Source organism: Coturnix japonica, chromosome 1, assembly GCF_054131305.1.
Source record: "Coturnix japonica strain WE chromosome 1, WE-NBRP24, whole genome shotgun sequence".
In the NCBI taxonomy this organism is placed as follows: Eukaryota; Metazoa; Chordata; class Aves; order Galliformes; family Phasianidae; genus Coturnix; species Coturnix japonica.
The window spans coordinates 159,277,907-159,419,434 of NC_140663.1; the positions used below are offsets into that span (position 1 = coordinate 159,277,907).

A 141,528-nucleotide genomic window follows, 5' to 3' on the forward strand; every position below is an offset into this window, starting at 1 on the left:
TCTCATTAGCACTGAGTCATACAAAGGATACATTATGATTTGGCAGCATATTGCCAGATGGTTTGCTATCAGATCAAGTAGTAATAACTTGGCTTCTTTTTCTTCATTAACATCCCTCCCAAATGGTCATTATAACCACTTTTACTTCTCTATTTTTAAAATAACATTCAGTCCCTGACTGGCTGACAAAAACTTCTGTTCTTTCAATGCATACTGACTCTTTGCTTTGCAATCTTTTCACATTTCCCCAGCATTTATTAATTGCACTTAGACACTGGAGAGCTTATGCAATCAAATTCTGTATTTACATAAAAACTGATCAACTCTTCACTCATTCCCATTAGTGATGTGCAGCTGGTCACTATGTGAAATTTGTTTTGCACCATAATCTGATCATCTTCTCTCATGCTCAAAACACTTCTTGTGTCCAAGCAACGGGAAAATAAAAGGTTATGAGGGAAATGCAAACAGGCAATCACTCAAGTTAAAGTATTTGGGATTCATGAATACTTAAGGCTTATTATTATTTGAATGCTTTTGAACCCAGTTTTACAGCTTACCACACTGTAGTAAGTTTGAAGTACAAAGCAAATAGTTTTATTGTTCTTTTTCCTAAAGTCTCCATATTTTCCAGTAGGACAATCCAGCTGAGTAACTGAAAATATTAAAACATCTATATATTTAAGTGAATAAAACTGAAAAGTTTTCAATAGCCTTGGTACTATAACTTCTAATTTACCTTCTCCTTCATTGCATTCTTTAGGTTCACTGTTTTAAAACCCAAGGAGACATTAATGGTAGTTTCCCAGCAATCAGATGAAACATTTGCAATCACTTAAGTTTTAAAGAACTCACACTGATCTCGGAAGAAAGGCCTGCTCCATTTTAATACAAGTTTTACTGAGCACAAAAAGAAAAAAGATCACAGAAAGCCACGGATTCTGGCTATAAGGCTATTCTTGTGTTAAAACCTCATTCAGAACATCAGGAAAATAAAGCACCACTGCATTGGTTACACTGGGATTTGGATCCAAGCTATGCTATGTATTAAAATATGCTGAAACAGAGCCATGGAGCCATACGAGAGTTTTCAGTGGGGTTTATTTACCTTACCCCAGAAGCAGCACATTTTGTTTAAGTTGGATATTCCCCACACTAGGGATGCTCTGAAGAATGCAGCTCAGCTGTCAGCCTTGAGAAAGTAGTACCCATTGGTGGCTGTGCCTCAAGCTGATTACACTGTCACCTCAGTGACATATCCGCTTCATTCTTTCATTTTCCGGTGTAAGTATGTAGATCAAAGCATTAACAAAGATAATCCTACAGAACATTATCACTAATACTTCACATACAGAAGAGACAAAAGGCCAAATGAAAACACAAAGCTGTTTACAAGCATAATATGTTACTTATTGCTTCCTATAATTGAATAATGTTTGGCATTTCCTAATACAATGTATATGATGTAGTAATATATGCATATATTTCATGTTATAATGTAATATTGATGTGAAAATATATATGCCTGCAGATCCCCACAGCATTTTACATATTACTCTCATCTGCTCCACTCAAGTTGCAAAGTGTTCATGTACATGATAGTAAATATCAAACACTATTAACACAGTGATATGAAAATAAATGTTAAAACAAAAAGAAGAGCTGCAGCACAGTCCTGTACAGGAAGGGAAACTACTGGATCCATGTCATATTTCTGGAGAACCGTGACCTAATAGGAATATCAGTATGTTTTAGGGAGAAGTGAGTCAAACATGAAATCCCTACAGCAATGGTACAGATACCTGTCTACTTCTAGTGGAATTCACAGATGTTGCCTGCCTGCCTATTACAGTATGGGCTTTCCTGTTTTCTGCTTTATTTATAATATGAAGATTAAGCACAGGAGCAGTACTGGGACAGTAAAGGCAGCACTCTTTGTACATCTCAGTTTTCAGGGCCTTGGAAACACAGCAGAAATCCTAGGAACTCGATAGATTCCTGTGTTGTGTTCTGTGGTACTTTTGGCCGTCCAAAGGGCCATTAACTAGTCTTCTTTGAGTAATGCTTTATAATGGAAATATTCCTTACATATACAGTGACATCATTCTAACTACACCACAGGAAAGTTTACCAACATTAGGCCTTGCGTAACAGATGAAATCACCTCGTTCCCAAATCAGATTCTGTTCAGTAACACACATCAGTGCCTTTAGTTCTGGTAGATGCCACAATATAGAACAACCAGCACTGAATACGAAAAGAATTCTTTAAAGGCCTGATCAACTACTATTTTAAAACAGTGTCTGTGCTGATGAAGACCAGATTGCAAGTCAGAGTGTGGACGCGTTTAAAGAAACCCTTAACAGTCACAGCCATGAGAGCACCGACACAACTGAGGAACAAAGGAAAATCCAGACAACACGTACTATGGTCACCAAGTCACCTCCTCTCTTACCATAAGCCAAGCACCTCAGTAGATGAAACAAATGTTGATCAGTCTACCCACATATTCTGTCTGTGCAAGGCATCCTTAAAAAGCTGAAAACATCGGTCAGCTATTTGTACAGCTCTGTCAATACATGCTACTGCTCCAGGCCAAGAAAAACCTCATTCTTTTACTGGCATCCCAGTGCACTGAAGCCAAAGCTGACTTACCAAGCTGAGTGGTGCAGTCGATACGGTGGAAGGAGGGGATGCCATTCAGAGGGACCTCGACAGGCTGGAAAGCTGGGCTCAGGTGAACCTAATGAGGTTCAACACGGCAAAGTGCAAGGTTTTGCACTTGGGCCGGAAGAACCCCAGGCACCTGTACAGCCTGGGAGGAGTTGTCCTTGAGAGCAGCTCGGCTGAAAAAGACCTAGGGGTCCTGATGGATGAAAGACTCAACATGAGCCAGCAGTGCGCTCTGGCAGCTCGGAAAGCAAATGGGATCCTGAGCTCCATCAGGAGAGCGTTGGTCAGCAGGGATAGGGAGGTGATCGTCCCTCTCTACTCTGCTCTTGTGAGGCCCCATCTGGAGAACTGTGTCCAGGTGTGGAGCCCTCAGTACAAAAAAGACATGGAGATTTTGGAAAGGGTCCAGAGGAGGGCCACAAAGATGATCAGGGGGCTGGAGCACCTCCCCTATGAGGACAGGCTGAGGGAGTTGGGTTTGTTCAGCCTGGAGAAGAGAAGGTTGCGGGGTGACCTCATTGCAGCCTTTCAGTACCTGAAGGGAACTTACTCCCAGGAGGGGAGTAAACTCTTCGAAAGGGCTGATAATAGCAGGACTAGGGGAAATGGTTTTAAGTTGAAGGAGGGAAGATTTAGGTTGGATGTTAGGGGAAGTTCTTCACTAGGAGAGTGGTTAGGCCCTGGAACAGGCTTCCCAGGGAGGTTGTGGATGCCCCGTCCATGGAGGTGTTCAAGACCAGGTTGGACGGGGCCCTGGGCAACCTGATCTAGTAAAGGTGTATGTTTGGTGGTCCTGCCAGGCAGGGGGGTTGGAACTACATGATCCTTGAGGTCCCTTCCAACCCGGGTCATTGATTCTGTGATTGTTGCACCCCACAGCACTGCATTAAGCCATTGGACAGATGGAGCCAGCAGAACAACTTCCAAATCCACTACTGAGCTCAACATTTTTCTCCCTTTAGAGACCAGCTGCAGATCTGGGCAAACACTCAAGATTTTCATATTTCTATTCAAGGGCAAACAATTCGCAGCAAAGGATGAAGAAGAAAAAGGAATGTTTGGTATCTATTTCTTTCATCTACAGTGACTCTTAAACTAGTGGTTACACTGTATGTCAGGACCCAACAGTCTCCACAGCCCGCAGCCCGCGCTCCCCATCCCCGCCTCTCCCATCTGGCCACGCCTCTGAGTCGGCGGCGTCGGAAATCTCCATGACAACAAATGACGTCACGGTATTCCGGTGCCGCTGATTGGTCGGAATTGTTCGAGAACTCAGCCGAAAGCGGAAGCGGAAGCCGCACGTGGAGCCGGTGAGTGGTTGCCGCAGTTTCTGGAAACTTCGCCTCATTGTCATATTTAAAGCGGCGGCTCCGGCTGCCCGCCCCTGCGCGCCATCCGCCACTGCCTGCCGCCCCACAGCGCTGCGACCGGGCGGCCGTGGTTGTGGTGGTGGTAGTAGTGCCGGCAGCGGGTTGGGTGTGGGGGTCAATTGGCTGCGGTAGGGCCATGGCTGTGGTGGGATTCGATCTGGGTTTCCAGAGCTGCTACATCGCGGTGGCTCGGGCCGGCGGTATCGAGACGGTGGCCAACGAGTTCAGCGACCGCTGCACGCCGTGAGTGAGGGGATGGGGCTGGGGGCTGGGACAGCAGCGGTGTGTGGGGGGGAGCGGAGGGGCTTTGCTGCTGCTCGGAACGCGGTCTGTGTGCTGTTAGTGCCGAGCTGAGCCGCGTCCCTTGTGCCTTTCAGGTCGGTGGTTTCGTTCGGATCCAAAAACAGAGCTATCGGCGTGTCGGCCAAGAACCAGGTGGGTTCCATACAGGTGGTTGTGGTTGGGAAGCTGGTGGTCTGGCGGCTCAGGTACCGGGGTGCATGGAGAGCTGCTGGGCTGGAGCTAAAATCAAGTAATAAAGGAGTTGTATCTCGGTGCTCAGGGATATGATTTAGCAGAGGGCTTTTAGAGTTAGGGTACTGGTTAAGCCGCGGTTGGACTTGATGATCTTCAAGGTCTTTTCCAACCTGGGTAATTCTATGATCTTTATAGGTCCTTTTGGACTCAGGGTATTATATAGTAAATGATGTGCTGTAGTGCCTTGCTTTCAGAGGAACGCAGGTGGTTCTGCTGGAACTTCCCTGCTCGCTGTTTCTTTAATGGTGATATTTTCCAGTAGAACACACTCATTTCCTTCCAACCTGAGCATCGGGTTTGTGTTCTTGGTGCTTCTTTATGGCTTTCTCCTTTATCTGGAGGAAAATGTTTGACTGCTGTGTGAAGGTGTTTAAAATTAAGTGGGAAGTAGAAACGTTAGTTGGGGTTTCCTAAAGCAATGTAGCTACTTCACTACCTTTGCTGGTAGGTAAATGCCTGTGTGTTTTTCAAAAGTATAATGTTTAAAGTATCAATAACTTGGTTTTCTTGCTTGAGCAGTTCTGGTAGGTACAAAAAGAAACGCTGAGCGCTCTCTCCATTAGAGCAGTATTTTTGTGTGTTAGAATATAGCTTTCCTCTTAGTGTTTCCGAATGGCTAAATATAGCTGTTAAATAAATCCTCAGGTATTGTCAAGCCCTGTATCTGTTGTGTAACTGCAGCTGGTAAGGGACTGAGGAGCCTGCGGCTCTGCTGGTCTGTGTGGATTTCGGCGGTGAAAGGACTGCAGTGTGTTTCCATGGAGAGTGCATTGGAAGAGACTTTCTTGTCTGTAACAGCTCCCTTAGTTTTGAAAGCTGAGGAAATCTGAATAGGTTACACGTTCACAAACACGTGTGCTCCTTCAATTCAGGGTTAATGTTTGAAGTGGTGCGATCATTACGTACATTTATGTTCCTTTTTTAGTGAAACTTTATTGTAGCATCGCTTTTGTTTTCTTACTATGTGCTTTTACTTAGAAACTAATAAGATTCACTTGTGTGCAATAATGAGTCATTAATCAAAACAGAAGGGATCTAAATCTTATGTGGAAGCTCTTGAGAGTGTTTTGGTGCTGTTTTCTGATGAAATGCTACCAAAAACTTGAAGTACACTGAAACAGAACAAGATACTGACTTAGAGAATTGTATTTAAAGGAGTATATTTGAGATGAATGCCAGTGAGTGACTTGAGGCAACCCTTAGCTTATGTTAATATATTGCATCTTCTGTGCTGGGTTGTCTACCAGTTGAAACTAAAGATTTTGCCAGGAAAGAAAAGCATGTGGTACATTAAATGATAAAAGATGCAGAGCATTTGTTCCTCTTGCTGAGGCAGTTCATTTTGGCTGACTGCCTGTCAGGCGCATTGTTTCTTTCTTAGATGTGGAAGTTCCTTCATTTGAATGACTTGGGAGTTGTATTTTCTGCCCCTTAGCAGCTGCTACTTTCTCAAATCAAGAAATAGAACAATTCCTTTCATTTCAAGTTACTAATTAAGAATTTTTTTCTAAAGAAGCTCACCAGTCAGCAGTGGGACTGTATGCAGGAGCTTATGAGCATAGTCAGAGACAATCTCCTTTAAGAGCTGCTGTTGGAGTGTGTCTTCAGAGAGTTTGTTTCCTCTTAGGTAACCCTGGCAGCCTGGAGATGAGAGCAGTCTATTAGTTAACAGACCATAATTCTCTGCTTTCTTAATTGTGACTAAGCAGGAAGATATTGAAATGTGCTGCAGATCTAATGGCATACAATTACTCTAAAAATATCTGAAGATTGTTCCTTGGAAGAGGCTGTGAGTGTTATTCTAAATTAGGCCGTAAAAGCCACCGGAGTGTTTGTGCTTCTCTGCCTGCTACGTAGAAATTATTTTTGCTTCTATGTTGTTCCTCAGTATGTTTATTATTTGACTTACAATCGTTTAATCTGTTGGTGTCTGCCTAAAGTTACTTGAGCAATGTGCTTCCACAGCTTCTCTCCAATAGAGTAGGTTTCATTCTACTTTGAGGTACTTCTATCTCTTTTAGGGTAGCCTAGCTACCTGCTTTCTCTTCTGCATTGCAAACCTAATAAAGAATGTTTCTGTAGTTCAGTTGGTTCTGTGGGGTTCTTGAACTGCAGTTCAGTATGTACTTTAAGCTAACTTTGGTACCAGAGTAATGTCATGCTTCTCTCTGCTATTTGTGCCCTATGGTCTGGTGCAAGAATTGGAGTGACTGCTAGGTGAGCACAAGGAGGGAGCTCACCCTGTTTAAGAGTAGCTCAGGGGAAAAATAAGTATTGAAATGAATGGGGAGCCTGATGCTAATAACTGAAGATAACTGAAGTGTGTGCTCAATGTAGTGGCATCTCAAGTGAACCACTGGGGGTGAGGCTACTGGTGACTGAGTGCCAGTTACAGGCATTATCTTCTGTCATGTAGCTCTTTTACCCCTTTTTTTATGTAGTGATGAACTGTTACAAGTACCAGATATAATTCCTGTAATTACTAGAAACAGATAAGACAACTGTTCACTTGTCACAAAGTGTGACTGATGCTTGGGGCACACAGGGCAACACTGAGCACTGCAGGTTGATGAAGGATAGATGTGTAAATGTCTTGTGCTTCTTTACAGCAAATTACTCATGCCCACAACACAGTGTCTAACTTCAAGAGGTTCCATGGCCGTGCATTTAATGATCCGTTTGTTCAGAAGGAAAAGGAAAAGTTGAGTTATGATTTGGTTCCTATGAAGAATGGTGGAGTTGGAGTAAAGGTATGTTTGGAATATGACACTTTCATTTTTGTAGTTGCGTGAAGTTTGTTTCAGCACTTACTCAAGGAAATTCAGGCTTCATTTAAGTAGCCTGAAGGTTTTCTTCAACCATTCTTTTGAAGAGGAGCCCTTGTGTGAATAGCCAGCTTCCACATTTAAGTGGTGCGTGCTAAATATCAAAATAAGATTTGTTTGCAATAATTGCTGAAATCTGAGCTTCTCTGCTGGCAAATATTGCATCCAGCTCAAACATAACAGCTGAGGATGCTAAGGTGATTTGGAGATTGCGTGGCTTTGCTTTTAAGTATTGAGCTTTTCTCAGTCCAGTGTGGAATGCTCTGTAACAGTCTAGTCACTTGGTTACATACTCCCTGGTAAGTAGCATGGCCTCTAATTTAGAACCTTGGTTGTAAATGAGTGATATGTTTTTAGAGCACTGTCTGGTGTCCTCTAAGATGCTAGCAACAGTAACTGCCTGTCTTGTACAACTATTCCAGGTCCAGTCCTGCTTACACTACCAGTAGTTTGCTGATGTCAGCATTTCCTGCAATAGGTGTTATTAATGTTGATTCATTTATGGACTTATACCAAAAATACTACGTAATCTGTACTGTAGTTGTTTCAGCTCCTCCCTCTAGAGAGACTGCTAATGTTTGAGCAGGCTTATAAAAATGTCAGGGGAAAATTGCAGGTAGTTCTGGACTTTTCTGTAGTTGATAGCAATTATAAAGTTGGCTATTTCAACTGTTTTTGACATAATACTATGTGACTGTGCCTTATTTGTGTTTTAGACTCAGTCACTTTCAAAGTCACAAACTCTCAGCTGTTACTTTCATCCATAGTGTTCGTATGGTTCTCAGTGCTTTAATTTTGAACATGGAATTATTGCTTCTGTGGACACTGAACTGGCAAATTAAATTGTAAATTCTAGTTCATTATAGAACAAATTAAGCATGTCAGGGTTGAGAGTATTAGTTAACAGCATACCAAAACACCTATTAACTCTAAGTAATTCTTCTCATTGATATGGAATTACTTTTCCTGCTTTTTTTCTATCCAGGTCATGTACATGGATGAGGAGCACATCTTCAGTGTGGAACAGATTTCAGCGATGTTGTTGACGAAATTAAAGGAGACTGCAGAGAGTAACCTGAAAAAGCCAGTTACAGACTGTGTTATTTCTGTAAGTAATTGTAGTGCACAGGAACATTGTCCTTTAACTTTAGCTATTGAGGGCATTTTGTTCTTTTTCACTGTACGTGAATAGAAACATCAGATAAGCACTTAGAAAGGGGTTAATCCTAACTAACTTTAAAGCTCTTGACTTAAAGAAATCCCAGGGCTGCTACCATATTTCATTTCCTGAGCCCCTTCATGAACTCATTTTCTTGGGAAATATCTGAACACAAAGAACACGTTTGGAATCCAGATGTGTACTATTCTATAATTTTATCCCATGGCTACACACTCAAATTACTTGCTAAAGATGCCTTTATTTATCAGAGTTTGCCATCTGGCAGCTGAAATTAATAACTTCAGTTCATTTGTCAATTTATGACTGCACAAGAAAATGACCTCAGAACAAGAAAAGTCATTCCACTGCAAAGTCTGAATACAAAATGGTATCTGCCTCTCCGCATTCACTTCCTCTTTGAACAAGTCTACCTGGAGTTGTATCTGGAGGTATTGTATTTTGTTATTCTTAGAGGAGTTTATCCATTCGGTAATCTGAAAAGTTAATGTCCTCTAATGATGTAGTTTCAGTCTCCAGGGATATCACAGGTCTCTGTCCAAAAAGCTGGTGGCAGAGATCTGAAGGAGGTTTTCAACAGCATAATCATGGAATCACAAGATTGAAAAGGACCTGCAGGATCATCTAGTCCAGCTGTCCTTCCATTAGTGTTGCTACCACAAAGGACAAGAGGTTCCTTCAGAACCTCGTGCTAATTATTCTCCAAAATAATTTTGGCCAAAGCAGATTCTTTATTAATTATAACTTTTTGTTGTTGCTTTTGCATCTCTTCCATCTGCATTACAGTACTGTATTTTTATTTTGCTTTCTTGGATAGTAAATATCTACCAGTTATGCCTGAGGTTATTCCATATCTCTTTCTCCATGAAAACCAGTCTCATATTTTGCAGCAGTCATTAATGTTCCTGACACTTGTATACAAATAATATTTGCTTCTTGCTAGTGTATGATTGTATAAAATAACTGATGCTTGTTTAATTCAATGTCAGTCTGATCAAGTAGAATATTAAGTCCTGGTTCAGCAGAGTACTTCCTTGAACATGAGGAATAGATACCACCTATTTGGAAATGCTCACACAAATTGTGTTGTCTCACGTTCTGAGGCTAACTTCCTATTTTCACCTGCTTTCTTCAGGTTCCATCATTTTTCACTGATGCTGAAAGGAGGTCTGTTCTGGATGCAGCTCAGATTGTTGGATTAAACTGCCTTAGATTAATGAATGACATGACAGCTGGTATGTACAGTAAAACAACAGTTTCTTCAAGTTTCATGTATTGGTAGCAGATGCATCTAGTTACTCTGGGAAACTGGGCTGGCTTTAAAAATAGGACTTTTTTCAAGTGTTCTAAGCACTTCTTTATTTTAGTCTTTTATCTTCATGTCCTCTATGTGAAAGCATACAAGAGATGAAGCCTTAGTGGTAGTTCTCCCGCTGAGTACTTAGTCCAGGCACACACAGCAATGCCTACTTGTCCATGTAGTATCCAGGTGTCCTGGAAGAAAACACAGTTCTTGGCACTCTTAAAGGAAATTGCGGATTAATTGTTAACACTTAATTTCAGAGTTCTTGTCAGTGAAACTGTGGTTTTAAAATGAAAAATTGAACACTTGAACTCCTTTGCTAATGTTTTCAAGGCTAAAAATGTGTTAGTACAACCAAGAACTTTTAGTCTTTTCTTGAAGCAAGTGTTCATGACCCAAGTCTTCATGCATATCTTGCTGGCATCTGGGGAGAGAGCATTGTTCCATGCTTTTAAATGAGTTAATGATTAGCATTTGTTTCCTGGGAGAAAAGCTGGGAAGAATTTTACCAGGGAACAATTAATTTTCTTCTCCCCACATTAGTCAGATAAAGTGAGAAGAGTTTGCTTGATGGGTGGACATTCCATGCAGGTATTTTCTGTGAACTCCACCTGGATTCATGTCTTTAAATGAAGTGCTTTTTAAGGATTTAATAAACTTTAACATATATTGGTAGAGTAGTATCTTAAAGAATTTTCCAGAATAATTTTCAGATGAATATTCTGTATGGTAAAGTAGAGATCTTCAGATCTTTGCCAATGGAATGAACTGTTAGCAGAATTTTTTTCTAATGAAGGATAAAGTTTGCTGTCATTTATTAAGTCCTACTCATTAAATGTGGCTTGGCAATGAAGGTAACTTGTTCAACATGCTCAAAAATACATTGTGTTAGCTTGTTTAGTCATATTGTAATTGAATTTAGGTCTTAAGGTTATAGCACTTCAATATATTCAATGAAATAAGAGTTTCTTTTGAATTAAGCATCTCTTAATAACTGAGCTATGGGAGTGATTAATGAGTGCTGGTACCAGTGTTTTGTTGTTTTTTTTATTAAGACCCCTCACAAATCTACAGTGATAACAATGAGTGTAGCAGCTGTAGGGGAACTTCACTAGATACTGGAATCCATAAATCCCAAGTGTCTGCTCAGTGGGAATCCTGGCTGTCCTTGATCTAGATAGTTTTGTTGTGACCAGGCAAGCCAGTCCCTCCTTCCTAATACAAGGCTGTCAGTGTGACTGTGACACATTGCTCTTGAGAACATGTTTTCCTGCCTTCTTTAGCACCTTTGCTAATGCTTTAATTCCCTTGCCTGATAATCTGGCTGGTAGCCTGACCTCCAGCTCAGAATTTCTTCATGTGCAAATGCATGTTCTTATGTATTCCATCTCGTGTCAAAATTGGAGCCTTTCCTACATGACTGTGTAGATGAAACTCTATTCAGTTTTTCTTAGTAAGTGCATCAACCTTCTGCCTAGCTGCAACACTGCTATAGATCCAGAACTCTTCAGCAAAACCCTTAATGTTCTGTCCTCTGACATGATCACCATACGCTTGCATGCCACATTAGCTTCTGTTCTACTCTTTGCAATCTGTCCCTGCCTGGTACTATGCATAGACCAAAATTCTTCTATTTTAAAGCCTCTTTTGGCTATTCATAGCATTTTTGGACATAATCTTCATGCCTGGGAGGTATTCCTTTGTAAATCAAATGCTGTATTCTTGATTACTATGAGAAGCTAAAAGGTGAACTGTTAGGAAGCAGATGGATTGAAATCAGTACTTAAGAGGGTCATCGATTCTTGGTTTTTTGTGCTTCGATGTTTAGGGGTAGAGCATATACATGACTGAGGAAGGTTTTTTCTTCTTAGATCCTACAATGTATAATGGAATAAACCTTCCACATGGATAAAACCTTGTATAGGTGGTTTTGTCTGGTTTCTCTTGATCCTATAGCTTAATGGTTACAGGATATGACGGCATACAGCTGGAGACTCAATAGTGATTATACTGATATCTGATATTTGCTTATGCAGTGGCTCTGAATTATGGAATTTATAAACAAGACCTTCCAGCTCCTGAAGAGAAGCCACGAATAGTCGTATTTGTTGATATGGGACATTCTGCATTTCAAGTATCTGCCTGCGCATTCAACAAGAGTAAACTGAAGGTAGTAAGATTGATTGAAATTAAAAGGCTTTGAGACACTAAACTACTGTAGAAACCTGTCTTATTTTTAAAATTCTGAAATAATCTAATACATAGAAAGTGGCAAAGAGATATAGAAGGTACAGATGTCTCAGTATCTATCATTAGTATGTTTTTTGATAAAGGCTGGAGGTTGCTTTGCAATACACCCATACAAGGTATACAGTACAACTACCATCATCCAAGCTAAGTGGATGGATTAAAACTGCGAATACTTACGATTGTCACCTACTTACTTCAAATTGCTTTCTACTTTTACAGTGGAAGTAATCCTTACAGATGTGGCTGATTTGAATACTTAAGCCTGTGCATAGAAATGTAGGCTGGCTTGTCCCTCACCTTTTTTTGAAACAAAGCCTTGCCAGTATTGGATGACTTCTATTTTGTTTCTGTTTTGTGTTAGATTGAATAATTATGTTCTTTCAAACCAGGTACTGGGCACAGCATTTGACCCTTTCCTAGGTGGAAGGAACTTTGATGGAAAGCTAGTAGACTACTTTTGTGCAGAAATAAAAGCAAAGTACAAACTGGATCCAAAATCAAAGGTTCGAGCTCTTCTTCGTCTGTATCAGGAGTGTGAGAAGCTGAAGAAACTAATGAGTTCAAATAGCACAGACATTCCCCTAAACATTGAGTGTTTCATGAATGACACTGATGTATCTGGGAAAATGAACAGGTGAGCACTATGGGAGATATTGAAGATATATGGCCCCCAAGCAGCTGCATAACCAAGTGTTTATTTCCATTTCAATAGCAACTGTGCTAAAATTAAGTGCAAGTGCAAGTAGCTGTGGCTCTTTTAAGTTGAAATAATGAAGGCTGAGATATAATGTTCAGCTACCAGAGCAGTGTTTCAGTGTAAGAATGTGTGTATAGGAACCTTGGATTCTTTCTGTAGATGGCACAGTTTTAAAATCTGCAGTCTGCAAACCAGGGCAGGGAGGTTGGCTTGCATATATTTAGGTCCACAGCGTATTTTAAATAACCTAGATCTCCTGTTGTTCTTAAGATAGCGACAGTTCAAGTTTTCTTTTTCTTTTCCCCTCCTGTTCTTACTGAACTGTGGGTATTAGGAAAGAAATGAAGGACAGAAGTGGTACCATGGGGGTGTCTTGTTTATGCCTGGAATGTCAATGAAGTCTGTTACATGGGCTCATGGGAACAACTAATTCCTAGTCAGTCCTTTAACTACTGTCAAAGGAGAGGGTAGTGTGGTTGGTTGGGGTTTTTTTCCCCATTATTTAGAAAACAGGTAAAGTCCCTTTTTTTTTCTAAAGGGAATATGAGTGTTTTTTCTGCTCCAATCTGTAACCTGCGCTGAGAGTCATACACGCTACACCTGCCCAAACAGTAATTTTATCTTACTGTGCTACCTTGATAGCAGCATATGAAAATCTGTATGCAGCTGTTCATGTACTGCTTTGTCTCTGGCTGTCAATTTAATCTACTCACAGGGACTTGACTTTAAGGCTTTTTGCCTTAAAGTGTAGTTAAGAAACCTGATCAGAATTAGTTAAGAAAAAACGAGCCAGGAGATCTTAGTGGTGCAATGGGCGTGGTTTGGTTTAACACACTTCTTTTCTTAGGTCTCAGTTTGAAGAACTGTGTGCTGACCTCCTGCAAAGGATAGAGATGCCTTTGCTTTCGTTAATGGAACAAACACAATTGAAAGTGGAAGATGTGACTGCTGTAGAGATTGTTGGAGGAGCAACCCGCATTCCTGCTGTCAAAGAGAGGATTGCTAAATTCTTTGGCAAAGATGTCAGTACAACGCTGAATGCAGATGAAGCCATAGCTAGAGGCTGCGCTCTGCAGGTACAGTACTGGCAGCACTTAAAGTAAAAAATTACATTTCCTGAGAAATGGCTGAAGTGGTCCCTTAAAGGTGTTCGAAAGAACATGTGTTCTCAGAGTCTTCTAATAAGACTCTTCTGTGGTGCAGTTGTTGGGTGTGTTCTGTAAACAGCCAGCTCATCTCTTCAGAAGAACAAACTATTTAATGAGGGGAATGTAATAGTCACTGACAAGCTGAGGGTGTTTTTTATCAATGAGGTGTGCAAGAATATCTATGAAGAGCCAAAAACACTACAGATTTGCATTTTTTGGTATAAAGTATGCTTCTGATATCAGTATGAAACTGGTTTTATTCTATTACCCTCCCCCTTGCCGTCAGTAAGTTATTTTTACAGATTATAATGAGCTGTATCTTATAGGCAAACCATTCATTCTGTCATTTTTTTCCTGCTTTACGCATTCTTTTATTGCACTTTTCTTTATCCTATTTCACCAATTGCTTTCCATTACTGGCAGTCAGTTGTCTGCAGGGAAAGAAGCAGGATTTGTAAAGCAAAGGCTTCTTTCAGGGCTAACTAATGCAGAACTTCTGTTCTTTTACATTTCCACTGTTCCTTTAGTCAGCTGCCTTTTTCACAAGCTGCAGTAAGAGTAATGCTGAAAGTGGTGCTAACCCAAACAATATGAACATTTGTATAGTTTTCTTTTTCTTACTGCACTCCACTGAAATCAAGCAGTTCACCTAGTATAGTCACTGCAGTTCTCATTTTCTTGTTTACAGATGTTTAAATTTCCTGGAGGCAAGTACCAGAGTAGTTAGGCAACTGTAAAGTAAGTGTGTGTTTTTTCTTCTAGTGTGCAATTCTTTCTCCAGCTTTTAAAGTGAGAGAATTCTCTGTGACAGATGCTACACCATTCCCAATCTCTCTGTTGTGGAACACAGAAGCAGAGGACACTGAAGGGTAGGTGGCTCAAACTGCTGTTCTCTGAAGTTGTCAACCTTTCAGTTCAAGGGCAATATTCTGGGTTGCATGTAAAGCAGGATCTCTGCATTCTGATGCAGAACGTCTGTAGATCGTGTACCAGAGAGGTAGTGGGTGATTTGTTGTAAAGGCACAGGTTAAATTTTAGTGATGATTATATATTATATATTAAAAACATATTTTTTTTTTTTTTGAAAGGTAATTTTGAGCTGCTAACTAATATGTTGCCTCGCATTACTCTTATCTGTTAGGTTTTGAAATGTAAAGTGATCAAGAAAATCTTTTCTTTGGCTTTTCTATTGCATGTTTCTCTTAACACCTATCCAGATTCCTTGTTTCCATTGTACACTATGTAAACATTGTGAACTTGCATGGATACTGTTTATCTGGCTGAAAACCAGAAGCAAGGATTTAACTGCTATGGCCTCTTAAGAGCAATTCCTTGCATTTGCAGCATCTCAAGACTCTGACCGATGTTATTAATGGCAGTGTGCATGAAGGAAGTAGTTCTTCCTGTTCAGGGTGTTGAAAGATCTGAAATTAACTTCTGGGGAATCTGGAGTGCTAGAGGGACTTTTCATTTTAATTTTTTTTCCCCTACAAGCACTTTTCAGTTCAAGTTTTTCTTTTGTCTTTAATGTCATGGAAATCAGGACCTACTCTTTGTTCCCTCTCAGCCTTCCAGGAGCAATCTGGATTGATGTTCTAGATGAAATTCTTGTTTTCTCACACTGAATTTGTAGATGGGATCTTTCTATAGTTAGGAGTTGGGATTTAGAATCAATTAGAATCAGACAGGCATATGACAATAGACAGAACTTAGACAGAGAACATAATTAAAGCTGGCTGTCTTTGTCATATCAAGGAATGAATAATAATCAGGTGTCAGGGTTTTCAAATGAGCCACAGAAGTTAAATGAGTAAGGTAGTAATGGGGCTGTCATTTGCTTTTTGAGGCTAAGTAAGGAAGGCTGCAAATCATAACTTCAGTTATGCTATTCGAGGCTCAACAGTTACCCTAAAGTTTGGAAGAAAAACAAATGCTGGAAGTCTATTGATTGTCACCAAATTGCCACCTATACCTGAACTTTTTCTCTGAGACTCAGAATGGGCTGAATAGGTTTTTTTTTCTGGTTACAGTACACAACAGTAATTCTTTTCTTTGCAGTATGGCTGTGAAGCCTCTTTGAATTTTTCCAGAGGGCAAATATGCCAAAGCATAGTGATGTTTCTTTGAAGTTTTCTGATGCTAAATCAGTCTTTCACCTTAGTATTTGACTTGATGATCTTTAAGGTCTTTTCTGACCTGAGCAATTGTATGATTCTATATTCTGCTACATGATGTTTTCTTCTAATTGTAGGGTTCATGAGGTATTCAGCAGAAATCATGCAGCACCTTTCTCCAAAGTTCTTACCTTCTATAGGAAAGGTCCATTTGAGTTAGAAGCTTTTTATTCTGATCCTAATGGAGTCCCATATCCAGAGTCAAAAATTGGTAAGTATTTGTACTGGAAATGTTGCTGTCTAACATTGTTTAAAATCAGTGCTGGTCTGAAATGAACTGTGTAGCAATAGCATTTATACTGCTGCACTTTTCAGTCTCTGGAGGACTCAATTATTAACAAATACCTAATTCCATAGATGGACCAATTCCAAATTTGATTTGCTTCAGAAGTTGTTTTAGTCTGATGAAATGAACTGTAGCAATACACCCAGGACTAGAATGAGACTATTTTTGTGAGATAACTTCTTAACATGTTTTCTTTTCTACTAAAGCATCCTTATGAGTACTTGAAAAATATCTCCTATATGTAGAAAACTTAAATATGAATTAACACTGAAATCATAGTGAATCTTGAGTTACTGAGTGATGCATTTTCCTGTTCTTTTTGGATGTCATGTAAGGCTACCTTAATTAGACCTTCCTCAGCATTAAATAGTAGCAGCTTCAAGGCTAAAGTGTTGATTTTAATTGTGTTGGCAGCAAGGGCAAGTCTTTTTTTTGACAAATTAAAACATTGGCGGTCTTATGTTTATAATGCAGATAAAGGATGTTTGCATGATAAAATCAAGCTGGGAGTTCTTACAAAAGTCAAGTAACTGCTTGGTTTTGTTTAAAAGCTTAACATTTACTGCACTTGGATCTCAATATTTGTAGGGTGGTAGAAGCAATGACAAGATCTCTTACTAAAAATCTCTTACTAAAAGATGATTTGTTTTTGGTTTTTTGTCTTTGAGTTATAGACTGGTTAGGTATTTCATAGTACAGCTGTTCTGTTGGTTAACAGTATGTTTAGATGATAGCTACACTAGAATTACAGTGTTAAAAATGAACTTTATAAATGTTCTTGAAATGGCTGGGAGAATACATAGGTGTAAAACATTGCAATCTTACTTTCCGGTTCTTCAGCTACTATATCATATACTACGAAGTCACCTGTAAAAGTTATTTCAACAGGAAAAATCAGATAATTTTCCCTGTGTTGAAGTGAGTGCTGTGGTTGGTTCACAGCGAGTCACAAAGTTCAAATTCCATTTCTTAGAAACCAGCACAATATTTTGTAGTCAGAGAAACAGCGACTTCCTTTCATGTTAACTCTGCCTTTAAAGGCCAGTAATGCAGCTTGTGCCGGTGAAATTTCTATGGCTTTAACAAATGAGATGGCAACTTCTGCACAGCAAACTAAGCATGGATTTTCAAAAATCTGATTGGCTTCAGCTTACTCACCAGCCAAGTCTTTGCTCAGAACACAGTTGTTAGTAGCTTGTGTGAGTGAATCAGGAGCTCTGATGAGACTGCTAAAGGAGGACAGGTCACAACTTCAGTATTATTGGATTTACCCAGTAGGGGATTATATTCTTTGGCCTGCAAGTAAGCTTATAAAAGCTGATATACAGGAAGATCAGATCTACTGGTGAAGTGATGCATGTGAGCATGTGCATATCCAGCCTGTGAGAATGTCAGTGAAGCAGAGTAAGTTTCCAGGTCACTGTTTTGGTGATGTACATAGAACAGTGGGCAGAAAAACAAACATGCTCTTAAATGAGTATCAGAAGTCTCACTCTTCATAAGCTCTCCCTAGAGTAAAAGGTAATGGCTGCCTTTATATGGATGTTAGAAGCTGAAAGGGAAAAATGCATTATTATTTTATTATGCTTTTAGAAATCCTGTTCCTGTGTTGGAAAACTAAAAAGGCATCTACCACAGTATTTCTGTTAGGCAAAATCTTACTATCTAGTTTTTGTTCATTCCATCATAGTATCAAAGATACCACAAGCAAAGAGAGAGCGAGCTTTTACTTTTATATTGATTCTGTATTACTAATGACAGGAGAATCTGCCCACTGATGAAAAAATGTTTTCTATCTCTGTTTAGAAGGTGAGGTTGATAGAGAAATAATGTGTCTATTGCTTTTCACAGTATTTGTTTAATTTGGGAGCCATGCAGTTAGCATGGATACTATTGATGGGGTCAAGTACTTAAAAAGCATCTGGTATCAAAGAAGAAAGCATTGTGAAATGCTTTGTGAAAGCATTACTGTCCTGTAATGTTACTTAGTCTATTACACTTAGTGAGTACAGTTTCTTTTCACTTCAGGTAGGTATGTTATCCAGAATGTGGCAGCTCAGAAAGATGGAGAGAAGTCTAAAGTTAAAGTGAAAGTCCGTGTCAATACTCATGGCATTTTCAGCGTATCCACTGCATCCATGGTAGAACCAGTTAAAAGTGAAGATAACGAGGATGTCGGTGTTGAGACTGAATTGGAAACTCAGGACCAGATGCCCGCTGAAAATTCAAGCGATGTGAGTTGGCCTTTATTGTGTGTGGATATCCTTACTGATGAAACTGTTCTGCTGGTACATATTTGGGAAGAGAAGTACCTTCTAAGGAGGTAAAATGAGGTTAATTCTGAGATGTGCACAGTTATTAGTAAGATGTCTCCATAAGAAAAGGAGAAACTTAGTGCCATCCTGAAAAACTGTGGATTTCAAAGTCAGTTATCAGGCAACGTGCGACATGGGAGTAAGTGGGCTCCTGAGGGTGGGATTGCTTACGCTTGCCATAGTTATCAGTGTTCCAGGTAGGAGAACTTGGTTTATATTGATGTTCTTAGTCTCAATAAGAATTGTGACTAATGCTTTGTATTTGAGAAGTTTTGAAACCTTATGAAAGGGAAAACTGAATCCTTTTCTACAGCATGGAAGGGAAGGGGAGCAATGGGGAGTAATGCAACACTGTTACCATGGACTTTGTGTTAATTTTTTTTAAGGAAAAACCTTATAAAGCTATGACTCGATAAATTAAAAGCCACTTTTTGTAAAATAAGGTGGTAGAATGCACACACGCGACTATTGTGCTGCCAGCCTGGCACTGGTAGCGTTTTTACACCTGGTCCTGGTCTCTGTTAGTTAAAGCGTGTGTATGTGCGTGTGCACAGAATATTTGTAGGGCACTTGGTACAGTATGTATGTCAGAAGTGGTGCCCTATAACTTTGGATAAATTCCAGTGCACATGCCTTCTACATCCTTTGTGCCTGGGCTTTCATTTCAGAAAAATAACCAGCAAGAGAACAGTGAGGCTGGAACACAGTCCCAGGTACAAACTGATGGTCAGCAAACGTCACAGTCTCCCCCTTCATCAGAACCTCCCTCTGAAGAAAACAAAATCCCAGATGTCAAGAAAGTGAGTGACCCTTTAACTCTGTTGAAAATGTTATACTCTGGTGGTGGCATTTAAAATGATAACATTCCAGGAGAAAAGTGAAGAACTTGGTACTCAAAACCACTTTTTTTTTCCTACTTTCATACATTTTTATCTTTTAATTGTCAAAAATGATCTGTATATCTTGTGATTTTTCATGACAAAATTTTGCAGAGTTCCTGCTAGATGTGGGTCTCTCTACCTTTGCCTGTCTTTACATAGAGTTGTACAGCTAATTTGTTTGGAAAGCAGATATTTCCAACCTATTTAACAACTTTTAGAGGCCAAAGTTAAGTCTGCTGAGAGAACCTTGAGTTGGGAAGTTATAAACTTAAGGGGAGATAATCAATGTGTAGAATATGCACCTGTGTGGTGTTGCTAGTGGATTGCTCTTTGATCTGTGTAATATGAGAAATGTTTTAGATTAAAATCTTTTGCTGTCAGCCTCACCAATGAAGTGCTAAGCTATAGATGGGCACTTCTGGAAAACCTGCAAATAAATGATAAATCTGGTAAATGTCCTTCCTGTGTCGTTCAGTACTGTCTATGAAATATTATTCCTTGAAAGGACAAATGCCTTGCAATACACTTTGAAAATTCTCCAAGAACACAACCTCCATTCTTCCCTATGGATGTTTCTATCATGGTGTTAATTCATCAGTCAGGAATGTTATCTTATTTCTCTTCTCTCCAACTTAGACCAGTGAAAAGAAAGGCGATCAGCCTCCAGAAGCTAAAAAACCCAAGATAAAAGTGAAGAATGTGGAACTGCCTATTGAAGCTAACTTGGTTTGGCAGTTAGGAAAAGATCTCCTCAATATGTATATTGAAACAGAGGTGAGTTAATGTGGTTTGGACTGCTTTTTTTAATTGCAGTTATTAACAATTGCTCTGCTTTTCAGAGCAACCTCTGATCTTTTATATAGAGTGTAGACTCAAATAGTTGAGTGAGCTTATAGTACTCCAACTTTAACGCATAACTGACAAATGCTAGTAAGTGCTGTGCTGAAGTGCTGTTTATAACAATAGTACTAGAGCATTGGTCTGTAGAATAACGTCACAGGTCTGTTCAAGCCATTGCATCTAGAAAATGATGCGCTGTTTCCTCAGGTGAGTCCCCTGCAGCTTTAAGAATGCCAGAAGCTTTAGCTCATATTGCTTCTGTGTTTTATAGCAGCTGTGCTTTACAGAACACCGTTTGAACATAAGTATTTAATGAAAGTGTTTTACGTGATCTCACAGGGTAAGATGATTATGCAAGACAAACTGGAAAAAGAAAGAAATGATGCCAAGAATGCAGTGGAAGAATATGTGTATGAGTTCAGGGACAAACTGTCTGGACCATATGAGAAATTTGTTTGTGAGAAGGTACGTTATAGTTTGAGGAGCTTCCCTGAAAACATTGATAATAACAATTCTGTATTCCTTAGTCTAACTTTACTCGTCATACACTTGTCATGGAAAATGGGTATAGATCTAAATTCATTTGTATGATCATAAAAATCTTTGATTGACTTGGGTAGGAAGGGTCCTCAAGGATTATCAATAAGAAAGGTGCCCAGCCACAAAATCAGGTAATAGATGTTTTGGGCAACCTGAACTAACCTGGCCTTAAACACCTCCAGGGACTGAACCATCCACAATCTCTCTGGGCTTGTGGTTCCAGCACCTTCTTAGTTAGTTAAAAAACAAACCAGAAACTTCCTGATGCCTAATATAGATTTCCCTCTTCTTAATTTAAAACAGTTTCCCCTTGTTCTGTCATATCTACCTGTGCAAAAAGCTGATTTCCTTTGTGTTGAAAACTCCTTTTAATTTCTGGAAGGCTGCGATGAAGTCTCTCCCGCATCCTTCTCTTCTCCAGGCTGATCAAGCCCAGTTCCTTCAGCCTGTCTTTAGCTTATGACTGATAGTGATGCAGAACTGAAGTTCTCATGGTTAGCAAGTATTGCATGTCCCTGAGGACTTGACTCCATTGACTCCTTATGCAACAAAGTCTTGCTTTGCTTTAAAGAATGATGGTGACTAGAAAGGGAAGTTGTGAATGAGTTTAAACCATAGCCCAAGCATTGGTCTAGATCCAGGCAAGTAGCCATTGAAGCTGCCAGTGTTGTAGATGTATGTTTCCCAGTTAGACTCTGGGATTTAGTTGACTTAATTAGTTGAAGGCTACAACAGAAACTAACTTCTTGGCCTCTTGCGTAAACTCTTGTATTTACCTGTATTATTTATTTATCGTATTTATCTGTATTTACACTTCTACAAGAGAAGCATAATCAATTGTTGCATGTTTTGATGTTTGACATGTGAATATAATTCAACATGTAGGATCTGCAAGGCTTCTCTGCACTCCTAACAGAGACAGAAGGCTGGCTGTATGAAGAGGGCGAGGATGAAGCTAAGCAGGTGTATGTAGACAAACTAGAGGATTTAAAGGTAGGTCCATTAGGATGCAAAACAACCCAAAATGCAAACTTTCCAAAATACCACAAGAGACAATGTTGATGAATGTTAATGAAATGCATAACACACACAAATTGCTTTTTTCAGAAATTAGGTACTCCAATTGAAATGCGCTATCACGAAGCAGAGGAGCGACCAAAGCTATTAGAAGAACTGGGACACAGGCTGCAGTATTATGCTGCGATAGCTGGGGAATTCAGGAATAAAGTGAGTGGCCTGAAAGAACCTTTTTTGTTTAATACCACATACGGTTTCATTGAGTCCCACCAGCTGGCGGAGGTTCCGTATTTGAGCAACGCTCTACTGTTATATAGGTTTTATATATAACACCACAAGTGAGTCCCAGTACACAATAAAACCTCACACAGTGTGTTGTATCTTCAGTTGCTTGATGCTTCTAGATGTTTTCAAGCCAAAAAAAAAAAAAGTACTTTGACAAAGAGGGGAGAAGGTCAGGCTGTGGTCTGATTCTTGACCTTTGGAAAGGCGATCTAATCTCTTCAAAGGTGTGTTCTTCCATTCTTGTTCCCAGAAGAACTGGATATTGTGCAGTGATGTAAAAGTGACTCAGGATACACTAAAGCATCCAATGCTTTCATATACATGTTTCTTCTATGGCACCTTTGTTTAAAGATGACTTTCTAGATAAGCATGCCTGCCTTTGGTAGACTTAGTCCTTGAGTATCATCTTTAGAATTTTAATAGGGCAGCTCAAAACACTCAAAATTACTTAGATTGAGGCTCACAAGAGAAATTCTTATGTATTTGAAGCTATGCGTTATAAGACTATAATTATGACTTGAAATTATGCAGTACTATTACAGTCTTAAAAAGCATACTGCATTCAATGAAATTAGCTATTTCAAGTAAACTGAATCCATGTTTAAATTTTCAGCTTAAGTCACAGGTCATGTTGTAGTGCAGGTCCTTCTGTTAACAATTAATTGTGTAACTGCTTCTGTGGCATCAAAAGGAGCACTCCTGAAGTTGAGAGGTACTTCAAGCAGCCTTGTTAAGAACACTAATTTGCCTGGCCATGTATTTTGAAACTTGGTAAAGTTGATGATAAATTGTAAATAATTGGGAAATTCTTGTCAGTAACTTTATGCTGTCACTGACTTCATGACTTGACTTTATTAACTGATGTGAAACATTTATTTGTGCAGGATGAAAAATACATCCACATTGATGAAATGGAAATGATGAAAGTAGAGAAGTGTGTGAGTGAAGTGATAGAATGGATGAACAATGCCGTGAGTGCACAGGCTAAGAAGAGCTTAGATCAGGATCCAGCTGTGCGTTCCTTTGAAATTAAGGCAAAGCTTCAAGTAAGTACCAAAAGAAATTAATTTTGAAGGCTATTACTTTAAGCAAAAAGTGAAAATTGAGAGCCAGACTGACTCGTTTTGCTTCTCCTCTAAATTCCTTCTTTTCATATTTCATCTTACTTTACCAATGTTTGTGAAGGGTAAAATATAAACTAAATGTGGTTTGGCAGAAAGTAGTGGAGCTGCGCTACCCTGTTTGCAATTCTGTGGAGCTGTTGGTGTTCTACTGAAAGGCAGTTGGAGTTTTTATTGGAAAGTACAAGGTGGTCTTCAGGGAAATCCCTACAGACATGTATTAAACTAAAAAACAGAAAATCTTTGCTTGTAGAACTTCAAGATGTAGATCAGTTTATTTCAGAGTACAGTGTGTACTCATCACTTTGGGCTGGGGGAAATGAAGCAAGGTTGATACAACATTTTAGGCATGAGACTCTTCATGTGTCCTTAATACGTGCTCTGCCCACGTCTTTTTCTCCTCTCCCTTTCAGGAGTTGAACAATGTCTGTGAGCCCATTGTGACACAACCGAAACCAAAAGTTGATTCTCCTAAGGAAGAAAACCCATTAAGTGAACAGGGCGATTATAAAACTGAAGACATGGGAGAAGATGACAAAAGTGCAGACATGCCTCAACAAAATGGTGAATGTCATCCAGGTGATCAAAACACTGTTAACATGGATTTGGACTAAATCACTGCACTTGAAGCAAGTTATTTCATCCCATGACAGAAGATATTTTTGCTGTTGTACATGATCACGGGATTGGGAATGCATTGTTTGGGGAACTATTTATATTTTTTCTTAAAACTTGTCTGGAATATGTTGTGTTATGGGAGGAAAGAATAGTAATAGCGTTGGTCATGACTATCCTAAAAGGAAAATTGCCTTGGTAACTTTCAGATTCCTGTGGAATTGTGAGTTCATACTAAGCTTCTGTGCAGTATTTAACCATTTGCATCACTGAAGATGAAGAGAAGCACTTGCTCTGAAATATACTGTTCCTTCAAAAGGTTGTATTTGAAACCTTCGTAGATGCCAAGGTAGTTTTCTTTCATCTGGACATCTGATTGGGTATGTCAGTAAAAGCCAGTGTCTGTCCCGTTTGTAAGGACTTTGCAGAATAAGATTTTCTGTTCTGAGGTTTTTGATTATTGCAGTCCAAAGCATTTATCAGATAATAAGATGGAATGTGTTAGTAGCATGCAGAAACGCTTACGTTTCGTCTCTTGCTAAACAATACATTTTTCATGTGGGGTGCTTAAAATGAAGGAAATGCTATTTCTGTTAGTGTTATTGTGAAGCCTTTTAATGGGCTTTAAAATAAAGTTCATTTTACTGGTATTTTCTGACTTGTGGGATTTAGCTGTTTCTTGGTACTTGTGATGCGTTGTCCTTTCTACTATTGGTGACAGATAATGAAGGCTGTGCCTTTGTTCATGCACAAGTTATTAAAAAAAAAGGGTAACAGTGTAGAAATGACATGGCTTAGTGATGGCACTTGTGAGGTCATTTTGATGTCGGACTTGATGATCTTGAGGGTCTTTTCCAGCCTAAATGGCTTTGTGTCCTTGGGAACAGCTGTGCAGGGAGTTGAAAGCATTACCCTGTAAGCACAGAATCATAGAATTACCCAGGTTGGAAAAGACCTTGAAGGTCATCAAGTCCAACCGCAGCCTAACCAGTACCCTAACTCTAACAGCCCTCCACTAAATCATATCCCTGAGCACCACATCCAAACGGCTCTTAAACACGTCCAGGGATGGCAATTCAACCACCTCCCTGGGGAGCCTATTCCAGTGCTTAGCTACCCTTAGGTAGGTTAAAACTTGTAATGCAGAGAATCTCACTTTAGACTCAGGGAATCGGACAGCTGAAGTTGGGAGGTAAGAGGTTTTTTTATTTTTGGGATTATATTCCTAAAGGTGCAACCTGTATTGGTGTACTGTGGCATAGACTCCATGTCACTGGATGCTGAATGGTCAGTGTCACTAATCATGTAGCTTTTGGAAAGAGTTTGTGTAGCAGGAGCATTTTGTCTGCAGTAACAAAACTAAAGGAGGTCTGTTCTTCCAGTGGAGCTACTGGAGTGGGAATACAAGCACAGGACATGACTGGTACTTTCTAGAGCCAGCCAATCTTGCTTGTGTCTAGTGGTTTGTTATTTTTCTTGTAGTGAGTACTGTTAGCCAGACCCTAGGACTTGTCACAGCCAGGAACAGGAGCAATATTGCAGCTTCACCTGGAAGTGACCAACTTTCAGCACAGATAATAAGCAACTGCATTATCAAAATGGGGGTCCCTGTTACAGCCTTCTGTTAGCATGTCCTTTACCTATAAGGATCTGCTGGATGACTGTGTACAGTAGTACAAGATTTAGGTTCTTCCCCATCCTTTTGCTACAGCAAGAGAAAAATGTAGTCAGATTTCAAAATCCAGTTTTAAGTGTGGAAGATGAAGTGTATTGCTGGTGCCAGTGTAATGGTAGCATCAAGGGTTAACAGGCTCCTGCTTACTAGTTCATTACTTGCTGAAATGGAAAGTGTTGCTCTGGCAGCATTAAGATACCAGAACTTTCATTGCAAAACCAGTAGGATGCCACAGCAGGAAACAGCCTGATCAGAGAAATGCTTTGTGAAGACATTTTAAATAGAATTCTGACAGAACATCGAGTCCTGGATCTACAAAAAGCAGCTTTGCTGGCCCTGGAGTGAATTATCATGTGTTCTGATACCTCTTGAGAAGGTACTGCTCTATTTTTCTTCTAATGAACCTTCATAAAAGGAGTCTGTGCTGAGAACAGACAAACGGGTTTTTTCATGGATTGCTGGAACGTGTTTCATAGCAGCTGATAGTGGTTAATCCCTGATGATTAAATGGCTTATTTAAATACTTGCTGTTTCTGCTTTAGTCTGAGGTAGAAAAAGAAAATGAAGGCAGAAATCATTGATTCAAATATTGTGCTTCTCCCTTCCTCTAATTTAGTGTATATCTTGCTTTCTAATTTATCTTTCACCAGACACATGTGCAAGCTACTTGTTTCCTCTTTCATCTCAACATCAGCAACAGGGAGGTGAGTGTTTGGTTTCTTTCGTGCTGCAGGGCACTGAAACAACACTCAGCAGTGCAAGGAGTACATGGCTGATGGGGTTAATCTTAGTGACACGGTGATTTATTGACCTTTCCCTGTTAGTGATCACACAGACATCTGAATCTTTATATTTTTCCATCTGAAGGAAGAAAAGTTGATTGCTGTACAGAAAGGTTTTGAAAACCTTTTGATAGAACATTTTAGTGTATTCCTTCTCATTTTTACTTGTATTGCTATTCTCTAAGATTTCCTATTATATGAACTCATTAAAACTGTTTTTTTTTTTTCTTCTGGCATTACTAACAGTATTCACTGTATTCTGTCTGAGATAATGGTTTTATCAAGCCATCTTCTAGACTATTTTTTTAGGTATTTACTTCTTTTCAGGCTCCTAGAAATGTCTAAACAATACAGACTTGGATTTCTTACCTAGAAATCTGTGTGTTGATGTAAAGGAAGTCAAATCTGCTCTAAAAATGTTTTCTGTTTGCATTCCTAAACACTCCAAGCACTTACTCAGACTGCCTTATTGGATCGCTATTAACCTTAGTTAAGTGTATAAGCGTGTCTTTCTTGCTGATGTAAGAGGCATAAGATCTGTGAATTAACTCTATTGTTAAGATGAAGTTTATAAGCTCATGTGGCACAAATTGCCAATTCAGTCTCCCTGTAATCACCTCGTACAATTTCAAGTTCAAAATCGAGGGTCTTCCCCTCAATGGGATGTTTTATTATTTACTGCCTCTTCCATTTTTGCAATAGATCTTGATTTCTGTGTGGATGTACATGACAAAAAATGAAGTCAAACTGAAGTAATCTCTCTGGAATAGCAGATATATGTACTGCATAAATAATAGATAATGGTTTACCAGATGTAAACCCCCAAGCCCATCGTGGGGGGTGTTGGAGCTTGGTGATCCTTGAGGTCCCTTCCAACCCAAGTCATTCTGTGATGCATTCTATTATACTGTGTTAATCTGTTGAATATCATGTTTATTTTTGTTTATTCTGCACAAAGTAGAACTGCTTCCTTTACCTGAAACTGAAGCACTGGTTTCCTCTAAACACTGGGTCTCTGGTCTGAGTAGATGACTTGTAGCCCCAAGATCCTCCTTCTAGCACCAGGTAAATGGACTGTCTTTGGGGCTACATCAGCATTTCATAGGGGACACTGGGGTGCTCAGCCTGGCTGAAGCTTCGTGGAGGATTACATCTCATTTTCAGGTTTTGAGAAGCCTTAAAATCTGGTCTCTGGTCCTTCTGACTGAAGGAAGTTGATTTTTGATTAACCAGGAGTGTTGATTGTACCAGGAATGGTGTGGTGAGCAGGACTAGGGAAGTTATCCTGCCCCATACTCAGCATTGGTGAGGCCTCACCTCAAATACTGTGTTTGGTTTTGGGCATCTCAGTACAGAAAGGACATGGAGGTACTGGAGCAGGTCCAGAGAAGGGCAGTGAGGCTTGTGAAGTGCTTGGAAAGGAAAATCAGCCCTATGAGGAGAGGCTGAGGGGACTGGGGCTGTTTAGTCTGGGAAAAGGAGGCTGAGGGGAGACCTTATCTCTCTCTTCCAGTACCTGAAATGTGTTTACAGTGAGAGAGGGGCAGGTCTACTTTTCACTGGTGACAGGAGGAGGGGACACAGCTTCAAGTTACACCAGCACTTTATGTACTCAATCTGCCCTCTATTGCTGCAGATCTGTATTACTGAATTTGTTGCACAAAAGCACGCCACTAAGAATTATTTCCCTTAGTGCCATTGCAAAGAGGCAATGCTTTCTGTGGAGTCAGACACAAAACCCAGCGACTGAAACCCAAGTAACATCCCTGCATCAGGAACGCTGTAGTGCCACAAAGCATTAAAATAGGTTTCACACAGTTGGAGCTATTTACCATGTCAGTAAACAGCTTGCACTAAAACACAAGGGTCCCTGTGACATGAGATAATACTGAGATTTTGCTCGGTCCTTACCTCCTACTGCATCCCAGGTAGGTTTGTCAGCATTTAGCCAATGGGCCATTAAATTGTTTTACTTGAAATGCTACACAGGGACTAACTTGGCTGTACTGACAAGAAGCTGCTGCATAACCAAGGACGAATTGATGAGAATGTTCAAGAGAAGAAAAGAGATTAACATGGAGGAGAGGATTTTGATTTGATTGGTTTTCTTTATACACAGCCACAAATCAGGAGCAGAACTGTGCTTGTTTAAATCCTTATTTTCTCCTGAAATCCTTATTTTCTCTTATCATGTTTGCTCAGGCACGCATGAACAGAGTGCCTCAAACAGTTTGTGTGGGAAGCCACCCGTAGCATATCTACAGGCTGTTTAAATAGATGTAAATTACATCATACACATCATACAGATGTCTGAGAAACCTGAAAAGGGGATGCATGTCTGCAGCAGGGAAAATGCTTTTCTTCTCTCCTTGTGTATCACTGTGTGCCAGCACCAGCAGGCAAAGCTCACAGATCAGGCCCTGATGCAGAGACTGCAAGAACCTGCTGAAAACCAAATTGCAATGACAAAATATTCCTCGGTTTCCTTTCTGATGTTCCTTTCACAAAGACTTTGGAAATCTGTGGTATTTTCCCAACTAACACCCCAACACAAAACTCTCGTTTATCAAGTATTCATCTGTTGTGCTGTAACTTACTGCTCCTGTTAAATGATGTATCTGAAATGCAGTCTCAAGTGGATCGCTTTGCCAAGAGGGCTGTGCTTTATGGAATGTGATGGAGCTCATCTGCCTCTCCTGGACCAAAGGGGCAGACAAGGCTGGGCTGGTTTGGACATGGCTGCAAGTTTGTCCTCGCTGTCCTCATGCATGTGTTCTGTGCTCAGGGATATCACTTCACAAGCAGTAAATAGGCTTCTGATTTTTATGTCCACATTTAGATAAAATGATCTATATATTCATTTTCTTTTAGTAACAAAGCAGGCTGGGAGAAGCATCCCAGAATGGCCAGAAGCTCATTATAAGCTTTTTCTTTCAGATTCAGTCCCGTTCCCAATGTTTTCCAGTTTGTTGAAGCCAATATGTTTGTTTTCAGCAAATGAATGCTTTATGGTGACAACTCCTTTTGTGGGGAAGATGCCTCCTGGTGCCTCCTGGGGCTCAGAAGGGAAGCCTGGGAACCATTGTTGGTTTTGAGTCCAAACAGTGTGCTCCTGTGGTGGTAAAATAACATGTTTTATTCTTTATGAGTATCAAAACACCAAGTTTAGAGCTTCATTTAAAACAATATCATTTTGTGCAGATAAATCATCTCAATTATGTGCAGTCTTACTACTTACAATAATTCTTTTGTCCCCCTGAAGAGCCCCACTATGCCTAAAAGAACACTCAGGCCTGCTCAAGGATATATTTGCTTTATCAATGTGCTTCTCCAGCCATAGATGTAGTGTTCACATACAGTTAGTTCAAACATCCAGCTGTGGCTGGATAACTTGAATAATTTTCTGGAAGACAGCTGCTGGCATTTTCTCTTGTCCTTGTGAGAGGCAGGGCAGGTTGGCCCTGGTGTTACAGTGAGGGGAAGGGACCTTCCTACAGCCCCAGGCTCTGCAAGTGAGCAGGGGATGAACATGAGGAACTCAGTGGGCAGACCCTTCCCAGCTGCCCCCTGCCCACCAGGCAGGCCCAGTGCTTGTCATGGACAGCCTGGGCCCACTCAGCCATGCAGGCAGCTCCCTGCTCTGCTTTATTTTTGTTCTTCTTCCAGAATATGCAGTACCCATTTATTCCTGAGGCCTGCGAGTCTGACTAATCCTTTAGGGGTGTCTCAGGGGACAACCATCCCACAGGAAAGCATGGCTCCCTGCAGTGTGAACTCCCACCAGGTGCATCTGGCTCTGGGACAGGGCTCATACAGTGCTGGGGAAGACCTAATATTGTATAATTTAGATGCTTTCTTCCAGAGGTTAGCAAACTGTGTGCCTGTCTTTATAGCATACCTGCTGTTGTTACTCCATCTTCAGCATGACTTGTTCTTCTGAGCACATGAGAGTGGAACAACATGGGGGCTGGAACTGGAAGGGAAACACACCAGGTTTCAAGTTTTCACATTCCTTATGAAAACAGTGGTTTAAAAGACGTGGTATTCTTCTGCCTCGGCAGCAAACAGAATCCCTTACTAAGTAAAACAAAAGGACCATAGCCTCATTGTAAGTGCTGTTCTGGCTGGCGGTATAGGATAGCTTAAGGGAAAAGAATATAAGAAATATTGCACCAGTAGTTAATTCACTCTTTTTCCAACAATTCAGCTAAGACAAGAGAAAGCAAATATATGGGTTTAAAGATGGTTGCTATAGAAACTAGAAGAGATTTTATAGTTGCTTCTGAAAGTTACGGAGACTCTGATTGATAAGACAGTTGTGTTCAAAGAGTCACTATGGAAACCCAAGGTGACCTGGAGGAGATGTGACTCCTCGCTCTGCTCCTGGGGGCAGATGAAGGCAGGCAGGAGGAAGGTCTGAGTTGGTGATAAAGCACAGCACGGTGAAGTGCCACAGAACTCACTGCGATGCTAGAGACGCTCAGCATCTCATGTTTCAAACTTGTGACAGTGCTGATCTCTGTAGAGGTGGAACGTAGCCATTTACCTACCCTCTGAAGAGTTTTCTTCTCATTGAAATCAATAGGAGCCCTGCTATTGGCTTCCCGGGAGCAAAGGAGATTTTAGAAACCTTCCTGTGTCTTCAGTCCATCAAAGCAAGGGAGCACATTTGCATGTCTCCCACCAAGCTCAGTGTTCAGCAGCTGCTTGTGCTTTGCTGAAACGGGGCCATGGAGCTGCTGAGCACTTCAGGCTTTCACTAACAAGAGCTGTGCCTGCACCATGGCCCCAGATACAGGAAAGAAAGCAAACTGAATACACGAGTTATTTTCTTGGTTACAAGAGGAATTCTCAGCTCCAGCCTAGATGTACACATCTAAATCATTTAGAAAACTGTTTGATTCACACCGCCATCAACATCACCCACAAGCGAACAAATTATACAGCTATTAATCAGTCCGAGATTTTAGTCTTGTATGATTTCCAGTGAGATAAAAAGAACCAGTTGGCAGACTGAGGGAAAAAAAAACTCCTATATTTCTGTGATTTCTTCAAGTTTCCAGTGCCAGCGTGCAGTCAGGAAGGGATAAAGTGGCTGGAGAATGGCTGAGGATGCACAGGTTCCTCACGACCCTTTCAGCTGGGTTAGCTGCCAGCGTTGGCCAGAGCAGTCAGCATCCAGTCCAGTCCAACAGTACTAATGCCCTTTCAACCCAGCCTTGATGTGTTTCTAAACTCCCCCTGTCTCTTGTAGAGAACCTGGCTGTGCTTGTACTATATGGAATCCTTCAAACAGCAAGAAAAAAAAAGAACATGAAAAACTGAATACTGCTCCTGCTTCCACCATCAAAGGACACGTACAACCTTCAGGCTACTGCCACTACTGCTGGTGGAGCCTCAGCAACGTGGAATGGCTGCAGGCCTGGAAACAGGGAGGGTAGATTGGATGCATGTTATCTTGAACAAAGCTCCTGCTGGTTTTAAAGATCAGCAAAACTGTTACCTATTACTAAAGCTGTCGAGTCATGGCTGGAGGTAGAAATCACTGCTCTAATGGAGCCATAATAATTCCACTACAAAGAATGAGAGAAAGAGAAGGAAATTTAATAAAAGATGTGCTTGCAGGAAGGTGCAGTCTCCGGAGCTATTTTCTGTTCTGTTTTTGTGTCTGTAGAAAGGAAACACAGAGATGAATAAATAAGAACAAGTTAAGCTCTTTCAATGGACCCGTATGGTGTAAATGTGTGACAGAGCCTTCCATCCTCAGTGCTCCTGCCCACATTCCTGCTTCTCAAATGCTTCTCAGAAATACATCTCATTTTTTACCTGTATAACTCAATCTCTACTCACATCCCAGTAAGAAAAAGTCACAACAGAAGAGAGAACGGTGCCCTCAAGATGACCCATTGGCGGATTGTCAGCCTTAGGTAGTTGTTTCCATGTTCTGGGAAAACAGAGCAGCAATGAGGTTCTGCAACAAATTGGGACTCACTTTCCAGGCTGTCCCTCAAGAAGACCTGCACCCTTGGAGCTCCCTGAAGGAACAGGAGATGCCTGAGCACTGATCTCCCCAGTAGTGCGAGAAACTTTGGCTCTTTAAGTGAGACCTGAGGCCCTGGACAAACAGTGACCAACCTGAACAGGGCCCTAATATGCTTCTCCACAGGTTCTCCACCAACCTGACAAAAGAAGGGTTGGTTTCTGTTCTCTGGGTAGAAGTAGTAGGACTTGAAGAAATCGTCTCACATTGCTTTGTGTAAGGTTTAGACTGAGAAAATGAGAAGTATTTCTTCATGGAGATTGTGGTCAAGCATTGGAACAGGCTGTGCAGGGCAGTGGTGGAATTCCCATCCCTGGAGGTATATAAGAGTTGTGTGGATGTGGCACTAAGAGGCATGGCTTAGAGATGGGACTCAGTAAAGTCAGGTTGATGGTTGGACTTGGTCTTCAAGACTTTTTCCATAAGAAAATCATATTATATGATTCCCCAATTTTTAGATATGTTGGGTGTTTATTCAACTTTAGGTTTAGTGTAAGTGGTAATATTGGAATGCATCCCAGCCACTGATGGTGAGTGAGCATGAAACACAGCTAAAGCTTGTTGAGAAGCTGCCTCCAAACTATTTCTCACTGCTTGATAATACAGTGATACAGCTTATTGTCCAACCTAGATGATTCTGTGATGGGTAGCACTTCTTCACTGATGGTGGGAAAGGCTCAGCAAGGTACTTTTCCATTACACTTATCACCCTTTTCTTTCAGACTGAAGAGGTCTCAAGCATCCCTCCTATAAGCACACACTGCGAAACATCTCAGCTTGCACATTCTCCCCTGGGCCTCAGCAACCTCTTTCAAGAGGCATAAATTGTCTTGTACCGTCTACGCCTGCAAGTTACATTTTGAAACTTGTCCAAGGAGATGATAAAACTCCCCCTCCTCCTCCCACCTCCCGATTTTAAAGAAAATAACCCAAATGATTATGATGGCAGCAAAGCAGCATTTTGAGAAAACACTCCATGAAACCGTCAAAAGCAAAGGGATCTGAAATCCTAAAGCTCTCAACACCGTGGGACGTGTTTTGCTTCTGGGTCCAATCCTTCAGCTCTCAGAAATGTGACAAGTAACTGAGAGCTTTATAGCTCTCTGCTGGTGACTAGCATAAATTAGCCAGTGGGTAGTGGAGGAACAAGCTGAGCAGGCCAGTTGCTGCCATAGGGTTTCTCAAAGAAGCACAAATAAACCAGAGCAACAATAGCATGGGTGATCCTCACCAGAGCTGGTCTGTTCAATGAGTATCACTTACCTGCCAACGGAACAGGAAAAAAGAAAAGGGAAGAAAGCTAATTCATAAGAATTTTATTAGCATTCAATCAGAGCAACACGAAAGACCTTTTCACCTGTTTTTGCACTGTGTTTGAAACATAAATGCTTACCTTGGGAGACCTCAGATCATAAGTCAGTGTTCCAGTGTTCATGGCAGCATTCAGGTCATCAAGATCATCACTGAGTACAGGTAGACCCTAGTTTCTTCAAACCTTATCTGTCACCAAAACCCAGCTGCATTAAAGTGTGTGCTGAAACATCCCCTTCAGTGTAGCTACACAATGACATGTATTACAAGGCTGATTGATTTATCATCTCACTTAGCTAACCTTCTGTTTGGCAAAGGTCCCATCTTTACTCATGTTTACAAATGAATAATGTTAAGCTTCCCAATAGCTTAAGTGCTTTTGTTTGCAATACTACCACTTACAATGCACAGTCCTTTGTAGGTACTCAATATTTATCTTCCTAGTACCTGGCAATAAGGTGTGAAACATGCACAGTGACTTGCTAAATACAAAAGGTGCACGAAAGTGTATGTTTCGTTTAACAAAATGAATAGTTATAAATATTTTGCTGCAACAGCAAAGTGTTTCATAACATACTCGCTTGTTAACAGGGATATCTTATCACACTGGGTCCCACCCTGCTTTTTCACCTGACAAAGTGAAAAGGGGCAGGATTAAACCTATCCCTAGTTGACTTCCCTGAGACAGAGAAGCTGGCCCCAGGGACTGGGATCAAACCACATCACCAGGCTGTGTGGATGGTAATTAATCCCAAGAGTTTGACCTCCACACCACGTGTAATATATGCATATGTGTTATGCCTTAGTTGAAAGGTGCTTCTATAATATTCTGAAATCAAAACAATTTGTCTTTCTCTGGGAGATGTAACACATTTCCCCCCAGAATCACCCACAGGATAAATAAAGGAGTGGCCAGGCATGAGGAATTGTTGGGGTCACCTGGCTAAGATGTGTAGCCAGTCAGTTGCAATGAGCATTTGTGGGTACCAAATATTTTGGAGGCAGATGCTCAACAAGCATTAGCTACCTTCCATGTTCACTCACCATAACGCAACCCCATACTACTATTTATGTCCATCTTCAAACTAAATAAGCACCTAAGCATATCATAAAATGGAATCATAGAATCATTTACATTAGAAAAGAGCTGCAAGATCATCAAGGCCAACTGTCAGCCTGGCTTACTGACTTCCATCACTAAATCACGTCCCTTAGCGCCACATCTGCACATCTCTTAGATACCTCTGGGGACAGGGATTGTTCCAGTGCTTGACCACACTCTAAAGAAATTCTGCCTGATACTAAACCAAACCTCCCCTGAAGTGACTTGAAACTGTTTCTTTGGGCCCTGTCATTTATCACCTGAGAAAAGAGATGGACACCCTCTTCACTGCAACTTCTTGTCCAGGTAGTTGTAGAGAGCATAGATCTTCCCTCAGCCTCCTCTTCTACAGAGACATGGCTAATTAAAATCCAGATTATAACAAAAAGAGATAGAGTAATTTATTCAGTTATACAGTTTTCTAGTGGGTGATTGTGGAAGAAGTATGAGATAGTTCTACAATTGTTGTCAAGGCCAGAGAGGTGCAATGGTGTAAATGGTGACACAGAAAAGAGGGAGGGCGGTGTGCTGATGCATTAAAGGGACTGGTAACAAGAGCAGCCATGCTCACTAGTGCTTACCATTGCAGGCTCAAAGTAAGAGGTTGGACTTCTTGGTGGTCTTCTAGACAACAAGAGAGGTTGATGCCATCCCTATGCTCCATGGAATGACAAGGTGCTGCTGGCAAGCCTGGGCTCAATATGTGTTCACCCTCCGACACCTCTAAAGAAATCATACACTTAGCTGAGATTAGAGGCAAGCATTATGAGACCTCCATCAGGCTGAGCACAGTGTAGACTGCATTCTATTAAAGATACGGAGAAATAAGGGTCATTGTGCTTCACTCAGGATGAGCTCTTTGATTATCCCATGTAACTCTGACAAATCAATTATTCCACGATATCTTTTCTTGCCAGTGGGGCTGACCTTTGTCTCTGGCCTTCATAAAGTCTGATTGCTGGAGTCAAGTGTGGTAACATGGACCTATATGGTTTTCCCTTGGTTACTCATTTGAATCTCATTTAATACTGCCTTGGTATAATATAACATAAACTATAGAGCAGAGCCAGGCTTTAACAAACTGGGCTCTTATTTTTCAGGCATTTTAACATTCTTGTTCACTTATGTGTCATGTAGACTTGTGTACTTCTTCATTACCTGCTTAAGCTTCTCTACACCCATTGATCCTTTATTTTCCAGCTCCTGACAGTAGAAGAAACATAACAATACTGAAAAAGATTCCATATGATTTGCTTAAAGATCATTTATGAATGATATAACGGACTGGGTTGAAAAGGACCACAACGTTTCAACTCCCCTGAATAATAAATATTTTAATGTGAGCCTACAGTTCTGGACAATTTTATCTAGAAATACAATAATTTTCTCAAATCCACACTGAGTTCATTATTCCATCAGTCCAGAAATCCAGCTTTGCATTGGCACCTTGGGATGGATCCTGTCACCTGACTTGGAGTAACTGTGACAGCTGAGTTTAATCTCTTGTGCTGTTTGCAGCCTAAATGTACTATTTAATAAAATGCAGATTTGTTTGGCTACTGTTCAGTCAGCTGTATATAGAGTGGCATTTTTGCTGTTAAATAATGAAAGAAAACAAAAGTCAGGAAATAAACCCAGGGTTTTCTCCGTACTGGGAAACAAATTATGGTAAGTTCAGGCTCCTTAGAAATACAGCTGCTGTGGAGACAAACATAGTTTGCAGCTGGTGAGGTACAAGTAAGGCAAACTGCTTTAAAAATGTTATGGATCTGATTAAATGTCAGACCTGGTGTGTACAAAGTGTAGATGTGGATAATTATTTTGGCTACCAAAAAGTGACCCTCCTGTCACATCCGGGATGGAAACCTTCCTCACGCCTTTCTGATAAAGACAGTCTATCTGAAAGGCACTCGGAGCAGGGGAATCAAGATTTTGGCTGTCAGGTTGGATATAGATGTTCTTGTCATCCAGTTACTGGTCTAGACAGGAGGGGTGATGTGTTTGGGAGCATGTCTGAGCAGGGGAAGATGGCAAAGGGTGGAGGTGGCTGGTGCTGTTTGTTGTCTGCCTGGGCAATGGATTGTGTAGAAAGGAAGGCAGCAATTTCCTTTTTGATCTGATCTATCACAGTGGAGCCCAGGCAAACCCATCCAGAGAGCTCTGGGTTCTGTGAGGCCACAGGTCTTGGCCTCCTGTTACAGGCACCACATGCTGAGGGTGCACTTGGGGCTCATCCCAGCAGCACTGAAGTCTGACAAGAAGCGGGAGCACCCTGTGGGGTTGGGGTGGACCATCCCCAGCTAAGGAATAGAGGCAGATACATCACCCTTCCCCCTCATCCAGAGCCTCAGCAAGCACCTCCAGTCCCATGACTCCAGCCCCCAGTCCCATAGCAGCAAGAGAAGAACTTGTCACCTAACTACAAACACTTTGGGTGCCAAGGAAAGACATAGCACTGTTTGTTCTGCTGTGCCACATTCCCCTCTGCACAGGCTGCTCAGCCTACAGCCACCTCTCCTTCTCTGTGGGTGCCAGCTTTCCTCCTCCAGCAGAAAAGATCTTTCCATTTTGAGGGCTACTGCCTCCTTCACCATTAATGAAGAAGCTGGAATTCCAATCTCTGAGCATAGCTCCCATTTCCTTCCCTTGTCCTATGCTGTTCCTTCCTCCAGACAGCAGGAATCATACTGACAATGAGTCTCACTGCCACAGTGAGAAAACAAAACCAATTTCCCTGACAAAGTCATACCTGGAATGCAGGATTCAATCTCTGAAGATGTTCCAGAGTCTTTTGTTGCTCAGCTTTGCAAAGTAACAAAAGAAAGCAGGTGTTGGAAAAAAAAAGCATCACCCACAGCACTATTAGTCACGCAGGCAGTAATGCTGTGTAATGAATAATTTAGGCGCCTGGAGTGCGTGCTTCTAGAAGGGGCAGCTCTGCATCAATTAACAGACTTCTTTTGCCTTTTCCTATCAGATTGTTTTCTTAAACAAATGTACAGTTTATGTACAAAGGAGGCCCCGTCTATACCTGCTTCCTGAATGAAAATCTTTCCTGTGCCTATTGAAGATGTTGAGGTTTCAACGCTGGACTTGAAGGGAGCACCCTCTTTTTAACCCACCCTTCTTCACATTGCAAGCTAAGGATTCCAATACCTACTGGGAACTTTCTATATTCCTTAAATTGTATGTGGTCCCCAGTAAAATCTGATAGGATACTTCAGAAACAAAGGATTTCTGTGCCTCTGCAGTCATCCAGGGGAAGTGCATCAGACTATCCTTTCCCTCCCTTTGTTCGGATCACCTGACATGGTGTTTGCTGCGAGTGCTCCGAGTACCACTATTTATTCAGCAGAATGACAGGCAGTTTTGTATTTCCACAGAGCTGCGTTCATCAATAATTCACTGCATAGATAATGCTCCTTGAGCAGTAATAATCAAGAACAGACTGATGGTAAGCAAAGGAACAAGCAGCACTTCGTTATCAGTACTTATTCCGGATAGCATCGTCCAAGGATGAATTCAGATCAGTGCTGTCATACTGTTGGCACTGTACAACCAGCCTAGAGCCAGGGCTGACTGGGTAACCTGGACTCTTGGCAGGTCCTGCAAGAGGTGTGAGAGCAGCCAATGGACCTGCCACACACTGTGTTGAGAGAATGAAAGCTTTGGGAAGGCTGTCAGGGAGAGCAGAAGGAACAGATGCAAGTCTGTTTTGAACCTTTCCACCTGGAGGAGCGGCCCAAGTAGAGCTATACAGACATCTCCGGAGAGCCCATCTCCATCAGCTTCAACCATGGCTTCCTACCAACATGTAGGACCTTCAGCTGGCCTCCCCAGCCCTGCCCAGCCCTTTTTTGCCCCACCACCACTGGAGAAAGGAGAGGAAGCTCCAGGTTCTCATTTCCAAGTGCATGAGGAGGGAGAGGAATCTCCCCTGCACTGAGAGATCTCAGCCAGATGTTACTTCAGCTCTGTTGAAACGCTATATTGCAGCCAACCGAGCCTTGGCCGCTTCTCTTGCTGGGGGAGTCTCTGGCTGGCTCCTGACAGCTCTTTCTTGTACATCCAGACTGTGGCAAAGCACAAAGATGATCAGACAGACTCCGCACGCCAGCAGCCACAATGCATATTTATGCAATCATCATCTTAAGAGCGTGCAATGCTTAGCATTTATATCGAGTTTTGCCTCCTGACTTGCAGGCACACATTAAAATTCTCACTCTGCTCCTGAATACCAATATCTGCTATCTGTCTTCCCTTCTCTCTCACTCAGCTTTCCTGAAAGGGAATAAATAACACCTGTTTGATGAGAGAGGTGTTTCTTTATTCAAAGCAATCAAACATAGAAATCTGTTACTCGCACCGTGCATGCTCAGGTGCCGCACAGCCCTAAGTATTGTCATTCCCCCGTATTCTTCTTGTGTCCCCACAGAGACCCGGCTCTGCTCAGAAGATAAATCAGCCCACATGCATGGATAGAGATTTCCTCTGGTTAATTCAATCTAGTGTTTATCCTACACCTGTCTGTCTGTAGCTGCTGCCAGAGCTTGCTCATCCTATAAGCTTTTCTTTGCTTCAGGCAATCCTGCAGACTCCAGCATCCCAATTCTCCATCTAAAAGTGTTACCTGCCACCCACATACCCTTGTATTTTATCCTTCATCCCTTGGAAGCAAATCTCAGTCAGAAGAAAGAGTTTTCTCTCAGCTCCATGGGTTCACTGTTGGCTCGTGGCCTGGCTGGCACAGGCAGGTGTCTGGAAACAACTTGTCTGAGCAGCAGACTTTGGTTCATCACAGAATGAAGGTGGAAGGTTTGGGTGCTCTGCCAGGGCAGATCTGCCTTTTGCAGAGCCAGGAGCTAGGGCTGTTTTAAGTTTGAATATCACAGACACTCAGATATATTTTTGTCTGGTTCATACCCTATCCTTTGCTGTCCTTCCCATGCCTCCTCCAGCAGGTAATGGATAGTCATCTTGCCTCCTCTTGTGCCCTAAGAAGGTATCCTGCCAACCCGGATAGATGTCACTGATGGTGCCAGAGCCCTTCAGATGAGTATGGAAAGATACATAGGGCAGGTTTAAAATAGTAGGTCTTTCCAGAAGGGCAGAGGGAGCTCCAGCACAAAAGCTCTCTGATGACCACCTCTGTTCACCCACCAGCTCCCTCCTGGCTCTGTTCTGGATGGCTGCAATCAGCTCTTTCCCAGCTGGTGCCTGGGGATGGCTTAATGGATAGTCCAAAGGAAGACCATTTCCAAAAAGGACCAAGGACATGATTGCACTTTATTCATCTCCAACTTTCCTATACAGTCCTTCAACACCATTTTAGCAGGCTCTCTCATAGCCCCACACGCCCCTTCGCCACGCTACAGCACTATGTTCTCCAATACTACCTTCGTGTTACTGCATACACTTAGAACTGCAAAAAGTGTTGCACTACTTTCCTGGTGAAGTTTTTATGTTCCACCCAGAAGTCACAGGCTACAACTCCTGGCTGTTGTCCCTGCTTTTATTGCCTGGCATTACCAAGAAGAGACTGGCGCTAAGGTCTCTGCAGCAGCCCTTCAGGCAGTGGTAGGCTGCCTTAGGCACAGGTAGCTCAGCCCTTAGCCTCCTCTTCTCCAGTAACCCAACTCTCCTCCTAGGCTGTGTGCTATAGACTCTGACCACCTTGATAACCCTCCCTGGACCATCTGTGAATGCTCCACAGTTCTTTTGAACCTGGTGGCCCCAGATTGGATTTTATTAAATATGATCCTGCAGCTTTTACTCAGATAGATACCAGCTCTCTTCATCTGACAACCTTCTCTTTTAAGCCCCATTCTTCCCATAGGGCTTAAAACTCTCTGTACCACCTGCGGAGATTCCTTCTTGCTCTTCTTTCCACTGTTTAGCGCAGCACACAGCACAGGCACAAAAAAGGTCAATAAATCTAAAGGTGTCACGCTGCACACCTCTACAAAGCAATATTATATCTCCCCATATAACCCTGACCACTTGAAAAAGCTTGACCTAAAATGTCAGGCTGCTTACACATCAAGAGCACACTCTGCCACGTTCACTAGAATTGTCTTATTTCTGTTTCCTCCTTTACCATATTACATATAATCCTTATATTCATGTGTTTCCTATATACCTATTTCATACACTTCAGCTGTAAACTCCTACAGCGTAGCTTATCACTTTCTGGGTGTGTGGAGTCACAAGCTCAATGGGAACCTGGTCAGGAGTCAGTGCTCCCACATGTCACAGCAGTTGTTGCTAACAGGAGCACACTTAATCCTGAGAGCAACAGACTGATGCCCTGGTTGGGGTTTTCCAGCATCCACCCAGCTAAATCTCATGAAAAAGACAGATAAGAGCTGATGTGAGAGAGGAAGAAAACTGTAGTACAGAATGATAAGATGCAATCCTGGGAAAGTCATTTTCAGCTGCCAGCCATCCTCACGCTGGGAGATTATAGAAAAGAACTGGTTTTGCCAGAAGAGGAGTCTGTGATTTCCAGAATGTTAGTAATCAAACTCATTGTGTAACAGAGAATAATATGCATGTAGCTCAGATCCCTATAATCAGGAAACAGCTTGTTTTTTCCACAGCCCAGCATGCAGAAAAAAATGGAAACGTCACTCATACACGCTTGAGAATAGATGACAACAGGCAGAACACGAACAATTCCTGCCTCTTGTAAATCATGCCTGCAAGCATCCTTAGGAAATGGAGCAATGGGGCAGTGATCCATGTGGCAGCTGATGCTGCAGGTTACCTGCAGCACAATGTCGGTGTATGTGGGCTGGAGATGGTTGGGGCTGCCTGATTTGTGTGTTCCTGAGCTTTCTGTGTTATCTTTCACAGCCACAGAGTGAGAATTATTTCTCCTAACACCCCAGCAGTGGGGGAGGGAGTGGGGAGTGATGCACGTGACTGTTGAGCTGGTGGCATGAAATACATGCACAAAGCTGCAAGCCGGCCAAACATTCTTCAGTCCTAAGCACTTTTCAGGACTTGAATTTGTGTCACATCCACAGAAAGGCAGTTAGAAGTGACTGCTGTGACTGAGATGGAGTGGTGTCAGGCAGTCATTATTTTATCTGCAATGGAGTGTTTTACTGTGCTGTCTTAAGTGGCACAAAGAGCTCACGAGATAAAAAAAGGCAGGAGAGCAGGGATGCGTACCCTGCTCTGCTTCTATATTGCCATGGAGGGGGAAGTTACAGACAGCAAAGGGAAAAGGGGAAGTATCTGCTGTTGGCAGCTGAAAACATGTTGGCCATTGGGTCTGGCTGCTGCCACTTGCTGATGCAGTCAAACACAGCAAGGGCCAGAAAGAGCCAGACTGTGCTCCAGGTGTGGACACCTTGGGGTGTTGTGACCTAAAGGATTATCCAGCCTCTATGGAGATTACAGCAGGGAGTTTGTAAGCTGCTGTAATACACAAGGGTATGAAGGCTCTATTTCTCAGATTTCCCTGTCACAGGTTATTACAAATTCCAATTATCAAGTATACCTATGATTAATGAAGGAAGTAGGTATCAAGCTAACATGAATTATTACCTGGAATGCAAATCTCAATATAACAGGTTACTACAAACTTAGCAGTAGTAAAGTAACATATAAACTTACATCTGGTTGGTACATGTGACCAAGGTGTTGTTGCATGGGTATAAAAGGTTGCAAGCACCTACAATGAAGGTCTTCCTTCTGCACCAACAACACAGTCTGTGACTCTCCTGCTACAAGAGAGTATTGTAGTATGTGGGGAAAAAATTTATTGCCAGGTTGAAAAAATGACATCCTTCTGACTTTGGCACTGAATATCACCCCAGTCAGGAGATTTAAATATCTGTCTTTGCACCTTCGTGGAGCCACTTTAAGATCAAAATAAAAGAGCAGAAAGCTGCTCCAATATTAATCTTTTTAGTGACAGGAAGTGAACCAAACAGCATAAACCACGGGAGCACCCACCAGGAGCTGTGTTTGCCTGTTGCTACAATGCTTCAAAGGCATAGCAGGGCGAGGAGAATGGTCTGCTTCAAGCAAGGAACCCCAAAGCAATTTCTTTCTCTATAGACATCAGAAATCCTTACAGATTTGATGTTTTGAGAAAAATAAGACTGGTTACAAAGTCTCTTATGCATACTTTCCTTTCATCCCTATGCAGCAGTCTTCATTTTCCGGCTCTTCAGTGTGATCTTATGCAGCGTAATGCTTCCACCTGAATAATTTACAAGGCAAAAGCACTCAAAGTATGAAAACATCTGAAGGAAGACAGTCTTCCCTGGGCCGTTGCAAGGTACCTTTGTGCTGAAGCCTATTTCCCTAGGAAAGCACATCCTCCAACAAATAGCCACTTGGAATACACATCAGGTAAGTGAAGTACAAAGCGCATATGAAGTGAAAGGAAGAGTCTGAAAAGTGAGCAAAACCACCACTTACAATTTGCCCATAAGAGTGCTTAGATAATTCTTAATGCATTGAGGAATACAAATCAATCCCCCCCCCAAACAACTCTATCCATCCAACCAGGACCCCAATGCTGAATGCAAGTGCTGATGGGCATCTTCAGGGGCTTGATTATCCAAAGTGCTAAGAAACCACAAATTCCATTGTCACAGGTATGTAACAGCTTTGAAGACTGAGCTACTTTATTTAAATGCTTCAGATTTAGCCATTTAACTTAATGAAACCAACTCTGTGGGTTTCATTGGTGTTCCAAAGGCAAATGCTATCCCAGTTTTGGGAAGAGACAAGCAGGACAGCAAGATGCTGAAAGTGCCCTGAGCTGCAGTGGGTGATGAGGATGTGCTGGGAACTCAGATGCTTTGGTAGCTCTGTGGGAATGAAGGGGTCACACCGGGAGACCTCTGGGAAAAGGGGTGGGAGAAGGGAAACCCAATGTCATCATCAAAGAAAAGGGAAACAAGACATCAGCAACAGTCCCGCATCTCTGAGCAGGTCACAGCCAAGGTGCTCTGTTTCCCTCTGCTGGTAAAACCTCAAGATTTTTTTACTATTATTACCCTCTAGAATTCTGGGTGTTGTTTTTTTTTGCTGGGGGTTTTCTGCTGGAGGTGTCTGTGTGCCACAGTGTGCTGCGTGTGCCTGTGCACTGTGCTGAACAGTGCCTGTGGGAATTATCAGGTTTCTTGTTCCCTTCCAAACCTCCCTCAGTTCTATTGCAGAGCTCTGCCATGTAGCCAGCTCCGTTTAATGCTGTTGACTTCAGCAGAGTTGGGCATGAATCTAAATTATTAAGAAATATTTCGAGGTGATTTATGTATATTTGGGAAGGTGTCACTGATTTCTCAGCATGAAAGCAATGCCATAACACTAACACTATTCTTAGGCAGTCTAACACTTTTTATACAGAGCTGCTGCTATTTGGTTGCGTTCAGAAGACAGAACAGAGATTCTGTTGTAGGAAAGTCTCAAGATTACGAGCTGGTAGGAAGATGAGGTCATTGTACACATGGCACCGAATGCACTATCTAGATATTTTAATTGCTCAGTCAGACCACACGGCCCAGAGCCAGCTGCAGTAAGACCTCATGCATGATCCTCTGCTTCCCATTGCCAAAGAAAATATCAGTGTTCACAACCATTAGAGGTCTTTAGAAGTAAGCAAAATTAATTTGGGAAGGAGCTTTCTGAGCTTTCACAGGCACCGTCTTATACAGACATAGGTCTCCCGGCTTATCCACTATCTTGGGGTCTTCCAGGGTGTATCTTCCTTTCCACATGACATCCCCAACAGCAGAAGTTTCCCATGTCCCACTACCAGGGGCAGCATTTTACACTGGGAATGCATTTGAGTTTTTTCCACATGTGATAAAAACAAATGGAGAATTTTATCTCTAGGAGAAATAAGTGACTCTTACACTTACTTGCAAGTGCTTTTCTTGGAAAGTCCAATCGTTCATGCACATGTACTTCAGTTTAACAAGACTGTTAGATTAATTGAGCTGTTGAGCATGTCTGGTCACAAAGTATGTTGTAACTAGTTTCTGAGGGCCCTGGGCAGGCTGGCAGGGCCTAGGAGAACAACCAGAGGTATTGCCATACAGACTGATGGGCCTTACAGTGAGTACACATTGAAATTAATTTACCGTTAACGAAAGTGATGGGATGAGAGGAAACAGAATGCTTTTGGACAAATTGCTCTGCTTCTGTTGCTCTAACACTCCACTTCTTGAATTTACTCTGTAAAAGTAGTCAAGAAAACGCATGCTTCACTGAAACCCTGAAACCCTGAAACCTGTCTGTGTTGGAAAGTTGTTCATCCTGTGTATTAAGTCTGCGGGTTCAGTAAATGTTAGAGGAGGAGCTTGTTTCTATTCTATATCACTGGAGGAAAATAGCTGCTTAATTCAGCCTAATCTCTACTACTCAAGATAATAGGATTCCAGGGACATTACTCTCAGATTAGCTGGAAAACCGTGACTGCCTGCAATAACTGTGGGCAAAATTTAACTCCCTTCTGCACTGTTGTTAATGTGCAAGAAAGCGTGAGCTCACATAGATGAGCCAATCTCTGTTTGATTTGCAAGGCAAGCCATTAAAAAGAAAAAACAATCATTTCATAGTAAACTGAGCACAGTTAACTGGCTTCTGGGGAAGATCGACATTTTTCCATGGACAGTTCTGAAAGCAGAAAAGGACCACAGCAGCAAAACCGCATAAATTAGAAACTCTAGGGAACACAGTGCAAGGGAGAATGGATCTATTTGTTAACCCTCAGCAAATGATATGAAAGTGGGCAATTTTCAGATCTCTGCCATTTGGAAATGAGAGAATTGAGTGATGCTGGATCGTATATCCCATGACTTAACAATTTTTCAGCACTCTTACACGTTTTGCTTGGCTGGATGCCTCCCTTTTTTTTATTTTGGTCCATAATGAACATAAATGCCTTAAGCATGACAGTAAGGTTGGTCTCTTTCCTCACTCCCCCTCTTTTGGGAGTCAATCATTCACACAGTGCGATCAGATCTGTGTAACAAAGAGGGAAAGGAAGAACCAAGGCTTTTCCATTTCAGGTCATGTGAGTATAGTTTCTGGAGTCGGAATCCCTGAAAAGAAGCGCAGGACAGCAGTGATACTTTGAATACATATGCAGCAGGTTAAAACCTTTCTTCTCTCTGCATTTTTTTGTTTCATTATTGCATTTCAGAGCATGGAATTTTAATGTGGATTCCAATGTAGATCAGCAAAAAGTTGAGTTTGCAGTTAAAGACTCAATGGGTGGATGTACTGAGAATCTTATGATCTTGTTCTCAGTTTCTCACAGATATTCCGTGTATTTGGGTCTGAGTTCTGATGTCTGTGTTTCCGTGACAGAAGAAAGGCAGAACTACTTATCCCTGTCTGTGCTTAGAGATAATGGGGGAAAAGACTAAATAGAAGCTACTGTTTATATATGCAGGAAAGAGCCACTAACAGCAGAAGAGCTGAACTACCCTAGGGAAGGTCTGCAGAGGTGCCACGATCAGCACACATGGCAGGCATCTGCAATCCTTCATCTAAATCCTCAGCATGCAATGTGCCCAACGGGATATTTCTGGCCTCAGTTTTGTACCTTGTCACTGATATCCAGCAACTGTCACCAGTTCCTTTTAGACCATCACTCCACTCTCCAGAACTGGTTTAGGTTGCTCATCTGCCTCTGCCTGCCCACTCTTGCTCCTGGGCTTTTGCCCCAGGCAGGTTTGCCAGGTGGGTTCCTCATGCTGCTGCGGGGTGGCTGACGGCCCTGTGCAGGATGAGTGGCTGAAGTACTCCTGCCAGTATACACACTCATTGGATGAGTTAATCTTTGGCAATTACAGTCTGGTACACGGCCTAATTAGTTTTGCACCTTGTAGTTGTAAGTTCATTTACTGTGCGTTTCCTTACTCTGCCAATGAAAACATCGCACAAGTCAGCTGAAAGCTCACTAAATTCCAGACACATAACTTCTGTTTCCCTCCCCCTTCTCACAAGGCCTATCGCCCAGAAGAGATGTGGGTTAATTTGACAGAATGTCTTTGACAAATGGGTTTATCTGTTACTCATTTTCACACTTAGGAAGTTTTTATTCATTTCAGACTTTTATTTTTCAGAAGTTGAAGTTTAAAAAATGATCCTATTATTCATTGGTCCATCTTTGCTTTTTTCTTTCAGTAAAAATCCTCTATAAATCAGGAGCTACCTTGTTGAATAAATAGAAATATTCTGTTTTAAAACCCACGTAAGATTGGAGGTCATTTTCTTAAGGGAACATGTTGTACAACTTCATCTTAATTACAGAGACTGAAAGAAAAATAAGAAAAATGAGTTTTCTGAGAAAAGCATGATCTGGAACACTTACAAGAAGCAGTAATATAAGTGGGTTTGCTGTTGGTCTTTGTGGGAGCAATAAGAAATTATGAAGGTTTGGCTGACTCCTGTCCTGAGAGCTTGAGCAGGACTGGTGTGAGTAGAAGAGCAAAACCCAACTGGAGCCTGTCTACCAAATGTTTGCATCACATCATGCACCAAAAACCCCAATTGTTTTATGCACACAAAGTGCACGACAAACTGACAGCACGGTGGCTGCTGGAATTGCTTTGGGACAGCTAAGAATATACTCCCTTGTGGTTGTGGCTAATATAGCAGCAAGGTGAAGGGGTTTGGACAGGAAAATGGCAAATTGTTGCTGTGTTCAACAGCCTTCTGGGGCCTCTAGCAGACCAGAAGTGCATACTTTCATACTGGATCTTACCCAATGGCTTTACAATAAAAGTAATGCTATATAAACACACAGCATGCTGCAAACTCCAGCTTGGTAGCGTGGGTGAGAGAGATGTTTCTGAGTTAATTTTTCATAAGAGAAAACAGAGATTCGTGTTCTTCAGCTACGGTAAACCTTGTGTGGATGAGATGAGTCTACAGCAGAGTCTGCCAACAATCCCATCCCAGAAAGCATTCACTACAAGAGGTACACGATGGTAACCTTTTGCAGACACCGAGTATTAGAGAACATGCTTTTCATCATGGAATCCTTAGTTTGGAAACGACCTCTAAGATCATTTAGTCCAACCATCCAGCTACCACCAATACTACTCACTAACCATGTCCTTCAGTGCCACGTCTAAGCAGGGGCGTTGACTCCACCACCTCCCTGTGCCAGTGCCTGACCACTCTTGTGGAAAGGATTTCCTAATACCTAACGTGAATCTCTCCTGGTACAGCTTGAGGCCATTCCCTCTCATCCTATTGCTGTTACTTGTGGGAAGAGGTGTTCATCATTGTAAACCCAGATTTGGAAAAATAAGTCATCAAATAAAAACGTTAGGAGATAGAAGGAGAAAATGTCACATTTTTTTTCAGACCACAGGAATTTGTCACCATGGAGATCCTCTTGTTTTCTTTGAAAATATCTCAGATCTTATGGATGGAGCATATGTGATAGAAGTAAAACAATATCGTCAAAAATTCACATTAAACATTTTAGAAGGAAGTTTCTGAGCAGCAACCAACTTTGACAGACTGTTCATGCAGCAAAAATATGCTCACAATCTTTTCCTTAAGAGCTTTTTCTTTCTAATGTAAAGCAACTGAAGATTTTATTTTCTAAACTGGCTTATTTTTAAGGAACTTATGATACATACAGCTGAAAGACTTCACTATTTTGTTTTAGTTTTGTACAGTGAAATGCTCTTCATAATGAGAAGCATAGAGGTTGTAAGAGATGTAATCTGGTTTTAGGCCTAGCAATGAATTGAACTCCTGTAGCCATACAGCCCAAGTTATAGAAATGGTGCCCATCCATCCTTCCACGTTTCACACTGGGTGGGTTTTGCAGTCAGACATAATTGCAGAGCAGAAAAGACATCTCCTGTCCTTCCACAATGCATAAGAAGATAGGATGAAGCATAAAGTCAGAATAAATATCCCAATGTGCTTAGGCTAATCTAAGGGAAGGGAAACTGAGTATTTACCCTTAATCAGGATCAGATTTGTCCAGCTGGGCCATGTGGTAGTAATCTCTGTGGAGATGCATTTAGCAAGGATGGCAGTGAGAACTACGGTCCTGGGGCCAGGAGAAGGCAATTCCTGGCTCTGGTGCCCACATGGCCCAAGGAACTAGTCCATGGTTGAAGGAGCTGATCCATGCATGCTCCAGAGAGCTAGGCAGCCTCATTGAGAACAGGAAAATGCAAGGCACGCTTTGAGTGGGACAGGTTGTTCTGCAGTGCCTTTGCACTATGGATATCCAGGATGCAGCCTAGGTGCTGAGTCAAGTCTCTGCTTTCACTTTTCCTTTTTTTCCCCCCTCAGTTACATGGGTAATAAGTAATGCAAAGGAAACATATAAGTATTTCCTTTGTCAGTGAACAAAATAACTAATCGGAGCAACTAAAGGGCTTCAGCTTAACAGAACTGCAAATACTCTATTGAGGACAATTCAGAAAACTTGAGCTGAAAATGTAGAAAAATTGGTGCTTAGGGTACATGGATGTTGGGAAATCATGAACTCAGAAATTCCTGCAGCTAAAAGCTGCCCTATGAAATTCATCAGACGAAAGCAATGGTTTCTGCCATTTCAAGAGGCCGTCTTCATAATAGCTGGTAATCATGTGGTACTGGGAATAGTGAGTGATTCCATTTGCATTTCTTTAATGAGTTGATTTTTGTGTTCTACCCGCTGAGCTACGATACTAGAAACAGTAGTTCTATCTGACATGAGTTGAAAGTGTTTAAGGGGGAATATACTCTGTCTCTTTTATTGGTGCTGAATGGTAAGAAGGTTTTCTTACAGCGTGTTTGTATACATTTATTTGTGTTGATGATAACATTTGGGCTATTGCAACTTCTGGAAACCAAGACTCAAATCCTGCTGGCAAACACCCCTGCCTTCTCTCCTCCCAACTCGTACACAACTCTCTTCAGTGGCTGGTGGCCCTGGCTCCAAACTCATCCCGGTTATTTCCCAGTCAACCCAAGCGTTGGCCACCTTCTGGTGCCAGCTCCAGATGTAGCCCCATCTTGCCAGTCACTTAATTAACCTGGGAAACACTTGCTACATGAACGGTGTCATACAGTCTCTCTTCATGGCTTCAGAGTGAGTTGTTGCTCCCTTGTTCCCTCTTAGGACTGCTCCCGGGTTGCTCTTTGCACTGGCATTGTGCTTCCCACAATGCTAATTGTCCATCTTGTTTTGCATCTGCGGTTGTCTTCTGCAGCTTTCGGCATTTGGTGTTGAATTTAATCAAGGGTGACCTCCAGCCCCTGATGACGAAACTGAAGTTGCTCTTTGCATTTTTGGAGCACAGTCAGGTAATTATTTCATGTTCTAGTTATTTCACTGGACCAAAGTCCAAAAACCACAACAGCAACAAACCTTTAGATTCCAGATGTTATGAATCTTTCATATGTGAGGGTAAGTAAGAAGAATAGGACCATACACAAAGTAATTAGGAGTCCTTTCTCCACCAACCTGTAATTTAGCATGAGTGACTCCAGATGGGTCATATCTCAGTCCATTGGTGAAGGCACCCGTCTGTCCCCCAGAGACACCGTGTTGACTTTCCACTTGCTGCGAGCCCACTGACCCGAACCTCTCCATTTTCCAACACTTGACTGGCAGCTTTGCCTTGTTCCATTGTAGTACTACACCATCACAGATCCATTGCAGATCACTTTCTGGGGGTAACGTAGAGAACATCTTAGATTGCACATTTGGTCATAAAAGAGCCTGTTTTTTTCAAAGCGGGTTATGGTGTGTTTGATGTGCACTCACGTTCTTTCCTGTTGTCGTAGTTAATGGTTTCCCAGTAATTTCCTATAATCTTTCTAGTCATTTTTCTTTTGGGCCAGTCATTTCTCCAGCCTATGATGGATCGTTCACTTTATTAATTAGAAAACAACTGCCTAATGGCACTGATTACATTGCCCAGTAATGCGGTTTACCTGCTTGCAGAGATCAGAGGATGGGTGGAAGTTTAGTGGATTTTTTTACATTTCTTTTCTTAATAAATGGACTTGGTATCAAATTAAGGATCAAATTAAGTTCATGCTTTAATAATAAAAGTCTCATCAGGGCTGAACTTCATTCTTCCAATGCTGGTTTCCACAAACCAAACCAGTCTTCTCCTCTATGAAGTGAGAACAAGGATTCCAAGGCTTTTCCCTTAGCCGAAAACTCTCCCACGAGCTATTAGAGATCCAAGTCTAACAAATCCACCATGGAATCCACCAGGGCACGCTGGCAGTCCTATGGGCGGTGCGGGGGAAAGGCATTGTGACATCACAGAGCAGGGCGTGCCATCAGACTTAGTCAAGTCACGCTGGCAGCCTCCCCCAGCTCAGACTCGTGGAGCAGCCGCTCCGTCCTGGTGGTCACAGCTGGAGCTCTGCTCTGGGTGACAGCCATTTGTGCGTTGAGATTCTTCTTTGGGAGAGAACAGGATGAAGTTCAGCCTGGCTTTCCTGCTGGCCATGGCTCTGACCAGGTCTCCATTTGTGGGACATGGCTCTGGCTATGCCAGCTATCTCAGCTGGGTCTGGAATCGGGACCCAAAACTGAATGTTCCTGAGGAGCAGCATCCGGTGGAGACCAAGACCCTGACCTCCACTTGGCCCTGCTGGTTTGGCCTGACCTCCTGCCCTGTCAGGACGGAGGACAGGAAGAAAACCCAGGTACTTCCTCAGGAGCAGCATCCAGTGGAGAACAAGATCCTGACCTCCACTTGGTTGTGCTGGTTTGGCCTGACCTCCTGCCCTGTCAGGGTTGAGGACAGGAAGACAAACCAGGTACTTCCCCATGACCAGCATCCAGTGGAGAACAAGATCCTGACCTCCACTTGGCCATGTTGGTTTGGCCTGACCTCCTGCCCTGTCAGGGTTGAGGACAGGAAGAAAAATCAGGTCTTTCCTCAGAAGCACCATACGGAGGAGACCAAGAGCCAGACCTCCAGCTGGCCCTGTTGGTTTGGCCTGACTTGCACCAAGGGAAATGAGGGCAGGAAGACAAATCAGGTCATTGCTGAGAAGCAGCGTCTGGTGGACACCAAGAAAAGGCTCTCCACATGGTCCTGCTGGTTTGGCCTAACCTCCTGCCCCGTAGCAACTGAGAGCAGGAAGACAAACCAGGCCCGTCCTGAGGAGCAGCAGATGAAGACCAAGAGCCAGACCTCCACCCAGCCCTGCTGGTTTGGCCTGACTTCCTGCCCCATCAAGATCGAAGACCGGCAGAACAACCAGGTCCTTACCAAGGAACAGCATCCAGCGCAGGCCAAGATGCTGACCTCCTTCTGGCTCTGCTGGCTTGGCCTGGACGTCTGCCCCAAAATCACAAAGGGTGGCAATAAGAACCAGGTCCTTCCCAGCGAGCAGGATCCAGTGAAGACCAAGATCCTGACCTCGTACTGGCCCTACTGGCTTGGTCCTTCCCAGTGCCCTAAATGGGTCTGGTTCAGAGGCAGCAAGGCTGTCGTTCCACAGGGCCCAAAGCAGCAGTCCCTGGACACCAAGCAGAAGGCCTACAGCTTGCCTGGCATCCTGGGACACCTTTGGGACTATTTTGTGCTAGGAGGGAGAACCTGGCTCATTATAGATGCCTTGATAACTGTCTGCCTTGTCGAGCTCCTGATGAATGCCTTTTTCCTTTGGAGAAGATTAAGAACTGGGGAACAGGTAAGCAGCCGAGTTGCGTTGTGTAAGGAGAGTACAGTGGCTGTGAAGCAAGGAACCATAAAGACCATAAATATGAAGACAGCCAAGGAAAGCAGACCCCCAGATATCCGTTAGCTCTCCCCACAGGGCTGTCACACAGTAAGAGACCCCCACACAACACAGGGCCTGCCAGAGGTGGTGTGAGCCCCACGGGCTACCCCGAGCAGTCCTGAGAGGCTGGAAATGCTCCGTGCCAATCAAAACCCTGCAGGGTGATGCTCTGCCTAACAAGCCTGCATCCCTTTCACTGTGCCCATGTTCTCTCACTTCCAGGGACCGGGAGATACAGACTCAGCTTCCTCAGAAATTGAGTGGGATGAAGTGGACAACATGGATCTTAACGACTTGGTCCATAGGATTGAGGCGAACATACAATTCATGCAGCAATATTTAACGATCCTCAGGCAGCGCCACCAGAATCCATTCAGGTGCCAGCAGAGCATCAATATGATGGATGTCGACGGGGATTGTTAGAGACCCTCCGCAGACTGCTCTTGAAGCTCAACTCATGACCTGAAGATTGTTTAGAAAGATTCCAAGTGCTGCATAATTCAAACTGATCCAGTTTCCTCCTTCCACCCTGCTCTGCAGTCAGCAACGAGAGACATCATTTTATTTTCATTCTTTTATTTTCTTGTTGCTTTTTCCCTTCATATACAGTACTTAAAAAACGAGATCACCTTCACATCAGTCATGTACCATGTTTATTAACAGGGGAAAAAAAAATCCACAAGGAATTATCTAGGTTTCACTCAAGACTGATTTGCAGGATAAATAATTGTTTCCTATTACATTAAAAAAAAACAACCAACTAAATGACAACAAACTAAATAAATTAATTAACTTAAATTATTAGCTGTCCAGAGTGATTTGAAAACTTTACAACCATTCCAACAGCAACACCACAAGAAGACATGTACTGTACAGTTTGCCACAGATTACTCTTGCCCTTCCTTCCACAGACTGAAAAGTCCTTCGTTCTCAGAACACTCACAGGCTTTGAAACACACAACATAGCCCTGCTTCTAAGCCAGGGCTTTGACCTGCCTTTGCTGCAGGGTAAGATATAAATGGCAAAAAACTATCCTACTTTGGCTGGGTCCATTCCCACCCCGTGATGCTCAAAGTCAGTGGGGACTGCTGACTTCACTAAGAGCTGAGTGGGACATGGCTAACTCTAAAGGTTTGTCCTAGCTATTGCAAGGACTCTGTCCTTGTTTCCCACATTATTTTAAATGATAAATGGGCATCCAGTTGATCTTGAAAACCTTCCCCCTCAGCTTAGTGCACGAACTTAGCATAGTTAATGTATATGGTTTCTGTATCTTTATAGTATGTATACACTTAGCCCTTTTCACAGACAAACATTTTAATTCTGTAAATTGTTAAGTAACATTCTTTGCTTTGTCCAAACTTGTCCTTTTGGAATTAGTGTAACTATTACTCATAAAATGCCTCACGTTCATTAATCCCCCCCAGAATCAGATTAATCAGCTCAAAGCTATTTTCTGTTCCCATCTATCCTCCCTACTTTCAAAAAACACTGTCTGGTAAAAAAAGTCTGTTGGCTTGCAGATCTGGGAAAATATATTTCTAAGTATTTTTAGCATTTTTGCTCCAGACTATCACAAAGAACTCAGAGGTGTAGGAGATGAGGGTGATTTCAGCTGTTCTATTGTGGCTCAGAGCAGAATAACTGAGCTTCGTATCATCAAAAAATAATTAGCTATAATACACCATTACCTTCTAATATTGGTGTAATTGCCTGTGTGAACAGTCACATTCTTTCTCAGAAACTTGAAGCGGTTCATGCTCTATCACTTTGCTTGGCATTCTGCAGAAGGTGCTGGGATTTCAAAGAGATAAAACAGTTTTGACATCAATGTTACCAGGAACAGAATCATAAAATCACAGAATGGTTTGGGTTGGAAGGGACATTTAAGTTCATGTAGTTCCAACCCCCTTCTATAGGCAGGGGCACCTCCCTCTAGACCAGGTTGCTCAAAGCCCCACACACCTGGCCTTGAAATCTTACAGGGAATGGGCATCCACAACCTTTCCGAGCTACCTGCTCCAGTGTCCCATCAACCTGACAGTAAAGAAGTACATCCTGATATATAGCCTACCCTCTTCCAGTTTAAAGCCATTTTCCCTCATCCTATTGCTATGTGCCCTTATAAAAAGGCCCTCTCCAGCTTTCCTATAGGCTCCCTTCAGGTACCGAAAGGTTGCTATAAGGTCGCCCTGGAGCCTTCTCTTCTGCAGGCCGTAAAGGCAAGGTGTAGGACCCTAGGTTTCTGTCCTTCAGTTCATTGTGGAGATTCCCATCAGAGCAGCTGTAGAAAAGCACTGGCTTGGGGAATATTTGTGTGGTTTGCTATCCCCACGGATAGCATCCCACCTCAGCAATGAGCAGGCTGCCCCAAGGGGGTGTCACTTACAGCTGGGGCTCACGGATGAGCAGTTGGTCTCCTGAGGGTCCCGTGGAGGTGGCATGTCACAGGATGACTGCTCACTCCCTGTGGGTGATGATTCTAGGACAAGTTGCAAGATTCCCAACACCACAGCTCTCTGTTCCTGAGGTGGGTGGCAGTGACAGCTGTGTCTGTGTGAGTCATCCTCTGTGCACACTAACAGGGCTCTGCAGGCTTGATGGCACTTGCTTAGCTCACTGTAAGGGATGCTGGCATGCCTGGTGAAAAGGACTTCAAAACTGGGATGTCTAGATGATAAATCAGAGCCTGGTTCTACCCTGAGATGGTGGGACATCCTGCAGCTGATCTGCAGAGTGTCTGTGGCTGTGCACGGTGTGTGGTGAGCGTGGTTGCCCTCAGATAGTGAATGTGGTCACAAATGACATGGCTCAGCAGTCACCAGAATGTGGCGAGTCATGAAACACCAACAAACTTCACAACACAGACTGTTTGAAGTATCCGCTGATAACTAAGCCAAGTACATGGATGGATGTGGCTGTCAAAGGAAAAATACGAGGTGCTGTTAGGAGAAAACAGTAAACCAGTTCATCAGAGTAGGGAGAGTCTCTGGGTGACATTTTCATAACATTCACAGACTTTTAAAAATGCAGGAGAATTAAACCATCATTTGAAACTGCCCTCCTGAGATTTTCCTTGAATGTAATATATTTCAATTACAGTGTATTCTAAATTCCCGTGATGATATACAATCTGCAGAGACTTACAGTGTGTGCTGGTTGAAATCTGAGCTAAATTAATAAAATCTTTAAAAAAAAAGAGAGAGAGAGAGAAATAATCGACTTGGCTGCAAATGCCTCAAGGAATGATGAGCAGAAAAGACACAGAATAACTGGGGAATGATTTTGAAAGCAATACTTGCAGGCCAATTGCTCAGAGCCAGTGCCAGAAAATAAGGCAAGACTTCTTTTATTAAACATGATTGGTGTGACCTTCTCTGGTTAACCTACAGAAGGAAAAATGAGCTATGCACTGTGTATGATTTGTTGTTATTACAGCTGGGCTGTTTTTCAGTGAACTCGTAGAAGCTGGAATGTTTATTTTGATTTACTTTATTCCCTTCTTTTTTTATTTTTTATTTTTTTATTTTTTTCCAAAAGAAAAGAAGCAAATGAAACGTCTTCTATCATACGTGTAGCCTTCTCTGAGCACTGAGGCTGCAACCCCCTCCTCTCAGCTCCTTTCTATCTGTGAGCATCACGGCCATGCCTGTTCCTACCTCCCTCCTTCCAAGGGCACAGAGTGCTGTTACATTGAGAGCAGGGCTTGATGCTGCACTGACCCTTGGACAAGGGCTGGCAGGGTGAGCTTCCTCTTCTCTGTCCTCTCCTGGGGCGAGCACCAACAGTGTTTCCTGGAGATCACATAAATGAGATAGAGGACAGCAAGTTAATGTAACTATGCACAGCAGAGTCAAGAGGGCCCCACTGTGTTTGAGATGCATGCTAGCACAGTTCCCATTGTACCACAGGGACACAGATCTGCAATGAGACCAGAGGAACAAGGACAGTGCATCTGTGTGTGTGCTTCTGTATTCTTGTCAGCCTGAAGTGCAGTGCAGATGCACAGTAATGTATGCAGTGTAATCAAGAGTGTAAGAAAGCCCCCACAGACCAGTGAGCTAATTGTGGCTGAGGTCATTTTCTATATGCTTTCCAAGATGTCCGCCTATACTTAATTAAAATGCCTAATACGTCTCATTTAGCTCGGAAGGTAATGCAGGAGGGAGGTTATTTGTCTGGTGCTGGAGATATTGGCAGTGTTGATTTTTGCATGGATTGGAGTTGAGCAGGCTTTCATTTTCTGAAAAATAAAGTCATAAATAAGACCTAACCACATGATTATTTTAAGGAAGAATCAAATTACTAAAACAAAAGAAACTTCTAAAATCATAAGATCTCACTGATTCATCTTTCTGTGTCATTGCCTCAGCTCTCATTTTGGGAAAAATATGCTTTTGACTTGAATTGAACACAGTTATTTAAGGAGTATTGGTTGGAAGGAACTTCTGGAAGTTGTCTGGTTCAACCTACAACCTACTTCGTGTAATCAGTGATAGAACTAGAGGGAATGGTTTTAAGCTGCGCCAGGGGAGATTCAGGCTGGACATTAGGAAGTATTATTTCTCGGAAAGGGTAGTCAGGCATTGGAATGCACTGCCCAGGGAGGTGGTGGAGTCACCGACCATGGGGGTGTTCAAGAAACGTTTGGATGTTGTGTTGAGGAATATGATTTAGCTGGGAAGTATTAGTAATGGTTGGACTAGATGATCTTCTAGGTCTTTTCCAACTTTGATAATTCTGTGATTCTGTGATACTTGGTAAAGCAGGCTTAGCCAGTGCAGGACAATGTCCGTGTGCCCCTCTGAGCAACCTGTTCCAAATTCTATCATTCTGGAAGGAAGGAAGGAAGGAAGGAAGGAAGGAAGGAAGGAAGGAAGGAAGGAAGGAAGGAAGGAAGGAAGGAAGGAAGGAAGGAAGGAAGGAAGGAAGGAAGGAAGGAAGGAAGGAAGGAAGGAAGGAAGGAAGGAAGGAAGGAAGGGGGCTGTATGTTGCATGTGAAGCAGAATGAGTATGAGATGCGTAGAGTGTCTGTTGGGTGTCTGCAGGAAAAATGAATTTTACACCATCAATGCTCATGGCCAGCTTAAGCATCAAATGAGTGTAAAATGTAAGTGCTGGATGAGGAGGGAAGCTTTGCTTTGGGGAGACTGAGTTTCAAGTGGTTTCAAGTGGTCTTGGTCAGTGAATAGCCACGTGCCCCTGGAGGACAAGTGGAAAGAGCCAGGAGTGGTGAGCTGTGCTGGTGGTGTGTCACCACAAAGACCACATCCATGTGCTTGGTGCCAAGTGCTGTCTGGCAAACAGGATGGATGTCATGTGTAAATAAATGAGTTACATAAAACACGTAGAGTTCATGCACCAAAAATTGATGGTTAGAACCCTGGTGATGCTGAATGCCGGTTGCTTCACAGCCAGTGGGGCTGCAGTGTCTGTTGTCTCTGGTAGGGATCAGTCATGATTTGTGGAGCACCTGTAACCTCATTTAAACCACCCTGACTCCAGGAGCACAATGAAGAGCACAGCTAGACAAGTTCAGATGGAGACACTTTGTGTTTCATGGCCACTTGCTTTCTAACAGACTTTTCTGGTGCCCTTCTGACCATAGACCTATGGGTGAGCCTGTGCAACTGAGCATCTGGGCATCGATGCACCACAGTGATAACAAAAATCACAGCTGTTGCGCCATTAGCAATAGGGTTGCTGCCATCTGTTGGTCAAAATCACATGGGGAACAGGAAGAGTCCTTAAGGGATGATGCCATCTAAGGTGCAGATCTAACGAAAAGGGCTACTTTGCAATGCAGATCTGATGTGATCATGTTTTGCAAATGGAGAGGGGGCCGCAAAATGATACGCCTGCATTATGTCATTGCATTGCTGCTGTCCTGCACACCAGCTTAAGCTGTTTGCTGGAGTGCTAGCTAAAGTTCTGTGTTTTCAGAAAACGTGATGTGAATTTAAAGCTCTAGAATAATGTTTGTAAATCTTTGGATGTAACTGTTGGATAGTAAGTGCTAATATACTTCAGAGACTGCTTTACTGCACAGGAAACAAGGATGTGCTTACAGACAACATGAAAATGAGATGTGGCATAGTATCTAGACCTCAAAAAACCCTTTTGCAGACTATGTCTGTGGGTGTTCCCACCTACAGACTTCTTCTCTCTGCAGCCATTGCTTCTTTAAATGTGATGCTTTAACATCACACTTTTCAGCACACATCTCTGAATCCACATTTCCCTGTTTTGAAATATACATTTTCCCTCATAAGTGATGGTCCCACGTGGTGTGCCAAACTGACCTGGGTTCTGCAGAATGGTGCCCCTTACCAGCCATTCTGCTGGGCTCTTGACAGCCACCTTCTGGGTACCAAAACTTTGGCTGTAGGTCTACAAATATTTCCCTTTCTGCAGGCCAGCTCCAGCAGTTTGTGGTGCTAAATCCTCCTGCATGTGTCATCAGGACTGTCAGTGTTGCCACTACTCAAACTTGAACAAGTTTTGGAGCAGCCTATCAAATAGCTGTTCCACAGATCTCACTAAAGGCCGTAAGTAGCAGTGTTTCTTCCTCTCGGCCCTGTAAGCTTAGATGAGCTCAGAATTCCTGTTTACTACCTGAAGCTCTGCCCTATTCTCTGGCAGGGAGTCACAGCTACAAATTAAATCCTACAGACTGAGCAGTCCTGAGAGTAATGTCTTCCTTCAGATTTCTCCACAGGTTGTTTAAGCAAATCTATGTGCACCAAACATTTTGAGAGTGAAAGGCTTCCATGCTAAGTAAAACTGAATCCTCCATTACCTGTGTCCAAAATGATTTAGGTATTAATTGTTAAACATTAAACAACCCCAGCATTAAACATCCCAGATGTACAGCAATACATTCTTATCCCCTCCATGTTCATATTCCTTCACCCTGTGTTCTGCCAATTTCCATTTTTGGAGCAGGTTTACATGGAGCCTGCTTGGTTGCTTACCCCCATTAAAATGTCTTACAAGGTTCAGAAATAGTTGCTGAGCATACTGAAAAGGTGTGGGAAGCACCTTGGGATGTTTCTGGGCCCTCTCACTGGAAATGCTCTAAAATTTGCATTTAAAAACATGTCTTAGGTAGGGTTTCTGAAGTTTGGATTTGGTCAAGATTTGGGGCGTTGCAGTTTCCAGACTTCTTTCCATGTGGGTTGTATGGAAAATGATCCCCCCAAACTTCTCATGGCTCCCATTGACATAGGTTGAAGAATTCATACCCATATGTGACCTGACAGCCATTGCTCCTCACAGTACCACAATCCCACTGCAGCTTAGGGTCAAATTCCTTCTGCCTAGTTATTGCAGAAGTGCTTCCACTGTGGGATCTTTGCAGAATGGGTGGAAACCAGGTGGAGAACAGCCAGTTACCCCCAGCAGTTTATAACCCCAGATGAATTCTCATTCATTGGAAACACTGAAGAAAGACTCACGTGCTGGAAGCCTGCCTGCGGCTTTCACCAAAGATATAAAGGAAAATTAGTCGGCTAGATTAAACACTGGCTTACTCATTCTTCTAAATCACAGCTCGTCATACTTAATTCTTATTTCACTTTTTGTGCAATAATTATAGGTTGGTGATGTGTTCTTATAATAAGCTAAATAGATGAGCTCGTACAAGGCTTACTGCAAAATTGTTGATGAATATAGACTAGAGACATACACAACGGATATGATGGTAGCGATGTGGAAAAGAGGAGATATTGGACCCTGACCATTCTCAACAGTTTAATTTCTGGGCCATGCCTTCATTCAGTTTTGCACATGGTCCAGGGTGTATTGGAACTGGTAGGTTAAGCCTTTTCATCTACCATAGTAATCTATGATTACTTCCATCACTCTCCACCTAGATCTACTATGTGGGATATGATGCATAACAGCTCTGCACTCACCTCATCCACTGTCTTTATGATTTTGCACATTTGATCATAACCTCCTCTCTGTCTCTCCTCTCCAAAGCATTTTAGCTGTTCCTTAACTTAAAATGTTTTATCATCGTAGCTGTCCCTTTCTGCCCTTTCTCCAACTCAATCGCATCCTGAAGAGAGCATGGCTTAGCAATTAATTCCATGTGGATTATATAGTGGAATTCCCTAATTTCAGACCCAGTAGCCCTGTGTGAGGTGTGCTCCAGTGTCTCATTAGAGATTAGAGAAGAACTTGTCTGCTCTCACCATGCTGCTCCAATAACATCCGATGCATGAAAGTTCTAACTAACTATGTGAAAAATTATCATAGAATCATAGAATCACCAAGGTTGGAGAAGACCTAAAAGATCATCCAGTCCAACCGTTCACCTATTACTAATAGCTCCCTTATGATAAACATAGTTCAGTATTATCCCTATGATTCCCATTTACATACAGAGGGAAATCGACCCACAAGAACAACTGATGATGTAAAGAGTACTTTGGATTTTTTATTGGTGTAGCATGAACCTGCCCTTTCAAGAGGAAAAACAAGTGCGAGGGACATGACTGTGGTGTCTGGGTGCTCTCTGAGCAATGCTACGCCAGCATTGGGTTTAGGAATTGAAGGTTGGGACAGGTTCTCCTGCCAAAGGCAGCAATTTTCTGGGGCTTTTCACAAGGTAACAGCAAAAAATAGAAGACAACATGTCAAGGAAATAAGAACACCTCTTGAAGCTGCGAGAGCACTTGGTGGCTACTGAAGGTTTTTCTGAGAAGTGCAATGACTAAGATCTTTTCTGAAACAATCCTATCCCCTGTTTAGCAGCTGGCCACCTACTGCTACCCTGCTGTGGCTGTTGGGGAGCGGATGGACGGCTTACCACTGCTGTCTGGCAAAAGACAAAGGCAAAGAGACCTCCAGAGAAACACAGCATTGAATGGGAGTTTTGAAAGGTCCTCAGGGATCTCTTCAGCCCTCCCACTTTTGGTGGTGTTCATGCAGAAGTGCTGCTTGTGGGTTTGTCACATTCCCACGGCTCCTGTTGCAGGGCCTGGACCCAGTGGGGAAAAGTAGAATGTGGTTCTGAGAGAATAAGTTCCTATAGATTGCTGTTGTTTGCAGTTCATGTTAATATTGCAGCTCCCCTGAGCCTCCATACTGTCCCTCTAATAAATCTCCCTTCATTTGATGCAAGATGATGTGCTCATCTCTTCCCTGTGCTGAGAATCCCTGTTCTTTCATAAATCTAACCTGATATGTACTCACCCGTCCTTGACTTTAAGTGGTTGGGCAGCTGCTTTTGTGCATACAAAAGGGTGGATGCATTAAAGATGCTCAAGGCATATCTGATAGGAGTAGATCCCGTGAGAGCTCAGTGCTGCAATACCTTTCTCTGCCTTTTTTAATCTTCCTCTCCTTACAAGGACCTCCCGAGGGTATTTCAAGACATTATCCAACAGTTCCTCTGCAGAGTTCCAGGCTGTTGCCAGGAGCCACTGCTTATCCCTCACCGTGCTCCTTCAGTGGGACGATGTGGCTGCCACATCTCAGCTGCCTCTGCCACACCCCCACCAAAGCTCAGCCTTCACGTGGAGATCAGATTTAATGCAGGATGGCCCCACCATTTCATAGTGGGTTTCTGCCTTGTGCTCTCCCTCTGTAACAATGTGGGTGTGCTTCTGTATGTGAACCACCCTAAGTATATCACTACGGACACTGACGTACACCTGTACACATGAAGCAGATGTATTCCTGCTGGAAGACAGTCCTGATAATTGCATGAATAAAATATTACGGATAATGGAAATAAAATCAATGCACCCAGGCAGGAAGTAAGCAAATTACCAATATGAAATGCACGTTATGCTGCTGACAGGTGTTTTAATAGAGCTTGTGAATAAGGGATTTATTTATAAGAAAAAAAAACTCAGACAAAGCCTCAGAGTCTAATTATTTATCCAGCTTTGTAATTATTAGTTATAAATCTCTAAAATGGCTGAGAAAGTGGGGAGATGCCAAGTCTGGCTGTGTGAAATGCTATTGCTGGAAGCAGTGTTATTCCTGACAATATATTATGACCAAAGACACAAGAGAATTTCCATTTTCTGGGAGCTCTGCCTTTTTGCAGCAAGAAATGTGCTTTCAGTGACGGCTTTAATATCAAGTTACAGGCTCCGGCCACACAAGGGAGGAGGAATAGAGGTAGCTGAACTTTTCTGGATTAAATGTCTATTATATGGTTGCCAGGGACGACAGGGGACGAGGTTTAATGACCCAGGTGGTCCCTTCATATTCTGCACTCATATCCTCCACTATCAAAATGGTTCCTCGGGGATCTGCCTGATCAAATACCAACAGCACTAAATCCTGAGACCTGTTGGAAAAGCATTGGCCTAAGTGATATAAGATGTGCTGAGGCAGAAAAGGAGTGTGCGAGGCAGTCAGTCACAGCTTATCCTGCTTCAGCCCCAAGGCTGGTGTATTTGAGGCTGCTACTGTACCTGGTGAAGCAGTAATACCCATAGTGTAACCAGAAGGGTATCCTGGTTTGGTGATCAAACCCATTTCAGTTTTAAATGCACTGAAGGTGAATACCAAGAACAAGTGCCATACCCTTGCATGGTTTTTTACAGGGCTATTCCATTACTGGACACTTACAGTAGGAGTATATTAAGTGTACCTCCCACAGATGTCTACTGGTATTTATAATGACAGCCCAAGAACTGGAACACCAAAGAACTTTATAGCCCTTGTTAGTATTAAATAATAATAATAATAATAATAATAAAGATACAGTAATCAAGCATAGGAAAAAGCCAGTTAACAATTGCCATCTGGGTTAGAAAGTCCCAGATAAGAATGATAAAGAACACTGGTGTGATGGGAACAAAACTTAGGCAGAATCTTGAGCATTTGACACTTGCCAAAGGATGCTGAGCAGTGGAGATGGGACCTCTGGATGGGGATGTTCATGACCATCTGTGTGGGATCCACCTTCTGTGGTGTGGAGGATGCAGCAATGAGAGGACAATGATGGCAGCTGGTGACCTCTGTTTACAGCCCAAGTTTTGAGGTGTATGTGTGGTAGCTCATGGAGGGAGCAAGCATGCCCAGCCCGGGTACAGTCTAGACATTGAGCTACTGGAGAGTGCCCAGTGAAGGGCCAACAAGATGCTGAATGGCCAGGAGCATCTATTCTGTGAGGAGAGGTCGAGAAAGCTGTGACTGCTCGGCATGGAGAAGAGGAGGCTCAGGGGAATCTCAGAATCAATAAATGCCCTGTGGAAGGGGGCACAGAGGTCAGAATCACACTCTGCTCAGTGGTGTACAGTGCCAGGCCTCACAACCTCCTTTGGCACACTCCAGGGCCACTGACACGTCCTGTAGTGGCAGTGGGTCAAGACTGCCCACAGCTGCATGGGTGAGCATCTTTGTGTCCTGCCTTGTGCCCAGTGCCTGGTAAATGCCAGGAATTCAGCCTGGATGAGTTCATGCTGTTTCTAATTAGGACACCGGCTGGCTGGCAGGTTGCTTGCTAGACCACACATGTCTTAGGGAAATCAGGAACTGCTGTCTGGGGTTTGGGAGGCAGGAGGCAGTCTGACCTGCTGGAGGAGCTCACCACTGAGTGAGGCATAATGTGAGCCCCCAAAACCCCAAAGGATGGGGTGGTCTCTTGTAAAGATGTTTTACATGGAAATAATGGCATTGAGAACACTAAGTGCAATTGTGGTAAGGCCAGGAAAGGCCAGGTTCAGGAAAGTCCCACAGGGAATTGAGAGCTCCTGTGGGGACAAGCACTTTGGTGGCACCTTGTGAGAAGAAGAGGTGAAGAGAAAGGTTTTGTGGGCATGTGTGAAATACTGATCTTACCTGGGGTGTCTCCCCACCACTGGGAGCCCTTTCTGCTAACAAGGCATCACTGTTTATCTACCTTCCTGCTTTTCAGTTCTCCCTTTCAATGAAACACTGTTTTCGAGGCAGTGTGATGTGTGTGGGGACGGGAAAAGCTCAGCTATTTGCCAGGGATCTGATGTTTCATTAGCAACCTCTGCAAACTGGAACTCAGACTTTGCCATTGCCAGCTTAGCCCCATCAGAAGGGCTACATCCTGCTACGATGGAAAATAAATAAATAAATAAATCACGAAGTTGAGACCCTGTTTGGGAAATAAAAGTACTTTTCTGCAATACAGCAGTCCAGGAGCCATTAAACTGTCAGTGGGTGGGGTAAGCAATGATTCACGGGGTTCTGGTGCCTGTAGCATGCCCAGACAGTTTCCTGCTGCTATTTTCCACTTGTTAGCCTTGTCGCTTGTATGCCTTGTGTAGGCTCGGTGCTGTCAGAGGTCTCATACAGCAGCAGGAAAAGGTTGGCAGAAACCAGGCACAAACTTATTTTCTGTGATGGATGGGATGCTATGTGAATCCTACGGACTAGGTGAGGTGAGAGAAGTGGGATGTGGGCTTGGTGACTTCTCATGTGAGTTAGGGAAAGGAAACCTCACACATGCAGGAGTGTCTGAAGGCAAAAAACAAAATGTAGGATGGCATTTACAGTGTATGAGTATTCTGTGGGGTCCCTAGCTCCCCAGTCAGTGTGGCATCTTGGTTGTACCACTGTAGCTGTGAAAGACAGGAGAGCTGAGCTGGATTAAAAATAACCCAGTAAAGGGCATTCAGTAGTAGAAAGGCGTCTGTTGAGAGCTGTGAGTGCTTTTACATCACTGTCAGGCTCCAAGAAGTAGCTCATCTGGCACCAGAAGCGACCTGCATGTCGAGAGGACCAAGTTTCCACTAGAGGGTTGTAGTGCTGTATGGAAGATGTGCTGCTGTCTGTGGTAAGAATAGTGTGTGCGCTCTGGAGCTTTGTCAGCAGCTGAAATGCATCCTGCCACAGCCCAGCTTCCAGCAACCTCCATATCTCTGATGTACACAGCCTGTGAGATGGGAGAGGGCTGGTGCCCAAGTGACCCACATCCCTGCCTTCCTGAAAACTTAACATTCATATGAATCAGCAGCTAATATATATTTTTATATAGATACCGTAAGAAAACACATTGTGCTTGTATATATAGACACATACATAGTACATTCATGTGTTTATCTGGGATACAGATGGTCAGGCAGTGTGGTTGTGGCACTCCATCACAAGAAGCTGGGGATAGTTTATTAACTATTAACAGCACAGCAGGATAAGAAAGTGACAGATGTTTGCACAGAGCCCTGGCTTCTTCTCTGCTCCAGTACCAAGCACAGTGCTGGACCTGGCAGCTTGCAGGCTGGCCCTGAACAGGAGCCATCACAAGGCTCTGCCACCAAACTTGCTTCCACATTCAATGCAGCTCAGCAGGTCCTTTCAGGTTCACATGTATACGATCCTAGTATGTGTCTGCATGTCTTTTGCAGCAGCATATGTATTTGTGCACAAGGATCTATGTCTGGAGCTTTCTGATGTGCAAAGTGGTGGTGACTGCGCTGCCCAAATCAGGGTAGTTTTGCATGCAGAAAACAAAAACTGGCATTGTGTAACATGGTGAGGAGAGCCTAAATAACACCTATGTTGTCTTTTCTTTTTCATAGAAGGAGTAAAAAGGCAAATGTAACCACAAGCCATGCCTGCAGCCTGGAAAACAGAGTGTGACATTCATGGAAAATTTACATAGTGATCAGTTCATGCACCACCTGTTTGTCTGTGACTATCATCATTTCTACTTATAGGCAGATGGAAAATGAATTTTGCCTACATTTTCATTTCTTTTGTTATCAGAAAAGCTTTGAGGAAGTAAGTAGGTGTATTTCTTGCAAAATGCTCATAAATTAGTGCAGCAGAAGATGCGCTGGACTCAGTTCCTTCTGAAGGTGGCCAGGCCTAAGTGATCTCATCTACGTACAGGTGTATGTATAGACATATTGGACAGCACTCTCAGACACTGGGATTGGGCTTTAGGTGGTGCTGTGTGGAGCCAGGGGTTGGACTCGATGATCCTTGTGGGTCCCTTCCATCTTGGGTTGTTCTGTGATTCCATGACTCTGTGATTCTATGACCAAGCCTCAGAGCTCAAGGACACCAGACTGTGGTGCTGGTGGAGGCCCTGAGACTATCTCCTCCTCTGAAGCATGTAACAGCTGCGGCATGGGATCCTTTGCCACTCCCAGAGTGTGGATGGATTCTGTCACTCCAGGACATGAGAAGCTGCCCCTCTCCTCTTGAGGAGCTGCCATCACTTGGTGGCCCAATGGTGGCCATGACGGGTAGCGGGCCACCACCAAGGGCTGGTGGTTGTGAGAGAGAGAAGGCAGCAGAGAAACACATTGTGGAGGCACAGCGCTGAAGCAGGCTTTTCAATTTTGACTGCAATTCTGCAAACCCTCTGCTCATGTAGCTGTGACTCTGTCCCTCCAAAAGGAGTCATGGCATGCAGCTTTACCCATCCTGCATGTGGTAATCGGATAAGTTTAAGAGCTTAAGCACTCTTATGGCAGCAATGCTTACAAAGGTTGTGCTGGGCTGTCTGCCCATCACAGCTTTCTTCTCTCATCAGGCTGCTCCTTGGCATGGACGTGCTGGGGCGTGTTGTTAGTGATGAAGGCTGCTAATTGAGCTTGCTAACAGGAGAGAGCTGTTAGAAACATGTCCCTCAGAGCAGCTCCCACAGGTGGTGGGGCTGTGCCACTCACCTGCATCACACTGATGGTGCACGAAGAAGATGGGAGCAAATGGATTTCATCCTTTCAGGCTGTTTTATTAAGCAAAGCAAAACAAAACCAATCTTGCTGTCAATTTACCAGATCCTCATTGATGTAAGGCCCCGTTCTGGGAGGATAGCCAGGTCGAGGTATGGATGAGATCAGTGCATTACACACATGAATATTGATCAAGGAAAACCAGACAGGGGCCAGCCTGCTGTCCTGCCCTCAATCACCAACAATTGCAAGGGAAAGTGTGGGTGAAGAGGCTGCCCTGTGCATTTGCTTGGGCAGAGGGGTGCAGGGTGATGGTGAAAGCCTGCTTCAGGACATGGTCGTGGTTTCACATCCTTCAGGGATGAAGCTCAGAGGCTCCTGGCTTTCATCATGATCACTAAGGAAAATAGTTACAATGAAAGCATAAAATGTCCCTTAAAGTCATGCAACTGGCTTTCAAGATGCAGTTTAATGAAAAAACTCTGATGAATTAACTGGAAGTTGTTACCGTTCCTTGAGCACGCTGAGTGCTCACAATAAATCTTTTTCCTGAAGGAAAAAGCAAGGTTAAATCAAGCTACAAAGCCCACTGAGCATTAGATTTACAGCAATTTGAAAGGGTTATAGGTTTATTTCTTAAACAGCTGAATTATAGCTGCTTCTGGATATTGATATGTGAAGCAGGCTGACCCCTGGGCACTGTGAGGAGCTAGGGGATGAGGAGCAGCGGTGAGATGGCGCTGGTTATCGTCTTTATGTGAATTTCGAAGTCACTTCCAAAGAAGTAGATGAGATAGTAGTTGAGTATCCCGGCCACAGACATGAAGAACAGGAACAAAATGATACGCTTCCCAAACAAGTACCCAGGAGTGCTGGGGAGACAGGAAGAGAGGAAAGCAGTTTGTTATCAGGGCCGCCTTACCTAAGCAGCCCTCAGCCTCCAGGCTCTGGCCAAGATCAGCAGATGTATTCCAGGGGTTGTCACAGAGGAGGGAATTCCTGCTCTTGTATTTGGCCCACTGCAAGCTTTTAGATGTCATTGGAAATCTTCAGAACAGTTTGGGCCTGGATTCATCTCCTGATCTCAGTGCAGGACTTTTTTCACCAAAGTGAGACTACTCAGAGGAACATGTATGTCTTTACAGCCACCAGCAACTGTGGGATGGTTTTGCTCCTCACATGCATAATTAGCTTCATTAAGATGAGAGGAGGATGTTGTGCAAATATTAGCACAAACACTCACATGCACATATTGATGCAGGTTGTGAGGGATGAGAGTATTTCCTCTGAGGAGGGGCTGAGAGATCTGGGACTACTCAGCCTGGAAAAGAGGTGCCCAGTTTGAGGACCAGAGATTTGGGGCATAAAGTGGCATACAGGACGTTCCCTATGAACACTAGGAGCACTTCTGTGTGGTTTATGGACCACTGGCACAGGCTGAATCTGTGGAGTCTCCTCCTTGGAGATCCTCCAACACCAGCTGGATGTTGCTCTGGTCACCCTGCTGTGGGTGTCCCTGCTGGAGAAGGGGTCAGGACAGGAGTCCTCCAGAGGTTCCATCCCATCCCAGCTGTTCTGTGGTTCTGAAACACCCTGGTTTTAAGAAAAGGCTCTGCAAAGCCTTACCTCTGGGTCCTCTCCCCCAGGTAGCCCACAAAGTACTTCTGCCTCACAAACAAGTACATCAGGCCAGCAAAGGCGGCAGGTGCTGCACAGAGGGTAGAAGAACACATGACAAATGTCAGCTTGGATCCCTCACATGTATTATCCCCACTCTCCCTTTTCCAAGCACTTTTTGAGTGTAGTTCTTCCCCCAGTCACACGGAATACGCACCTGGTCCTACTGAAACTCAGAAAGGAGTGTACCAGATTTCCTCACACCCCTTCATCTGGTGATGAGACTCCCCCTTTTCACAAAGAACATCACACAAGCCCTAGGAAAGCAGCAGCTATGCTCCTGACCTATCTTTATCCAGTTGTATTGCAAGGATCCATTGAGAAGAACAGGTAAATGCTCAGTGTATGCCATCAGCTCCAGGTGGGTGGCAATACCACTTTCACATGCCTGCCTTCCCTGGCTCCAGAGAATCATAGAATCATTTGAGTTGGGAGGGACCTTTAAAGGCCCCTGCAATGAACAGGGACACCTACAGCTAGATCAGGCTGCTCAGAGCCTGGTCCAGCTTGACCTTGAATGTCTCCATTCAGAGGGATCTTGCCCATAACTCCTTTAAGGGAATCATCTGAAGTACTAAAGTGCTCTTCATTCCTCAGTTAAAGTCACAAAGGGGAGTGAAAACAAGTGTTACCTTGGCTGCAGAGAAGCCCAGCGCACCAAAGCACGGCAAGAAACGTAGGGTACGTGTGCCCACAGTTTTGGCTAGAAAGGAATTTATGAGAGAGAAATCAGAATACAGGGAACATTGAAAGAAAATTAGCTTCTTTCACCCATGAGCAACTGTGGGGTGGATCTGGCCTGTGCAGGCTCCACAGTGGCCACATGCAGGCACAGGGATGCTGCGTGGGCAGCAGCCAGAGAAGCGACTCCTCATGTGCCCCAACACGATCACTGCCTCACCCAGGATTTGCCTACCTGCCGCCTCATGCAGAGAATGGGCTCTTTGTTCTGCCCGCTCAGGAAAGAAACCGCAAGCAAGCCCAGCAGCTGGGAAGTGCATTTGCTTCCTCTAGCATGTATAACAGAGCTGCACGCTTTGTCAGCTTAGGAAATCCTTGTGCTTAAGTCATATTAATCAAGCGATGAGCGCTGAGAGCTGCGTGAAGCCAACAAAAGGAAAACTGCACAGCAAAAAGGAGTGTCTGGAAAGGTTAACCCGTCTCCTTGCACATGCACAGGAATCATTTCTGACTCCCTCCTTAAGCCTGGAATGCTCTTCCAGAGGGAGATGTGCTCTTGCTGAGGTCACACACCTGTGAAGGGCAGCATTTTGCTGTTCTCTGCTTTTTTGAGTGTATTGCCAGTACTTCACGGGTAATAAAAAATATTTTATGTTCTTTTCTCTTCTGGGTTGGAATTAATTTTCCCCTCTGCTCCCTCTGAAGGGATGCTGAAGACAAGATGCAGTGAATGAGGTGGGGAAGCAGAGAGACAGATTTGTTCAGAGCTCTGCCACCACCTCTCAAGTCAGCATTGCTTCCCCCTGGAGCTGCAGTGTGTGTGGGACACTGGCTGTGCCCATGTCACACTTCCAGTTTCAGGTGTGTTTGGGAGAGTTGGATCCCAAATACAGGACATAAAGAACATCAGGTTTGCAGGTCCTGTCCTCAGCAGCAAATGCACTGGAGAACTGCAGGTCTAACCTCTGCCACAGCACACACAGCAATGGGATTGCAGAGCTAAGCCTTGGAGCCCAATTTTGGAGCCCTTCAGGGTTTGGATTAAGCTGTAAGGAACAGGGAGGTGAGCCCAGGCTTGCCTCGCTGGCTCTTCCTACTCACTTGGCAGTGTAGACACGTTCAAAGGCAGAGGAGCCTGGCCGCTGGATTCCTTTGCCATTGCAGTGTTTACTCTCATGCTCCAGTTTGCTAGCAAAAAAAGCTGTAAGAAACAAACAAACAAAAAACAACACAAGCTGTTTGATCCGAAATGTAATCTGGAGATATTTCAGAAGTGCAAGCATCCTTGTGTATGCCTGGGCAGCAGCAGAGTGTGCAGATGTGTGATGTGTGGAGGTGCAGGGTGGCCAGCACGCTCGCTCTGTCAACATGGTATAACCAAACCCTCCATGCAAGGGCATGACGTGGTGTCACCCTGACATCCCCACATGTCTGCGTGTTGCTGTCAGCATCTCTCGCCTCTGAGCCTGGTTAAATCCCCCCCTGCTGCAGACTTACAACCCAGTGCTGTGTATTTGTGCTCCAAGGGGAAATACCTGCTGGTGAGATCTGCCAGAACTCATCCTCACTCTCTGACAGAGCAGGGAGTAAAGAGGCTTTCTGCTCTTTCAGTGATACCCTTTTGCCAAAACAAGGACATCCAACAGGTTGTACTCATTTCCCAGAAAGGCTCATTGCAAACCTAGTCCTGATGACTGATGCTGTCTATTATGGTTTGTTTCCTACTTTTAAGCAATGGTGTCATGTCAGGATGTTTGCTGCTGCAAAAACGCAGCGCTGCGAGATAATGTATTGTATGCTTGACAAACATGTTTTGTCTAATTACACTAAAACAGAGAGCATCAATCGTGTGTCTAAATGCACCTGGCAGAGCTCTGACAGCCTACAAGCTACAGGCATTGTATCATCGTGCACCCAATCTCAGTGCACCCAAATCACCCTATGGTTTGGAATATTAGTCAAAGATGTGTACCAAAGACAACACATCAGAAACAAACAAGCAAACAAAAAACCCAAAAAGAAAAAGAGAAACCAAGCACAAAACACCCATATGTTATTGTAGCAATATGATAACTTGATAAACTGCAGGGCTTCATCCCTGGAATCTGAAGGCCCAGAACTGCCACTATTCAGCAGCTCAGCCAAGAGCTCCCAGTGTCCTCACCCATGTGCCAACCCAACCTTAGAGTTGTTAACCTGCCTACGGAGGACCAGATTGGCCAGCACGATGTTTTTGTGCAGTGCAAAGCTTCTGTGATGGTAAACCACTTGCTGTAGGCCTTGGACTGGATGAGCTCAATGGGATACGTAGCACATCTTTTCCTTTTGGTATGCACATGAGATCCCTAAAAGATGGCACAGCCTTTGGAGAAAGACAAGGGTAAGATTCAAACATCTCCCTCTAGGGCAAAAATTTCTTCTCAATAAGAGTGTGAAGTCACTGTCCCTACCGGTGTTCAAGAACCGTGTGGACGTGGCACTGAGGGGCATGGTGGGGATGGGCTGAGAGCTGGACTAGATGATCTTAGGGGTCTTTTCCTAACGTGACCTGTTGGATCCTTGGTCAAAGGACTGGGCATTAGGGCAAAGACAACGATGGGTTTATCATGAACACCTGCATTATGGGTGAAAGCAGGCTTTGTTTCATCATGTTTTGGGGGCACTGAGAAGTGTTGGAGAGAGAGGTGTTTTACTTACCTTAGTGGGTTACAGAAAGAAAGAGAAGAAAAGCACCTGCTGACATCAAGCTACCAGCATGAGAAGAACCACCTCAAAGGGCAGCCCAGGAGGTTTGTCCCCTTGAGCTGAAGCTCTGCAAAAGAGCAGAGTGGGGCTGGCAGGTCCCATCCAGTGGTGACCCTTGCAGTGGGTTTGGGTGGGCAGCACAGCAGCACTGAGCTCCTGTTAGGCTGACACTGCGGACAGGAGATACTACTGTGTTAAGCAGCTTGCAACACTGTGGTTGTATTTCTCACTCTTTTCCTCCAAACTTTGAGGCAAGGATGTGGTTTCCCAGCCTGGTGCAGATCAGGCAGCAGAGCAGGGAGGTGCAAAGGAGGGGATGTGGCCAAGGGTTTAAGTGAGCTCAGCTGCACCTGGGAGCAATGCCCCATGGTTCCAGGCTTTCTTCAGCTGCTATGACCTTGATCCACTGTGGTCTGGCACTTGGGAGTATGCAGCGAGGGCCTTGGGGAGATGATTCAGATGGAGATAATGCATTTTTGGTTTCAGGTCTATTTTCAGTGGGCCATTCCTATGAACTGGCTCCACGTGTGGCCATGTGAGTTGAGGGAAGTCTCGTTGTTTCTCGAATCCACGCAAACTGAACAGTGTGCTGATGCTCCAGCTGAGCGTGTGCTGGCCCTTCCGTCCACTTCACGTCACTTCCTCTGTCCTGATCTGAAGGCTGGTTGCAACATTGCAGTGATGCAAGAACAACACCAGAACCCTGTGTGTGACTCAGCAGTGCCCGGCTGCTCAGTCACTCTGCAAGATGTGGAGATTCCCAATGCAAGTGAGGTGAAGTCAAATGGACAGGCAGCAACACGGCCTGCACCCAGCTTGGGAACAGCAGCATTCACCAGAACTGCTTTAATAATCCTGCTTCAGGTGCAGACAAACATACAAACCCAAATTGACATCGTACTTGTTCCAAGTACTTAAAGACAGTCAGCAGATGCCTCACTGAGCCATAGCAGGAGTTTAGCACAAGCGTTATGCTCTGACAAGCATTTCTACTGCCCTAATTACTGGATCCGTGACATACCATATGTATAACGTACAGTACGTGTATCATGGAGATCCTTCCAGATAGAAAGCTTGGGAGAAGGAAATCAAGTGATGCAAGCTTGGAAATCATAGCTCAGGGTTGTGTGCCACCCTTGCTCAGCTGGCCCACAGCAGTGGGGTCAGTGATTTTACAGACGGACTTCCATGAAACCGTGTCAGGCTGGAAGGCAAGTGCTTGAGCTTCAGGGTTTGTTGGGTTTCAACAAACTTCTTCAGCCTGGGCAACCGCAGTGCATCCGGGGCAAAACCCACTGCCTTGGCTGGATGCTAAGCAGCATTTTCTGCTAGAATGGTTAAGTACGATTGAAGGAGGTTGATCAAGTTTAAAACAGATTTGCACAAAAGAGAAGCTTGCACTTTTATTTTAAAAGCTCCAAGGAACAGTACTGAGGGCAGAGGTATGAATAATAAGCTAAAAAAATGAAACTTCCCCATTGCAGAAAATGCTCAGCTTTCTTGGGGCTGCAGATGATACAAACTAGTCATGCTACAGGACCTGCACAGGTAGGTGCCCCCATATCACCCAAACATGTGGTCAGTGCCATTTTGCTGCCTTCACCTGGGCAGAGCTCCAACCCCTTGTTGCTGTTGCTCTGCAGCCCACATGGATTTGGCCAAAGAGCAGCACTTCAGGCTTTAGCCATGGTCTCCATTATCAGATCTAAGTGCACATTGTCCACAGCAGCTCCAGCACATCACCCCTTTAGCTGACATACATATGACTGTCTCACAGCAGGGCTGACAAGCCGTAGAAACAACAGCATGCCAGGCAGTGAGCTGAGAGCATTCCTAAAGCCAAAGGGATGCCTGCTCACACAGCCAGAAGTTATCTGCCAAGCACTGTGTTGTTCTCCCCTCCCATGTACATGGATTTCTGCCTCACCGTTCTGAATGACGCTGATCAAGGTGACGATGGCGAGCAGGACAACACTCCCCAGGGTCTCCTGGTCCATCCTGTGAGCGGGCAGTGGGGCGGACAGTGCAGCTGTGGCAGCAGCTCAGCCCTGTGAGCGCAGAAGGAGGAAGTGAGGGTCTGAGTTATCTCAGATCATGAAACACTTCCTACAGCTCTGTGAGAGCACAGCAACACCCCATGCTTGGGTGCTTGCCAGCACAGCAAAGCCACAGCACACAGCGTCCCTCATTGCATGCTCTTAGTTACAGGTGAAGCCCAGAGAAAGGAGACAACACTTCCCTCTGGAAGATGGTGGCAGCTGCCAGCACTCAGCTTTACAAGCACAGCCTTTCAAATTGCATTTTCCCTATTCTGAGCCCAATACTGATGGAAAGAGTTATTGCGGTACCTCCTGCCCCAGCTTTGATCCCAGGGAAGAGGTGACAGGGGAGCAGGAGGCTCGTGGTGTTTTCTGTAAGACAGTGTGACTTGGGCTGCCCAGAGAAGCTGTGGGTGCCCCATCCCTGAATGTGCTCGAGGCCAGGCTGGATGGGGCCCTGGGCAGCCTGAGCTGGTGGGAGGTGCCCCTGCCCATAACACAAGGCTGAAATAGGGTGGGCTTTAAGGTCCCTTCCAACCATTCTATGATCTTTGAGACTATGATTCTATCAGACAGCTGGGAAGCACCCTCATCAAAGTGCATACATCCTTGCAGGCAAAACCCATCAGCTCCCTTTTGACAGTTGTCAGATGGTAAATTTACCTACAGCTGTGGCTTTACTCCACCGAGCATGCAAACTGTTCTCACCTGAAGTAATTGCTGAGGAGATCTATCAGGTAACTTGGGTACCAGCAAGCATGTCAGTGGTCGGGAGGTGATGAGTGTGGCCTGTGAGCAGGCAGAGGCTGGTTTCTAATGGCCAGCACAGCACAGACACTGCTGTGTCAGCAGCACAGTTTGGGGCTGTGATTTCTTCTGAGTTAACTCTTGGTAAGTTTGTGCTCAAGGATGGCTTTTAACACTAAGTTTGATGTTATCATAATGCAAAAATAAATAAATAAATAAATACAATAGCAGGAGCCAGTGGCTTTCCCACCTACGCCATCCAGGCCTATGTCAGTTGGCTGCTGATGCCTTCTCTTCCCTCCCATCCCTCCCCACAGCCCATTTCTCCCTCAATTTCACTGCTTTTCTTTGCTGCTCTGCTCTCCCCAGCCCTCATCCATCCCTGTCTGCACTGGCGCAGCTTAGCACTCGGGAGCTTCCTCCTGCAGCTCTGTGCTGACCATCACGCAGTCCTCATTTCCCCTTCTCGCTGTTCTTTGGTATTCCCTTCCTTTTCCTTCCCCCACCAAAAAGAACTTCAATTACATCAGCTCCGGGACTTGCTAAGCTGATTTCTTCATGCAAGAAGGAAAGAAAAGGCAGGGCCAATGCTGTTTTTCCCCCGCTGCTGCTGGATCCCTCTTGCTTGCTGCATCTCTGCTGGAAACCTTCATCTTGCTGTGTGAGGAACATCAATCTGAGCCACGGAGCCCATGGAAACGTGCAAAGCCAGCAAGTTTGTCCCGTTGTGCTGCGGGACCTCCAGAGCATTTATCTCTGAAAACCTGTTTTGTAGCGTTGCTCTCAGACGGAACAGGAAAGGACTGTAAGCACAGACCTATAAATATCGTGTGGGATACGTTTCTCCAACGGAGATAAAATAGGGGAAAAATGAGAGATTGAGAGGGAATGGATATTCCTAAATTCTTCCGATTGAAGAAGCAAATCGGTGTTTTTAGGTTAAAACACCCAACGAGGCGGGGAAGGTTCTGCAGCACAGTGAGCAGGAGCTCCTCGTGCTGCCCGTCACACAGCGGGTCTCTGTGGCGCAATCGGTTAGCGCGTTCGGCTGTTAACCGAAAGGTTGGTGGTTCGAGCCCACCCAGGGACGGGGCCGTTACTTTTAGCGTTGCTGCTTTTGTTTTCCTCCCCGTGGCCACCAGCTGCTGCCTGCTCCGAAGTTGCGGCGGTGGGAGCTGCCCTCTGGGTGCAGCCCTCCGTTTCTAGAGACGATCAGGCAGAAGGAGCGAACAAACAAATGCATCCGCTCGGCGGGGATACCCTGAAGGTGAGCTCCGGGAACGCTCTGTGCACGGCGAGTTTCCGTAGTGTAGTGGTTATCACGTTCGCCTAACACGCGAAAGGTCCCCGGTTCGAAACCGGGCGGAAACACCAGTTTTTTTTCACTTCCTCTTCCTTCCCTCCGGTGCAGGCGCCCATTTTCCCCCTTCATTCTGTAAGACCGCCGCTGTGAAAGCAGGTGGGAGTGGTTTGCTGCTAAGATTCGGTTCATTCGGCACTAAATACTTTTTCCCCTCTCAATGTGAAAGGACAGCCTACAGGAACCTCAACTGAAGCAGCTTCAGAGAAGGTACCTGTACAGGCTGGGAGGAGTGGTCCTTGAGAGCAGCTCGGCAGGGAAGGAGCTGGGGGTCCTGATGGACGAAAGACTCCACATGAGCCAGCAGTGCGCTCTGGCAGCCCGGAAAGCAAATGGGATCCTGGGCTCCATCAGGAGAGGGGTGGTCAGCAGGGATAGGGAGGTGATTGTCCCTCTCTACTCGGCTCTTGTGAGGCCCCATCTGTTGTACTGTGTCCAGGTGTGGAGCCCTCAGTACAAAAAAGATATGGAGATTTTGGAAAGGGTCCAGAGGAGGGACAGGAAGATGATCAGGGGGCTGGAGCACCTCCCCTATGAGGACAGGCTGAGGGAGTTGGGTTTGTTCAGCCTGGAGAAGAGAAGGTTGCGGGGTGACCTCACTGCAGCCTTTCAGTACCTGAAGGGAACTTACTCCCAGGAGGGGAGTAAACTCTTGGAAAGGGCTGACAATAGCAGGACACAGGGAAACGGTTTTAAGTTAAAGAGGGAAGATTTAGGTTGGATGTTAGGGGGAAGTTCTTTACTAGGAGAGTGGTTAGGCCCTGGAACAGGCTGCCCAGGGAGGTTGTGGATGCCCCGTCCTTGGAGGTGTTCAAGACCAGGTTGGACGGGGCCCTGGGCAACCTGATCTAGTAAATGTGTATGTTTGGTGGCCCTGCCAGGCAGGGGGGTTGGAACTACATGATCCTTGAGGTCCCTTCCAACCCGGGTCATTCTGTGATTCTGTGAAGGTGGGACAGCTTTATTAACAAAGGGTGCGAGATTCCACCTCGTTGTCACTGCTTGCACCCAGCACACCATAGTGGCAAAGGGTGTTTGCTGGTCTGAGCCTGAGGACAGGCCAAGGTTGAGCTGGAACTGAGCTATGGGCAGTCAGCAAGAGCACTCATGGCAGCATCAAGCATTTACAACTGTTCTACCCACAGAGGAGTGGGAACAGGGCGGATTCCCGCTAAAGCAGTTTCAAATGGTCCCTCTGAAAATCCAGCTTGTCCCAGCTTTCTGCATTGCCCGCAGATCCTGCTCTGCTCCAATAACAGCCAGCGCACATGTTGGTATGGCAGGGCCGCTCTGTCGCGTAATCGTGTTAACCTTTCCCGTGTCTTACACCTATACTTAGACTGTAAGCTCCTCTGCTCACAGCCGGGTGCTGGGGGATGTTACAGCAGAGCACACGCTCAGGAGCTGTGCACAGGAGGTAAGTGCTCCAACTTCAAGGGTGAATTCACTGATGTAAACCAGCTCTGCAAAAGAGACAAGGCACAACCACTCTCCATCAACATGCTGCTGGGGGTGTCTCAACTGAGAAGCAACCAAGTTCCAAAGTCTTTCTCTGGTCGAGATTTCATTTAAGCACAAATTCTTACTTGCACTGAATCAGCTGCAGTAAAATATTTATGGAAATAGGCCAACAAAGTGCACAGCAACATCTACTTTCAAGGGGGAGGGAAAAAGCAAAAACATGCCCCACTAACACGTAGTTCCATATTTCCATCTCCAGTGCTATTTGCTCCTGGAACTTCTACACGTGTGTGTACCCACACCGTTCCCCACACAGCTGCATACCAAGGACTCCAGATGTTGGCAGTGGTGATCATGTCTTCTGCACAGCAGATGTGCCCCATCCCCTCTTCCCCATATTGTTAACCTCATCTCACTCCTTACATCAGGGCTATCTCATCTTCTTTCACAGCCCAGTAGGAAGTGGACTTCCTACATCCCACCAAAGTGGGGTCTTTTCTTCCTGTAGGCCCATATGTTACATACCACACCAACCCCAGAACAGCTGCACCCATCCCTGAGGCTGCAGGGAGGGAGTTCCCATGTTGCAGCTGCAAGGAGCCGCAGCCCAGTGCACTGCGGATGGTCTCTATGCTAGAAGCAATTCCCCACTGCTTAGGGAAACCCTTGCAACAAGCAATTAGTGGTAATAAGACACTGCTCTCCGGTGGTTTGCACAACCACTGGCTGGAAAACTCCCCAGGAAAATCCTATTACTCCTTCAAGGCTTGTCCATTATTTACTGTTAAGTCAAGCTGTAATTTTGGTCAATGGTTTATTACTTTATTTCTTTTTACAAAGTGAGCAGACCAACAAACGTTTCAGCAGCAGAACAGCGGTACCTCATAGTCACAACCTGACATTCAGAACCCGCGGATTTTTATTCTAACGTACCAGTTACAGAATCTAAACCAAACAGGAGCCCCACTTCTTTACAAAGACTCCAAGAATGAAACCATTAACGGCCTGAAGTGCCAGTTCAATAAACACGTATGTAATTACAACAGAAACAACTTGTCAAGGTGCATTCAGTGCCACTGACAGATTCTCAGTCACTTACGGAACCTGGTTCAAGCTATCAAAGACCATTTACATCTGTAGCCATGCTTTGTAATGACAGTTATGTTCAAAACACACCTATTTGAAGAGAAGATTGGAGTCTTAAATTCAGGATCAAAAGGAGAAAATGCAGAGTACCTCTAGAAGTGACCGAAAGACTTGCTGATGAAAGTCCCATTATAATGACAGGTACTAGAAAAACATAGAGTTAATCCAGTCCAGCATATAGATTGGATCTATATGCTCTGCATCCATGGTTTTCAGACTCCCACCTAACGAAGCGACAGCCATACACAGACCCAGGAACACCACAATGTCCACATTCCTCTCTCTTCCCACTCAATGCTGTCTTGCCATGCTGTCCATTACGTTTCTCCTAGGGACCTCACCTCTTCTTGCCATTTGCCTGTATACACGTAGGGGTGTGCTGCCCTACAGACAACAGCAGTAAGTGCTAATTCACAGTTCCACTCTCAGAAACCTTTCTTTTCTTAGTGAACTCGCGGCAATGCATACATAAAAGCTACTTTTGGTATCCATTCTTGGCACTGCAAGCTCTGGCCCAGATTTTAGTTATTTTACTTGAAGGAAATGACCTGGCTCTGAATAATGCTCAACCAAATTATCTTTTCAGTTACCCAGGATGAGAACTTAGTTCAAAGGGAAGCACTATCACTGTGTACCAGTCCTTCTTTGGATCCAGGGAAGGGGGGGAGCTTACAGAGCAGTAATTCTCAAAGGTTCCAAACTGAGGATCATTGTGTGAGTTGAGCGCTGCATACAAGCTTGGTAGCAGGGGAGACAAGAATCCATAATGGAGGAATGGTGGATTCTTATCCCTAAATGTTGGACAAACAGACTTCAGGAGGTGGGTGATCCTCACAAACAGATCTGTGCTACCTAAAGTACTTCTCATGCCATTACAACGCCAAGGATACCGAGGCATGTTCTTGTTCAAACCCAATAAAATATGGGTACTTTTTCCATATTAAAAGCAGCAAGAATTAAGACTCACGGGAGCTATGTTTGAACTATATCCGCTAAAATAATGGTTTCTCAGAAAAAATACGCCTTAAAGCACTTTCGTGCCTTATTGTGTCTGCTACAATAAAAGGTTTTCTTAAAACTGCAGTGGAAACTGTTCAAGTACAGCCAGGGTGCAATTAAACTTGTTAGAAAATATAATTTAATAGTCTTTAGTTTCAAAATATACATCATGTGGAAATAAAGAACCCCAATAAATCAAATATTTACCAAGTTTCAAACAGCGTCTCATCAAAATGAGGAACATCTATGTCACCTGCTATTGTGGATGGTGCTGAAATGGAGAACAGGTCTTCAAGGATATCTTCCCTTGTAGGACTTTCAAAACCAAGTTTTTTCACACTGGATTTGCTCATTGTACGTTCGTAATTACTGTCCTTTATGGGACCGTAATAACTGCGGTCCTCACTTGTAATTGCTGTATGAGATACACTGGTCTTCTCAGCAGGCTCTGCTGGTGCAGCACTGCTGCTATTTACCATTTCCATATACATACATTCATCTTCACTTTTTGGAACCTCTGAGGAAGCAACAGTTGAAGTAGGGGACAGTAATTCTGCCAGTATTTCATCATTACTATTATGGCTAGTGCATCCTGAGTTCACACTGAATTCAGACGAATTATCTGCAGCATCAATGTGATGCTGCAGTTCACTTAAAACGCTCTGTAGTAATTCACTACCATTATGAGATTCAATCTGTGAAGGGGCACTTACATCCCCAGCAACAGGTTTTCCACGCTTTGCCTGTTCCATTGCTAGTCTGTCCAGTGAAGCCAACTTCTTCTTTTTAGCATTAAGCTTTTTTAACAGTTTCAGACGAAGCTTTCTTGTTTTGTCACTATCTGACTCTTCTGCCTTCACTGAATTACAGCTGGGTGGATGGACCTGAGTTGTTTTACCAGAGTTACCAGGAGTATTGCTTGACTTATTCCAAGTTGGGCCTTCCACAGTATTATGATTCTGGGGAAGACAAGTGCCTTGAGAAAATCCTTTGAACCTTGATAAACAATGAGCATTATTACTCCGAGGAAGCGCTGACGTTAGGGGCTGAGATGTTTTGCATTCACCTCTGCCTTGAAATCCACCAAAGTTACTTGCTCCTTTAACTGGCAACCATGTGTCATTTAACTTCTGCACTGAGGGAGTTCTGCAGCTTTTCTCGTTCTTGGGCATCAAGGCACTTGAAGGCAGAAAAGAAGTATTCTTGCTTAACAGTTTTTTTACCCAGCTTCCTACAAAACCTCTTTTTTGGTCTTTGTCTGAAGGCTGAAAGGAATTATTATCAGCAGAATTAACTGCAACCTGAGAACGAACTGTAATTTTGCTTGCACCTTTCAGGTCAGGTGACTTTTGTGCAATATTCTCTACCGGTGGCAATTTACAGTTTATCTGTTGTCCAGAACTTAAACTATGTTCTCCATTAAGTAAGCTAGCTCTATCACCCATGCTTTGAGCAAGTGACAAGTCGGATGGGTTGGGGTCATGCTTTCTGGGTACAGGAGGGGTAATACTTGCGGGGTTCAATTCTTGTAGGGATAAGCAAATGCTGGAATTTTCAGACAGCATGTCTGTATCACTCGTAGCTAGATCGGTTCCAATGAACTCCCCTCTATAGGGAGTGTTAGATGAAGAAGCTGATTCCTGCTTTTCCTGTGAGCCCGTTTCAACAAGGTTACTTTCTGTCATCTTTGCGTTCAGCACTGATTTACTCTCTGAGTCAAGTGGACTTTCTCCAAGAATCTGAGTTAAAAGATCATCATGTGCAAGATTTTCTAAGTCACCATCACTACTTTCACCCCCAGCTACCTGCTGCTGTTTCTTATCTGGAATTCTCACAGAATCTTCTTGGTGTTCTTTTTCAAGTATATTGCCCACAGCATTATCAAAACCATGGTGCAACACTGTGGATTTTAACTGCACATTATTAGCAGTAGAATCTTCAATATTTGTACTCTGATGCTGTGAGTTCTGTTCTTCTGGCAAACGGGATGCTTTCTTTTCCCACATGACAATATGAATCTCTGTTGGAGGAACTTCAAATCTTTTGTGTCTCCTGCAATACGGGCCCTTTAAATCATCACATTCAAGCCAAGTTCCTGAAAAACAAATAACAACCAGCGCAGTGACTAAGAAGCTTTTAAAATTGAAGTCTCTATCCTCTGACACTTGTCAAGCATTTTTATTAACCTGACAAGCAGCAATTAACTTTTCCTTCATTCTTTATTATATCAGAGGAAAACTGGGAGGTTTCCAGTGTAAAAAGATCACCCCAAGCAGAATTTGCAGCAGTATTATTACAGGTCAGAGACGGCCTACTGAAAAACAAAGCTGAGGTTTTTTTTTATCTGAGCTAATAAGGCTGACATCTTGGCTGGAAATATCTGCACATATCTGAGCAAAGAACCACCTCTTAAATTAAGTTTCTTGGTAGAACTTTTCATTCCTTAGATGGAAGGCATGGGGGGGTTGAAGAGAAACTGCTCAATTTAAGAATTTGCTTCATCATCTGAAAATTGTCCATCAAGTATTTTACTGCTCTAAATTTTTTAAAATAGATATAGACCACATATATATGATGCTCAGGATGTTCCTTACCAGCTGCTTCCTCTTCTTTCTTAAACTCAGGTAGAATGACTTATACAATTTTCATACTGTTCAAGCACTTGATACGACTGCACTCCACTCCCTCTAGAGAAGCACAAAAGTCAGAATACCAACTTTCTACCATCTGTAATTAGAGTTCCGCTCAGATGAAGCTCTGCTTCTGGTGTCTACAACCATCAAACCACTAGCGATGTTTCCAACATGCATGTGTGCTTCCAATCCCTCAGGTGCAGCGAAGTTCAGAAATGAATACAAACTTCATTAACGCTGTTATTTCCACTGGTTCCCCAATTTCCAGCCAAGAAAGTACCAACTATTGGCTTCAGAATAACTGATACTATTTGTCCAACAGCCACGCTTAGATTGTTCAGCGTTAATGACTCTACCCAAATAACTTTTGCTCATGAGGGCAGAACACTGCTGAAAAAGTCACTTAAACCAAAACTAAACCTTCACCCTAAATAACAAAATTCCTACAATTATTCACAAAATCCTATGTTTAGGATGCAGACAAAATAAATCCTCGTTACTGTATATGGACTATCCAGTAATCCACGAAGCAATATTTGATGTAGAACTCAAAGTACTGTAATAGATCTCATGTTTCTTACCATCAGGATTCAATGACCAGCTTATGAAGTGCTTCTTATGCATATCATACTGAATAACAGATGTTATTTGGTAGACATCTTCTTCAAGCTGAAATGAGTAACTCTTCAGGTTGTTATGTGGTAAGCCTTCTACGAAATGGAACATTAATACTGAGGGTACTCTAATAAAGAGACAATAAAGAAACAGTTTGTTACAAAAAAAAATAGTGACAAAAATTCCTTATGAAAAACTATCTGCAAGGCATTTCAAGTGTTCTGCCCTAACTATTCTGTTTCCACACGGGACTCTTACAATTGTACTGTACTCAAGGGAAAATACATCCCCAACTGGATGCTCCATTTGGGTAAAGATGAGGAGAGGGAAAAAAAAGGAAAAACATGTACTGGACTTTGGGTGTGGGGAAAAGGTGAGAAAAGACAGAAGACAACTGCATTATAATCATGGCATAAAAGGACATTGTTCCCAAGGCAAACAAGTAAATAGGTGAAAACATCTTTATTCACCAATACCAAAAGCTGCAGAAGTGCTGAGATTGGCCTATCAGTTGTTGACATTTAATATTTAGTAGAAAGTATGAGCTAGCTAGGCAGTGTGTTAAAAACTCTACCTTCTATGCTTCATGTTTAACCAAAACCATCGTTGGTTTCAGCCTTTAAGAATTACATAACATCTAAAGAAGTACTTATCAGACTTTAAAGCTTTACATCTGCAAACCCAAGACAACAGTTTGGTTTTGAAAGCGATACTATGTTCAATACATGAAATCGCAGAATTCTATCCATTTTAATTTCAAGTTCATGAATAAAACTTACTCTTCCAAAATCATCCGTCTTCTTTGAGATCTATCACTGCAGTTATTGCACGGAGCAACATGAACAGCATTAAGTGGATGCCAATCAGGGATTATATTCGTGAACGTTGTTAGTGTTTTCCTACATCTGGACACACACATACACAGAGTAAGACAATTTGCGATTAGAAAACAATATATATTTCTAGTGTACAAGAGGATAAAGTTGCATGTTATGACAAAGCTAAATTCTATTCATATTCATGCCACTTGCATGTATTCCTCTGTGACTACACTCGATCCAAGACAGCACTGAGTTCAGTTCTGCCAAACATTATCAGTCACTATTGGCCCTCGGCAGCTCTGCAGCCCTGAGCAGAGAATTATTTGTTCCTTTTCCCTTAGCACGTTACCGCTGTTTCCTTTTCAAGGAATAGCAGAGCTTCCCCAAGGCTCTGCATAATTCACTAGCTACTACAAAGAGTCAAGGAGAGAAGGAAGTGGTAGCTGCCTCACAATGTAACAAACCAACCAAATACCCAGTACATTCAGAGCAGTGATTATGAAGAAGTTATCTTGCATGAAAATCCAATGTATGGGATGTTCAATAATGTAGTTTCTCCCTTAGCCACAGAAAGGACTTCCTCTATATTCACTCTAACCTAGATTTCTCAACTTTTTTTAAAACCATGGTATGCAACTTGGACACACCTTATTAACCACAACTATACATTCTACCTGGCTAACAGGTATAATTATTCTCATTTCACCTGTGGATCGAGAAGCTTATTGTATGAACTTCAGATAACGGAGAGAAACAGGAATTTTTCAAACAAAATGAGCTGTCTCTTGAAGGTGAGGCCCCTTTCTCTGGGCTCTAAAAACCAAAGCAACCTGTGGCTACATCACCACCCAAGAAATGACTTGCCCGTAATACTATTTTAAAACACATTAAAATCTCTGATTCTTTTCAATCCAAATGAACATTACAGATATCCTTCAGTAGCAAAAGCATGCTAGGCGCATATCCTGTAAAACACCATCAACCTGTGTATATTCAGCACAACATCAGAGTGAGCATGGCCAGACACTTGCAGTTTATTTCTTTCCTAGTTAAGAGATGATGTGGTTTCCTAAGACACTATACAGCAGTAAACCATTTGCTAATGCTAAACTGAATAAGCAGTTCACATAAAACTTCACCCAGAAACTAAAGCTAAATAAAACCTGGAGATGCGAAGAAAAGCCTTTTATTACATGCAGATTCAAAGCTACAGTTAGGACAGTTAAAGAGCAGGTAAATTTATCAAAAATCTCACCGGTCCAGGTATTTGTAGCCACAGCACACGCATTCAAACTCCCATGAAAATGAATGCAAGAAGAGTTTCTCAGCTTGCTGATCTTGTTTTAAGAGCAGAGGGAGTGCAAACACTGGACTTTCCTCCTTACCTTCAAAGACAGGGCAGAAAAAATAGTCATTGAATTTGAAATCAGATTTCAATACTTCAAAAGGGAAGATAAGCTCACTGCAATGATTGCAATTCAGGGCATCCCTCCAAAGCTCACAGCAAAGGGATTGATCCATGTTACTAGGCTGTTCTCAATGACAGCTTCAGGAATGCAGCATAGTTACAAAAACGTGATTACACTCTCAAAAACAGCAGGGACAGAACAGTCCATCACACACCAAATCGTGTGTGTGTCACCAGATAGCAAATGTACGACTTGCAGGGTGTCTTGCATGTGTATATACAGATGTATTTTTATGAGCTGACATGCGAAAAGTCTTTAGATGTACAGTTTCCTGAAAATAAACACTGAGGTGCTGTGCTAATTACTTACCTAATTCACACTTAAGCTGTGGCTGAAGCTGTATAAAAATCTGGTTTCTGATTTCACTGAGAAGCAATTCTGCTTTGGGAAGAATGTCTGTAGAAAAAAAATACACATGCTTTCATGTATTTCTGCGCAACACCTCCAACCCTTTCACACACATGTAACCCCAACATGAGCTCATGATGTGCAGGTATCTTTCACACTGACCTACGCTTGTCTAAAACCATTAGTCAAACAGTCACTGCTCAGTATTAACTGATCTGAAAATTACAGACTGGCTTATAGAACTTAAATGCTAACCCAAAATAACTTTATCTGACTTAAATTCTCACCAAGAATGTGTACCCGTAGGGATCATTCCAACTTGGGATATTCTATAACTCTACTCCAGACAGTAACAGCATGTAAGATTAATGCAGTCAAACATTACAAACCAGAGATTCGGAGAAGATTTTAACATCTAAACATGAAGACCAAAAACACAAAGGTTTGCTTACATGTTCGTAATGACATTATATAATTCATAATAAAACATTTAAATGCTAAATGCTAAACTCCTAAGTCAGCCTTTTCAACATTAAAAATCTATTTTAAAAATTGAGTATTTATCGTAGTATGTATTTGCAACTTACAATGTCTACACACATACATTAAGCACAAGAAAGGATGCAACTGTTACTACACAATCATGATCATAATTCACACCAATAAAGGGACAGATTTAGAACAGCTGTGGGAACTACTTCTCACTTTAAAAAAACTATGTGTATTAAAAGGTAAAAAACATTTTCTTGCATCTCAGTTGCTTTTGCTTGTTTCAAAACACAACCACATGCAAAAAACACTGAAAAAGTAGATGGATGAACAAAAATACTACAGCTGTTCTCTGCAATAAGACTCTTCATCCAATCCCCTTTCCATTCCTGCCAAAATGAGCCAACTTCTTTTGTAGTCATTCCTGGAAATGAAGCGTTTGTTTCAAACATCCCCATATTCCCCCAGCCGTTCTAAGGGAAGCAAACAGCACACCCACTTCAAGGTTCTTCCATACCAGAGTTCCTTTGCAAACACAGCAGTAGCACAACAGAAGAGAAAAATAACATCTTGGGTGTTGTGATAGCAGAGGGCTCCCAGGTAACATCTGAAACCCTCAAAATCTAACAGACCTTCTGGCAAATAAAGCATATGAACCACTAGAGAATTTATTTGGATTATTTTTTTTTTGTGTGCCTCTGTAAAGTACTGTTTTCTCTGCCATGTGCTGGATTAAACCCTTTTTGATACACTCACTATTTTTCCAGCAAAGATATGATATCCTTTTAGGTTATTTAGTGCTGTTCTACTACTACATTCTGTCATATTAAAATGTACACTTTTCCTGGAAGATCTATCAAAAAAGAAATTCATTAAGAGTACTGGGTAGCCAAAGGTCTGCAGTAATTCTCCGATGGCTGATTGCTTAGAAGTTCAAGCTTATGACACTGCTGGGTCCAGTCCAAAGGACTAGGAAAAATAAATCGTAGTTTAAGAGCCTTAAATGGAAACCGTATGGAAACAGCTCAAAGGCCAAACCATCAGACTGCAGTGACACATCCTCCTCTCATTCCCACTGTGCTACCTGAAAGTTTGCCCCCAGCGGCAATTCAGTGTCCCTGTGCTTGGTGGTTACTACTCCCAAATCTATTAAGCTGCGTATCTGAGTACTTACTAAGCCTTTCCAGACAGTATAAACCAGGTTAAAACCTTAATTCTGACTGAAACAGGTTACATCCACAGCTCAGCTAGCAGACAGACCCCAGGGGAAACATTTCTTCAATGAACAGAGCTGGAGCCAGAGAAGAACATATGTTCCCAGCTTGAGTATTTTTGGTGTGATAAGGCAACTGTTCATTACACAATGACACGAACCACATCCAAAACAATCCTGAAGATTAAGATTAGAAAAATATTGCAATAGTTGACCACCAGAGAGGAAGGAAACAAAGTGAATTATGTATTTGAGCCACACAAGTTTTCTACTTTGGTTACGACAAAAAAAAACAATAAATCAAGAGATCCTTTGTATTTGATATCTACTTTCAAAGTGCACACACTAATCCTAAGAAAACAATTGCAGGGGTTACTGGGAATCTGTGTGGTAAAGCATACAACCCTGCGAACTCATAGTACTGAGTTGCACCTGATTTGTTTGTGATGTTGAAATAGAAGAGGCATATTTAAGTGTGTTGTACTAAATTTCAAATCAGATCAGTCTGAATATGAAAAAACAGTTGCTCATTGCACTCACCTTTTACCTTACTCCTTTTACAGGTATTCAGTAGAACAGCTGCTTGATTATATTTTGTCAAGAGCCTTTGGAGTAAACATTTTTCATCATCTTCTACTAGAGCAAATTTTAACGCTTCTAAGTGTACCAGTGCAGACAAAACACAATCTAACCAACAAAGATTACACTTGTTTCTCCACTGAAGACATAAACCTGTGTTATTTGTGGAACAGTTCTTGTCTCTGAACAAAACTTCAGATGTTGTTGAGCTGTGAGTAGAGTTGGGCAAGAGTTGTGTTCCAGAGCTAAAGTTCTTAGGTGGACTCTCTTGATGACCATTGGTGTTGGAGGTTGTTTCAAAATCCACCTTCTGATTGATGGATTCCTCACTATTAGATTTTTGTTGGCCATTTTCTAACACGTCACATACACTTGACTGAGGGATACACAAGCTATCACCACAGTTTTTGACAACAGGGTCTGTATTAATAGTCTGCTCAACTTTTTTGTTAGTTCTTGCTTGTTTTGGATTTGATTCGATGGGAGAAAGGTCACTAGTATCACACAATTTCCTTTTCTTGTCATTAGATGGAACTTGAAGATTTTCTGAATCAGCAGAAATGATTATGCTGTTAAATGGTTTGTAGCCAAGCGGGTAGATACACTACAGGAAAAAAGAAAAGTTACAATGAAATCCAGAAAGTAATTTCAGGTGAACAGGAGCTAAAATAACCACAAATGATATCTTGAAATGGAATGTAGGACTTGCATGAAATGATACTTCACTGAAACGAGTACATAAATTCAATGTATGCAAGAGAAATTGAGCATTTTTATCCAAGTACTGTCTTATAGTTAACTGTGAAGTGTATCTACGAGTAGTGACTTCCAGTCCCAGAAAGACACTGGGACTGCAGAGTTCTCTCACTGCAAAATCCATTCCAGTAGGGCACATATTTGATATTACTAACTCTTGCTCAAGAGATTACTAGGATTAAAACTGGCAGGGTCTCTTTCAGCTTAGCCTGCTACTTTAGACCACTAATTGGTAGGGTCATATAAATATGCAACTGGGAAAATACAGGCAAACACACGACTTCCCATTCCCAAGCCAACAGCTTGGTTATTTAAAAGCGGGGTGAGGGATGGAGGACACAGCTTGAAGACATCTAGTCCATTAATTCTACTAATTTAAGGGCACCATTCTACATGATTTTGCTTACCCTCCCTCCCCACACAGCAGAAGGGAGAAGCAGCAAACCACCACTCACAGAATCACAGAATCACAGAATTACCCAGGTTGGAAGGGACCTCAAGGATCATGTAATTCCAACCCCCCTGCCTAGCAGGGCCACCAAACATACACATTTACTAGATCAGGTTGCCCAGGGCCCCGTCCAACCTGGTCTTGAACACCTCCAAGGACGGGGCATCCACAACCTCACTGGGCAGCCTGTTCCAGGACCTAACCACCCTTCTAGTAAAGAACTTTCCCCTAACATCCAACCTAAATCTTCCCTCCTTCAACTTAAAACCATTTCCCCTAGTCCTGCTATTATCAGCCCTTTCAAAGAGTTTACTCCCCTCCTGGGAATAAGTTCCCTTCAGGTACTGAAAGGCTGCAATGAGGTCACCCCGCAACCTTCTCTTCTCCAGGCTGAACAAACCCAACTCCCTCAGCCTGTCCTCATAGGGGAGGTGCTCCAGCCCCCTGATCATCTTTGTGGCCCTCCTCTGGACCCTTTCCAAAATCTCCATATCTTTTTTGTACTGAGGGCTCCACACCTGGACACAGTACTCCAGATGGGGCCTCACAAGAGCAGAGTAGAGAGGGACGATCACCTCCCTATCCCTGCTGACCACCCCTCTCCTGATGGAGCCCAGGATCCCATTTGCTTTCCGGGCTGCCAGAGCGCACTGCTGGCTCATGTTAAGTTTCTCATCTATCAGGACCCCTAGGTCTTTTTCAGCCGAGCTGCTCTCAAGGACAACTCCTCCCAGCCTGTACAGGTGCCTGGGGTTCTTCTGGCCCAAGTGCAAAACCTTGCACTTTGCCGTGTTGAACCTCATTAGGTTCACCCGAGCCCAGCTTTCCAGCCTGTCAAGGTCCCTCTGAATGGCATCTGTTCCCTCCACCGTATCGACTGCACCACTCAGCTTGGTGTCATCAGCAAACTTGCTGAGGGTGCACTCCATTCCCTCACTCACATACTGAGAAGCCCAGAAATCTAGCTAAAGCTGAACTTAAAATGGAATAAGTGCTGAAAGATACCATAATTACTATTACAAACCTATCTGTATTACTTAAACATGAGAAAATCAGAGACTCGCAGCTTTATGAGTAAAACATTAGTTAGTTGCATTTGCCAATTTTGGCTTTGCATTCTGGTTCATACAAAGATTTATTTAGTATCACTCATGTCCCCTTGTTGCGTGAAACAAACTCTACCTTATTCCTTTTAATCTGCTCTTTTAACTCTTCGGAATAGCTGTGCCCAACTGCCACACATATAGAGGTTTGCAATGTTTTTGTCTATATTACAAGCAAACACCATTCAGAATATAAAATCAAAAGCATCCTTTGTCAACAGTCTGCTTACTACCAGTCAAATCCTGAACTTAAAGATGTTTAACAGTTAACGGCAAAGGTCTCTACATCAGCAAACAAAACTGCTAACGAAGTAATACCTGAGGGTTTTCACAGAGATAAATGGACTCTTGAAAATTGATGCGGTAAGTCCGTAAAACTTGAACCTGGCCCTTCTCTTTGCAGACTGGACAACAGTCAGGTGAAGTTTTTTCCACAGGAGTATGCCCCTAAAAAAAGGAAAAAGTTGCATAAACTTACATTCTTTAGTATAGTGTCCCAAGTTAAGACATATATACACACAGAGATAGAAAAGCAAAGACTAGCTTCTAAGCATGTAACACCTAATACAGTATTAAAGTACAGCAGACTAAGTTTTCTCCTTGTAAAATAAGATATATATATTTATAGTCATAGTGTAGAACAATCTACACAAATTTATCTTTTGATTTAAGCGTTCAAATATGTAGTAAGGTATCTTCGACAATACAACTATGCAGCGTTTCATTCTACTTACACTAAACCAAAGGAGCCTTATTGCCAAGGTACACATGCTCAGATACTTGCTATAAGAAGTAATATACGCAGAAATACACAGTCACAGAAACAGCACCAGTAAAAAGTTCAGACACAGATCTATTTAGAATCTTTCGCCATTGTTACAGATTTCCGTGGAAAATAATTTTGAGGTTTGTTTTTTTTAAATTTTTATTTTAATTTTTTTTTGTAAAATAAGACCAATTAAAAAAATATGAACTTTGCACAGATGTAAAATAAGTTTCAACTGACTTTTCCCAAATACCCCACCATGTGGAGTGTCGATTTCCCTATACCAGTCCCTTGTCCAATCACTCGCAAACCATTTGCAGTCTTCTGGGTATCCATCCCTCTGAGCCACTGGCTAATTTATCTCACTTGTAACAATGTCATGACCACTAAGGATTTTTCAAAGACTCCTGAAAAATAAGAAGTGAATACAACAATTAAAGAAAAATTCAGTTAATTTTATTTTTTTGGGGGGGAAAAAATACACTAACAATAATGCAGCCCGTACTAACTGCAGTAATGACATTAGAAGAGTGCTTTCTTGATGCAAAATACATATTTTCTAGCACATATACTGAACTCAAAACTTTAAATTAAGTCACATACTAAACTTAACAGCTTTAGGCTATGAGTTTATAAACTTATCCACTGTCTGCATGCCCACCATCTCACTTATTCGCCACGTGTGCTATGCTGGGCAGAGATGCCTTGCCCAAGCAGCTCGACTTACTATATTCTAACTCTCAGACAAAACTAATTTCCTTTACAAAATGGCAACGAGATCTTACACAGTTACAGAAAGCTGTGGAGGAATCCTAATGAAAAAAGAAATCATTAAAAGCCCAAACACCATTTCAGCAGTTTTCTAAGAAGTAAAATTGGTGCATAATGAACGATAAGAAGTTTAGCTTGTAAATGTAATCACTTCCAACTCCAAAGGGCACCCTGCTGTTACTGTCACTGTTGGGAAACCTCTCCCCTTACTTTAACAGTGTCATAGACCGACTTGCAAATACAAGCTCTTCTGCAGCATCACTGCTTCATAAATCTACTGCATATTTTACAACTGACATCACACATTCCACTTTGTATGCTTTCTTGAATTCAAGGCCAATTTTTGTCTTTCTCACCTATCATACACACACACGTTGGTGGAGGAAGACTTCAATACAAACAGAGCACACATCAGCAAGCTGCTCCTTAAACCTGCCTGAGACCATTCCCTCGCTGGCACTGGTACTAACAAGCTGAATCAGCTAGAGAAACTGGTGTAAAACTACAAGGACCGAACACTGTTCCTGCTGATTTCAAATGGAAGAATAACTACAATCAATATATCTCACTTTAAGAGTCAGGAGGAAGAGAGATAAGTTGAACAGCAAAGTCATCAAGGTTATTGCCTTCCTTTGAGCCATAATTTCTTCTTCCTTATTTCTACTGACCAATACTCTGTCTGACAGCACGGTGCCCCTTCAGCTCTTTCTCACACTACAGAACCATCTCAGATTACAGTTCCTTTTGACAAAAGATAGTCTTGGATAGCTGTAAATACCAGTTTGATTCCAAATCACCCCTAATAGCGGGCAAGGAGAGACTCTACAGAACAGGACAGGATGCTATAGGTCAATACTGTTAGTAACGACAAAAAAGGTCTATAAAATGTAACAACTCATTTCAAATCAATCCCCTATGACCACTTGTAGGGGTCAAAATGAGAAGATGGCGTGTCCTACTGACACCTGCAATGTGTCCAGCAGCATGCAGAGATGGTATAACATAATTTATAAAACCAGAGGGTACAGTAAAAGGTGAGGACAGAAGCAACAACCCAGACATGCCTTAAGAGATCATGGTTAGTTTTCAAGTAGGGCTTGAAGGTCTACAAACAATGGGATCCCAGGCTCACTGCAGGCAAACGGTAACTGATCAGGCTTTAAGTGCACAGGTTTAATGGACTACAAACGAAAGCCAAGCACTCCAATCCTTTTCCCACTCAGCAGCAATAGCACTACCTCAGTCTCTCAATTCTCTATTACCATATACTTATTCCAGATGGGAACATGATTTCTTTCTACAACGAATGAAGTTGTGCTTGTGTCAAACACAAAAAACAAACAAATAGATGCTAACTGTACATTCCATACCATTGCTAATGAGAAAACATCTCTAGCTTGTTCAGAGGGCTTTTACTCAAATGCTTTGCCTGAAGCAGTCTCAGGTCTCTAGACTAAATGAAATACATAGATCACACGCCTGGAACTCCAGGCAGTTTCTTACCACGTAAGTACAAATCATCTGCATATACTCAAAAAGGTTTGCAACACTAACTAAAGATAATTCCTTTTTAAGAATGCCTTGTTTTGATAAACAATATTTGCTTCTTTGCAAATCACTGTTTATTTTGCCATTCTTCTCAAAAAGAATGCATGTTTTTTTCCCCTGGTTATTCTCTCTTTATGTTCCCTGTTACTTCTGCTCTCCTTTTTTAAAGGAGCAGTACTGCTTTGAGACATACAATGCTCCCCACAGGTATCACCACCCAGCAGCAGTACTATGCTACTATGTCCATGCCACTGACTGCACTGATGAACAGAATAAAGACTAACAAAGTTATTAATTGACCTTTTATTTCAGACACACGCAAAGAAAAAAGAAAAGAGTAGAGAACATTGGCCTGCTGGTCCTAGATGTGCAGACCAGTACCAAGCAGTCTGTCTGTATTGTAACTGCCTGGGTACTTCAGAAATGTAATGCAAACTGTGCTGTGGCCGTGGTGCAATTATCAGGCAATGTTATGGCTCCTTGGACAGCTAAGTTGATCTCATGGCTCAGTGTTGTCTATAGGGATATCTCTCTTTTCTCAGCTTTTCCCCTCTGCCACGTTCTCTGTCAGCTCACCCTCTCATCAGCCTTCCCATGAGCTGAGCACAAAACAGCTGGAAATCCAGCAAAACACAGGAGTTTCTCCTGCTGTTCTAGAGTGTCAGACTGGTCTATAAGATCTGGTAAGCTGTGGAGGTAACAGGGCAGAAAAAAGAGAACATGGAAAAGATAGGTCAAGGATTTCTACAGCAAAAGAAACCTTGAAAGTAGGAGCAATATCTGGGGAAACAGTACAACAAAACCAAAAAGCAGTTACAAACTGCAGGTGACAGAGCAGTGATGATATCAGGAGCAAATTTCAGTGCTTAAAGGTTAAAGGGACACTTAAAATGAAGCTCCTGTAAGCCACTGACTTCTCTCCTACATCAAGAAGGTAAAGAAGAAAGAGGAGGAAAATAAACTGAAGTCCGGGGGAAAAAAAAAGCCCTGCAGTGTTAGATGTGTTTGTTACACAAGTCATCTTTCTTTACCTGAGATGACAACTATGAATATTCACATCACAACTGTAACAAAGCACTGTACCAACAGGACATGCTGGTGTCACACAGGCCGTGTGTGGGGACACAGGCACCACTTTCCTGCAGAAAAGCCTAACGCAGGCTGAAGGAAGATAAAAACTGATCATAGAATCAGAACAGCCTGGGTTGAAAAGAACCGCAGTGATCATCCAGTTTCAACCCCCTGCTATGTGCAGGGTCACCAACCAGCAGACCAGGCTGCCCAGAGCCACATCCAGCCTGGCCTTGAATGCCTCCAGGGATGGGGCATCCACAGCCTCCTTGGGCAACCTGTTCCAGTGCATCACCACCCTCTGTGTGAACAATTTCCTCCTAATATCTAACCCGAACCTCCCCTGCCTCAGTTTAAAATCATTTCCCCTTGTTCTGTCACTACCCACCCACAGCCATTCCCACTCTTGTTTATATGCTCCCTGATGTCACAAGATAAACCAGCCTGCGCTGTGATGGCTGTGCTGCTCTAGAAGTTTCTCCTCCAACCAGATTTCTCCCACTGAACGCTTTAATGGGGTGCAAAGAGGGGCTGAAGTGTAACTGACTCATCACTGAGCCCTCCTAGGAGGAGTCGACTTAGGTACAAACACGACCTAAGGGGGCACGGCCTATCCTCAGCACCCGAGGGTGCTCGGCCACCTCGGGGAGGCCTGGCCTGGTCAGTCCACATCGAGAGCGATCCACGCACTACGTGAGGGCTGCAGGAGAAAGAATATATACCGTTAATTATCACATCAACCTGGGAAACCTGCGCCTACAGACACACGTGCACTCACTGCCGTCTCGCTGCGTAGGCGTCCCACCCAGCATCACCCAAACAAAGCAGCACGCAGCTCCTGACATGAAATAGTCGGCATTTAGGAACGCTCAGAGCCGCCATCTGCCCGCTATCCCGGCGCACGGAACCCGCCGCACTCCGCTACTCACCGACCGCCTCCTGCGGCGCTGACGTTCCACCTCTTCCGTCCGCCATGCCGCTCCCGGCGGAGCTAGCTCTCCTCCCCACTTCCCTCCTGCCCCTTCTTCCCCTTCCTCCCCTTCTTTCTCCTCCTTCCCTTCGCGGTGGGCGGGGCTGGCAGCGATGGCGCTGCCGCCCCAGAGCGCTGGGTGCGGGGCGGTTGTGTTTGGAGCGGCTCTTGTCTCTTGGGTAGCGCAGAGCTCTGGTCGGGGTGGCCCTCACCTCACCTGTGATTGCATTCAGCATCATCTAGTTAAAGCTCGTGGCTTGTGTGTGTGCTTCAGGATTAAGGTGACTTTTTCCTCCCCCACTTGTTAGTCTGGATTGACTTTGAAAGAGCTTCATAGCTGAGTTTGTGCGTATATAGAGGGGATTTTCCATATGTTGGGAAATCCTTGACAATAGCAGGACAAGGGGAAATGGTTTTAAGTTGAAAGAGGGAAGGTTTAGGTTGGATGTTAGGGGGAAGCTCTTCACTAGGAGAGTGGTTAGGCCCTGGAACAGGCTGCCCAGGGAGGTTGTGGATGCCCCGTCCTTGGAGGTGTTCAAGGCCAGGTTGGACGGGGCCCTGGGCAACCTGATCTAGTAAATAAATGTGTATGTTTGGTGGCCCTGCCAGGCAGGGGGGTTGGAACTACATGATCCTTGAGGTCCCTTCCAACCCGGGTCATTCTGTGATAAGTGTGGGGAAGAGTTTGTGTGTTGGCAGAGGGAAGAAGTAGAGATTTTCAGTTTGCAATGCAATACAATTTTGCTCGACCTGAACAAAGCAGCTCTGAAGTAATAGTTACTGTGCAATGCAAGTTCCAGAATCACCAGAATCAGTTTAGATGTTCCAGATGTGGACTGGGAATGACTGGGATCTAGTTGGATTTGCTGTTTATTCGCATATTGTTTCCATGTTGTGTCAGTCTGTCTAAATTTGGTTTAGTTTTAATTAACTAACAATGTGCAATGAGCATGTGGCTTATTTCTGTTTTTACTCATTTCCATCTTCACCTTCTTCAACTGTCTCTAGTTAACACGGGAAGAGTAGAAACTTCAGATACAGTTTAGCATGCTGTGTAAGATCTGATATACACAGATATAGATCTGATATTTTGTGATTTCAAAAGAACGAATGGAATAACTGTCTGTAAATTAACTCTGAACTTCGGGTGTATAACATTCTGGGTGTATAGGTGGCAGATTGCTCTCAGGCTGAGAACATGTGCCGTTCATGTGTGTCTTCTAAAAATATTTTCACATGCAAATGACGTACCCGTTGGCTGCGTGCTTCTAACCAGACTGTCACCGCGAGGCTGATGGTTCCCTGAGAAACTGGATGGAGAGTGGGAGATACCAACTGAAAGCTGCTGCTTGAAAGGTTTTGTTTTTCAGGGTTTGTTTGTACTGCTCTCTTCTTTCATCGAAACCATAGAGAATTACAAGTTAAACACATGAGATGCCTTTTTGAGAATGTAAGAATGATACAGTAATTGATTGACTGTGTGTGTATGCCTCTTTTTCCCCCCCTGTTTAATGCTTAAATGCATGATTAATGTTGTTTTATACATATAGTATGAGTTTACAGTCCTGGCAATTGCAATTTTGAGAGTGAATTTTGAGTTGTTGTGTATAAAAAGTCAAGATTACTATGACTGTAAACCTTGCATTTTGTGACTAACTTCAGGTCCACAAGTTAGGTTCTTGCATTGCTGCTAGCATTACTGATGTTGGTATGTACACACGGCATACCTTGGCTGTTGCATTCTGTTATTGTAACTGTAGAAAGGGAAATCTTTGTTATGAAGTCAGTAGCCAAATCATGAGGTTGAGTTCATCTTCTCACCTGCTGAGCTGTTTAAATCCTTTCCTCTGCAGTGGAAACCCCTTGTAAGGCATTCTTAAGACTTTTCCCCTCACCTTTGGAAAATAAATGCTATATTGTTTCCCTACTACAATGTGTAACCTTGGCAAAGAGGAGAAATCTATTTGCTTCTTGGAGTTAAAGGTGTTTTGTTATCCTTAACAGGTGCCTCTTTACATTGTAGCAGAGAGAGAAACTATCTTAAATTGAGCTCCTTAAGCACGTTTTCTTAGTTTTCATTATGCTCTTTGAGTTACTTTATCTCCCTGTCCTATGGCTTGTAGGTTTCAGACTCTAACACAATACGGAGCAATAATCAAAACTTGGTAGCTTTGGGATTTTCTGGATTGCTTTCATTGTATCCCTAATGCAGTGTAGCTATATCATCAGTAGACCAATGATGTTTTCCAGTTGTGATCTCTGTCCATAGGAGATGGTTATGTGCCTGCATCATAGACTCATAGAATACCCAAAGTTGGAGAAGACCTGCAAGATCATCCAGTCCAGCCATCTACCTACCATCAATAGTTCTCACTAGGCCCTGTCTTTCAACACAGCGTCCAAACGTTCCTTGAACACCTCCAGGTTTGGTGACTCCACCACCTCCCTGGGCAGCCTGATCCAGCACCTGATCACTATTTCAGAGTATTTCCTAACATCCAGACTGAACCTCTTGTATTGCAACTTGAAGCCATTCCCTCTCATCCTATCACTGGCTATGTGAGAGGTTGACCCCCAGCTCCCTATAACCTCCCCTCAGGAAGTTGTAGAGTACAATGAGGTCTGCCCTGAGCCTCCTCTTCTCCAGACTAAGCCATCCCAGCTCCCTCAGCTGCTTCCCATCAGACCCATGTTCCAGACCCCTCACAGCTTCATTGCCCTTCTCTGGACACACTCCAGGGCCTCCCTGTCTTTCTTGCAGTGAGGGGACCAAAATTGAACACAGTGCATGATGGGGTTGTATTGCTACTCTAAGTGCAAGTCAGAATTAAGCAGAACAAATATTTTAATGCTGATGTAAGGAATTGACTTGGACCCAATGTGAGGTAATACAACAACAGTCGAAAATGAATTTGGGTTTTGGTAGGCACAAGGATCTTAGTCATCTCATTTATAACAGTGAGAACTTCAGAAATGGTGTGGAAGGTTGGGATTGTATTGGTTAAATGATGTTCAAAATAATAATAATTGAAAAAGAAAGTTTATAAAAGCAAAGTGTTCTGAAATGAATTGGGAAAATAAACCAACATAGGTAATATTTCATAGAATCGTGTATTGGCCTGTGTTGAAAAGGGCCGCAATGATCATCGAGTTTCAACCCCCTGCTATGTGCAGGGTCACCAACCAGCAGACCAGGCTGCCCAGAGCCACATCCAGCCTGGCCTTGAATGCCTCAATGGTCTTTTTTGTATGTATATTCAAATAAGATGTGTTGGATTTTAGTCTCATACTGTTGATGTTTGGGGTTGTGCGTGTGTAACAGATATTTCTCCTACAAGCAGGTTTTATTTGCGTCTCTCCCCTGAGCTCAGGTTTTGTACTGGTTTTCTGTTCTTGTGCACAAAAGTCTGAGCTTTCTAAGGTGTAATTTCTCTTAGCTGTGATTGTATTTTTAAATGATTGACTTGTGACAGAATGCCAATATATTGTATCAGGAAGGTGATTCACGAGATTTGATAGTGGTGCTTTTCAGCAATAGAGTCAGAAGGCAGTGTTTTACCAAAGGCTAATGGGGATGATGCTGCTTTCTATTTCTTCTCTTTTCTCTGTATTGGTGAAAGGGAAATCAACTCCAAACCATACCCGTGCAAGCACGCAGGGTTGTCTGTAACACACCACTCTTTGAAAAAAGTACCCAATTCTTTCATTCTGTTTTCAAAGTTACTTTGGTATTTACTTTGGGAGTCTCCTGTTTTGATTTCTTGAAAACATGCAATAATCAAATGTATTGTAAAGTCAAGCCCTTCTGACTCTCTCTCTTCTCAGACTCTGCGCACTTAGAAACAGCTGATGAATCTGAATTCCTTTAGGTGGGGTTAATCAAACTGAAAACAGTCCTTATGAAGTGCTGGACAGAGCACTTACGTATCCCTTTCATTTTGTGATGGTGCTTAAAGGCCACATTGCGGTTGAGTTTTGTTATGCTGGTTGCTGTAATACGTGTGGTTCCTCACCCTCAAAACCCAAACATTTTAATCCTGAAGACCATTATCCTTCTCAAATAAATGAATGGATAAATTCCCAAACTGGTTGTGGAGTGTTTTTTTTTCTAATTCTTGGCTCCTCTGATGCTTGAATGTGGGACAGAAATGAGGAAGAAGGGAAAAAAAAGTAAAGCATAATTTTGCCTTTAGAATAGAAGGAGGTGGCTGTAATTTTCCCTTTCAGGCTGACAGTGCTTCTTCCTTTTAGCAAAAATGCTATCAACCGGATGAACTGCTGATTTTTATATAGCCCGTTGTGTGCTAATGGGGGGGTTCTTGAGATGTGCTGATGTCATGTCATCTTTACACTGATGTTCTCTGTGTACAATGCAGCATAACCAACTTTCAGATCTATTGTTTCATTCTCTAGTCAGAGTGGTTGAGAAAGTGGCTTTGAACTTTGGCCAAAACTCAGAAGCAACCATTTCCTAATGTGTTGTTTTGTTTTTTTTTATGTGGCAGCAGCATCTAACGATGTTTGCACAGATGGGTCTTCATGTGATATCACAGAAACATCTTCTTGTTTGCTCCTTCTCCTCAAGGTGCCAGGACAGTTAATGGCATTCAGGCCGTGAGCTTCCTGTCTAATAATACACAGGATCACCAACAAATGCAGTTGTTTTTGTTGAAGCAGGTATTCTCTAGTGAATTTTCACTTTCTAAAATAGAAGAGCGGTATAATTTGGCATTAAAAGGGATCATCTAATATGTTGTAGAATCAATTGTTCATCTTTATTAATCAGAAAAATAATCAAATGTTTTTGACAGAAATGTGAAATGAAGATATCCAAGGTAGGAATTCTGCTGTTGAAGATATTCTCTCACTTTGTGGATGTGTCCTGCCTCTCGCTTTCAGCTTTAGCTTGCTTGATGTCTGTTTCTTGCTGTTCAGTGACTGGGGCCCCTCATGTGTGCAGTCAGCTTCTTTCCTGCATCAGAACTCCCAGGCCAGGTCAGTGCTCAGTCTGATTTGTGTTCTGCTGCACAAAAGGTTGCCAGATTTTAGTTGATGCTGCGGGTGCTTTAAAGTTTTGCTGTAGCTTCCTACCTACATTGTTTTTAAGCATCTCCCTTTCCTAATTGTGTGGTTAATGTGGTGGTGCACTGGCAGGAAAGTTCTATGTCAATTTGTGAATTTAACTTTTTTTTTTTCAGGTATGTAAGAGTAAACTAGGCTTCGTGGAATACCTTCTACTTTAAGAATTAGTAGATCGGGTCAGATGATTGCAACATTACGTGCTGCAGTGGTTATCTTATTAACAACCAATTTGGGAAGGGATACGAGTAATGCCTTGGCAAGTTTAAGTTCCATTTTAGAACAGTTTAAAAGGTTGGTTCTTAAAACGCTGATGTTCAAAAACGCCTTTCAATTAGGCACAGGAATAAGGTTATCAAAGCTGCTACAGTCTGCAGCTGGTCTTTCTCTTTTGTGCATCCCGCTGCTCTTGTGGTTGTTACCATTTAAAGAGCATGTTTATGGTTTTCAGTAGCATCTGAAATCAACAAAAATTACCCTGAAATCCTAATAAATGAATCAAAGAAAGATCTTCAGTTCTCTTTCCATTATATAAACTTAAATTTAACGATGTTGTATTAATATCTGAAGTTATTTGTTACCTGCTAATATAAATAATAATATAAAATCTTAAAATATGAGGGTTTTTTTATGTTTAATTAGCTTGGCAGAGTTCATGCATCACTGTGCAGTGTAAATAAACTGTTATTATATTTCATAGAGCAGAGAGGCATTACTGAATTAATATGCATTTCTTTTGTAATTGCATTGTTGGGTAATTGTGCTTTATAATATATTTCAACTTTTTACATCATTTTTGTGTTATTTATTTTATTGTTCTTGGTGGGTTTTTTTGACTAGAACTGCTATGCCATATTAAGTTGCGTTTTCTTGCACAGGAAAAAAAAGATGTAAAATGGAATACAAATTCAAAATGGAGATCCCTGTCAGAGTAAAAATAGAGGAATGAAATTAAGCCACTGTACTAAAGCACTGATACACAAACTTGTTGAACTGGAGTTTGGTCATTGATATGGGTGGATGGGGGACAGGTGATGCCAGTGGTGTTAATTTTTCTGTCCTATGTTCTTCAACATATGGCACATTTCTGAAGGCAGAACTCAGCTCTGTGCTTCCTGCCTCACTTAACAAGCTTATCACCTCTCCTTCATCCTGTTCTTGTATACCACCATCTACTCATGTATGGCAAGCCCAGTTCCTAATTTGCTCTCAGATCAGTATCTGCCTACAAAGTGTTGATTGTTGAAGTGTGATGATGTTCACAGGCCTAGCTGGGAGATACTGTGCTACACCGCGGTTAGAAACAAAGTGTGGCAAATAGCTGGTCTTACAAATCCTTCTTCAGATAAGTAATGCCCTCAAAGGCCGTTGAATGCATTTCATTAAGGATTACATGTGATTAGTGGTCTGTAAGGTCAAGAGTACGACCTGTCATTAATGAGTATTCAAATATTAGTGCTGCTTTGAGCAGGAAGTTCAACTAGATTGCCTCTGAGTTCAGTTGCAATGAGAATGATTATCACACTTGTATTGCGAAAATAGATATTTAATTTGTAAAAGGACATATTAATTAAATAAACTATGCCCTATCCAGATGTTGCAATTCATTTTACTTATTCTGTCATATTGTAGCATGGAGATACAAATTTGACCCAAGTTTTAAGATTTAAAACAGTATTTAAGAAAAAGAATCTTTTTTGTGTATTTCATTGAATTCCTTGTATATAGTTTGATATTCTTAGCACACAATTGATTTGGTTGTGGTATTAGTCAGAGTATAGTGCAGGTGAATGCAGTGCTTCCATTTGCAACTGAACTGTGTCAATGGGCTCAAGTGGACTCGGACTATTTCAGGTATTGCTGGCACTCAGGCTGTTGTACAAAGCCGTCACTGCAGGTCAGCAGTCTGAGAAAGAATGCTTTGAGGCCCCAAAAACTTCCAAGGCAAGGACTCTGCACATGAGAAGGAATTCCTATATTCAAAAACTATCAGACAAACAACACTCTGTGAGATTATACTGTGTACATCCTGAATATACATAGATGCTGCCACACAGATGCTGATGTCAGTAGTGTATCAATGACTAGACAGACCTCCTGGATTATAGAAACCATAGAAAGCAAATTAAAAGGAATAAAAGGTGTTATGAAGGAGCTGAGAAAATTTCTTACATTACTCCTTGCTACACAGAATGTTGTGAACATTCTGTCCTTTTCAGACAATGTAGTTGGGACATTATTGAATTAGAGAATCAGAAGATTGAATGTGCAAATGCTCGAGACTGGGAATTGTCAGTTGGTGTATGTGCTGCACTTCTAAACTGAGCACATCTGGAATTTGCAGGCCAAGGATTCATATTTTAATGCCAAACTAACTGATGTAAATACTGAAGTACTTGAATACAGTCATAGAGTTCTGTGAGCGCATGATTTAATAGAGTCTAGTTTCCTACATAGCTGTATACCTTAGAGGTACCAGCTGCTGTTGGCATCTTTATAAGCTGTTTCTGTTTTGTCTGTATTACTTTATAAGCATCCAAAGTAAAATTCTATGTACATTTGGTGAAATTAGAGAAAGTTGTGAGGGACTTGAGGACAGTCTTCTAAAGAGAGATGTATTAGCATAATAACGGTAGGTGTCATTCAGTATTTGCAGTCATGAAATAACTCTCAGTGGAAGGGATGACTGAACTACTTGAAGAGATTTCTAAATTACAAGTAAATGTTGCAAAAATACACTTAAGCCCCCATGTAAGAATATCTTTAAGAAGTGCCCGCTGTGAATGAAGCAGCTTAAAATTTATTTTAGTGATGCTCCTTAGTAGCTTTAAATGAAAGGTCCTTACTTAGTTGTGCTTACTGAAGTGATCTTCCCATCTGGTTTCATTGCAAAAGCCATTGATGTTTACTTTACCAATCAGTGTGTTTATGCATCCTCTGGTTGGTTTTGAATGCTATTGATAAATAACAAGCTCTTGCCAAGTAAGTAAAGTCTTTGCAGCTTACATAATTAAAGTAATATTTGCTGTATTTCTTGCTTTTGGTTTATTTTCTTCGGGTTATCTCTAAACGCTTAATAATGGCAATACATTCATTCTGCCATTTGGAGGAGCCTGTGCCACAGAATAATGATCTGAAGAGAGCTGATGCGTTTGCAAGGAAGAGTCCTCATTTGTGCAATAGCGTTGATGCAGCTAAGAGGTGCCTTGCCAAGTTCAGGTAAGCGTTTTCTCTTTGCTATTTTAAAATGTAGGTCTGCTGGCATTTCATTTAAATTAGCATACGTGCATTGCCATGTCAGAGCCTGCCAGCCTTCATGTTGGTCATTTGACACGAGGTATCCTGAAATGAAAAGGCATGTGCTGTAGCATGCATGCCTACAAGATGTGTAGAGGGAAGTTTTTAGTCTTGAAAATTATTTTGGGATAATTCCTGATCTCCGGGGTAGTTTGTGAGGATGGAGACTGTGGTGATCATAATGACACAATTCCTTTTTGCTATGAGTTCTTTTTCAGAGTTGGGCTTCTTTATATTTGGGATTAATTATTTTGCAGAGCCACGGACAGTTGTGGTTATGGATGTAAGTGTTAATAATTAGTTAAAATGGTTCCTTACATTTTGACGTGGTAACGTTGGCTCAGGATTTAATTTTATATTGTGGGTGTTGTCTATTTGTTTGTTTTTTCTAGCCATCCAATTATTTTAATAACATAATAACGACTTCACAGTAGAAGCTGTTTTACAGCCATACTCTGTATGGGAAATGTTGGCAGTGTAGCTCCAGTAAAAAGTGCTAGCAGTAGAATAACAAAATAATAATAAATACGTATTTAAGTATATACTTGAATTTATTTTCTTGTGCTCTTACTGCAAGCTGCAGAGGTTTAGCTGGCTGTAGGCTTGGTCTTCCAACTATTAGTCTAACAAGAGAGAATCTGCAAAGAAAACCAAGCCATGCTTATCAGTAAGGCACAGTACAGTTTGTCAGGCTTTGTCAGTGGTGCACACAAATCCAGACCATTTTCATGACACTTGTCTGCTTTGATGCTAAATTACTGGGTCCCTTGCACTGGTAAAAATGTTTTATATATGTATATCTATAAATATATACATGATACTACTTGTCTTGCTAAATGTCCACAGAATGAGAAGTAATAATATATTTTTTTTTCTTTTATGACATTATAATTTTATTTTATTATATTTATTTTGGTTCCAGAAACAGAAGCTTATGTTCTGTGTTTTTTATGCACATATTCAACTGTACTTACCAGCATCATCCTGGGACAGTGCTTCTTCCTCAGAACTTCAGTGACATAAAAAAGGGCAGTGCTTTTAATGTAAGCCTTTGCTTTAGTCTCTTCAAACTTGCAGCGCAAAGATACTGTTTTAAGTAAATGAAATGGATAATTAAACACCAGAATCTAGTTAAGAAATGCGTTTGAACTCTTAGTAGGGTACTCCAGCTATGGTCAAAACAGTGAAAATTAGATTGTTTTGGTAAAGTTCTAAATGTTGAAGTGCATTTCAGTGGAATCATCACAAGGAAAAAAAAAAGAACTAATTTTGGAGACTATTCCTAAAATGTATGATTTTGTTCTGTAATATGAATGAATTGAGCTGGGTATCATTTTCAAAATACTTTTCTTGTGTAAATGCCACAGAATTATAAGAACTGGGGAAATGATGCATCTGTCTATTAGTTTTTAAATATGCAAAGAACAATATTCTTAAGCTGGTTAGGTTTTTGTATAGGTGAGAATAGATGCTGGCTGTGCGTGAAGCTAAACTGCTATTGAGCACAGCAGTACAGAAAACAAAGGTGGGACAGAAGTAACGCTTAAGCCACGTTCAGTGTTATTGTGTAATGATGCTTATGATGTCTAAAATGCAGATATTGAGAGAAATAAGTATGTTTTTCCCCTAAATCATTGAACGGGACTGTTATTCTTAACACAGCTTCCCATACTTGGATGGAACTGTTTTTTCTTCAAAGAGCAAACAGAATGCTGCATCTAAGGAGTAAGAAGGTAAGGCACTTGAGATTGTTATTTCAGGAAGCAGTTAAAAGTAATTTCAGTGACTTGTAATGAATGCAAATATACAAAAATACTTATTATTTATTATGCATTGTGAACTCTTAAATGGTTTATATCAGTTCCTGCCTGTTGGCTTTTTTTTTTCTTGTTTATTACATGGGTGGAATTTCTGTAAGTATCCAGCTCTGCTTTCTAAATGTGTTTTCACTGAAATCAGTGAGCTGACCTGAGTGGGAATAAAGGGTGGTTTATCTTTAGTGAGACAAAGTTAAGTCATCACTAAGTAATTTTGAAATCCCATCCTTGAAATACTGGGGCTTTGACATTCAGTGGGATGAGAATCTCAGAACAGACTGATTACTGTGGACTCCCAGGCTGCGGCTCAGGTAAATAACTTCTTTGGAGGAGGATCTGAAAGCTTTTTTCTTGTCTGAATTGTAATCATTACTAAGCAAAGGGTGCAACTAAAACTATAAAGGTTTTCCTCTTACATTTAAAATAGATTTGCTTATACCTGTGAGAGGTCTATTACTTATAGTTGGAGCATTATGCAATTATCTAATGATTAAAAACTACTGTTTCTAAAGACGTCTTCTTTACCACCATAGAATGTGAGTCTCTAGTTCCACTCACGGTGATTTTTATCTTGTTTTTCACCACATCACCAAGAGTAAGATTCTAGTTCTGCTACTGCAGTTTCTATTTTGCAAAGGCAGAGATGTCTTGGTAGTGCATGCATAAGTTAGAAATAACAGCTTCTCTATTGGAATAAGTGTTAGGGGCTGAGTTCAGATCATGGAATTAACTTGATTTGTTTCCTACTCCTACTGGTCCCCACTTTCTCCAGGTAGCTCAGTTGTTTGAGTTCCAACATCCCAATGTAGTTTGTAACCAGAGCCGTAAAGTCACCTGGAATTGGTGCTACTTTACTTTTATTTCCACTCTTGTAAAGCACAGTAGTGAAGCAGGTGCAGCTACTGCATTAGTAGAGGTGGGGAACTTGGAGAGGAACTGAGTGTGCCATGGAAATTGTTTTCCAAAGAGAAATGGGACAAAGATATTCTATAGTATTTATACATCAGTGTGTTGGGCACAGAAAGAGCTATGCTCATGAGTCATATATACAGCTCTGATACTATGCTTATACTATACTATTAACTTAGTGTGCTAATGATAGCGAAGTCGCTGGTTGTGAGATCTGATGTGGAGCCCTGAGGTGAGATGCCCAGTGACAACAGTACTGGATACCACACAACACACTGTGAAGGTTTGTGTTCCCGACATTATGATATGGTTTTAAAAACAGAAAGGTGTCTTGATTGTCAGCATCCAGCTTAAATACTCCTGTCTTGGATCTCACCATGTTAATGCTGTCATATTAAACTGGATGGTTACGTTTTCAGAGAAGGAGACTGGTTTTCCTTATCTGAAGTCTGACTATGGGAATTTCAGGGTCTTAAGAGGACATCTCATTCCTGGTGTGATTGCCAAGAAGAGGTTATGAAAACTGCACAGTGTCTTGAAAAATGAACTTTGTTATCCTTCTATGGAATGGGTAATTGTATGGGTAATAGGCAGTGCAAGTTCCTGATTGCTCCTCAGACCCTAAGGCTCTGTGGAGTTAGTCTGAAGTACCATGCTTCTTGCAAAAATAGTTAGAGGTTGATGCACAGCAGAAGGAAAGAACTATTGAGGACTATACTGTAGGTCAGGAAGAGGATACATTTTCTTGGGTTACAGTCCAAGTTATGGAACGTCTTCTTCCAAGATAGAAACACTGTACTCGGCATCAAATGGGGACTTTGATCAGCACTCCAAGGAGGGATAGTCAGCAATATGAATATTATTGTGTGCATCACTGTAAGTACAGCAGTACACTGAGACTCCAGATGCCTTGAAAGGTCTTGTGCTTCAGATGAAGACAGTCTTAAATTCATGGGCAATGTATTTCAGTTTGTAGATGGATGAAGTGCTCTGTGCTTTGGTTTGTTAAAGGCTGTGGTTGGAAGCATCTTTTTGCTAAGTTCTACTAGTTATTTTCATGACCATTGCTGGTGTTTATTTACTCTCTAGCTTGTCGGTGAAGGTATTCACAATGTTTTAAGCTGTGTCTGCCCTGACACATACCTATTTGTTCCTAAACATCAAGTGAGGTTGTTCACTTCAGAGTCCAGTCTGGTTCTGATACTACTTTCATCCTGGTTTTAGAGAACCTGTCTTTCATGGCAACCTAATGTGGACTAACTTGTTATTGGGCCATTCAATTCTGCAGATGTTGGTATTATTAAACGGGCACTTATCAGATAGGGAGACAAAAACATGCCTTCCTGCTTTATGCAGTTTTCCTTGTTTATGGAAACATTAGGTAAATTTTTTAGACTTGAACGTTGTAACTTCAGCTTGAATAAATCACTGAATTTCTGTCCTGCAAATCTGCATTTATCTTGAATCTGTTTTGAAAGTTATTGTAATATAAATAAGCAAGAAAATGTGTTGTTTTATCGGGTGATTCTGGTCTTTTAACTCGGTCAGCTGGGAGATCCAATCCTTAGAGACCTAAGGGTAACGTGTATTTAAAGTAATAAATAATACCGTGCTATTTGCTCCTTGTGGAAGTAGCTAAACTTTGTTCCTTTAGAAGCAAAAGGGCTGCTTGTTTGTTTGTTTTTCATAGCACAGCCTGAATTTGCAGATGTTTAAAACAACCAAAGAAATTAGCGGTGGAAATAGTATTGTGTGGCTGAACTAAAGGGATTTTGTTGAATGACTACTGCCTGTTGCTGTCATCAGCAGGCAGAGATAAGTGGTCATTTCCAATGCTGTGGTCCGGCTGAGGAGGAGTGATTGCTTTATATGTATTTTTCAAAGCAGAGTTCATGCTTAGGATCCAGTGTTTGTCCCAAAATTCAGCAATATTGCAGCATTTTACTCCCCCCAAAAAAGTTAGTTAAACATGGGAAAGTATTATGAAAAGAATAGTGGCACCTTAGTGGCACGCAGAACACTCTTGTCAGCTGAACTTGACGGAATCTGGCAGAAATTCAAAGTGTGGTTTGTCTCTAGTAATTCCATTAACATTTCAAAGGTTGGTGATGTTCTGGGAATTACACAGCAGGGATTATTTTTTATGTTAAGAATTAGTACTCTAAAGCTTTGCCTGCACTGGGAATATTGCAGCTATCTTGCAATAGGCAAATGTACTCTATTCAAGACGGTTTCCTATCAGATATTTTGCTACTTTATCTATATTGGCATAATTAAAATAACAGTCTTCTCTCCGCCTAGTGTGAATAGAGCTGTATCGGTATAAAACTATATATTGGTTGCTTGTTTCCAAATAGAAGGGAACAACCTAGGAGGGCTGGCCCAATTCCAGAAAGTGTTTTTAATTATGGTGCAGTTGCTACGCCTCTCTGAACTATATGAGTAGTTATACCAGAAGTCAACGACTTCATTCTAGTTCCTTTGCTCTTATCCGCGGAGCTCCATAAAAGGTTGCGTCCTTAAGTTTTGTGTGTTCAGTTTGTCTTTGTGGCAAACTTGCCTGTTACACACATGTGCTTGTATTCTAGAAAGCACAGGTGATGAGTGGTTTGATAATAACAATGCGCCTTCATCTCTGAAACAACTCTACTGGTCTACTCAGTTTATACTAAAGTACATTTTAGTGTGAATGGTTAAAATTTTCCATCTGGCGGTGTGTACCAGAGCCTACAGATCATCTGCCCCTCTGAATCCTGGCTTCACTCTGTTGTTTGGTATGGAACAAAATGCTTTATGTATCCTGACCAAACTTTCACTCTGTTTTATAGATCAGTGTCTTGTCTTACTCTTCTGGTGTGCAAATGAAGCTTGTCCAATATGTGTTACCCCAGAAAGAATTAAGATAATTGAAGTCAGAGTATCTGAACTTGGATCACTTGCAAGTAAGGATGATCTGCACGCACGTGTTCTGTTAAGATAATGGTGAACAGATCCAGATGATTCATGATTTAAAGCTACAGATGAGGGAGTAATCCTGATTCCCATATTAAAAGGAGGGGAATTTCATGATGGGGAGAACACTGAGAATGTGTGTAACTTTTCTGCTCTGAGACTGGGAGTACTGAAGAATGAATATGTGAGACAGACAGGAACAGGAAGAGCCGAAAGCCTGAGGGACCTTTGACCATTCAGAGAGCATTCAGTAGGTTTAACTAGCTGTTCTCTGTCCTATGCTCACGGACTGTTCCACTCTCTTTCTGCCTCTTTCCTTCTGCTTCAATCCCGTTTACACTGCATGCTTTTTTCTCCTTCAATCCACCCTCAGTGCTTTATAAAGTTTTTGTTTGGCTGACTTGTTTTGTTTTTTTTTTTTGCTATTTTTGTTTATTTGTTTTAATGGGGGACTTTTAACTGTCCTGTGTTTATGCGCTCTCTAACAAAACAGAACTTCAGTATTCATAAGTCTTCAAGAATGATTAATGTTCCCTTGTCCATCTTTTTGTAAGGGATCCCTTGAAGGCAAATGAACACCTTGAATGAGATTAGATGATGTGTATGAGATTTAATGGGATAAGGGAAGTTTTGCTCCTACAGACCTTATGTAGATGAACTGGAGACTCAAAGGATTAGATATTGAAACATCTTTACATCTTTCTGTTCAGAAGAAAAGTGGTCTAACTTTCGTTACAGCCCTACATACTGCGTACGATGAACATTTCAGAAGGGATATTATTTACACTATGTTTGCATTGCATTGTATGTCCAGTTATTGGCAATTTTTTTGTTTATTTTCCCCATTTCACAGCTCTTAAATTTGCTTTCTGGAAACCATTTTGGTAGGTGTAGGTTGCTTGTCTGAAATCTGTTCTGAAGCTTCATTGCAAAGCAAGCACGGCACTAATGATGGATGCGAGCGGACGTCTTAAGGGTAACTGGATATGGCATCTTCAGAAACGGTGGCATTTTGGTAAGAATCTGCATATAAATTATGACATAATTTGTGATGGTTTTCTGCAGTGTGTATTTAAATCTGTCTGAAAATTTGTCCAGTCGCTTAATGGAAATGTTTCTTCTACTGTGTGATAAGTTGGAGGATTGCTCTGTGTTGTGCACCAGTCTGAAAATGTACACAATTTTACTAAGCAATGACTTCTTGCATGTGGAAACTGTAAGTTTTTAGATGATCGAGGGTTTTTTCAAGTATTAATTAGTGGCTATTTATGGCTCTCTGCTTCTGAGCCTATTTCTGACTATTTACAACTGGATATTTTTGAACTGTCATTAAACAAACAACACAAATACTTTTTATTATACGTAGACTAAATGTTATAATTGACCTCCATTGGCATGTTTTACCACGACGCGTGCAACTGTTCTAGCGGGCAGTGTAAGAAACAACCCAATTGTGTGGAAGATACACAACAGTTATGATATTTTTTTGCACATTAATCATAGCTGGAGGCTTTTAATCCTTATGTAGATTAAAGAGAAGTATAACAGAGGCTTGTTAAATTACTGTACTGGTACTACTTTGCTGGAAGCTTTGCGCAGTTTAAATAGTGTACACAATTAAAGAGCTTAAGTAGGAAAACACCAGTGGAAATTTTACTGTAACCAGAGTCCAGTATCATAAAAGTGTTTCCTCTTACTTTAAAATAGCTCAGGCAAGCAACTCCTCAAGCAAAAATTCTTATTTCCACTGAAGCCAGTTGTGCTCTTAGCTGTGTCTATACTGAGTCTTGAAATTCACAAACAATCTGTGCCTATTTTTGTTCCTGCTCTTTGAATCCCACTGGTGGCTGTTGCTGTTGTGGACCTGTTCTGATAGTTCTTAAGATGGCTCTTAAAGACATTTTGAGGTCCTGGGTATGTATACATTGTGCTATACAGCAACCAAACTTATTTTAGATAAACTAGCCTCAGAGCTGAGGTAACTTTTAGCACCGTGCTGCTTGTCAGTGGAAATAGTGGTTTTATGGATGTGAGGAACTCTTAGTTTTAATGTGCCATTCTAAAAACTACAATGGTTTTTGAGTTGGTTTGTAGGAAGATTAGCTATTAATTGAACTGACAGTGTTAATGTCTGCTGTGACAGCGTTTGGTCTGCTGTGTGTCTGTCAGGGCCATTAGTCTCCAGCTCAAGTGCATTGTACTAACAAGGGTACCTCTTATGGGCACTCAAGGGGAGGTGCAAAACTCAGTGTGTATTGATAGGACAGGAGCACCAGCTTGGTTGATGGAATCTACTTGCACCGTGCTCATTTACACTACGTAATCTAAAAGATACCCAGGGCAGCATTCATTAAAACGAGTATTTTCACTTAGATACAGTGAAAGAAGTATGGAGAATACCTGGTAGCTGGGTTCCGTAGAGGAGTGTGGACAGAGAGGTGATTCTCCAGAGGTCTAACAGAAGTGCATATGTTAAAGCCACTTCAATCTCTTCAGAAAATGTCTTAATGTGAGCCGTCTTCTCATTTGAAATTAGTTTGGTGTAAGAGTGGCTAACAGTAATATCTGTCTGTAATATCCCTTTCTACACCACTCAGCTTCTCATTTTTACTTTCTAGGTGGGTGGAAGAGATAATCCAGCCTGCCAAGTGCTATGCACTCGTTCCAGTGCCAAAATACGAAACACACACCAACAGCTTTAATGTAAGGGGCATACTAGGTTCCTCCAGCTGCACTGAACGAATATGTGTGCAAGGTGGATGAATATAAGCTTAGCTATCTGCTTCGATCGATTTACAGGTAGTTTTTTTAATCATTTTGCTATGATTCTATGGGCTATTGCAGTAATTTGGGATGAAGAAGTTAGGCCGCTCACCAATTTGTTTTGCCAGGCTGATCCTCCACTCGAATTCGTTTTATGGCAAGTGTTCGGTTACTTATTTGGGCTGTTTGTATTTAAACCAGATTCTGGGCAGGGGAAAGAGGGGTGCACCCCTCAAATTCTGAAGGATGAAATCAGTTAAGAAAAACCTCCTTTGCAGTGTCCATGCCAGAGGTATGTTACCTGTAGTTGCAGAAATGAAGGTTGGGACACTGCCTGTCTCTTTCTGCTGATCTTTTCTAAGGTGACTGGTACTGAGTGGTATTCCTTAAGTCAGTTACAACAAGTGATTGACTAGTAAAAGAGCTGATTGGTGTTTAGCGCTTAACTTTTCCGTTCCTAAATCATTTTAGTGCTAATAACTTCATTTGTGACACTCCACTTCCACTAGTAGGTGGAAGCTTGAGGGGGAAAATGTTATAGTTCTTTCACAATTCATTAGTTTGTGGATGTCTCTGTTATGTTGTTTCCACACAGAATGACTCATAGCTAAATGAACGCAGCAGCCTAAAGGCGTGCCCTCACTGCTGCGGCCCACAGTGAAACTTGATGCCATTATATATGAAAAGAGGATGCTCATACGCATTTGAATCCTTGAGAAATTACATGCACATTGGACATATGTGCTATCAAACACTTCCTCAACGTATTTTATTTCAAAAAAGTTGTGTTTTACCCTGATTGCTCTTTTTCACACAATTAATTTACCGAGTTGTTGGCAGCATCTTGGCAACATCTGTCTTGTGAGGCTAAGTTAGAGCTGAGAAACTCTCTTTGTTTTGTAAAGCAATACGGTTTCAGTGTGTTCATTTCTGAACTATTTGAAAAGAGATTATGGAAGTACTTGCATTGCCACATTGTTTTTGTAACGATTTAGACAGAATCAGGAGTGTTTCTGTCAAGCTGATAGCATGAAAACACTAATTATAGTGAACCGGTTGGCCTTTGGCTGTCCTAGCTCTCCTCACATTGCAGGTTGCTTACCAATCCAGTCTTTCCTTGTTTAACAAAACTGTCCAAAAAGAAGCAGCCTTACCTATTGACATGTCACGCATCATCATTTCTGTTACAGAAGTTTTGTATTGGAACTCTGCACAAAGCAGGTCTAAAACTGCTCTGGGGTTCCTGTCCTACATTCCTTACACCTCTCTTACCCTGCATTCTGGTACCTTGATTGCAAAATGCAGACAATGAGAGTATTAAATAAAACACTTCTTTTGTTGTTGTTTTGAATCACAGAATGACCTGGGTTGGAAGGGACCTCAAGGATCATGTAGTTCCAACCCCCCTGCCTGGCAGGGCCACCAAACATACACATTTATTTACTAGATCAGGTTGCCCAGGGCCCCGTCCAACCTGGTCTTGAACACCTCCAAGGACGGGGCATCCACAACCTCCCTGGGCAGCCTGTTCCAGGGCCTGACCACTCCCCTAGTAAAGAAATCTTGAATCTTCAGGTGCTGCTGGTGGTGATGGTGCGCTGTTTTGTGTGTGTGTGTGTTGGTTGGTTGTTTCTCCAGGTGTTAACTAAAAGCTGCCATTGTTTGTATATTGAAAATGCATACATAGCTCCATGTCTGTTCTCTGGGTGACAGAGCTGTGGGCTTGCTAATACTGAGACAGATTATAGAGTAAATACATTATGAGTGCGGTACCTTTAATTTATCAGTCCTATTCAACTAGGCTTGCTATGTGCTAAAGCAAACAGACATGTTTCTATTAAAGAGTTGTCTTACCATAAGATGCTTCTCACAGTTGTACACCATGTCAGCTTTTCTGTGGATGTCCATGTTTGTTATCAGGAGATGTCTGTGCTTACCTAACTCTGATTCTGCTGACACTGATCTGATCTCCATCCCTCTTCTGGTTTGTGGTGCAAGGCTGTAATGTGTTAATAAAAACTACACACAGCTATCAACAGAAGCCACCACAGCTTCCATGGGATATACTGGAAGACAATAAAAGCTGCAATGTCAATCCTGTTTCAAATTCCAGCACCCCAGGCCAAGTCATCCTGGGTCGCTTAAGGATGTCTCGCTAGGAGAGTATAGGAGGAATAAAGCTGTAACAGAGTGCTGCTGTTTGATCTTCAAGTAGCGCTTAAGCATAGACAGAAGAAGTATTTCCATAGCAAAATGGAAATACATCAGAAATTGCCACTTGGGCAGTTCAGCAGAGGACAGTGTTGCTGCCATCATATCAGGCTCCATTCAGCTTTCAATAAACATAAGTAGCAGCAGGATACCAGAAATGGGTGTGCTGTTGTGTTCCGTCCACATCTGACAGCATGAACCCAGGCTGCTCTGCCTGAGGTGCTCTCAGTGTGTGGATCTCTAGTTTGTTGAGATCCCTCCTCCTTTGCCAGCAGAGGTCCTGGAGCCTTGCTGCAGCCTGGGCCCTTTCAGCCTGTTCCCTTTCCACCTGTTTCATAGATGCTTTCTTCCCCTGTACTGCATGCTGAAGATGCAGAGCTCTGTGGTTACATTGAGAGGCTGTGATGTGAGACTGTGAGTGGGCTGTGTAGATGTGCAGACAGGTTCATGTCAGGTGCTGAATGTTCTGACCTTCTCCTTTCTGTGCTGAACTATTAAGCCCTTTTATCCTGGGCAGCATTTCCACCCAAGGCTGTATACTGCGCTACCATTCACCCAGCATACATGTGCATGTTCAGGTGGCCTCGGTTTCCTCTCACTTGCATCAAAACTAGAGACAATTCTGATGGAATCCTCTTAGTTCAGTATTTAAAACAATATGTTAAGAGTTCTGGTCATTAAACTGGAACTAATGTGAAGTGGGAGCTGATTGATATCCTGACACTTAGTTTCTGTAGCATCTGTCTCAAAGTAATGGCTGCTTATGCTGTACATTAATCATGAAGAAGTTCAGAAATGCCTCATTCCATCCAAAAACTTTTGTAATGAAGTAAATAGCCTTCACAGTATTGGAATCAGCAGATCTATGTGTTTAACAAAAATGCCTTCATATCCAAGTGAGGTTAGTTTACGCCTCTTTTCCTGTGAGTTTATTTTGTTGTGATTGTCTTCCTTCCCCTTAAAGGGGAAAATGGGCACGGAACAGCTTTGCCGGTAGACGTTCAGTGGAGTATATTTTGCAATATTCAGTACATATTTCCAAGCTTCATCTAGAAAAGCAAAATGTCCCTTTTGTTTTAGACAGAGGGGCTGCAAATTGCCAATGAGGTCTATCACTGAAATGATCACAGGCAAAAACTGTTAATTTGGCAACCACTGGTTTGCAAACCAGAGCAAATTAATGGGGGTTAAGCGTTATGTTCTGATTTCCTGCTGTTGATTGGTCTGCTTTCGGAACACAGATGAAAGGTATGTTGCCTTTTGGATTCACAAATGATATCCTGCTTTCCTACAACCTGTTGCCTTTCTTTTATGCCTGGCAGCTTTCCTGTCAGTGTGTAAGGTCATCTCGAACCCACAGCTTCACTACACAAAGTCAATTTAGTTGTTCACATTTCTCACTTTCTGTCACGCACGTACCAGCTTCATTTTTTCTCCAAGAAAAAGTTCCCAGGCTGTCTTTCAGGTTCACTTTTCTATCTTTGGTATTGTCTTCTCAAGTCTCCATTTGTTCCCTTTATTGCACTGTGGATTGCTTCAGCCATTTATTGTTGTCCTATTTACCTGACCCAGCCTCTTATTAAACCACGAAGTCTTATCCCTGCTTTGGCATGGCTAGAAGTCTCTTCTTTGTATAACCCTGCATGTTCCACCCAGGCCACTTCTTTAGCATTTCTTCCCTTTGCCTTCCCAGACAATGTGGAAGAAATCTCACTGAGCTATTAATAACATTTAGTGCAAACTCTAAGAAAACTTTGATATTGTGAATAAGAAATTAATAATGTAATGGACTTGCTATTCCTTTTCTTAAAGTTGTTTTTTTTGAACACAGGAATTGTCACATGGCTGTAAGCCGTGATACCATTGTCCATTTCTTAGTAACTACATCCCATTTTGTCAGTTGATGTTAATTCCAAATATGTTTCTTCCAGATTTCTTTATGATTATTGATAATTAACATGGATAAATTACGGATGTGATGTGATTCTGGTCAGCTTCAAATTTTCCACACCTCAAAAGCTTCTTGTATTGTAAGATAGCAAGCATAGCAGCGTCTGATAGGACCTCACTGCAGGATTTGTTACTTGATGATGTCTGCTTGTAATGCTCTTAAATTTAAACATCCCAGTTTGTCTTCAGAAGTATGGGCCATGCCCTTTGTGCGGTGTTCTGCATCAGATCAATTTAACGTGAAGAAAATTATGCAGAGATTTGTAACAGAAGTATTAAGATCGATATGAATGCAGTGTGGATGGAAATGTGTGTGCAAGCATAAAGAAAAACCAAAATAAAGGGTTAAACAAATGCCATAGACTGATAATGAAGGGCATGGTTTCCAGGACACCAATCTCAGCAGTATCTGTGTGCCACAGCACAGATCATTTGCCAGCAGAAGACCTTGTGTCCCTAACATCAGGAGGATGGCAACAAGGCTGTAGTGTAACTCGTGTACTGTTCTTTTTCTGGATAGGAAGAGGGACTGCAGATGTACATTTCAGTCCTATATTCCAAACAAGGAAAACAGATCTTGGGATCTTGGGCAGCAACATGGCCTAAGATTTGTGGTGAGCAAGATGCTGAGGCAAAACCATCCTGTCATGGGTGATGATTCCTAAAGGATCTGCTCAAAAATCTAGCTAGTTACTGCTAGCAAAGAACAATTCCTGATGTGTGGTGAAGCCTCAGTAGCTGACAGCCCTTATTTTCCACACAAGTTATCCTGGCCGCACCATCTGAGTGCACATGATGATAAGAGAGTGTGAGACTGTGAACTCAATTTGGAGATTTTATAGGTAACTGTTGCCTTTCTCTAGCCTAATACATTGAGTTTGACATCGCTAAGTTTCCTTCACTTGCATTGTTAATTCAAAGCCCCATAAAAACAGATTTTCTCTTGCTTTTTTTTTTTTTTTCCTGTTTTAGTATGAGTTTATCTATCATCAATCCAATTTGATTTGGCATTTTTGTGTCCCTTTAGTTCACTTTAGTTAGATCGTTTTCCTTTATTCCAAGTAGCCTAAATAGCTGCAACTTAATTACAATACTACTCACGCGTTCCACTTTCTAGATGATTGATGCCATAACAGAAGAACAAAACCATTATTATGAGACGCTTTGAAGTTAACTCTTTGCCGTTGATAAAAACGGTTATAATGAAAGTGATCATATAATCCAGTATATTACCGTGTTTCTTCTCTTTTGTTACTGTCTGCGTCTGAGGGGTGATTTTGTTTGCTTGCTTTCTTGCTTAGGGAGAATACTCTGTGCTTTAGAAGAACTTTTCTGTTACCTGAATGAATACATCCAGAGCAAGAACTAGATTATTGGCAGTATTAATTATTCCATTCAGGTTATTTTGTGCATGATGCTTGGTGGGATTTTTGCTAGTTATTTGTACTTGAATTTGATTTCCAAAGTTGTCTGGAAGACTCCTGTTTTGCTCTAGTATTATATTGAACTGCATTGTTTCTTCATAATGTTTTTATTTTTTCCCAGTACTAAACATGTTTTTTTTTGGAGAATGAGAGCACATAGAATCACAGAATCACAGAATTATCAAGGTTGGAAAAGACCTAGAAGATCATCTAATCCAACCATTACCAATACTTCCCAGCTAAATCATATCCCTCAACACAACATCCAAACGTTTCTTGAACACCTCCATGGTCGGTGACTCCACCACCTCCCTGGGCAGTGCATTCCAGTGCCTCACCACCACATAAGATGCACCTGGGGTTTTGCTTCCTTATTTTGGTTTTTAGGACCTTCTTTCTGTAACTGAAATCTCATTTTTAATAAAGCATTTTTAAAGCCCAGTAAGTTTAAGAGGGGAAAAGCATGTTTTGTAGGACATGAACTCTTTGCATGTGCAAAGGGTTTCTTTACATTTCTTAACTTTGAGACCTGTATTTTACCACTCTCTCATCAGTTGTTTTAGAAGATTGCTTACAACATCTGTGTTTCACATGACAAGAGTTTCCATGCTCTGTTCCAGCATCCCCCTTTTCTCTGCCAAAACTTCTGCACACACATCCTGGATCCATGTATACCTTCCCATCTTTTCCCATCTCCCACATTTCATTCTCTCTTCTCTTTCACTGTTTTGAATTGTACTGGGGATTTGCCCATCATTCAGAGTAAGGAGAAAGTCAACTGGTGCCAGCTGTGAACACATTCCAGCTCTTTGCGGTAGCATTAAGGAATTAAGAGAATCAGGAAGTTGATGCATGACTGTGCATTTTCTACATGGCTTGTATGCTTACCTATATGATAAACAGTACCTGATCACGTAATTAAGACAATGCTGTTTAGTATTGTAAGATTGCTTTTGTATTATTGTGAAATAAATGAATGTTAATTGGACATGGATGTTCCAGTGGTGCTAAGCACTACAGCAACTTGGGTTGAAAAGAATATCTACATTCCTGAAAGTCTGCAGCGTAAACATAATATACCTGAAAGTAGGATAGACACAGATGAGAAGGGAAATAGAAGTTGAGGGCATCCTCTTTGTGTACGTAAATCAAGAGGCCGATCTCCACAGGCTCTTTCCAGTTTATTTAAACAGACTGTAAAAAGACTTCCTTGGAGGACAGTTTGGAACACATGAGGCATTCCTTCATCAAAATTGATTTCAACAGGAGTCTTTCCATTTACTGTATAGGAAGACCTGTCTCCTACATCTGATATTTCTCTAGATACTTAAAATTAGGTGGGGCGTACATGCCTTATTGCCAAATACTGCTCATAGGCAGTAGTGTGACTGCTTGTTTGGAGGCAGTGGGGAAGGTACTTCATAGGCATCTTAGTATATTTCAGAGAGGGCAGTGAAGAAAAGCTATCAAATACATTTTCAGGTATTAAAGGGAGATTCCCTATAGCATAAGGTGTAAAATAGGAAAAAGCATAAAAGGTTTGTTTGGAAATATAACGTGGGAGATAGAGGATCTGGAATTTAGACTCATAACACTGGCTGGCAGATGGGAGATATGAAGGGAAGAGATACAAGAACTTTCTCCAAATCTTTTTTTTTCTTTCTTTTTTTCCAATAAAAATGTGATGGTTTTGGAAAGTGTTTAAGACAAACACGGCATAAGCGGTTTAAACCATGTAATCTAATGATCTTTTCAGCTTTATGCTTTATGAAAATTGGCCTAGCTTCAAATACAAACATACCACAGCAGACTTCCTGATGATGATTAAGGAACAATAGGTGCAGTAGTGATAAGCCAGGAAGGGCCTTGAAAATGAAGACAAATAACAGAGGAGCTGAGGAGGCACTGACATGACATGTTCTCCAAGTGATTGACTTGGAAAAGGGACTTCGTAGCAGTATTCTGTGTGAATGCAAGTGAGGTCAGGCTGCATTTCTCAAAAGCACAGAGAGATATGGCCACATCAAGATGGTATGGTGATGATAACCCAATTGAATACGTTAGATGATTAGAAGAATTAAGAAAAGTATGTCTTGTAAGTGTTACAATGAAAGTATCTCCAAATACTAATATTAAATATGAATGATGCTAATGTCATACGTCTGAGCAGTAGTCAGGGTGATGTAGTAGCTTTTTCTGGTCCTGCCTGGTCATGCAAGAATTCTCCTCAGCAGGAGGAAGCTGTCAGTTTGCTTCAGGCCTTCATAGCCAGGTCCTATACCAATTGCAATGATCCTTTTCCTTCCTCCTCAACGAGTCCTAAACTTAAATGGCACATCAGGGAGAGGGCAAGGGAATTAATATCTGCACTTGGCTGATTTTCAGCTCGTGTGTAGTCTTATGAGTATGGAAGCATATGGATGTGAATTGTTTCTGGTCTTATCTCAAGAAAGAGACGACTTTTTCTTTTCATTCTAGACTAGACATATTTCAGATTGCTAGCTTTGGAACTATAAACTGATAAACATGCTTAGTGAATGTATTTTTGCTTAGATTTTTTCCTAATGGAAATAACAAGTCCTTATCTCTCCATCAGCGATACAGACAAATCAGCATCTCTTTCTGTTAGTTTCAGATGTCTCTATCTTCGTGGTTTTAAAATTATTTTTTCTAACTTAGTAACTCATTTCATAGAAAGGATCTGTCTGAAACTTATTAGGAGATGCATAAGTAACCAGAAGTAGCTGGTTCGCCTGAATGCTTTATTTGGATGGAAGGTAGGTTTATGTTGAATTTGCCTGGTTATGTGCTGATCTCTGAAGGGGCATAACTGTTGTACTAAAGGAAAGAATCCCCCTTCCCTTTTCCCTGTATGCTGGGTGATGAGCGCTGTTGCTGAATGTAGGACAACATGTTATTCCAGAGCACAGACCATGGTTCTGTGCTGGCGGTCCATCCTAAACTGATACTTCTGTGTTGCCTTCGCTGTTGCTGTTTCTCATTCCTATTATACATTTCAGTGTGAGAAAGCATTACAAAGTAGGTATTTTTCTGAGACAGTGCCTTTTCTCACTGGCAACTGTATATTATACTAGGTGAGTGCTACCGTGGGCTATTATTAGTATGTTAGGGAGCACAAAAAAGTGACTTCATCTAACTCACTGCCAAGCTAGAACTTCTCACAGCCTTCAGATGGGCACGAAAGTGAGTGTTTTTATAGCACTAATATTACTTTCTGTCAGTTTTACGGTGTTTTAAAATATGGTAAGATTACCTCATTTTACTTTTTGCCACCACATTACTAAGAGGCTAAAAATCTACACGCTTAGGAATGAGGTGTTGATGATTAATATAAAAATATCCCCTCTATTGATTGTACGGCACCATCGTTTATTTAAAATAATAAAATAAATTATATGTAAATAAAAATATCAGCAGCACTCAGGAGGTGAGCACGTGCACTGCAGGTACTCACATTTGCCTGCAGGGGAATTTACTGCCATCAGGTAATGCCATATAAACCTCCTGGTGTACGCTCTGTAGCTGAATGCAGCACATTGTGGCAAAAATGTGAATTTTATATTAGTTTCCTGGGCCTAGTTTGGTGTCTCTTTGATTATAGCTGTGAGATGTGACACCTGATTCATCCTTTTTCTCTTTGAGTCAGTAGACCCTAATTCTGCCTCTGGTCAAACGGATCTTGAGAGCCATGGGGCCTGGTTGAGTTAATGCAACATGAGTACCTGGAAGTTTCTACTCTGAAGAACTGACTTTAGGCCTATATGTAAATTTTTTATTTCATTTCTGTGTCTCCTTGCTTCTAATTCATTATAATTGTCCTCTAAAGAGGTGTTGTCTTTGAGACTTAGGCACATCTACTTTAGTACCATTTGTATACAGTGTTCTGTGGATGTTGTCAGGCAGTTAAAATATTTCTGTAGTGTCATGTACCAAAAACTCCTGATTGATGTGATTAGTGTTGCATTTTTACATGTCATGGCTTCCTACTTAAAATGGAAGAGATAATCACCTGTGTTTTCACAGGTTGTGGTGTTTCTTTTACCTTAGATTCTAAAGTTAACTACTGGGACTCTATTCAGGGCAATTTAAAGATGTTGGTAGATTTGTTTCTTGTTCTTTGGACACAAAATACATTCATTTTCTTTTGCAATGTGCTATTTTCTTAGTGGCCTGCTATTACTAAAAGCTTTCGATATGATGATACACTGTGATGCAGATCAATAAAATAAGCAGGGAAAGGCAGTAACTTTTACTGGCTCTCCTGTTGCTTTTCTATTTTTGTGGATGCAGTTACATGTCATAATACACAGCTGAGAGTGAAGACTTATTTATTTTTGTGAACTGGATAATGTCTTTTAACTACATGGGTTGCTATTCCTGTTGTATTCCATGTGGCTATTACAGTTTCATTGAGGTTAGATAGCCCCAGTACAAACTGGAAAGGACTTTGCAAATAGAACTAGAGGGGAAAAATGGCTATGCTCTGTCTCTACCCATATAAGCATTTATATCATATAGACTTTTTAATGCAAACGTGTACCGATGTAGGAAAATTAGTGGATGAAAATATCCAACACTTGCTCTGTATACAGAGAATCAGGAATATCTCCCTCCCCTCCCCCCCTTTTTTTAAGGTGTATTAAGATTATATCTAAGAGCTTTGAATTATTTAACATTTTGCATATTCCAATACAATAGGAAAGCACTGCTGTTTTGCTTTACAAAGGAGATAACAACTGTTCAGTCAGTAGTGAAGTCAGGGTTATCGGTCGAGTCCTCCTGCCCTTCAACCTCATGCCTCCAGCTCCATTTCTTCCACAGAAGCCAAAGTTGTCGTTCTAATCAATTTGATCCTATTTCCACACACAAGGCCTAAGGTGTTTCAGTTTGGACTCCCAGAAAATGAGGAACACGGTGTTGGTGGCCGTCTGCCAAGGTGTTTGGTCTGACTTGCTCCTTCTTAGCAGAAGCGTATGGCAGAGAGAACTGAATGTTCCTGTGTGGCATTCAACTGCCTTAACCACACACCCGCTGCTCTCTTCCTGCAGTTGTCCGTCTTCTTCTCTGCACAACTCGTAGAGCAAACACATATAGGAACCTATAAATAATCTAATTTGATGCACAACCCTGATTCATTTCCTGAGCAGCGTGTGTCCTGCTCACACAGGGCAGCCATGGTCCTGTGGAAAACTTGAACGGAACAGATGAGGCCAAATATTAAAGCTATTAAGTATTTAACCTTTGAGATGAAATGCTATTTCAAATTACAGCTCTAAGAAGCTGCATTGGAATATTTTTAAAAAGGAAGGAAAAAAAATAAAATAAAGAATGTTTTTATGTATAGTGGTAACTGTTTCCCTGTTTAGTGTTTGAGTATTCAGCTCAGTGAAATACAGAGCATCAACCAGGAGGAGGAGACTGGTCAACTAGGGAGGAAGGGAAGTAATTCATGATATCAAAAATATGTGGAAAATAACTTAGAAAAAGTATTGCTCTCAGCTTTCCCCTTATTTCCCAGTCAAACAGCAGTGGCCTCCTGTGTTTGTAAACTACCACAGGTGGTGTGTAGGCCCTGCCGGCAGAGAAGTGCTATCAGGAAACACAGGTTAATCTCTTTATCTTTTAGGCTACAATTGGTAAGGATGATAAGGTTGATTTTGTGTGTGTTATTTTTCTTGGAGGGTAGGAGGAGGGTTGTCAGTATGTTTATTTGGGTTGGTTGGTTTGTTTGCTTTGTACCAGTTTTCTGGGCCCTGAGCTAGGTTTCAGTACCTAAAGGGAGCCTACAAATAGGAGGGGAGTCAACTCTTTGGAAGGGTAGATAACAGCAGGACAAGGAGAAATGGTTTGAAGTTGAAGGAGGGAAGATTTTGGTTGGATGTCAGGGAGAAGTTCTTTACTAAGAGTGGTGAGGTGCTGGCACAGGCTGCCCAGAGAGGCTGTGGATGCCCTGTCCCTGGAGGTGTTCAAGGCCAGGATGGGGCCCTGGGCAGCCCGGTCTAGTATTAGATCTGGAGGTTGGCTGCCCTGCCTGTGTTAGGGTGGCTGGAGCTTCGTGATCCCTGAGGTCCTCAGTTCCACTGGCATTTTGTTGTAAAGAAAAAAACGGAAGCCCTGCTTTAACACCCCTTTTTAATGAATCAGTCTTTCTCACTGCTGTAAAGAAGTTGTGGGGACGATCAGTTGGCAGTGCAGAACACCTCAAGCTGGTACCTCAGCCCAGCGCTTTGTATCTTGAAACCATACCCTGAAAATGTTGCCTGTCCTATTGGGTAATGTTGTGGTTGATTTTATTGTGTTATTTCATCTCATGTGCTGGTGGTAGCCTTTTGGCTGGGGTTGTTTTCCTTTTCTGGTTTTCATTTTTCTTCTTTCTTTCTTTTCTCTTCTTTTTTAAGCACCTGCTGTGAGGGAGCCCTGCTCCACGACTTGGCTACCAGGTACTGGGATCATACGAGAGGTAATCGTGCCTGCTGCTAAACATTTTCTACCTTATTTCCATTTGCATTTGTTTGCCTTCAGCTTCCAGTCATTGATTCTTGTTATGCCTTTCTCTGATAGATTAAAGAGCTCTTTAGTAGTTGCTATTTTCTCTCCAGGAAGGTTCTTTTACACTGTAATCAGTTTATTTCTCAAACTATTTTTTTTTTCTTTCTTAAAGCTAAAGATTTGTATGATGTTCTATTGTTTATGTCTATGTTATATTTTCTTTTCCACATCCCTGGATTATTTTTTGTGTCTCTTTCCTATTCCTTCTCTAATTTTTCTATTAGAAAATAAAAGAGACATAAAGTTGTATTTCACTAGTGGCATGTGCCGAAGTAGTTACGTCACTAGTTACTCCTATGTTGGTATTGTGAGAAATCTATGTTTTTTCAAGGACAAGTAAAATAAACATCTGCTTAATGACTTCAGTACTTTTGGGTGTATAATTATTGAACAGAAAAGGATGGATTGTTTTATTAAAAATGGAAATGTTTCATAAGCTTTAGAAGGTCTGTTGGTTCAGAAAAAGAGTGTGCAGGAGAGGCTTCAGAAGTGTTTGTGCTGAGGGCTTTAAGGAGATGGAAGTAATAACATCTTGGAAAAGGATCATAGCTCAAAACCTGAAGCACTATGGACAACATCATCTGTATTTATTCTTGTAGAAATTTTGGAGGACTGAATACAGACCTTTTATGAGTAACAGACTGTCTGGGCTACTGGAAATAAATGAATGGGTGTGAATATGTGCATCCTTTACATCCATTTAGTTCTGTGAATAGTCAGTTGCTTACATTAGGAAACCTTAGAACAGTTACATGACCTGAATGTTATGCTGTAATAGAAGAAATAAGATAGTATCATGAATTGTGTTAGGAAATCAATCACCATTATGCCATGTAAGGCTTCAAAAAATTAAAATCCTCACCTTCAAGGAAGTTCTTGAAAATTTTACTGCTGCTCTTCATTTTGATTTTCATCCATATTTCAGTAAAACGGTGAGTTAAATTTGCCTTAAAGGAGTTTAATACCTGTGCAGTCAAAGCATCTTGACCTACCTGAAGGCTTTTACGCATATCAGCATCTGTCAGAATCCACAGTCCCAGATCCACCCTTATCCCTCATGGAAACCATCAGTTTTGCATGAAGTTGAACCAGAGGCTGTTTAAATGGTGTCATGGATAATGCGAGTTTGTTCGTGTTGTGTCTTAAGCAATTTTGAGGTCATCATGTTGACTTTCTCTTGGAATTGTCTTGCTTTTTGACTCCTATAAGAGTATGTATATGGAAAGACAAATGGTCTTGGAAAGTAGTGATCTAAATAGATGCTACAATTTTATGCTCACCAAGAAGACAGTGCTGAGGTTTTGGTAGCACAAGACAGTTTGGGGTAGAGGTTGTCCCCTGCTGAGCCCTGATGCTGTGTGGAGCTTAGAGGGGTTTTAGTAGTTGTATACTACTAAAGGTGCTACTCAGTGAGTGCTTGTCCAGTAGAGATTTTAGTAACCTGTGACTGCTTGCTTATACTCACCCAGTAAATGCTGAAATGAGCAGTGCTGCAGAGCTGTAATACAGCATAAAATAGAGCATGCCATAGGTGTTCGATCACTCTGAATCCTAGAATGCCAGTAAAACAGTAACCAAACACCACGGTTTTCTCACTGTAAGGACTGCTTCAGATATTTCGTAGTACTTGTAATCTCTCCTGAGCACTGCACCTCATTAGGAAGGTAGCAAGTTGCTGAAGATGGGGGAAGTTCTCTGTACAAATGAGAAGCAGTTCATTTTCTAGCATTGTGTTGTCAAGGAAGAGATGGATACTTCTCAGTGACAATCATATATATTTGGCTGTATTCAGCCAAAGGGCAAGACTGTTCTTCTGTTAGACTACGCAGGTTCCTCGTTTTTAAAGCTGTAAGCTAATATTTCTAGCAGCTCCTGTAACTGCTTATACTCAGCGTGGGTCCATACATGGCTGTGGATGCACTATGTACTGCATCTCCTATTTCTCTGGATATCAGCATCCCGTAAATTCACATCATTTCCTTGCCTTGTGCAGATAATACTGCTAGGATTTCCGATATCAGGGACTGTACTGGTGTTAAGGTGTCTGCTACGTGTACAGAAATAGATGGTTTAGCCTGTGTTGTAGATAATGGATAGAGTTCTGTATAAAGGACCAGGGTACAGGTCAGAGTTACATTTGCTTGTTGTGCATTTTCACAAGACATACAGAAGATAATAGTACCTGGTTCAAGGAATCTTTCCAATATTAACGTGTAGTATTGAAGGCATCTAAAGGATTCCCAGATGCAATGGTACATATCTTCATGAGTGTTTTGGACTGAGTGGAACAGGAAGGAAAGTGGTCTCTGCTATTTCTCATCACCTTAGGCCTGGTTGAATTCTGCCTGCTCTGATGTAGAAGCATAGCGGCAGTAGCAGCACCAGAGATAATAAGATGCTAAATAAGATGCTAAAGGACTTATAATTTCCATTACCATCACTGTGAAATGTTTGTTGTCTGTACACATTTTCACTGTGATATAATGGTCATCAGAAGAAAAGTCTATAACTAATGCATCTTCATCTGTTTTGCCCACTTTAACAGTGTAGGCGTAAACCTGTGCTTTGAGATATATTTTCTTGAATACTTTGTATCTATTAATTCCTCAAAAAGCTTCCAAAGCTTAAATGTCGTCCATTGCATAGATGAGAACACTGTATAAATGATGGGGTTATCTGCAGGGCTCGCATGTCAACAAAAATCAGCTGTTTCACAACTGAAGCCTGCTAAGGAAATCACTGCAGTGGTGCTGGTCCCATCCCTGCTCCCTGGCTGCTTCTCCCAGACCATTTTCCTTTGGCCTTCTGAGGTTTGGCTGCTCCTTCTCTCATAGAATAGCCAACCACTCATCCATATAGAAAGGACACATGGCCCTGTGAAACCCTGTTCTCTAGATAATGCTCACTAATAAAATAGACCTGGCAACTTATGCAGATTACTTTGTGCAATCTGAACAAATCTGGCCAGAAAGGTAAAGCAAAGCACATTCCATGCATTACTGCTACTTACAGACGTGCTACGTCTCATTTATTTGAATGGAAATCTCTTCCAGAAGTGACGCTGAGGGAATGGAGGCAAAAAAATACTGGTTATAAGTCTGCATTTAATAGACAACAGAGAATTATGTTCGTATGGGTTGCTTAGGAGCTGGCACTGCAGCCTCAGGAAGAGGGTAAATGCGGGTAGTGCTTCTTTCTGAGCGTACTGTGAACAACCTACTCTCCTGTATGACTGGATGTGCTCTAAAATGACGGTCTAAATCCAGAGTTCCATTGGTGATGCTGAATCTCTTTATTGTCAAAGCAAGCTATGAAACCATTTGCCTTCCAGCCAAAAACACCATAGGATCTGCAGTGTTCCTCACGGAATGCAGAAGCTGTTGAAGGAGGTGGTGACACTGCACAGTAACTTAACCTGATGAGAAGCGTGCTGCCCCATCCCGCAGTGTTCCTTTGTCTCATGGGGTTGATGCAAGTTCCTTTTCTCACCTCTGTCAGCAACCACAAAGCACAGATGGGCAGAGTCTTTCTCAGGCTTGGACTGGAGTTTTCTTCCTCACAAAGTCATTGGGGAGCTGGGAAGGAAGCAGGTACCCACTCTGCACCTGTCTCTTGATTACTGTCAACCAGATGGTCTCTGTGGTCTTTATTCCCTTCCTTGGGATTCTGTGTCGTTGCTTGGCTTTGCTAGAAGTCGTAAGTTATGATCTGGGTGTTTTGAAGTGGGAGCATATCTTTAAGTAAATAAAAGATTGTTTTCACTTTCATTTAATAGGAACTTTGCTGTTATTACTTAGAAACACGCTTCTTTGAAGAACGGTTCTGTCTTTGGAGGGGCCTTTCTCTTGATTCTCTCTCTGAACTCTATAAAGAAAACGGAAAACAAAAGGGTGTTTTGAGAAACAGTGAAGAAATATATGGCTGATGTTTCCATCCAAGCTCATGGAAAAGCAGTTGAACCAACAGGCTCCTTGCAAATCTTTCTGCAGGTTGTGGAGTAATTAGCTACAAGGGATATCGTGAAGGAACAAAGTAGTTGAAGATTGATGTATTGTAGAAAACATGGTCTTATTCTTCCCTTGCAATACAGCATCCAATCCATGTGGCTTTTCCTAAAGCGTACCCCAGTTTGCAAAACGTCAGAATTACTTCATAAGGGTTTTGAAACTTCCTGTGCAGCTACTTGCATTTTTTCCACATTGATTGTGTTGTGATGTTAGAACGTGACGGCCAATTTGCGTGAAGTCTGAGGTAGCCCGTGTTGTTTTATCTCTATATATAAACTGGATTCTGAAACTAATTAATACATTCTTTTTATTTCTGTAGTCCAGGGCAGCAGAAGCCGCCCACTGGGGTACAGAAACATGCACCGGCCTTAGGAGATGAATAGCAGAGATGGAGAGAAAACAACCCTCTTGGAGACAAGAACACAAGTGTTCCTCACTCTTGATGTATTTTCACATGATTGCAGCTATCCGGACTGCTATCTTCATGTTTCCTTCAGCATTTATTTGCAAATGAGCTTTAGAATTAGGGTGATTGTTTGGAAGGGTCTTTGAGTTCCATACAGCACCACCCCTCCTTGACAAGCAGTTGATAATTGCAATAGAGTATTTGGAACTTGTTTGCCTTCTCACCGGCAGTGCCTTAAAAGAAGCATCAGCTACAGAAGGAAAGAAGCCGGGATGCAGTGATCACAACCAAGCAGCAGCACGTGGCTCAGGCACAGAAGTTAGTGGACTCTGGATTAACAGAACAGAAGTGAGTGGACTCCGGAGTAATTAAGGAAATAAGGTGAAAAAGATCTAAAATCTTCCATCGGAAGGCATGTAAAAGTGCATGCAATCTGTGGAGCCATTAATCAACCATGCATGACCCACTTGCTTAGGAAGACTATCAGGAGAGATCTGAGTTTTCTTAGGTGGAACCTAATGGTTTCCAACTCATTCTTTCCAACCAGTGAATCTGTGGTTCTATGAGAATGATTCGGTCCACCTGGCAGATGCAAACTAGTAGAGAATTGAGCCATCCTGGTGTGAAAGTGTCCACGGTGAGCTCAGAGCAGCACAGCTGGCATCTTATTAAACACATCTATCTAAAGAAAGAGGAAGCAGAGGATGCTGATTGATTGAGTTCAGACCTGGCTGCACTGTTAACTAGTACAATTATGACTTGAAGATGTGGGTTTGGGGCTTTTTACAAGTTTCTCAGTATTTGTACCCTTTATATTTGTAGAAGCCTAACATTAGTGGGCTGTGATTCTCCAAGATCCTCTGAGGATTCCCCTTTCACAGTGCCTCATTCCTGCTATCGAGTGCCATTAGCCATGCTCTGATCAAGAGGTAATGCCTTTATTAATTAAGAGGTTACTGTAGTTTAATACCTAAATAATACCTTAGTTATTAGTAATACCTTAATAACCAACCAGATGGTCTGTGTGGTCTCTATTCCCTTCCTTGGGATTCTGTGTCGTTGCTTGGCTTTGCTAGAAGTCTTAAGTTACCATCTGGGTGTTTTGAAGTGGGAGCATATCACAGAATCACAGAATGACCCGGGTTGGAAGGGACCTCAAGGATCATGTAGTTCCAACCCCCCTGCCTGGCAGGGCCACCAAACATACACATTTACTAGATCAGGTTGCCCAGGGCCCCGTCCAACCTGGTCTTGAACACCTCCAAGGACGGGGCATCCACAACCTCCCTGGGCAGCCTGTTCCAGGGCCTAACCACTCTCCTAGTGAAGAACTTCCCCCTAACATCCAACCTAAATCTTCCCTCTTTTAACTTAAAACCATTTCCCCGTGTCCTGCTATTGTCAGCCCTTTCCAAGAGTTTACTCCCCTCCTGGGAGTAAGTTCCCTTCAGGTATTGAAAGGCAGCAATGGGGGATCAAATCATATCTTTAAGTAAACAAAAGATTGTTTTCACTTTCATTTAATAGGAACTTTGCTGTTATTACTTAGAAACACGCTGCTTGGAAGTAGTACTTTAAATACCTCAGTAACACCTAAATAACACCGTAGTTTAATCCCTTTGTTCCTGGCGGTGCTGACGTGCAGTAGATAACCGAGTGTTCCCTTAAGACCCTCTGTTCATGGAGGTCTGGGAGGGGGTTGCTGTGTGGAACACCGGGCTCGGTGTTAGTTCCCATTACAACACCACACAACCTCACAGGACCGTGCGGACGCTCCCTCCGCTCACTTTTATATTTGCGCGCCCTTTCAATCCTCAGTGACGTGTCCCTCCCCGCGCCCAATCGCCGGAGCTCTCTGGTCAGGACAATGGAAGGGCCCGGACCAATCGGCGCGGCGGCTCGCTTGGCGGCAGCCAATGGGGACGGGGCTGTGTTGAGAGTAATGTTACCAGCGCCGAGAGTGTGAGGAGGCTGCGTATCGATCCCGCTCTCACAGCCATTGCGGTGCATTGGGCTACACGGCGACCCAGGCAGCGCTGGGGCCGGGGCGAGCGGCCGGGCGGGCGTCTGTGGGGCTGGGGGCCGAGCGAGGGGCTGCGTGCCGACTCTGACGCGGGTGAGTAGGCGCCGACGGGCCGCCGGGCCGGCCGGGCGCGCTTCGCGGTCGGGCACGCAGCCGGCGCTGCCCGCCTCGCCTCGCCTCGCAGCCGCCTGCCTGGCCGAGGGGGGCCGCGGGGCAGCGTTGGCCGGGGACACGGCACACAAAGGCGGGGGGATGCGAGCGGGGGGAACGAGCCTCCAACGGGGCGGGGGCCGGAGCGCGGGCGGCCGAGGTGGGGGGGGAGGAACGGGGCTGGGTGGGGGGCGCGGGGCCGGAACGCCGCCGGGGTGAGGGGGAAGCGGGCTGCGCCGTGCCGTGCTATGCTGTGCTGTTCTGTGCTATGCTATGCTGTGCTGTGCCGTGCTATCCTGTGCTGTGCCGTGCTATGCTGCGCTGTGCTGAGCTGTGCCCGCCGTAAGCGGCTTAGGGCGCCGCGACGGAGCCATCGCTGCGGCGGGCAGACGGGCCAAGCCGTGCTGTGCGGTGCCGAGCCGTGCCGTGCTGTGCTGTGCGGTGTGGTGCCGAGCCGTGCTGTGCCGTCGGACCGGGCCGGGCCGCGGTGCCGCTCGCCCCGGAGCCGCCTGGCTGTAACATGGCTGACGGCAGCCGCGAGCGAGAAAACAAGGCGAGCGGCGGCGGAGCAGCGAGGAGCTCGAGCGGGCGGGGGCGCAGTTCGGGGGAACTTTTTTTTGTGGCCGCCGCCGCTCGCCCCGCCGGCAGCGCCGCGGCCCGGGGGGCTCGAAACTCGGCCGGCTGGTGCCGGGGGTCCGCGGCGGGGCTCTGCCCGCTCCGCCGGGGCTCGGGCGGGCGCTGGAAGCCAGCCGGCCTTTCCCCCCACCTCCCCCCCCACTTCCATCTCCCCCCCCGCACCCACCCCCCTCCCGCCCGCCTTCCCCCGGCTGCAATGGCTGAGCGTGTGCGCCAGGGTACGGGCGCGCTCACACAAAGGGAAGGAAGGGAGGCAGGAGCCATGTTCTGTGCGCGCGGCGGCGGAGCGGCCATTCCGCGCCTCCCTCTCCTCATCCTCCTCCTCCTCCCGCCCGGCCCCGCCGCCCCTCAGCGGGTCCCGCGGCCTTGGGCCGTGCGGAGGGCGGCGGTGCGGTGTGTGTGTCTATGTGTGTGTGTCTATGTGTATATATGTGTGTGTGCGGCGCGTTGCTCCACCGCACAAAATGGAAGCAGCCGGGCGGCGCTGACCTCCTCCGCCCGCAGCCCCGCACCGCGCTGAGGGCCGAGGGCGGCGGGTCGCTCGGTCCCCGTGGGCCGCCCGCAGCGTTCCGCCCCATCCCCGCTAAAGCAACTTTGCTCCGTCCCCTCACATCGGGCTCGCTGCTTTTTGTGCGCCCTCTCCCCGCCCCCGGCCGCGCTCCGGGTCGCTCCTCAGCCCCCGCCGGGACGCGGCCAAAATGGCGGGAAGGCGCCTTTTAAACGCGGCGCTCGGCCGACCCGGCTCACGGAGCGCCCCGGGCCCGGAGCCGCTGCGGGCCGCGGCCTCTGGGTTACCTAGAGAAACTTCAGACCGGACGTGTTTAGTCACGGAATAAAGCGCCGATGTGTTTGTGTCTCTCTGTGCCGATAGGAAGCACCGCCGTGGGGTGGGCTTTGTTTTGTTTGGTGTTTTTTATTCCCTTCCCGCTAATTCCTGATGGAGAACTTTCCTCAGGAGAAGCGCTGCCCCGTGCCCGATGTTTCTCGTGCCCTCCGGCCCAGCTGAACGCACCACGAGGAAGTGTCACACTCCTCACTCATGTCCCTGCCTTACTGGCAGCGGTTCTGGATGCTCACATGGGGCTGCTTACAGGAGAGCAATAACATACAGCACATATTGTGTCCCTTGTAAATAAGCCCCCAGCATAACGTGTGTCTCATAAATAAGCCCCCAAAAGGGCAGAGCAGTGGGAAAGCTATGCGAAGGACCAATGTAGTAACCCAAAGGAGAGGATGCTCTCATTCTTTTTCCCCCCTTAAGTATAAGGTGTTCCTCTGCAGCCAGCACTATCAGTAGGAGTGCAGTCCCCGTTACCCTGATGCCAGCAGTTACTACAGGCTGCTTGCAAGGGGCGTTTTTGCTTGTCAGAGACCAGAACTGCACGTTTTGTGATTGGTTGTATTTGCCAAGTTACCTCAAACAGGGCTGATAAAAACCCTCACTAGATATTCCTGAAAATAAACTTCTTCTCGTTGTGTGATTTCAGAGTGCTGCTCTTACAAGTCTCGTTCAATGCAGCTGTTCTTCGTGGCTTACTTCCTGCCTTTGCTTGTAGAAAGGAAAAGTTTTAAAGGTGTCTTTCTTGCCTTGCTGCAGAAAATCCTCAAAAATGGGCAAAGGTGATCCTAAGAAGCCGAGAGGTAAAATGTCTTCATACGCCTTCTTTGTGCAAACCTGCCGGGAGGAGCACAAGAAGAAACATCCAGATGCTTCAGTGAACTTCTCAGAGTTCTCAAAAAAATGCTCAGAACGATGGAAGGTAGGAGAAATGGCTTAAAAAACACGTGCAAAACATTAAGCAACTGCCCCGCGTGAAACATTACTCAAAGCTGTCAATTATTTGTGTCAAAGTTCAGCTTCTAGGTATATAGGAATACACTTGTGAGGCAGATCGCTATTCATTGGTCCTGCCTTACCTTTAGCTCCCCCAGCTGAAATCTTGGAGCGGACCTGGATGTGCTCTCAAATCATAGTGTTGTTTTAATTGCCTTACAGACTATGTCTTCTAAGGAGAAAGGGAAGTTTGAGGATATGGCAAAGGCGGACAAGCTTCGTTATGAAAAAGAAATGAAAAACTATGTACCACCTAAGGGGGAAACAAAAAAGAAGTTCAAGGATCCAAATGCACCGAAGAGGCCTCCGTAAGTGGTTTTCTGCCTAGGCTGAATTGTTCAGCGCTATCGCATTATAAAATGGTCATTACATCCGAGTTTAGGAGCTTCAGAAGTGCAGGATGGCTTCGTTTTCCTGTCCAGTGGTGTTAAGATAGGCTGAGAATTTAATGATGAATATTAGGCTTTTGTTTCCATGTTGATCCACTTCAAGTTGGAATAAAGTCAGCCTGTAAAAGCGGAGGCAAAAATCTACAAGGCGCAGTTCTGACTGATGTTTCCAGCTTCTTTAGAAAGGGATCATTCTGATTGAGAACAGTAGTAAAATACTTGTTGCCATTCTCACCACCTGTTGGTTGAGCAGGAATTGGAGTTGGCAGTCCACTTGGGTGCAGAGCCTTGTGCGCAAAACAAGCTAGAGGGATAATTATGCACAGAACCTGCTTGGAGAATTAAAATCTTAGCTGGAAGATAGACTGCTGAGCTCACGTTCACCTACTGCTTGACACCAATGCTTTGTAGGAACGCATCTTGTGTATATGTGTGTCTTGGTTTCTAACAAATTAATGCTGAAAGGTGCGGAGAAGTCTGCTGGGGCTGATGCTGTCATCTTGAAATCCTAATTCTAACAACAAATAATTGCTGTTTTCATGCTCTCCTGTTACCACTCAGTCATTCTCTGGAGGCCTCGCTCTGCATATGGTATATAAAATGGTTTTCTATGGGGGTCCTGCCAAAAACGAGACCAGATGTGCAGATACTTGGAGACAAGTATGTGTTAAGTTTTCAAGGTAGTTTGTTTAGTTCTAACATCTTCCACTGTAATCAATCTTTGCTTCGCTTTTAGGTGATGTTCCAAAGTAAATAAGGTCAAAAAACTTGTTGTTACAATAGGTTAAAGTCTAAAATTAAAATGCTTTCTTTGTTTTGTTTTCTGTGTGTCTGTAGTTCGGCTTTTTTCTTGTTTTGCTCTGAGTTTCGTCCCAAAATCAAAGGAGAACATCCTGGGCTGTCCATTGGGGACGTGGCAAAGAAACTGGGAGAGATGTGGAACAACACCGCAGCAGATGATAAACAGCCTTACGAAAAGAAGGCTGCTAAGCTGAAGGAGAAGTATGAGAAGGTAACACTGGCATTTATGGAGGTGGTTTGGGGAGAACAAACCTCAGTTTAGACGCTTTTCCATTCTCGTGTACCCTAATATTTGATGTTGCTCACGATGGTGTACTGATGACAAATGTCCTGCTTTCAGGGTAGTGTCACTCAAAGGGGTATAAAGTACATGATTATAACACAGGATTGGAGTTCTCTTTGTTGAATGTTTTTCATTCATCTGTAACTCAGGGCCGTCGATGATGGTTTAATAGATACCATCGTGTGTGTATTGTTATTAAAACAATAGGTCACAGCAGCATCTGAGTTAAGGGGTAGTATTAAGAAACATCAGTAAAGAATAAAATGTTTCTCTTGTTTTAGAGGGGTTATGTATCCCTGAGTGTTAAAATGATGGAAATACCTAGATGCTGTTTTTAGTTTGTTACTGGGTTGGTGTCAGAACACTTGTAAGGTGCTAGTGCTACATGTGCTTTTTCCTCTAATTACTTTGCATCCACCTCTTTTCCAGTAATTAACAGATAATAATACATACAAAGCAGTATATCATGCAATTGATTGATTACTCAAGCTAAACCCCATCATCATGATGGGAGCAGCAGTGGCATGTTGCACGCACAGAGCAGTGCTATGTATGTCCTTTATTTGTGAGGATGGGCAGATTCCCATCCTAAGGTGAGGAAACCAAGTGGGGAAGGGGTGTGCTGCCAGCATCTGTGCTGATGCTTTGCAGTGGGTCAGCACTCAGCAATAGCTGCTGTGTGTCACATAGGGAGTCTCACAGTCACCGAGGTATCTGTGTGTGTGCCACGGCCTCAGGCTGGGCGCATCTCCTGCTGGCCATGAAAACCACTTCAGGACCGTAGCGTGATAGTGAACAAGGTGGCCCCTGTGAGAGCTTATCAGTCACATGCTGGAGAGGGGTTGGAGGTATAGAAGGCTTCCTGCGTTGTCCTTCTGATGCAGCTTCTAGCTGTCAGCATGCTGAGTAGATTTTACATCCAGTGCTGACAGAGCCTAAGGAACTTTATACGTGGCACAATCATGAATCTTTAGTCCGAGACGCCTTCATTTTTGTTGTGTTGTCTTCATTTCTTGTGTATACAAATGGGTTTTTAAGGTGCAGGAATCTCAGTACCTCACTGTTTGCCTTTTGCTTAGTGGGTATCATCTCTTCTCCGAACTTACTGCTAAGTTGGAAGGGAGTGTGAGATTAGTGGTGTAACGGTGATGGGATGGGGAACGTTGGAAGATTGGGACCATCTGCACAAAGTCGCTCACTTTTCCCTCCAGCTGATACGCTTGGGAGTCCTCTAGATCAATTCTGTTGTGTCCCTTTGATTTTAGCTTAAAGTTGGGGAGACTGACTGTTTTTCTGTCTTGGTCTTCCATGTACAGTTTTGACTTCGTATAACAGGAACTGAATTTTGTGCCTTATAAACCGCTGGAATAAATTTATTGCATGCAGAAGGTGGCACTGTCTACCCTTTAATCAAAGTTCCTATACCTTTTATTTTGTAAACTTCAGTCAAGCAGAATTCTGTGTGATTGCTCTTTGCTGAGGCATAACATTGCAGATCTTACGCCGTATCATCTTAGTGTGTTTTGGGTGGCTAATTATAATTTTGTGCCTCGGGTAAGTACTTCTGTGTGCTTTTCCTTACCTGACATGGAAGATAGGGCTGGGAAGGGACCTTAAGAGGTCTCCCTACTTCATTTCCTTATGGGGAAATGGGTTCAGCTGTGCCTCTTTCCTCCGAGGCAGCAGCTCTTCTTACCCCTCATTAAAAGCCTGACAGTGGGGATTCCTCAACAGCCGTAAGCAGTGAATGGCTGCTCGTGTGAGTATTGTTTCTGTGTTAGAGGCTTCTGTTCCCTCGTTTTTCTACTGTTGGGCTCTGTTCACCTTGTTGTAACTGAAGCCACAGCTCTTGGTCCTGCCCGGTGCAGATGCCTGGGTAGCTCCGGTTTCATGAATGTCATTTGGAAGTTGCTCGGAGCTGTTGAGCTGTTAAACTTTAAGAGATTCTTCCTGCTTTTCTCCTCCAAGGATATTGCTGCATACCGGGCCAAAGGGAAGGTTGATGCGGGCAAAAAAGTAGTTGCCAAGGCTGAGAAGAGCAAGAAGAAGAAGGAAGAAGAGGAAGATGATGATGAAGACGAAGAGGATGAAGAGGATGAAGAAGAGGAAGAAGAGGAGGAGGAAGATGATGATGATGATGAATAAGTCTCTTTTAGAGCAATTTCTTTCTTGTCTATAAAGCATTTAACCCCCCTGTACACAACTCACTCCTTTTAAAGAAAAAAAAAAACAAACAAACAATGAAATGTAAGGCTGTGTAAGATTTGTTTTTAAACTGTACAGTGTCTCTTTTTTTGTATAGTTAACACACTACCGAATGTGTCTTTAGATAGCCCTGTCCTTAGTGGTATTTCAATGGCCACTAACCTTGCCTGGTACAGTGTGGGGGTTGTAAATTGGCATGGGAGTTTTAAAGCAGGTTCTTGTTGGTGCACAGCACAAATTAGTCCTATTTGGGGATGTAGTTCATTTCTCATCTTCAGTTGTCTCTGATGCATCATAAAAATAATTGTCGTTCTGTTAATTGAATACCACTCTGTAATTGCAAAAAGGAAAAAAAAAAAGCAAGTTGCAGCTGTTTTGTTGACATTCTGAATGCTTCTAAGTAAATACAATTTTTTTTATTAGTATTGTTGTCCTTTAATAGGTGCCCTGGAAAATCATACGTCTTCTTTTTCTCTTCTCTCTCTCTCTCTTTTTATTTTTGAGGGGAACTCATCTTTTGCTTTATTGAATGCCCGTTTGGGATCACGTGAATATTACAGTTTTCATCTTTCATATATCCAGCTGATAAACACAGCTTTGATCTACATACCCTGCATATTCATGATAGGGTAAGAAGAGAAATCTATAGGCGTGCGATGAAAGAATATTTGTCCGTAACTGGAAACAAAAGAAACCAATCTCATCAAAGCGATACTCGTTCAGAAGTTTGTGAAGCGTAATATTCTGTTGCATGAATTTACCAGTCTTGGAGAGTTGAGAAGTATAGAGTTCAATTTAACGGAGATGAAATACTTCTGGGTAGGGGGGAGGGGGAGGGAGCGGACGTTACGTTTTGTCCTGGGAGGACCCATAGGAAGGGGGTGTAAGTCCAGCCGGGGTGGAGACATTTACAGGTGTGACCCCGTTGCCATGTAACGGAGGTCGGATGTGTAAATCCCAGCACTGGCGAGAGGTGACCGTACCTACGGTGTGTGGAGCTCAGAGCGGGAAGTGGCCGCCTTATTTTTTGGTGACGGGTCTGGCGATGGCCGCGGGCTTTATACCATGAAACTCTCCTGGTAGCAAAACGGCCCACGAGAAATGATCTTTCTTTCTAAGATTTCTATAAATGGTACCATTATTATTTGTTAAATCTATGTAAATTCATATTTGTATTCTTGAAATTCTAGTTTTAGCCCTTGAAACAAAGCTGTATATTGTCTCAAATTGAAAACGAGATAAGATGTATTTTTCCTGTTAGGTTTTATACCGCACTCGATGTCTGCCCATTTTTAAGTTAAATATAGCTGTATGGAAAAGTACATTTTATTAAATTTTGCATTAAAAAGTGAAATGTTTATGGTATACCAACACCGTCTAATTTGGTCCAGTGCAGTTCTCTTCCAGAACCAAAACCCGAGGGTCGATGGGGTTGGTTTTATTATTCCCCTGCATATTTAGTCCAACTTCCAAGTGCTGGCAACCGTAACCGTTCTCACACGCACCTGCTGACCAGTCCGGGGGGACAATTCGGCAACTCTGTGCTTATCAAATTATGGTTCTCTTTAAGTGCCAGTGTTTAAAAGGAGCAAAAAAAAAGAGAAAAAAATAAGAAAAAAAAGAAAAAAGGAAAAAAAAGCAAAAAAAAAAAAAGCATTCTTGTAATTTTACACGCTTTTGTGCTGGAGTATTGTTTTGTTATACGATTTTGACTTTCAGATTCTTATTTCAATTTGCATTTATGTATAACTTCTTCAGGAGAAATATTGAACATCTGGATCCTGGATGATACTAATAAACTAATAATTGCAGAGGTTTTAATACTTAGTTAAGTGGCTTAATATCCTGAGGGATTCCTTTCTTTGCGCTGGTTTACGTCCCCGCTTTCTGTTTCAAACAGAAGGAAGACGCTCTTCGAAGACTGATGCAGAACACGTAGGAGAGCTGAGTTTGGTTTTCTTTGCAGTTGGGTGCCGCCATCTACATGAGCTGATGGCACCGAGTTTTGGCGCTGAAGGGCTTTGCGTTTATCTGGATCCAAGGTGGAAAGCAGATGGAATTCACTGGAACAGGTTGCCCAAGGAGGCTGTGGATGCCCCATCCGTGCAGGCATTCAAGGCTGGATGTGGCTCTGGGCAGCCTGGGCTGGTGGTTGGCGGCCCTGCACATAGCAGGGGGTTGAAACTGGACGATCATTGTGGGCCTTTTCCACACAGGCTGTTCTGATTCTTGTTGTTGAAACCTCGCTGTTCTCTGCGTATGGTCCCCCGTGAGCTCCATCACGGCAGCATGCTGGTAGTAGGAGCTCAGCCTGATGGTTGGCAATAGTAGGTCAGGCTCCACTACTACAAGATGACATGACCTGAGGTCACTTCATGCTGGCAGTGTCACCCAGATCTCCAACTTGTTACCTGTGGAGGGATAACGGGGCCATTTGCAGCCATTTAGGCAGCAGTTGCCTATGAGGGCACTGGACAGCAGTGTCATCATTGTCAAAACAAAAAGCATTTTCTAAGAGCTTTAAACCTGCATTGTAGAGGGGAAAAAAATCCTATTCCAAACAAGAAATGGGGCTGGTTTAGTGAGAACTGGAATAGTGATAAGGGGTATTTCTGACATCCATACTGATATTACAGCTATCAGTTACAAGCTAGCCCAGAGTCCTGAGAGGAGATGTGATTGTAGGCACTGGCTTTATAGGTGTTACAGTTTTAGGCTGGTTTAACTCAGCGTAAGGAAAATGCTCATCCCTTTTGCAGTGCTGTCAGTGGCCCCACCACGTCCAGGGAAATCCTGAACTGGTGTAGCAAAATGCCTCTGGGGAGATGGAGCACTGGAGGTCCGAACTAAGAGGCACCAAGCGGCTGGGGAGATTCTGCAGTTCAATGGGGTGATGCACTGCTGGCTGAGGCCTCGTGCAGCTGCTTTCAGTGGCGGATCACACCTGTGGTGCTGGGTGAGGAGCAGCTGCCTCCGGGCTGTGAGCAGGGATTGAGTAGAGCTGCTGGTCAGACTGCAGCGGCAGCGTTGGATTCTTTGTGTGGGCCATGAGTGAAGCTGAGACAAACTTCCTTCGCTTTCACTGCCCTAAGGGTTAAACCTTCGAGCTCACTCCTGCCTGCCTTCCCAGCTCTGCCCAGAGGAAGATTAAGGGCATAAAGCCGCTGCACTGCGTTGGGCTGTAATACGTCATTCAATACCGAACCTGTAACGGAGACACGGCAAAATACAGAGGTGGTATTTAATACAAGCGGTGATTAATTTTCACCGTTTCCAGGGTCTGCCTGCAGCCTCCGACCAGCTAAAGGTGTTGAGGTCACAAACGCACTCATCATTTATTCATGGTGGTGCCGTTCCAAGTTCATCACAACTCTGTTCCTCGGCTGTACCCTGTAGTTTGCTATCACATCATACTTCAGTGAGGACCACATAGCGCATCATTTTGCCTCTGCTTTAAAAGAAGTGTGTGGCATTTTGCTTTGGCAGGCCAAGGCAGGCATTGTCTTGGCCTCTGAAAGATGGGAAGGGGTGTTACACAATGAGTCCAATGCAATTGTAAAAGAGTAAAGACCATGCAAAGCCTTTCTCCAGAAGGTTTGAACAGTTCAGTAACATTGTCTCCTATGCTGTGTGTCGTGTCCCCCCCAACTTTCCTTTGACAGCACCTCAAACAGAAAAACAGAGATGGATTTTGGTCCCGATGGATTTGCTATTATGAATGAAGGTCAGATTGTTCTTACAGCTGCTTTGTGCTGCTGAAAAATACAGTGCGCGTTGTTTTGAGAGCACCTAACTCTGAAATCCATCTTGCTGAAGTGATTGCTGGTAGAGGTGACCTGCAAGAGAGACAAGTCTTCCCTTCTGCAGCTTTACAATGGAATGAAAGCCGTCGGCTGTGTGTGAGCTTGGTCTGCCTGCTGACTACCCCAGAAGCTGGAGCCTTGCCTTTAGAGGAGCGCTGTGCATCAAGCTGTGTGGTGAGACAGCGGAGCAAGGACAGAGCAAGAAAGGGAAACGGGCACTTTTAGTTACA

The 141,528-nt window shown here is 42.8% G+C and overlaps 5 protein-coding genes, 1 long non-coding RNA gene and 2 other non-coding genes across 26 annotated transcripts; 6 read left to right on the plus strand and 2 right to left on the minus strand.

Moving 5' to 3' along the window:
* Nucleotides 1-3,970: 3,970 nt before the first annotated feature.
* Nucleotides 3,971-24,704, plus strand: HSPH1 (heat shock protein family H (Hsp110) member 1). 5 transcript variants are annotated; one of them, XM_015852016.3, is made up of 18 exons: nt 3,971-4,286; nt 4,421-4,478; nt 7,190-7,330; nt 8,391-8,513; nt 9,718-9,817; nt 11,922-12,055; nt 12,525-12,769; nt 13,680-13,908; nt 14,743-14,849; nt 16,232-16,365; nt 18,469-18,674; nt 19,424-19,555; nt 20,273-20,410; nt 20,816-20,941; nt 21,902-22,009; nt 22,124-22,243; nt 23,203-23,364; nt 23,853-24,704. In XM_015852016.3, exons 1-18 carry the CDS (start codon nt 4,180-4,182, stop codon nt 24,051-24,053), a joined length of 2,571 nt encoding a protein of 856 aa, XP_015707502.2. In that variant the 5' UTR covers nt 3,971-4,179; the 3' UTR covers nt 24,054-24,704. The 5 variants fall into 5 exon arrangements, with proteins under 5 accessions (XP_015707502.2, XP_015707503.2, XP_085392413.1 ...); XM_015852017.3 differs by lacking the exon at nt 19,424-19,555; XM_085536287.1 differs by lacking the exon at nt 23,853-24,704 and having other exon boundaries at nt 22,124-22,371; nt 23,203-23,236.
* Nucleotides 24,705-32,984: 8,280 nt separating this feature from the next.
* On the plus strand, nt 32,985-53,507 carry LOC107308258 (uncharacterized). Of its 8 annotated transcripts, none has more exons than XM_085536296.1 (6): nt 32,985-36,632; nt 43,126-43,331; nt 43,683-43,952; nt 50,168-50,261; nt 51,864-52,619; nt 52,932-53,507. In XM_085536296.1, exons 3-6 carry the CDS (start codon nt 43,759-43,761, stop codon nt 53,130-53,132), a joined length of 1,245 nt encoding a protein of 414 aa, XP_085392422.1. In that variant the 5' UTR covers nt 32,985-36,632; nt 43,126-43,331; nt 43,683-43,758; the 3' UTR covers nt 53,133-53,507. The 8 variants fall into 8 exon arrangements, with proteins under 8 accessions (XP_085392422.1, XP_085392421.1, XP_085392418.1 ...); XM_085536295.1 differs by lacking the exon at nt 43,683-43,952 and adding an exon at nt 47,124-47,919 and having other exon boundaries at nt 32,989-36,632; nt 50,077-50,261; XM_085536292.1 differs by lacking the exon at nt 43,683-43,952 and having other exon boundaries at nt 32,993-35,639; nt 36,165-36,632; nt 47,124-52,619.
* A 13,862-nt stretch (nt 53,508-67,369) lies between these two features.
* On the minus strand, nt 67,370-74,492 carry ALOX5AP (arachidonate 5-lipoxygenase activating protein). The gene is made up of 5 exons (XM_015852015.3): nt 74,362-74,492; nt 70,791-70,890; nt 69,641-69,711; nt 68,958-69,039; nt 67,370-68,203 (listed from the first exon to the last, which is right to left on the minus strand). Exons 1-5 carry the CDS (start codon nt 74,429-74,431, stop codon nt 68,041-68,043), a joined length of 486 nt encoding a protein of 161 aa, XP_015707501.1. The 5' UTR covers nt 74,432-74,492; the 3' UTR covers nt 67,370-68,040.
* Nucleotides 74,493-76,236: 1,744 nt separating this feature from the next.
* TRNAN-GUU (transfer RNA asparagine (anticodon GUU)) lies at nt 76,237-76,310 on the plus strand. Its single transcript has one exon. It is a non-coding gene; the product is annotated as a tRNA-Asn (tRNA).
* A 208-nt stretch (nt 76,311-76,518) lies between these two features.
* Nucleotides 76,519-76,591, plus strand: TRNAV-AAC (transfer RNA valine (anticodon AAC)). The gene has a single exon. It is a non-coding gene; the product is annotated as a tRNA-Val (tRNA).
* A 2,247-nt stretch (nt 76,592-78,838) lies between these two features.
* Nucleotides 78,839-95,806, minus strand: USPL1 (ubiquitin specific peptidase like 1). 5 transcript variants are annotated; one of them, XM_085536300.1, is made up of 10 exons: nt 95,749-95,806; nt 95,415-95,519; nt 91,670-91,836; nt 90,982-91,110; nt 88,315-88,957; nt 86,034-86,120; nt 85,511-85,640; nt 84,214-84,339; nt 83,401-83,561; nt 78,839-82,281 (listed from the first exon to the last, which is right to left on the minus strand). In XM_085536300.1, exons 3-10 carry the CDS (start codon nt 91,763-91,765, stop codon nt 80,390-80,392), a joined length of 3,264 nt encoding a protein of 1,087 aa, XP_085392426.1. In that variant the 5' UTR covers nt 91,766-91,836; nt 95,415-95,519; nt 95,749-95,806; the 3' UTR covers nt 78,839-80,389. The 5 variants fall into 5 exon arrangements, with proteins under 5 accessions (XP_085392426.1, XP_015707499.2, XP_015707498.2 ...); XM_015852013.3 differs by lacking the exon at nt 95,415-95,519 and having other exon boundaries at nt 91,741-91,836; XM_015852012.3 differs by lacking the exon at nt 95,415-95,519.
* Nucleotides 95,807-103,949: 8,143 nt separating this feature from the next.
* On the plus strand, nt 103,950-129,222 carry LOC107308253 (uncharacterized). Of its 2 annotated transcripts, XR_001552718.3 has the most exons (8): nt 103,950-104,087; nt 105,088-105,208; nt 105,828-105,898; nt 109,720-109,833; nt 110,732-110,858; nt 112,462-112,642; nt 124,611-124,672; nt 129,088-129,222. It is a non-coding gene; the product is annotated as an uncharacterized LOC107308253 (long non-coding RNA). The 2 variants fall into 2 exon arrangements; XR_014942161.1 differs by lacking the exon at nt 129,088-129,222 and having other exon boundaries at nt 124,611-125,126.
* A 1,944-nt stretch (nt 129,223-131,166) lies between these two features.
* Nucleotides 131,167-139,316, plus strand: HMGB1 (high mobility group box 1). 3 transcript variants are annotated; one of them, XM_015852011.2, is made up of 5 exons: nt 131,167-131,290; nt 133,581-133,743; nt 133,980-134,125; nt 135,044-135,218; nt 137,259-139,316. In XM_015852011.2, exons 2-5 carry the CDS (start codon nt 133,594-133,596, stop codon nt 137,433-137,435), a joined length of 648 nt encoding a protein of 215 aa, XP_015707497.2. In that variant the 5' UTR covers nt 131,167-131,290; nt 133,581-133,593; the 3' UTR covers nt 137,436-139,316. The 3 variants fall into 3 exon arrangements, with proteins under 3 accessions (XP_015707497.2, XP_085392430.1, XP_085392429.1); XM_085536304.1 differs by lacking the exon at nt 131,167-131,290 and adding an exon at nt 131,302-131,507; XM_085536303.1 differs by lacking the exon at nt 131,167-131,290 and adding an exon at nt 131,515-131,562.
* Nucleotides 139,317-141,528: the final 2,212 nt, after the last annotated feature.

Excerpts from the sequence above, each read along its gene's own strand:
- USPL1 (XM_015852012.3), bottom strand. The coding sequence starts at position 91,765 with ATGGATACCCAGAAGACTGCAAATGGTTTGCGAGTGATTGGACAAGGG. Across the intron at positions 88,958-90,981 it reads ATCTCTGTGAAAACCCTCAG|TGTATCTACCCGCTTGGCTA; the intron begins GTATTACTTCGT and ends TTTTTCCTGTAG. Across the intron at positions 86,121-88,314 it reads TAAAAGGAGTAAGGTAAAAG|ACATTCTTCCCAAAGCAGAA; the intron begins GTGAGTGCAATG and ends TTTTTTCTACAG.
- ALOX5AP (XM_015852015.3), bottom strand. The coding sequence starts at position 74,431 with ATGGACCAGGAGACCCTGGGGAGTGTTGTCCTGCTCGCCATCGTCACC. Across the intron at positions 70,891-74,361 it reads GATCAGCGTCATTCAGAACG|CTTTTTTTGCTAGCAAACTG; the intron begins GTGAGGCAGAAA and ends TGTTTCTTACAG. Across the intron at positions 69,040-69,640 it reads TGGGCTTCTCTGCAGCCAAG|CACCTGCCGCCTTTGCTGGC; the intron begins GTAACACTTGTT and ends CCCTCTGTGCAG.
- HSPH1 (XM_015852016.3), top strand. The coding sequence starts at position 4,180 with ATGGCTGTGGTGGGATTCGATCTGGGTTTCCAGAGCTGCTACATCGCG. Across the intron at positions 8,514-9,717 it reads TTACAGACTGTGTTATTTCT|GTTCCATCATTTTTCACTGA; the intron begins GTAAGTAATTGT and ends TGCTTTCTTCAG. Across the intron at positions 23,365-23,852 it reads AAATTAAGGCAAAGCTTCAA|GAGTTGAACAATGTCTGTGA; the intron begins GTAAGTACCAAA and ends TCTCCCTTTCAG.
- LOC107308258 (XM_085536291.1), top strand. The coding sequence starts at position 51,393 with ATGAAGTTCAGCCTGGCTTTCCTGCTGGCCATGGCTCTGACCAGGTCT. Across the intron at positions 52,620-52,931 it reads GATTAAGAACTGGGGAACAG|GGACCGGGAGATACAGACTC; the intron begins GTAAGCAGCCGA and ends TCTCACTTCCAG.
- HMGB1 (XM_015852011.2), top strand. The coding sequence starts at position 133,594 with ATGGGCAAAGGTGATCCTAAGAAGCCGAGAGGTAAAATGTCTTCATAC. Across the intron at positions 134,126-135,043 it reads AATGCACCGAAGAGGCCTCC|TTCGGCTTTTTTCTTGTTTT; the intron begins GTAAGTGGTTTT and ends GTGTGTCTGTAG. Across the intron at positions 135,219-137,258 it reads TGAAGGAGAAGTATGAGAAG|GATATTGCTGCATACCGGGC; the intron begins GTAACACTGGCA and ends TTCTCCTCCAAG.